The sequence below is a fragment of the Schistocerca serialis genome, chromosome 10, assembly GCF_023864345.2.
Source record: "Schistocerca serialis cubense isolate TAMUIC-IGC-003099 chromosome 10, iqSchSeri2.2, whole genome shotgun sequence".
NCBI lineage: Eukaryota > Metazoa > Arthropoda > Insecta > Orthoptera > Acrididae > Schistocerca > Schistocerca serialis.
In genome coordinates this window covers 88572900-88717078 of record NC_064647.1, presented here as the reverse complement: position 1 = coordinate 88717078, position 144179 = coordinate 88572900, and positions in this window count along the sequence as shown.

Here is a 144179-nt window from a genome sequence, read left to right as displayed (position 1 = left end):
TTATTATCAAGGGAGGCAGAATAACTTCAGACGCAACAGTTCGGCGCACAGTTATGATTCAGGGAGAAATTCTCCACCACGTGACGGACAAGGAAGAAACTACGGAACCTACCGACATGACTACAGACGATATACTCGTAACGACAGACCTGAATTGCATCAGAACTGGCGGGATTCAAACAGAGCAGGGCACTTTCGACAACGTGAATTTGTAGAAGTTAGGTCTCCTAATCCCAATAACGACGCGCGCCAACAAAGAGACACACAATGACTCGCGCCGCAGGCACCCATGTGCGCTGGCTGGTTCAGAGAAAAATAACATAGAAGCGCTAACCTTGAGAAAAATTCCAGTATTCTTTACCGACGTATACTGCATGATAATTGCGTTCAAGCTCTGAGTACTTTGAAGAGTAAAAGATTGTACCACATTTCAAATGTAAAACCGTTTATTGAAAGATAATCTGCTTTTTAACTTTGTCTTTGCCATAGAACTTTTCACTTTACATTACTAGTATGCTTTGTCAGACTTAAGAAACTGTTAACATGCAACAATGTTTGAAGTTAAATATCCAGTCAAGAACCAAGAGAACTTATTGAAACAGAAATGACGAATGCATTGTTATAGTGAACAGACGTCACAGTGTTATTGTGTGTGTACATTCTTGCTTGTTAGTTGCACGATTACGTAACGACTATAAGGCTCACATACTTAGAACATTTACCAGTACTGCTAATGAGATTTTAATGCAACATTTTGGTTTACTTGAAAATACATTCTGGATTTAAAGTACTTTCTGTGGAATTAATGATGACTTAGCATTTGGTTTCTTTGACAGATACACGATTATATCACGACGCTACTAATGAGTGACAATTTACAATGTTGCTTTTGCGGTGTATCTGTTTTATATCTGCACAGTTTTTCTGAATTCTTCTGGAAAGCAAAACATGTTTTATTAGTAACTTTTGTGGTATAGCTACAAGGAGACAGCCTTTTCCACAGCACAACAATACGTTACAGCACAGTACTTTCATCATCACAACAATAAGCATAATAACTAAGATATCTCTACGCAAAGCATTTCACTTTTGTTTATCATGAGGTAAGTACATTGACTTCTGCAGAACTTAGCTTTCGGAGGACGATAATTACGACACTTCCACAGAGATTATCTTACAACAAGATGCACATTTAGCGCTACAGGACACGCATTTCAGTGATTAATTTTGTACTTAAAACATTTATTTTTAAAGATTTTTGAATTACAAAGAAAGTTTTCCGTGATACATTTCATTCCATTGCTGTAATCTGTAACACCTGAGGGTATAATTACATTAATCCTCAGGGGGGTACATGCTTACTTTGTCTACCATGTGTTTGGCAAACACAAGGAACCCTAGCTAATATGGTATTTGCTTATACAACTTTACACATCGCTACCGTATTTCTCTAAAACATAAATTACACAGCTATCTCATCATTTAACTGAGAGATAAACATGTTTTTTACTACGTCAGTGACACATGTTTACGTAATTACACCGTTGGATAACTTCACACTTACGAAATTGTATTTTGTCTGTACTGTGTGAACTCTTCATATTTTTTTGGAACCATTGTGATACTATGAGAGCTTTGAATGATGTATTTGGTATGAGATCATGATTTTTAAAGTACGTTTGAGGCAGATGACACTATTGAAATGAGCAGAGAATATTTTTTATGGTTTGAAATTATTGCAGAAAGCTATGACCTTTTTGAGATTTGACTGAGGTGTTATGATGTTATTTTTACGACGACGATGTGTATTATGCTGTTGAGGTATGTTTATGTCAATAAGATGATGCTACCATATATGAGGAATGTGATTACGTGTTTATATGTATATGAATAATGAACAGAAGTTAGGGACTCTTGACTTGTGAAACAGGATGTTGGAAACCAAGAATTGTACTTTAAGAGTTATGAAACGTGTGTAAATGCGTGAATGTATCACAATGCCGGCGAAAATTTTTTTGGACACTGTTATATTCATAGGATTTTTTTTCTACACATTTGCAACGTAAATTCTCGACCTGTGAAATTTTTATATGAGATTGTCACTGTAGCGGAAACTGCTGTCGTAAATTTTTCTGTAAGAAAGTTAAGTGACCACCTGCACGTAATGCGTCGCGGGCACCCACCCGGGCGACAGCCGCCCGAAAAAAAGCCATTAGCCTTTCAGCGGCACAGGTAGAAAAAAAGAAAGGGGAGGCCATTGTCCTCACTATTGACATTTCCTTGTTGAAAGCATACTGTGGAGCTCGTAATTTATGATATTTATTAAATGCCTAATGAAATGATTAGAAACATTTTACATCTATTGTCTTTGTATTTAAGAGATTGCTCGTTTTGTTTAATATCTGGTTTCCAGCTGTGTTGCAGCATTGGTTTTATAAAATAAACTTAAATGCATCTGCTAATGTGAACACTTTCTGTCAACAGATTTATTAAATAATTATTTTCTGATCCACATTCTTCGAAAAAGGAGCTCTTGGAATGGAGAGAACAATAAGAAGGGATAATAACAGTAACTGCATCTATAATTTTCTTTTCAAGTACTTGGTAATTTCTTTTGTAGAATAATTTGTGGTGCACCACTTTAATTACTTAGACATTAAGATGTGATTATACATTTCCCTTATCTGCATTGTTATCTTTAGTGAACTATTTTTTCTGCTTGAGCTATGTCATGTTTAGATATAAGCTGCTGTTTGCCAGGCATAGTGCTACTGAACTTTAATTTGTGTTACTCTGCTAAGCCAGATTTATTTTTTTGTTTGCTGCGCATTGCCTCATATTAGTTGTAATGTTGAATTGCTTGGTAATTTAGATTTACTGTAGCTTGCTTTGCGATTTTCCATTTTTTTTATTGCTGTTTATATTAATTGTTTTATGTGCTGCTGCATTGCCTCGTCCCTTAGTTTAGCATCTGAGCTCAGTAGATTTAAGTTAGCTTAAGAGGGGTAGACTATATAAGAAACTGACTATGGAGAATAGGTAAAGAATGCATTGCGAAGTTATATGAAAAAGATTTGGGCCCAAATGAGTATTGTACAATCAGAAATAATTATTTTGAAAGAAATATGAACAGAATACAGAAAGCAGGCTTAGATACGACTTTTTGGGAATAATGATGAACAAAGGGAGATCTCCATGCAAAATACTGCAGTAAAACAAACCCTGTCCTTTCCCTTTTGTGTTATCCCACTATATGTTTGTGTACCCTTGTGTATTTGTTTTCTTCCTGTCTCTGTGTAGTTTCATAGAATTTTTTTTCTTTTAATATTAAGCTACATTCACTATGATGAGGAATACTTTTATCCTCGAATATAACTGGCATTAATAATATGTTATTTACTTTGTAAAGATGTTTAGACATTATTTATTCTGTTTTGTGTTAATGCTCATGTGTGAAGTTGATGTTTCGAAAGTTATTCTGATCTTTTATGTATGTACTCATGTCATAATTCCTCTAACACTGACGTATATGTCTATTTCTATTCTTTTGTAATGCCTGTTTTACTACAAATGTTATCTGTATTGTTATGTTCTTTAATGATGTATTTTGTACCTTTGTAATTGTATTCTTATGTTATAAAATTGTAATTGACACCAGTTCATCAAATTAAGTAACTTGTAAGTTACATTTCACTGCACACGTTTCTGTTGGTCATAGTATATGGACAATATGTGAGAAGTAGGGACTGATAGTGTTTGCACATGTGTTAATGATTCAGCAAGGGACTGGATAACAGCATTGCTGGTTCTAAGGACAATTTCAAAAACTTTGTGAGTACACAAGTGGTGGTTTATGGACTTGCTATATTATCCGCAAGACTCTTCAATGGTGATTGTGCACCTGCACAGTCACAACAGATGGCTGCTGGCTATCTCTACAAGGACTACAGTGGGTCTGCATCTTTGATGATCCATCAATACCATTATCTCTACAAGGACTACAGTGGGTCTACATCTTTGATGGTCCACCAATACCATTATTTCTACAAGGACTGCAGTGGGTCTGCGCCTCTGGTGGCCCACCAATACCATAATCTCTACCAGGGCTACAGTGGGTCTGCTCTGTGATGACCTACCTACCAATATTCTTCAACTTCGACTGACTCTGCTGTGGGTTTGCTCTGTTGTGGCCCATTACCTGCCTGTATGTCAAGAGTCAGCACTGTCTTTCCGTTAGAAGGACAACACTACTTCTTCAAGACTGCATGGAAATCCACTACTTCTGTGTGCCTTTTCTTTTACTGCTCAGACTTTGAGAAAAACACTGCTATTTTACCGTAATGAACGATCAGGACTGTCTTTATGGACTGTGAGAAAATTTGAGCTTTTGACCAACATTGTATCAATAAGTGTGTGCATTTGATTTCTTTGTTATTGTAATTATGAAAAATTTTTTCAAATCTGTATTGGCCACTGCCCAAGCCAATTTGTAAAATTTTTTTGTGGGGACCATGGGGGCTAGGTAAGTAGGCTGTTTATGTTTTCTTATTGGCAACGTTACGTAGCAGTCTGTGGCTGCGTTGCATTGTTGTAATACTCGCCATTGTAGTGTTAGGCAGCTGCCTGTGAACAGCGCGTAGCGTTGCGCAGTTGGAGGTGAGCCGCCAGCAGTGGTGGATGTTGGGAGAGAGATGGCGGAGTTTTGAAATTTGTCATGAACTGCTATATTTATATATGATGATATCAAGGTAAATACATTGTTTGTTCTCTATTAATATCTTTCATTTGCTAACTATCCCTATCAGTAGTTAGTGCCTTCCATAGTTTGAATCTTTTATTTAGCTGGCAGTAGTGGCGCTTGCTGTATTGCAGTAGCTTGAGCAGCGAAGATTTTTGTGAGGTAAGTGATTTGTGAAAGGTATAGTTTAATGTTAGTCAGGGCCATTCTTTTGTAGGGAATTTTGAAAGTCAGATTGCGTTGCGCCAACAAAATATTGTGTGTCAGGTTAAGGACAGTCTTGTATAAATTTTTCTAAGGGGACGTTTCATAAAGTCTACCGTCTGCTTTATACACGACTGAGCCTACTTAATCATTCCATGTCCTTGCAAAGTGTCACACCCAGGTATTTGTATGAGCTGACCTATTCCAACAGTGAATAATTGATATTATAGTCATAGGATACTACGTTTCTTGTTTATTTTTGTTTTTGTTTTATGAAGTGCACAATTTTACGTTTCTGAACATTTAAAGCAAGTTTCGAATCTCTGCACACTTTGAAATTTTATCAAGATCTGACTGAATATTTATCCAGCTTCTTTCAAATAGTACTTCATATAGAGAAGTACATCAGCTGCAAAGAGCCTTATGCTACTACACTACTGGCCATTACAATTGCTACACCACGAAGATGACGTGCTACAGACGCGAAATTTAAACGACAGGAAGAACATGCTGTGATATGCAAATGATTAGCTTTTCAGAGCTATGTCTATTTTAAGAGCTGACAGCTAAAGCTGTACAGGAAGTCCTTATCAGAGCGATTGCGCAACCGGAAATGAGTTTTCCAGCAACAAACAGACAAGTAAAATAATAGACGGAGAAAAATTCTAAGTCCAACAAGGTTGGCGGCGGTGGCGACGCCTACAACGTGCTGACATCAGGAAAGTTTCCAACCGATTTCTCGTACACAAACAGCAGTTGACCGGCGTTGCTTGGTGAAACGTTGTTGTGATGCCTCGTGTAAGGAGGAGAAATGCGTACCATCACGTTTCCGACTTTGATAAAGGTCAGATTGTAGCCTATCGCGATTGCGGTTTACGGTATCGCGAAATTGCTGCTCGCGTTGGTCGAGATCCAATGACTGTTAGCAGAATATGGAATCGGTGGGTTCAGGAGGGTAATACGGAACGCCGTGCTGGATGCCAACGGCCTCGTATCACTAGCAGTCGAGATGACAGGCATCTTATCCGCATGGCTGTAACGGATCGTGCAGCCACGTCTCGATCCCTGAGTCAACAGATGGGGACGTTTGCAAGACAAAAACCATCTGCGCGAACAGTTCAACGTTTGCAGCAGCATGGACTATCAGATCGGAGACCATGGCAGCGGTTACTCTTCCTTGACGCTGCATCACAGACTGGAGCGCCTGCAATGGTGTACTCAACGACGAACCTGGGTGCACGAATGGCAAAACGTCATTTTTACGGATGAATCCAGGTTTTGTTTACAGCATCATGATGGTCGCATCCGTGTTTGGCGTCATCGCGGTGAACGCACATTGGAAGAGTGTATTCGTCATCGCCATACCGGCGTCTCACCCGGCGTGATGGTATGGGGTGCCATTGGTTACACGTCTCGGCCACCTCTTGTTCGCATTGACCGCACTTTGAACAGTGGACGTTACATTCCAGATGTGTTACGACCTGTGGCTCTACCCTTCATTCGATCCCTGTGAAACCCTACATTTCAGCAGGATAATGCACGACCGCATTTTGCAGGTCCTGTACGGGCCATTCTGGATACAGAAAATGTTCGACTGCTGCCCTGGCCAGCACATTCTCCAGATCTCTCACCAACTGAAAACGTCTGGTCAATGGTGGCTGAGCAACCGGCTCGTCACAATACGACAGTCACTACTCTTAATGAACTGTGTTATCGTGGTTGAAGCTGCATGGAAGCTGTACATGTACACGCCATCCTAGCTCTGTTTGACTCAATGCCCAGGCGTATCAAGGCCGTTATTACGGCCAGAGGTGGTTGTTCTGGGTACTGATTTCTCAGGATCTGTGCACCCAAACTGCGTGAAAATGTAATCACATGTCAGTTCTAGTATAATATATTTGTCCAATGAATACCTGTTTAGCATCTGCATTTCTTCTTGGTATAGCAATTTTAATGGCCGGCAGTGTATTAATTTTGTTTGCAAGATCATTAATATACAACATGAACAGGAAGGGTCCCAACATACTTCCCTTGGTCACACTCGATGTTGCTTCTACATTTCACGATGAGTCTCCGTCCATTCTGAATAACACAGGCATTGCACTATCGTATTTATCCGCCGATACTGGGCAAGCGACTTTCAAGTGAAATGTCTCCCCCGTGCAGGAATATAAATAATGGATGTACGAGTACAGGTTGTAGACACATGCTTGACGACATATGGAAGCTTGGGTGTGGCCGTGTATCGTGCTCGGGTAGTCAAATGGGAAGGCGACTGCTCGCGATAGGCTGGAAATAATCCAGGTTCGAGCGCCGGTCCGGCACAAGTTTTCACTGCCGTCATTCCATTATACAGCTGATGATTGTCCATATTCACAACTGCGAATACATTTCATAGATTTCATAACGATTTAGTCGCTGCAGTGCATGTCCGAAGGAACATTGAATCGTAATTCGGAATAACACAGGCGTTGCCAATATCGTGTGAAGCACTAGTTCCAAAATTTCTGAGTACTGGCCTATTGTCTGTAAAAGTAAGATGAGCACTGGTTTTGCAATGGCTGAATGCAACTGATCGTAGATATTCTCGTTGCATAATTTCCGTCTGCAGACAATTTCTCTAGAGTTCTTACAATGTCTGGGAAATGTTGAAAAAATAGTGTGATGGTTTTATATTTTTCACACTACCTCGTCTCACACATTCGTGATAAACTGGAAGCGTATTTCCAGTGTGTAGTGGATTCTCCAAAAAAAAGTTTATACCACCGTTTACAGTGACAACAGTAATCGTAATTTCTGGCCCTGCGTTTACGTCGTTACCCACAAGGTTGAGTTTGCGGCTTGAGCAAAGAAATTCTGAGGATCGATAATATTTCTTTCTGGAAAATGGCCTGTACACCACTCTCTCTGCCTGCCATTGTAGAACAGCCATCGAAGACAAATCCTACACAATTTCCTGCGATGCGCAGTTACCGTTCCCCAGTGAAGTAGATTTCCCGTTCATTGAAATGAGTCCGGCCTCGCAGATTGACGGGATCGTGTACCGAGTCGCGATCAGCACGGAATTTGTTGTGCCATTCCACAACGGTAGCTTTCGACGGACATGCTTCCCCATACACACTCTTCATTCTCCGATGGATGTCCACCGGCGTTTGACCTTCGGCAGAAAAGAACAACATCACGTTGTTCCTGTTTGGACGCATTTGGTGATAACGTCGTCATAGTTTACGTTTCAGCATTTACTACACGCGCGTCGGAAAGACACGAATGCCACATCAGTCCCTCGCCTACATGTCGGTGCTTATATACTCGCATCGGTGTTGCGCTACGTTGCATATACGCTGCAGTAACGCCTTCAGACATAAACTTTTTGATCGGACCTTGTATAATGATAATTTTCCGTAGAAGTGGGATATATCTCGTTTTCTTGATGTTGGCTAGCACATACTCTGAACATTATAGACAAGAAATCAATGTGAGCCATTAGTAGGTCGTTCACTGCGTTGTCATTTAAACTTATTGAGGTGCCACTGGGTAAACAAATGTCAGTTATGAATGATGTCGACTGCTGAGTGTTCTCTTTAGTCTTTGACACATTTCCTAATTCCTGATAACACCCCTTGTCATGAGACTACTTTTAAAGCCCACATACCCAATAGGAATAAATCATGAATGGTCCAGAACCACACGAATCACGTGTAAATATTGATTTGTATGTGAATAAACAAGGGGTTTAGCAGAAGTTTATTTCTTTAATATGCAGATCTGTAATAAGGAAAGAAAAAGTAATATTCACGGTTCTTTTGCCAGCATGTTTAGCTATCAGTACGACAAACTGTCGGCTAAAAACTTCTGGCTGTAGCGCTGAGTCCCGCAAGTTCAAATGTCGAATCTGTGGTCTTTATAAATAGTGTCACATCAATTGATGAAAAAATTTGCGGGGATTATTTATGTAAACATACAGGTTGACAGAGGGCTAGTGCAATCGACGTTGTTATTTACAAAACAATACATTGCTTCAGTTAATATATTTGATTTTTAGCCCACGTCAAAATTCTGTACGACTGATGGACAACTTTCAGTCATGTTCGCTACGAGATTGTTTTTCCCACCACGTATTATTTACTCTTTGAGTGTTTTCCCGCGACGAATAATTGCTCTTTGAACGGCTTATGTATAAGAGCTGCTGTGGCTTGTTTGCCCTGTCTTCGACAGTCACGTAACGAGGCGAATTTGAAGCTTCCAGTATTTTATAACAGAGTTCGGCAACAGAAGCTCTTATTGTACGTTTCCAGCGTCCAGCAGAAAGTTTTCTCGGCGTGGAGGTAAGAGATAATCAACTCTTGTAGCGCAAGGGGATACAACCCGTCGGCTTTGACCAATGACGTCATACATAGTCATAGATAGTAATGTCTTCACTTCGAGGCATAGATAATAAATAAAACAGTTCTGTGCTCCGGATAAGCGCTATCATTGTACATTAAAATAATTATTCGTAATGATATTGAGGTAATTTGGAGTATTAGTTTGTTATTGTAGAACAATGTTTAGTGTCTTATTTTCATTATAGGAATGGATTTGTCTGTTTGTGGGTTACTGTCTGTCTAGGCGAGCTTCGGTTATTCCTGATATTGCCGTGTGGTAAGTTCACTTTTCCATTTGCTTCTTTCACTGTACTTCACTATTTTGACATATTTCACTGTTTTATTCCACCAATATGTGTATTTTCGTGTTGTGAAGTACGTAATAGAATTTTTCAGCTGTCGATCTTCTTTCGTTTCCCAGCATTAGTATCAGTGCGACATTTTCGAATGTGTCCTTGCTATGTTACAGGCAAAACCCCCGACACAACTAAAATTTGCATCCCGTCCTTCACTTCGCCTTTACACTGACGACACAACTAAAATTTGCATCCCGTCCTTCACTCCGCCTTTGCACTGACACTATACGTGTCAATTGACGAGCAAGATACAAATGTTGCGTGTAGCTATATGGCTCAAGTAACGAATGGGATGCTATTAGCGTCCAATGCAACAAGAAAACTGTACCCTATAGTGAAGTACGGGATACAAATTGTACATGTGTCGTGTTCTTGTCTTCGTGTAGTTCAATTGAGGTACAGGTTGCAAATGTAACGTACGCCTATTTCCACCTTTTCGTTACCAGTGTACATATGTAGAGGTCAACGGAAGTCTGGTATACATATATTACATACGTAGGTCCTTCTGTCATCAGTAGTACTGATATGTATGTAACAAAAGACTGTTAGTAATAGCGGAGACGAAATAAACAACGCATCTACAATTTGTATCCCGTGTTCCACTTAGGGTTTACTGAAGCGGAGGATACATCGCTCAAGTGAAGAACAGGACAGTACTGCTAGCGAAAACGAAGAAATCGACGTACGCTGAACTTGTATCCCGTACTGCACTTAAGCAATACAGTTCGAAAGAGTTTCGAGATAGAACTGACATACATGTAACGTGATGTATTCTTTGCTAGTAATATATTTCATTCATTTCTTTCCATTGTATTTTGCGGAGAAATACTAAGATACAAACACGCGATATCGTTAACGTGAAAATACTACTGGCCCTTATATATGTGAAGTACAGTTTTTCTCCCTTGCCTTCCTTTGTTTCCGAACATTCTTCTCAGCTCTTTCATCTTTGTAATACATGATCTCTGGCCAATTCTGACGTCATTGGTCAAAGCCGACGGGTTGTATCCCCTGCTAAACTAGACCCGACACGTGATCGATAGCTCGTCGAGGATGTTAAGGCTGTTGTGTTTTTGTTAGACATGTCAATATGTGAAAAACGGTAAGTGGTCGAACTACACGCAGTTTCTCGTGTTCTGCAGCCTCTGCGGCAGCCATTTCCTTCACGGTCACTCGTAGTCAAAACCCCTATTGTAACTGAAATGGTGTTTCTTTCGTTTGTCAGTGGCTTGGAATAGATAAGAAACTAGGTGAGTTTGTCTTTAATGTCGCTGACCCATAGTAAGTTTCTGGTCAGTTTTATGTTCATAATCTACTGTCTGACAAGTTAATGGTCGCAGCTTGCAAACATTGTGTTGATGTCAGTGACTGCCTTGTACGTTTAGTACCACTCAACTGGTGCAGTAATTCTCTGGAATGCGTTCAGTTAACCCTGGCGCTATGTGCAACAAATGTAAATTATTTGTAAGCAGGTTGCGTAAAAGTTTCATGCATTCATTTATGACAGTGTTTACCCTTTCTCTCTGTGTCTGTGTGTGTTTCCCGGAATCGAAATAAGTTAATTTTGAGCCCTCCCCCCCCATAGCCCCCTCTTCACAGTCTAAAATTAGTACTTAAATCAAAAATTCGGATTCCTCTGTTACAAGTTTCAAGTCACAAATACACTCCTGGAAATTGAAATAAGAACACCGTGAATTCATTGTCCCAGGAAGGGGAAACTTTATTGACACATTCCTGGGGTCAGATACATCACATGATCACACTGACAGAACCACAGGCACATAGACACAGGCAACAGAGCATGCACAATGTCGGCACTAGTACAGTGTATATCCACCTTTCGCAGCAATGCAGGCTGCTATTCTCCCATGGAGACGATCGTAGAGATGCTGGATGTAGTCCTGTGGAACGGCTTGCCATGCCATTTCCACCTGGCGCCTCAGTTGGACCAGCGTTCGTGCTGGACGTGCAGACCGCGTGAGACGACGCTTCATCCAGTCCCAAACATGCTCAATGGGAGACAGATCCGGAGATCTTGCTGGCCAGGGTAGTTGACTTACACCTTCTAGAGCACGTTGGGTGGCACGAGATACATGCGGACGTGCATTGTCCTGCTGGAACAGCAAGTTCCCTTGCCGGTCTAGGAATGGTAGAACGATGGGTTCGATGACGGTTTGGATGTACTGTGCACTATTCAGTGTCCCCTCGACGATCACCAGTGGTGTACGGCCAGTGTAGGAGATCGCTCCCCACACCATGATGCCGGGTGTTGGCCCTGTGTGCCTCGGTCGTATGCAGTCCTGATTGTGGCGCTCACCTGCACGGCGCCAAACACGCATACGACCATCATTGGCACCAAGGCAGAAGCGACTCTCATCGCTGAAGACGACACGTCTCCATTCGTCCCTCCATTCACGCCTGTCGCGACACCACTGGAGGTGGGCTGCATGATGTTGGGGCGTGAGCGGAAGACGGCCTAACGGTGTGCGGGACCGTAGCCCAGCTTCATGGAGACGGTTGCGAATGGTCCTCGCCGATACCCCAGGAGCAACAGTGTCCCTAATTTGCTGGGAAGTGGCGGTGCGGTCCCCTACGGCACTGCGTAGGATCCTACGGTCTTGGCGTGCATCCGTGCGTCGCTGCGGTCCGGTCCCAGGTCGACGGGCACGTGCACCTTCCGCCGACCACTGGCGACAACATCGATGTACTGTGGAGACCTCACGCCCCACGTGTTGAGCAATTCGGCGGTACGTCCACCCGGCCTCCCGCATGCCCACTATACGCCCTCGCTCAAAGTCTGTCAACTGCACATACGGTTCACGTCCACGCTGTTGCGGCATGCTACCAGTGTTAAAGACTGCGATGGAGCTCCGTATGCCACGGCAAACTGGCTGACACTGACGGCGGCGGTGCACAAATGCTGCGCAGCTAGCGCCATTCGACGGCCAACACCGCGGTTCCTGGTGTGTCCGCTGTGCCGTGCGTGTGATCATTGCTTGTACAGCCCTCTCGCAGTGTCCGGAGCAAGTATGGTGGGTCTGACACACCGGTGTCAATGTGTTCTTTTTTCCATTTCCAGGAGTGTATAACGCAGGTTTCTATCACTTCACCTACATCAACATCTACATCATATTCCGCAAGCCACCTAATGGTGAGTGGCGGAGGGTACTTTCGGCACCACTATCTGATCCCTTCAACCCTGTTCCACTCGCGAATAGTGCGTGGGAAGAATGATTGTCGGTAAGCCTCTGCATTGGCTCTAATTTCTCCTCGTCGTCAATACGCGACATGTTTGTGTGTGGAAGTAATATGTTGTCCGACCCCTCTTGAAAAGTGCTGTCCTGAAATTTCAATGTAAATCTCTCTGTGATGCACAACGCCTCTCTTGTAACGTCTGCCAGTAGCATCTCCGTAACGATCTCTCGCCAACTAAACGATCCCGCAACGAAACGCGCCGCTCTTCGTTGGATCTTCTCTATCCCCTCTATCAGTCCTACCTGATAGAATCACAGATAAAAGAACAATACTGAAGAATCAGGCGAACTAGCGCCTTGTAAGCTACTTCTTTCGTGTATGAGTTACATTTCTTTAAGATTCTTCCGATGAATGTGAATCTGGTATCTGCTGTTCCCACTGTCTGTTTTATGTGGCCATTCCACTTAAGGTCGCTCTGGATAGTTACGCTTAGATATTTTAAGGCAGACGCTGTCTCTAGCTGTTTGTCATCAATAGTGTAACTGTACATAATGAATTTCTTTTCCTATGTATGTGCAATATGTTACATTTATTTACGTTCAGGGTCAACGACCAGTACCTACACCATTCATCAATTCTCTGCAGGTCGTTCTGCAAATTCTTACTATCTTCTGGCATTGCTACTTTGGTATAGATAACTGCATTATCTGCTAATAGCCTTGAAGAGCATTCGACGCTTCCTACTAAATCATTTACATACACATATCAAAAAATGTTTTCCATCATCTCGGTTCCTAGTGTTCCGGAACCAGTACAGAAAATTGGAATAGAGATCAACATAAACATCAATTCCGCTCTTTTTATTGCTCATGAAAACCACACATTGCATGTTGTACCACCATAAGGCGAGACCTTCAGAAGTGGTGATCCAGATTGCTGTATACACCGGTATCTCTGATACCCAGTAGCACGTCCTCTTACATTGATGCATGCCTGTATTCGTCGTGACATACTATTCACAAGTTCACCAAGGCACTGTTGGTCCAGATTGTCCCAGTCGTCAATGGCGATTCACCGTAGACCCCTCAGAGTGGTTAGTGGTTCACGCCCATAAACAGCCCTTATCAGTGTATCCCAGGCATGTTTGGTGGGGTTCATGTCTGAAGAACATGCTGGCCACTCTAGTAAAATGATGCCGTTATCCTGAAGGAACTCATTCACAAAATATGCACGAGGGGGGCGCGAATTGTCCTCCTTGAAGACGAATGCCTCGCCAATATGCTGCTGATATTGTTGCACTATTGGTCAGAAGATGGCATTCACGTGTCGTACAGCCATTATGGCGCCTTCCATAACCACTAGCGGCATAGGTCTGCCCCACATAAAGCCATCCCAAAACAGCAGGGAACCTTCACCTTGCTGCACTCACTGGACATTGTGTCTAAGGTATTCAGCCTGACCGGGATGCCTCCAAACACATCTGTGACGATAGTCTGGTTGAAGGCATAGCGACACTCATCGGTGAAGGGAACGTGATACCAATCCTGAGGGGTCTATTCGGCATGTTGTTGGGCCCATCTGTACCGCACTGCACGGTGCCATGGTTGCAAAGATGGACCTCGCCATGGACGTCGGGAGTGAAGTTGCGCATCAGACAGCCTATTGCACACAGTTTGAGTCGTAACACGACGTCTTCTGCACGAAAAGCATTATTCAACATGGTGGCGTTGCAGTCAGGGTTTCTCCGAGCCATAATCCGTAGGTAGTGGTCATCCACTGTAGTAGTAGACTTTGGACGGCCTAAGCGAGGCATGTCATCAACAGTTCCTGTCTCTCTGTATCTCTTCCATGTTCGAACAACATCGCTTTGGTTCACTACGAGACGCCTGGACACTTCCCTTGTTGAGAGACCTTCCTGGCACAAAGTAACAATGCGGACGCGATCGAACCGCGTAATTGACCGTCTATGAATGGTTGAACTACAGACAACACGAGCCGTATATCTCCTTCCTGGTGGAATAACTGTTCTGGGAGCTGGGGTGATGCAAAACTTTTTTTGATGTGTGTATGTTTTATGTACCAAACCCTCGATACGTCATGTATTTTTGAAAAAAAAAAAGGAGTAAGGGCCGACGACACTGGATGGTGAATGATCAGAAATGAGTGAGTTGCTGTATGCTACAAACTGTGGCAATCTGACAGAAGACTTTGGATTTGCCAGATGCCTGGAGAGCATCATCTCGCATCATGTGTAGTGATGAATGTGAAGTCAGAGGAGGATGTGTTACAGTTGTAAGGTGTTCGTCATGGCTAAAAGTCAACCGCTGATTGCTCCTTAGGAACTGTTCAGTTTGGACAGATACGAAAAAGGTAGTTGTGGTAGTATCAGCACAATATGCAATGTTGCCAGATCTTCTCAAACCATCATTGCCCTTCTTGGTCAATGTACTGAGACAGTTGCCTTCCGTCAAGGCCACAGGCCCATATTCTCCTTGGTTAAAGCCCTGAAGCATTTGTCCTCATTCTCAAGGCCATGGTGATCGTTCTCTATAAGTAAGTTACTGTTACTTATTACTTATCACTCACTACAATATTACTTATTTGTAAGTTAATAAGCAGCAGAAATATGTAACCCACTTAATACTGAAAAAAGAAAGGATTTTCGTACAGCACTCCAACCATCAGGCTGATGCCAGGGTTATTATACTACCAGATACCTAATTTCAACTACATTCCAAGGCCCAGCTAACTATCTACCAAGCTTCTCATCCAAAGAAGCACGTAGAAAGTTGTAAAAGGGACTCTTAACGTTACGTCACACGAATTGCGTGTGTATATTAGTACTGAATTGCACACAAAAGTCTATTTATCAGCATATTGACATGGGTATGTGTTTGGAAACATTATTTCAACCATAGACAGTGTTTCTGCACGAAATGAGCCACCACCTGCACTATAGTTAACTTTGAGACTGTGGAATTTAATACAGCTTCTGTCTTATTGTAAGAACATCCTTCTCTTTCAAAGTTTTAAAACCTGTATCCTGCATGTTCACATGACTTATTTTTTATACCAAATGTACTAATATGTTTGTCCTTCCCAGCAGGGTGATCCAGTTGGGCGACTGCAACATATATTCTCCCATCGATGGAGTTTCTGGAAGAAATAGAACTTCATTTGCACCGTACTTTCTATGAGAGCTGGAGAACTTGACAAATCTTACCTCTTTTGCTGTATCCTTCCTACGTACTATCATTTTTAAAAGTACGTCCTCAGGGTTCAACTAAGAATGATCTGTTTGATATACGAAATGTAGTAAATAATTTTTCCTCTACACCAGGGTGATCTGGTTAAATGACTGCAATGATTATTCTCCAATCGACTGGATTTTTGGTGGAACAGAGACACTGCATCCACCATACTGACTATGGGAGATCCAGCATAATGCCTATGGGAGTGACTGGGAAAGTCTTCTTTCTTTTGGTATAACTTTATTTTGCTTCACATTCTTATCAGTTATATTCACCGAGTTCAGCGGGTAATAATTTATTTGATTTGCAAAATGTTGCAAATTTTGTGTTGTTTACAACATAATGATCTGCTTGTGTGGCTACAGTGTGTATTCTTTCTTCAAAGGGTTTTTGGTGGAAATGAGGAACCACATGCACCATACTTACTAACAGTTTTTCAAAATTTGATAAATCTGCTTTGTCTAGGTATAACCTTCCTTTGCATTATATTGTTAAATTCATACCCTAGACTAACTGAGAAAAATCTATTTGCTTTATAAAACGTAGTAAGTTTTTCTTCAATCTCAGTAGGGCGTTCCACTGTATTCGTTCAAAGTTTATTTACACACTAACTGGGTTTTTGGTGGATGGGAAATACCAAATACAACATACTGACTGTTGGAGATACCGGAAAGCCTTCTTTATTTCGCTAAGACTTTCTTTTTCTTTACATTCTTATAAGTTATATTCATCAATTTCACATTAGAATAATTTATTTGATTTGCGAAATGTAGTAAACACTTTGTCCTTTACAGCAAGTTGATATGGCAGTGTGCCTACAATGTGTTTACTTTTTTTTTCATTGGGTTCTCATGGAAATGAGACACCCCATGCACAATATTAACCAACAGATTTTCCGATCTTGTAAATCTTCTTAATTAGGTATGTCCTTCTATTGCTTTATATTGTTATAAGTCATATCAGTATGTTCACAAAGAAAAATTTATTTGCTTGACATGATGTAGTAAATCTATCTCTCCTCACAGAAGCGAGATTACATTGCATGGGTGCAATGTTTAATCTACCATAGAATGGGATTTTGCGGAACCACAACATCCCACATACTGAACATGGGAGATATTGGGAAAGTCTTCTTTTTTGGTATGTCCTTCTTTCGAATTATAATCATATCAGTTATATTCATCAAGTTCACAGTGGAATAATTTATTTGAATTGTGAAATGTGGGAAAGTTTTTGTTCTTTACAGCAGAGTTATCATGTTGTGTGGCAAGAAAGTTTATTCTCCATTCAGTGTGTTTTCTGTTCAAATAAGACACAATGTGCACCTTACCAACTAACAGATTCTCCGATCTTAATAAATATATTTTTTACGAATGTCCTTCATTTACTTTATGTATTTATAAAACATTTTGCAATGGTCACTATGAACAATGTACATTAGAATATGTAGCAAATCTTTATTTCCTCACAGCAGAGGGATTTCATTGTATGGGTATAATGTTTATTTTCCCATCAACTGGGAATCTGGTGGAAAGGAACCACCACATGCAGCATACGGACTATGGGAGATACTAGAAAGCCTTCTTTCTTTTGGTGTGTCCTTATTTTAAATTTTATTCTAATCGGATATATATTTCAAGTTCGCAGTTGAATGATTTATTCGGGTTGCGAAATGTAGTAAAGTTTTTGTTCCTTACAGCAGGTTGTATGTGATTGTGTTACTACAAAAATTATTCTCCATTCAATGTGATTTTTTGTGCAAATGTGTCACAAAGTTGTAATGTAATGCACTCCTGGAACTATCGATACCATCCACTGGCGAGCTACGCATTGCCGTGACGTGAATCGACATGAAAGAACAATTAAATATAAAATTACAGTGGACTTTAATTACGTGAACATATACAGAAATATTATCACTCTATTATAAAAACTAATAATTTGCAGGACAATAGTATTATGTTATGCTGCAGAACTATTTGAGAACTCTATTCAATTTTCGTACTGTTTTCATAAGTGTATACGTGTGATGTAAAAAATATGTATGCTCAATTCATGTTGGCACACCTGCGTACTTTGTAACGTCGTGGATTGTTGAGGCAGTAACAGTTACGTTATATTGAGTCCAAGAGACTGAGTCAGGAGAAGTCGTTAGAAGTGTACATTTGTGAGAAAGATTGTGTTGTTGAACATTTTGAGACAACGACTTATGTTGGAAAATCTTATATTGGTGAAGTAATGATTGTTATGAAGATGATGTTACGAAAGTATATAATATGGAAACTTTTAAACAGTATCAGTTGCTACGTAACATATTGCAAATCCAAGGACCCATTGTAGTAACAATTACAGCAAATCCAGAAGTTACTCCTAGACAACGAGTATTCATGGCGAGGTAATTACATTATTTCATGTTCGTACTGTGAAGTTACCTTCTCTTTGTCAAATATTAAGTCTCTTATGCTCTGTTAATAGAGTGAACGGACTGACGGGGACTTGTGGTCCTGTATGTAAACCAGGAAGACCTCACAGGTTTTTAAACACGTGTCATAATTTGATATAAAATAAATGATGATATTTAATATTTGTTCCCCGGACGAGAGAGGTACAATACATATGGGAACACAACTGTCCGGGATTCAAATTGCATTGTTCGAACTGATACTTGTTCTATGTTCACAGGTAACTATAGGCACAGTAACAGTAAATCAGCCAATAAAGAGGAAGAGGAAAGGTAATCGTATGAATAAGGCAAATAACATTTATTGAAGGACGGAAGACATAAAGCAGCAACAAAATTAGCCCTACACTTAACGGCGGACGCGGAAAACAAGATAAGTGCATAAATTGATTTGTTCATATTGTTGACCTTTTTAGTCGTATTGTGTGAGTTAATAAGTTTAAAAATTTCTTGCTTTAAAATGACGATAACAGGATATTACAAACAATCGGGGGTTGGGGGGGGGGGGGTCGGTAGGCAATTTCGAATGCAAGTGGCGAGGTTAGTACCGGTACAGGAATGGAGAATAAATTATCAAAAAATGTTGAAGAATTTGATACAGTCACGATGTTGCTGTTACTTTTAATACAATATTCTGAATTGAAGAACGTAATTAAAAATAAAGTGCCTCGAATTATTTGAAAATTCAAAACTTGTAGAAGAAAAACTTTTGAAAGAAAATAGCAAAGTGGCTCAGAAATTCTTTAAAGTAAGTGAAGGAATCAGATCTGACATGGAATTAATGAAAATCAATTTAGAAGAACGTGCAAATGAAGACTGAGGAATAGGGTGGTCGACGTAGAAGATAACGCTCAATAAAGTCAAACTAACGATCAAACGGGAAGCGGAAGAAACCGCAAAAAGTTTCGAAGTATTTGCAACTAAAAGAAAAATTAAATAGAGGGGAAATGATCACCGGAATTGAGTTGCATACGAAAAATTTCTAAACTTAAAGAGGGGGGAAATGATTACCAGAATTGAGTTGCATACGAAAAATTTCTATGGAAAATTGTCAATGCTTGAAAACAATGTTATGGAAAAAGTAAAGACTGTTGAGATTAATGTAGATTGTTGTAACACTGTAATTAAAGACAATGAGCGTGAGGTAGCACGATTACAGAAACAATTAACTGGGATTCGGGATAATTAAGCCATGAAATCGGTGTCGACTTCATTTAACGGATTTTGGCCGGGTCTTAACGTGCGTAATTTTCCAGGGGTCGGAAAATTACACCCGGTTGACTTGATTATGAATTGTAGTGGCAATTTTCGTATGAAATGAATGGGAATTATCGAAACAATTATAATGGAAACAATCAAAATTATCAGCAAAATCGACATGATAACTATCAGGGAAATCCCAGTACTCAAGACAATGGCAACTGGAGACGAAATGAGAACAGGGCAAGAAATAATTATGGTGGGAACGGGAATTGACAATGGGGAAAATTCAGAGAGAAGGCAAGATGGGAATGTGCAACGGCGGTTAGACTACGAGCCATCCCGATGAGGGCCTGTAAGTTTGGGACGAACAGATATAACTTCAGAAATTAGTCTATTAGAAACCAAAGTACGCATATACATACTAATTACTGAAAAAGGCAGGTGTTTATACAAGTAGGGCACCGGAAGTTGTTAATAGACCATTTGATAAACAATTTTCGCAGCAAATAGGTGATAGGGGGACAAGCAAAAATAATTGCAGACACATTAGTAATCAGGAATCAGTGGGGATGTAATGAATAATTTGTTTATGGAGGAAGAAAATGTTGTAAGAGGTGATATAGGGGGCTGTTGTTGTGTTAATAATACTAATGACACCAATGATACTTATGGAATTAATGTATTGTTATCTGAATAATGTGGAGCCTTCTGTGAGTGAGAATGAGAAAAAGTACTGATTAATAGAGTTGTAGAACTGAAGAAAGGAGATTGTGTTGATGATGTGAGAGATAATTTTGGGTGGTTGATGTTACGGAAGTTGAGTCGTGTTGAGGTATTGAAGGATTCTGAGGAAGAGGCTATTGATGGTAGAGAAGCAGATGCTTCTTTTTATTGAAATTTTTATCAGTTTAATTCATCACATTCACAGTGGAATAATATATTTGAATTGCAATATGTGGTTAAGTATTCGTTCTTTAAAGCAGGGTGATCTGGTTTTATCGCCACAAAGCAGATTCTGCATTCAATGGGTTTTTGGAGCAGATGAGGCACCAGATGCACTTTACTAAATAACGGATGTTCTAATTTGATAAATCTTCTTGTTTACGTATCTTCTTTTGTTGCTTTATATTCTTAAAAACCTTAGTCCAATGGTCACTAAAAATAATCAATGTGCTCCACAAATTGTGGTTCATGTTTCTTTCCTCTCAGAAGGGAGATTCCGTTTCACGAATGCAATGTTTATTTTACCATCGAGTGTGATTTTGTTGGGTGGGTGCCACGTCTCCCAGCATTCTGACTATTGGAGTTATTAGGAAAGCCTTCTTTCATTTGCTAGGTGCATCTTTTGATTGATACTCTTGTATTCACTAAGTTCACAGTGGAGTAATTGATTTGAATTGCAGAATGTGGTTTAGTGTTTGTTCTTTACATCAGGGTCATCTGGTGGTATGGCCACAAAGCAGATTCTCCATTCAATGGGTTTTTGGTGCAGAAGCGGCACCTCATTAACTTTATGGTTGTTCGGAATTTGATAAATCTTCTTGTTTAGACATCTCCTTCATTTGCTTTATATTCTTAAAAACCTTATTCCAGTGGTCACTAAAAATAATCAGTGTGCTCCACAAATTGTGGTAAATGTTTCTTTCCTCTCAGCAGGGAGGTTCCATTTCACGAGTCCAATGTTTATTTTACCATCGAGTGTGATTTTGTTGGATGGGAGCCACGTCTCCCAGCATTCTGACTATTGGAGTTATTAGGAAATACTTCTTTCATTTGCTAGATGCATCTTTTGATTGATACTCTTATATTCACTAAGTTCACAGTGGAGTAATAGATTTGAATTGCAAAATGTGGTTAAGTGTTTGTTCTTTACATCAGGGTCATCTGGTGGTATGGCCACAAAGCAGATTCTCCATTCAATGGGTTTTTTGGTGCAGATGCGACCGCACATGAACTTTACGGATGTTTGGAATTTGATAAATCTTCTTGTTTAGGTATCTCATTCATTTGCTTTATATATTAAAAAATCTTATTCCAGTGGTCACTAAAATAATCAATGTGCTCCACAAATTGTGCTACATGTTTCTTTTCTCTAAGCAGGGAGATTCCGTTTCACGAGTGCAATGTTTATTTTACCATCGATTGTGATTCGTTGGATGGGAACCACCACGCCCTGCATTCTGACTATTGGGGTAATTAGGAAAGTCGTCTTTCATTTGCTAAATGCTTCTTTTGATTGATACTCCTATATTCACTAAGTTCACAGTGGAGGAAATGATTTGAATTGGAAAATGTGATTAAGTGTTTATTCTTTACATCAGGGTCATTTGGTGGTATGGGCACAAAGTAGATTCTCCATTTAATGGGTTTTTGGTGCAGTTGAGACACCACATGAACCTTACTTAATAACGAATGTTCGGAATTTGATAAATCATCATGTTTGGTAATCTGCATCATTTGCTTTATATTTTTAAAACACTTGTTCCAATGGTCACTAAAAATAATCAGTGTGCTCCACAAACTGTGGTACATGTTTCTTTCCTCTCAGCAGGGACATTCCGCTTCATGAGTGCAATGTTTATTTTACCATCGAGTGTGATGTTGTTGGATGGAAATCAACATTCCCAGCATTCTGACTCTTGGAGTTATTAGGAAAGACTTCTTTCTTTTGCTAGGTGCCTCTTTCGATTGATACCCTTATCGCTTATAATCATCATGTTCACAGTGGAGTAATTTATTTGAATTGCAAAATGGGGTGAAGAATTTGTTCTTTACAGCAAGGTCTTCTGGTTGTATGGCCACAAAGTAGATTCTCCATTCAATGGGTTTTTGGTGCAGATGAGACACCACATGCATTTTACGAAATAACGAATGTTCGGATCTGGTTGTATGGCCACAAAGTAGATTCTCCATTCAATGGGTTTTTGGTGCAGATGAGACACCACATGCATTTTACGAAATTACGAATGTTCGGAATTTGACAAATCTTATTGTTTTGGTATCTCCTTTTGTTGCTTTATATTTTTAAAAACCTTATTCCAATGGTCACTAAAAATAATCAGTGTGCTCGAAAAATTGCGGTACACGTTTCTTCTTACTCAGGAGTGAGGTTACGTTTAATGAGTGCTATGTTTGTTTTACCATCGAGTGTGATTCTGTTGGATGGGAACCACCACTCCCAGCATTCTGACTATTGGAGTTGTTAGGAATGACTTCTTTCATTTGCTACATGCTTCTGTTGATTGATACCCTTATCGCTTATGTTCATCAAGTTCACAGTGGATTAATTTATTTGAATTGCGAAATGTGGTTAAGTATTTGTTCTCTACAGCAGGATCATGTGGCTGTAGCACCACATTTCGGAGGCTTCTATTCCCATCCTGTCCAAACTATTTATCGTCCATGTTTCACTTCCATACATAGGTACACTCCATACGAATACTTTCAGAAACGGCTTCCTGACACTTAAATATATACTGGATGTTAACAAATTACTCTTCTTCAGAAACGCTTCCCTTGCCATTGCCAGTCTACATTTTGTATCTTCTTTTCCTAATCTAATTACCTCAGCTTCGCCCGACTCAAGTCGACTACATTCCATTATCCTCGTTTTGCATTTGTTGATGTTCATATTATATCCTCCTTTCAAGTCACTGTCCATTCCGTTCAACTGCTCTTTCAAGTCCTTTGCTGTCTCTGACAGAATTACAATGTCATCGGCGAACCTCTACGTTTTTATTTCTTCTCCATGGATTTTAATACCTACTCCGAACTTTTCTTTTGTTTCCTTTACTGCTTGCTCAATATAAAGATTGAATAGCATCGGGGAGAGGCTACAACACTGTCTCACTCCCTTCCCAACCACTACTTCCCTTTCATGCCCCTCGACTCTTATAACTGCCATCTGGTTTCTGTACAAATTGTAAATAGCCTTTCGCTCCCTGTATTTTACCGCTGCCACCTTCAGAATTTGAAAGAGAGTATTCCAGTCAACATTATGAAAAGCTTTCTCTAAGTCTACAAATGCTAGAAATGTAGGTTTGCCTTTCCTTAATCTATTTTCTAAGATAAGTCGTAAGGTCAGTATTGCCTCACGTGTTCCAGTATGTCTATGGAATCCAAACTGATCTTCCCCGAGGTCCGGTCCTACAAGTTTTTCCATTCGTCTGTAAAGAATTCGTGTCAGTATTTTGCAGCTCTGACTTATTAAACTGATAGTTCGGTAATTTTCACATCTGTCAACACCTGCTTTCTTTGGGATTGGAATTATTATATTCTTCTTGAAGTCTGAGGGTATTTCACCTGTCTCATACATCTTGCTCACCAGATGGTAGAGTTTTGTCAGGACTGGCTCTCCCAAGGCCGTCAGTAGTTCTAATGGAATGTTGTCTACTCCCGAGGCCTTGTTTCGACTTAGGTTTTTCAGTGCTCTGTCAAACTCTTCACGCAGTATCGTATCTCCCATTTCATCTTCATCTATATTCTCTTCCATTTCCATAATATTGTCCTCAAGTACATCGCTCTTGTATAGACCCTCTATATACTACTTCCACCTTTCTGCTTTCCCTTCTTTGGTTAGAACTGGGTTTCCATCTGAGCTCTTGATATTCATACAAGTGGTTCTCTTTTCTCCAAAGGTCTCTTTGATTTTCATGTAGGCACTATCTACCTTACCCCTAGTGAGATAAGCCTCTGCATCCTTACATTTGTCCTGTAGCCATCCCTGCTTAGCCATTTTGCACTTCCTGTGAATCTCATGTTTGAGACGTTTGGATTCCTTTATCCCTTATCACTTACATTCATCAAGTTCGCAGTGCAGTAATTTATTTGAATTGCAAAATGTGGTTAAGTATTTGTTCTATACAGCAGGGTGATCTGGTTGTATAGCCACAAAGCAGTTTCTCCATTCAATGGGTTTCTGGTGCAGATGAGACACCACATGCCTTTTACTAAATAACGGATGTTCGGAATTTGATAAATCTTCTTGTTTTGGTATCTTCTTCATTTGCTTTATATTTTTAAAACTCTTATGCCAATGGTCATTAAAAATAATCAATGTGCTCCACAAATTATGGTACATGTTTCTTTCCTCTCAGCAGGGAGATTCCGTTTCATGAGTGCAATTTTTATTTTACCATCGATTGTGATTTTGTTGGATGGGAATCACCACTTCCAGCATTCTGACCATTGGAGTTATTAGGTAAGACTTCTTTCATTTGCGAGGTGCTTCTTTTGGTTGATAATTGCGAAATGTGGTTAAGTATTTGTTCCTTACAGCAGGGTCATCTGGTTGTATGGCCACAAAGCAGATTCTCCGTTCAATGGGTTTTTGGTGCAGATGAGACACCACATGCATTTTACTAAATAACGGATGTTCGGAATTTTATATATCTTCTTCTTTTGGTATCTCCTTTAGTTGCATTATATTCTTAAGAACCTTATTCCAAAGGTCACTAAAAATAATCAATCTGCTCCACAAATTGTGGCACATATTTCTCTCCTCTCAGCAGGGAGATACCGCTTCATGACTGCAATGTTTATTTTACGATCGAGTGTGATTTTGTTGGATGGGAATCACCACTCCCAACATTCTGACTATTGGAGTTATTAGGAAAGTATTCTTGGATTTGCGAGGTGCTTATATTTTTTGATACCCTTATCACTTATATTCATCAAGTTCACTGTGGAGTAATTTATTTGAATTGCAAAATATGTTTAAGTATTTGTTCTTTACAGCAGGGTCATCTGGTTGTATGGCCACAAAGCAGATTCTCCATTCAATGGGTTTTTGCTGCAAATGAGACACCATATGCATTTTACTATATAACGGATGTTTCGAATGTGATAAATCATCTTGTTTTGGTATCTCGTTTTGTTGTTTTATATTCTTAAAAACCTTATTCCAATGGTCACTAAAAATTATCAATGTGCTCCACAAATGGTGGTACATGTTTCTTTCCTCTTAGCAGGGAGATTCCGTTTAATGGGTGCAATGTTTATTTTACCATCGAGTGTTATTTGTTTGGATGGGAACCACCATGTCCAGCATTCTGACTATTGGAGTTATTAGGAAAGATTTTTTTCATTTGCTAGGTGCTTCTTTTGATTGATAGCATTATCACTTAGATTCATCAAGTCCACAGTGGAGTAATTTATTTGAATTGCGAAATCTGATTAAGTATTTGTTCTTTGCAGCAGGGTCAGCTGGTTGTATTGCCACAAAGCAGATTTTCCATTCAATGGGTTTTTGGTGCAGATGAGACACCACATGCCTTTTACTAAGTAACGGATGTTCGGAATTTGATAAATCTACTTGTTTTGGTATCTTCTTCATTTGGTTTATATGTTTAAAACTCTTATGCCAATGGTCATTAAAAATAATCAATGTGCTCCACAAATTATGGTAAATGTTCTTTCCTCTCAGCAGTGAGATACCGGTTCATGAGTGCAATGTTTATTTTATGATCGAGTGTGATTTTGTTGGATAGGAACCACCACTCCCACCATTCTGACTATTGGAGTTAGTATGAAAGTCTTCTTTCATTTGATAGGTTCTTCTTTTGATTGATACCCTTATTACTTGTATTCATCAAGTTCACAGTGGAGTAATTTATTTTAATTACAAAATGTGGTTAAGTATTTGTTTTTTACAGCAGAGTCCTCTGGTTGTATGGCCACAAAGCAGATTGTCCATACAATGGGTTTTTGGCGCAGATGAGACACCACATGCATGTTACTAAATAATGGATGTTCGGAATCTGATAAATCTTCTTGATTTGTACCTCCTTCATTGCTTTATATTTTTAAAACACTTATTCCAGTTCTCACTAAAAATAATCAATGTGCTTCACAAATTGTGGTTCATGTTTCTTTCCTCTCAGCAGGGAGGTACCATTTCACGAGTGCATTGTTGATTTTACTATCGAGTGTGATTTTGTCGGATTGGAACCACCACTCCCAGCATTCTGACTATTGGAGTTATTAGGTCGGTCATTTTCCTTTTGCTAGGTGCTTCTTTTGTATGATACCCTTATCACTTATATTCATCAGGTTCACAGTGTAGTAATTTATTTTAATTGCGAAATGTAGTTAAGTATTTGTTCTTTACAGCAGGGGCATTTGGTTGTATGGCCACAAAGCAGATTCTCCATTCAATGGGTTTTTGTTGCAGATGGGACACCGCATGCATTTTACTAAATAACGGATGTTCGGAATAAGATAAATCTTCTTGTACAGGTATCTCCTTCATTTGCTTTATACTTTTAAAACAATTATGCCAGTGGTCACTAAAAATTATCAATTTCCTCCACAAATTGTGGTAGATGTTTCTTTCCTCTCAGCAGGAAGATTCTGTTTCATGAATGCTATGTTTGTTTTACCATCGAGTGTGATTTTGTTGGATCGGAACCACCCCTCCCAGCATCCTGACTATTGGAGTTATTAGGAAAGTCTTGTTTCTGTTGCTAGGTGCTTCTTTTGATTGATATCCTTTTCACTTATATTTATCAAGTTCACAGTGGAGTACTTTATCTGAATTTTGAAATGTGGTCAAGTATTTGTTCTTTGCAGCAGGATCAGCTGGTTGTATGGCCACAAATCAGTTTTTCCATTCAATGGGTTTTTGGTGCAGATGAGACACCACATGGATGTTATTAAATAATGGATGTTCAGAATTTGATAAATCTTCTTGCTTTGGTATCTTCTTTTATTGCTTTATATTCTGAAAAACCTTATTCCAGTTGTCACTAAAAATAATCAATGTGCTCCACAAATAGTGGTACGTGTTTCATTGTTCTCAGCAGGGACATTCCTTTTCATGAGTACAATGTTTATTTTACGATTGAGTGTGATTTTGTTGGATGGGAACCGCCACACCAAGCATTCTGACTATTGGAGTTATTAGGAAAGACTTCTTTCATTTGCTAGGTGCTTCTTTTGATAGATACCCTTATCTCTTATATTTAACAATTTCACAGTGGAGTAATTTATTTGAATTGCAAAATGTGGTGAAGTATTTGTTCTTTACAGCAGGGTCATCTGGTTGTATGGCCACAAAGCAGATTCTCCATTCAATGGCGTTTTGGTGCCGATGAGACACCACATGTATTTTACTAAATAACAGGTGTTCGGAATTTGATAAATCTTCTTGTTTTGGTATCTCCTTCAGTTGCTTTATATTCTTAAAAACCTTATTTCAATGGTCATTAAAAATAATCAATGTGCTCCACAAATTGTGGTACACGTTTCTCTCCTCTCAGCAGGGAGATACCGTTTCGTGAGTGCAATGTTTATTTTACGATCGAGTGTGATTTTGTTGGATGGGAACCACCACTCCCAGCCTTCTGACTATTGGAGTTATTAGGAAAGTCCTCTTTCTTTTGCTAGGTGCTTCTTTTGATTGATAGCATTATCACTTATATTCATCAATTCACAGTGGAATAATTTATTTTAATTGCAAAATGTGGTTAAGTATTTGTTCTTTACAGCAGGGGCATGTGGTTGTATGGCCACAAAGCAGATTCTCCATTCAATGGGTTTTTGTTGCAGATGAGACACCGCATGCATTTTACAAAATAACGGATGTTCGGAATAAGATATATCTACTTGTGCAGGTATCTCCTTCAGTTGCTTTATATTCTGAAAAGCCTTATTCCAATGGACACCAAAAATAATCAATGTGCTCCACAAATTGTGGTACATGTTTTTTTCCTCTCAGCAGAGAGATTCCGTTTCACGAGTGCTATGTTTGTTTTACCATCGAGTGCGATTTTGTTGGATGGGAAGCACCACTCTCAGCATTCTGACTATTGGAGTTATTAGGAAATACTTTTTTTATATGCTAGGTGCTTCTTTTTGATTGATACCGTTATCACTCATATTCATCAATTTCGCAATGATGTGAAATTGAGATCAAAGGCAGAGCCACATGTGAAAGCACTCACGTGATTTACCAACTGACCTGCCTACACTGTGATGCATTCTATGTGGGAATGACCAGCAACAAACTGTCCATTCGCATAAATGGACATAGGCAGTCAGTGTTTGTTGGTAATGAGGATTACCCTGTGGTTAAACATGCCTTGGTGCACGTCCAGCACATCTTGACACAGTGTTACACCGTCCGAGTTATCTGGATACTTCCCACCAACACCAACCTATCCGAACTCCGGATATGGGTACTTGCTCTTCAATATATCCTCTCTTCCTGTCACCCATCAGGCCTCAGTCTCCGCTAATTTCAAGTTGCCGCCACTCATACCTCACCTGTCATTCAACATCATCTTTGCCTCTGCACTTCCGCCTCGACTGACATCTCTGCCCAAACTCTTTGTCTTTAAATATGTCTGCTTGTGTCTGTATATGTGTGGATGGATATGTGTGTGTGTGTGTGTGTGTGTGTGTGTGTGTGTGTGTGTGTGTGCGAGTGTATACCCGTCCTTTTTTCCCCCTAAGGTAAGTCTTTCCGCTCCCGGGATTGGAATGACTCCTTACCCTCTCCCTTAAAACCCACTTCCTTCGTCTTTCCCTCTCCTTCCCTCTTTCCTGATGAGGCAACAGTTTGTTTCGAAAGCTTGAATTTTGTGTGTATGTATGTGTCTGTTTGTGTTTCTATCGACCTGCCAGCGCTTTCGTACGGTAAGTCACATCATCTTTGTTTTTAAATACATTTTTCCCGCATGGAATGTTTCCCTCTATTATATTGATATCATTAATTTGAACCCAACAATTACGTTTGTTATTGTCACTGTTGCATTTCGAAATCTTTTCTGTCGTCTTATTTTCTCTTTCTGTTTTTGCCAGTAGTTTCACTTTGTATTCACCTTCTCCTTTTTACCGTAATCTGCTGTACAATTTTATCCCGCCTATATATACTCAATAATACGTAATCCACATCCAAACCATAACCAAAAAAATTTTTTTTTGCCGCTTTCAACACTACCGCCGCTATAAAATCCACCATTTCTAGTTCACAAACAGTTCCTTTCACCTTTTAAACAACCATTTCGGCTAGTTCTAATAACTTTCGCTTTATTTCCATTTCCGTTTTTTTCCCACATTACTGATAATTTTTAGTCGCTTCCCACAGGTTTTAACGTCATTATTTCTTCGTCAGACAATTGTTAGCCTCATTTTCATAATCTGCCACCACAAAACCACTCCTTTTAATATATTACATGCAGTTTTTCGAAATTTTCCCGAATTTCTGCGTCCTCTAACGTGTTTTGGCGGCAACACAACCACCTAACCTGTGTGCACATCGTTGTCTACCAACCCAAGTCCAACATAGCCCAGCTGTAACGTATACCTTTTCGCCTTTTTTCACACCAGATCTCCAGTTACTCTCCAGTCCACCTTTATCCCTCCCCATATATTTTTATTTTCATTTTCATTTCAGCCTCAAGTTACACTTTCCACCTCCTAATACCATGTCACCCTCACAACACCCCCACAACGACCCCATTAAGTTTTATTTACATTCCCTCCGCAAACACGCCTTCGCTGTAGCCAGATTACGCTCCCATATTCTATTTTCTCAGGCTTGTCTGACATTTGGCATTACCCCCAAAGGCCTCACACTTAAAGTTCCCATCTCTGGCTGCAACCCTTCTTTCCATCAGTCCCTATACCAGTTCCAAACTGAACAATCCATTGCCCTCACCCACCTAATCCTTCACCTACACATCAACTCAGCCAATGAACACACCCGTCAACTCCTATCCTTAATAAAAGTCCTTAATCTTTCCTCTCCCACATCCACACCGGCTGCTCAGAGCATCCTCCTACAGGCCAACCGTAAATTAGAACAGCATGCCACCCTCCACCTCAAAAAACTATCCAATCTCCTGGTTTCCCACCTCGGGAAAGGCAACTCACCCACCCTTCACAACATTTCCAGCAAACCTCAACCTCTCATTGCACACAAACCCAGTCTCTCCCATCTACTCAATCTCCCACTTCCAGCTCCACTCCCTCCAAAGCCTCAAAATTCCAATCAACACAATCTGGAACCACAACACCCTAACTCAGTAGTTAACCTTTCCTGCAAACCTCTCTCCCAATCTGAAACCTCTGTCCTATCCAAAGGCCTCACCTTCAGCCCCACTCCCAGATTCAACCAAACAGCCCTCGTCAAAGATTTACTGTCCTACACTCGTACTCTCTGCCGGAAATATCACTTTGCCACGAAGAAAAATGATCCTAATCCTACTCCTAAGGATCCAACTCCCCAAGACACCATCCAAATTAAACCCTGCCTGGAACAGTTCCGTCCTCTGTTGCAGCGGGACCCACCTCCTCTTCCTCAAAATCACCCTCTCCCAACCTTCCAGGAATTTCTGACTTCCAGCCTTGCATCTCAATCCTTCTTAAAAAACCTTAATCCTACTCCCAACATCACCACTGCTGAAGCCCAGGCTATCCGTGATCTGAAGGCTGACCGATCCATCGTCATTCTTCCGGCAGACAAGGGTTCCACGACCGTGGTACTTGATCGTCGGGAGTATGTGGCTGAGGGACTGCGTCAGCTTTCAGACAACACCACATACAAAATTTTGCCAAGGTAACCCCATTCCCGATGTCCAGGCGGAGCTTCAAGGAATCCTCAGAACCTTAGGCCCCCTGGAAAACCTTTCACCTGACTCCACCAACCTCCTGACCCCACTGACACCCCACACCCCTACCTTCTACCTTCTTCCTAAAATCCACAAACCCAATCATCCCGGCCCCCCAATTGTAGCTGGTTACCAAGCCCCCACAGAACGTATCTCTGCCTACGTAGATCAACACCTTCAACCCATTACATGCAGTCTCCCATCCTTCATCAAAGACACCAACCACTTTCTCGAACACCTGGAATCCTTACCCAATGTGTTATCCCCGGAAACCATCCTTGTAACCATTGATGCCACTTCCTTATACACAAATATTCCACATGTCCAGGGCCTCGCTGCGATGGAGCATTTCCTTTCACGCCGATCACCTGCCACCCTACCTGAAACCTCTTTCATCATCACCTTAGCCAGCTTCATCCTGACCCACAACGTCTTCACTTTTGAAGGCCAGACATACCAACAATTAAAGGGAACAGCCATGGGTACCAAGATGGCCTCCTCGTATGCCAACCTATTCATGGGTCGCTTAGAGGAAGCCTTCTTGGTTACCCAGGCCTGCCAACCCAAAGTTTGGTACAGATTTATTGATGACATCTTCATGATCTGGACTCACAGTGAAGAAGAACTCCAGAATTTCCTCTCCAACTTCAACTCCTTTGGTTCCATCAGATTCACCTGGTCCTACTCCAAATCCCATGCCACTTTCCTTGACGTTGACCTCCACCTGTCCAATGGTCAGCTTCACACGTCCGTCCACATCAAACCCACCAACAAGCAACAGTACCTCCATTATGACAGCTGCCACCCATTCCACATCAAACGGTCCCTTCCCTACAGCCTAGGTCTTCGTGGCAAACGAATCTACTCCAGTCCGGAATCCCTGAACCATTACACCAACAACCTGACAACAACTTTCGCATCCCGCAACTACCCTCCCGACCTGGTACAGAAGCAAATAACCAGAGCCACTTCCTCATCCCCTCAAACCCAGAATCCCCCACAGAAGAACCACAAAAGTGCCCCACTTGTGACAGGATACTTTCCGGGACTGGACCAGACTCTGAATGTGGCTCTCCAGCAGGGATACGACTTCCTCAATCCTGCCCTGAAATGAGATCCACCCACATGAAATCCTCCCCACTCCACCAACAGTGTCTTTCCGCTGTCCACCTAACCTTCGTAACCTGTTACTTCATCCCTATGAAATCCCCAAACCACCTTCCCTACCCTCTGGCTCCTATCCTTGTAACCGCCCCCGGTGTAAAACCTGTCCCATGCACCCTCCTACCACCGCCTACTCCAGTCCTGTAACGCGGAAGGTGTACATGATCAAAGGCAGAGCCACATGTGAAAGCACTCACGTGATTTACCAACTGACCTGCCTACACTGTGATGCATTCTATGTGGGAATGACCAGCAACAAACTGTCCATTCGCATGAATGGACACAGGCAGACAGTGTTTGTTGGTAATGAGGATCACCCTGTGGCTAAACATGCCTTGGTGCACGGCCAGCACATCTTGGCACAGTGTTACACCGTCCGGGTTATCTGGATGCTTCCCACCAACACCAACGTACCCGAACTCCGGAGATGGGAACTTGCTCTTCAATATATCCTCTCTTCCCGTCACCCACCAGGCCTCAATCTCCACTAATTTCAAGTTGCCGCCACTCATACCTCACCTGTCATTCAACATCATCTTTGCCTCTGCACTTCCGCCTCGACTGACATCTCTGCCCAAACTCTTTGTCTTTAAATATGTCTGCTTGTGTCTGTATATGTGTGGATGGATATGTGTGTGTGTGCGCGAGTGTATACCCGTCCTTTTTTCCCCCTAAGGTAAGTCTTTCCGCTCCCGGGATTGGAATGACTCCTTACCCTCTCCCTTAAAACACACTTCCTTTCGTCTTTCCCTCTCCTTCCCTCTTTCCTGATGAGGCAACAGTTTGTTGCGAAAGCTTGAATTTTGTGTGTATGTATGTGTCTGTTTGTGTTTCTATTGACCTGCCAGCGCTTTCGTATGGTAAGTCACATCATCTTTGTTTTTAAATATATTTTTCTCACAATGATGTAAGTTATTTGAATTGCAAAATTTGGTTAAGTATTTGTTCTTTACAGTAGGTTAATCTGGTGTTATGGCCACAATGCAGATTCTCCATTCAATGAGTTTTCTGTGCAGATGAGACACCACATGAACCTTACTAAATTACTAATGTTCGAAATATGATCAGAGTCTCTTGTACAGATATCTTCTTCATTTCCTTTATATTTTTAAAACTCTTATGCCAGTGGTCTATAAAAATAATTTATGTGCTCCACAAATTGTGGTAAACATTTCTTCAAACTCAGCAGGGAGATTCCGTTTCATGAGTGCTATGTTTGTTACACCATCGAGTGTGATTTTGTTGGATGGGAAGCACCACTCCCAGCATTCTGACTATTGGAGTTATTAGGTAAGACTTTTTTCATTTGCTAGGTGCTTTTTTTGTTGATACCCTTATCACTTATATTCATCAAGTTCACATTGGAGTACTTTATTTGAATTGCGAAATGTGGTGAAGTATTGTTCTTTACAGCAGGGTCATGTGGTTGTATGCCCACAAAGCAGATACTCTATTCAATGGGTTTTTTGTGCGGATGAAAGAACATATGCAATTTATTAAATAACGGATGTTTGGAATTTGATAAATCTTCTTGTTTTGGTATCTCCTTTTGTTGCTTTATATTCTTAAAAACCTTATTCCAATGAAACTTCCTGGCAGATTAAAACTGTGTGCCCGACTGAGACTCAAACTTGGGACCTTTGCCTTTCGCGGTCAAGTGCTCCACCATCTGAGCTACCGAAGCACGATGCACGCCCGGTCCTCACAGCTTTACTTCTCCCAGTATCTGATCTCCTACCTTCCAAACTTTACAGAAGCTCTTCTGCGAACCTAGCAGAACTAGCACTCCTGAGAGAAAGGATACTGCGGAGACATGGCTTAGCCACAGCCTGGGGGATGTTTCCAGAATGAGATTTTCACTCTGCAGTGTAGTGTGCGGTGATATGAAACTTCCTGGCAGATTAAAACTGTGTGCTCGATCGAGACTCGAACTCGGGACCTTTGCCTTTCGCGGGGAAGTGCTCTACCATCTGAGCTACCGAAGCACGATGCACGCCCTGTCTTCACAGCTTTTACTTCTGCCAGTATCTCGTCTCCTACCTTCCAAACTTATTCCAATGGTCACTAAAAATATGCAATGTGCTCCACAAATTGTGGTAGCTGTTTCTTTCCTCTCAGCTGGGAGATTCCATTTCATGAGTGTAATGTTAATTTTACCATTGAGTGTGATTTTGTTGGATGGGAACCACCACTTCAAATATTCTGATTATTGGAGTTATTAGGAAAGTATTGTTTCTTTTGCTGAGTGCTTCTTTTGATTGATACCCTCATCACTTATATTCATCAAGTTCACACTGGAATACTTTATTTGAATTGCGAAATGTCGTTAAGTATTTGCTTTTTACAGCAAGGTCATCTAGTTCTATGGCCTAAAAACTGATTCTCCATTCAATGGGTTTTTCGTGCAGAAGAGGCACCACATGAACCTTACTAAGTAACTAATGTTCGGAATATGAACAATCTTGTTGCTCAGGTAACTTTTTCATTTGCTTTATATTTTTAAAACTCTTCTGCCAGTGGTCACTAATATAAGTCAGTGTGCTCCACAAATTGTGGTACACGTTTCTTCTTTCTCAGCAGGGAGATTCCTCTTCATGAGTGCTATGTTTGTGTTACCATTGAGTGTGATTCTGTTGGATGGGAAGCAGCACTCTCAGAATTCTGTCTATTGGAGTTATTGGGAAAGTCTTCTTTCATTTGCTAGGTCGTTCTTTTGATTGATACCCTTATCACTTATATTAATCAAGTTCACAGTGCAGTACTTTGTTTGAATTGCGAAATGTGGTTATGTATATGTTCTTTACAGCGGGGTTATCTGGTTCTGTGGCCGCAAGGCAGATTCTCCATTCAATGGCTTTTTGGTGCAGATGAGACACCACATGAATTTTACTAAATAACTGATGTTCCGAATTGATAAATATTCTTGTTTTGGTATGTCCTTTTGTTGCTTTAAATGATGTAAGTTATTTGAATTGCAAAATTTGGTTAAGTATTTGTTCTTTACAGCCGGGTAATCTGGTTGTATGGCAACAAAGCAGATTCTCCATTCAATGGGTTTTAGTGCAGATGTGGTACCACATGAACTTTATTAAATAACTAATGTTCAGAATATGATCAATCTTCTTGTTCAGGTAATTCCTTCACTTGCTTTATATTTTTTATAACTCTTATGCCAGTGGTCACTAAATCAGTGTGCTCCACAAATTGTGGTACACATTTCTTCTTTCTCATCAGGGATATTGCGTTTCATGTGTGCATTGATAATATTACCATCGAGTGTGATTTTGTTGGATGGGAACCACCACTCCCCGCATTCTGATAATTGGAGTTATTAGGAAAGACTGCTTTCATTTGCTAGGTGCTTCTTTTGATTTGATTGATACCCTTATATTTACTGAGTTCACAGTGGAGTAATTGATTTGAATTGAAAATTGTGGGTAAGTGTTTGTTCGTTATATCAGGGTCATCAGGTGGTATGGCCACAAAGCAGATTCTCTATTCAGTGGGTTTTTGGTGCAGATGCGACACCACATGAACTTTATGGATGTTCGTAATGTGATAAATCTTTGTGTTTAGGTATCTCCTTTTTTTGCCTTATATATTAAAAAATCTTATTCCAATGGTCACCAATAATATCCAATGTGCTCCACAAACTGTGGTTCGTGTTTGTTTCCTCTCAGCACGAAGATTCTGTTACATGAGTGATATGTTTGTTTTACCGTCGAGTGTGATTTTGTTGGATGGGAAGCACCACTCGTAGCATTCTGACTATTGAAGTTATTAGGAAAGATTTCTTTCATTTGCTTGGTGCTTCTTTTGATTGATACCGTTATCACTTATGAGGGCAGTTCAATAAGTAATGCAACACATTTTTTTTCTGAAACAGGGGTTGTTTTATTCAGCATTGAAATACACCAGGTTATTCCCCAATCTTTTAGCTACACAACACTATTTTTCAACGTAATCTCCATTCAATGCTACGGCCTTACGCCACCTTGAAATGAGGGCCTGTATGCCTGCACGGTCGATGTCGGAGCCAACGTCGTACTGCATCAATAACTTCTTCATCATCCGCGTAGTGCCTCCCACGGATTGCGTCCTTCATTGGACCAAACATATGGAAATCCGATGGTGCGAGATCGGGGCTGTAGGGTTCATGAGGAAGAACAGTCCACTGAAGTTTTGTGAGCTCCTCTCGGGTGCGAAGACTTGTGTGAGGTCTTGCGTTGTCATGAAGAAGGAGAAGTTCGTTCAGATTTTTGTGCCTACGAACACGCTGAAGTCGTTTCTTCAATTTCTGAAGAGTAGCACAATACACTTCAGAGTTGATCGTTTGACCATGGGGAAGGACATCGAACAGAATAACCCCTTCAGCGTCCCAGAAGACTGTAACCATGACTTTACCGGCTGAGGGTATGGCTTTAAACTTTTTCTTGGTAGGGGAGTGGGTGTGGCGCCACTGCATTGATTGCCGTTTTGTTTCAGGTTCGAAGTGATGAACCCATGTTTCATCGCCTGTAACAATCTTTGACAAGAAATTGTCACCCTCAGCCACATGACGAGCAAGCAATTCCGCACAGATGGTTCTCCTTTGCTCTTTATGGTGTTCGGTTAGACAACGGGGGACCCAGCAGGAACAAACCTTTGAATATCCCAACTGGTGAACAATTGTGGCAGCACTACCAACAGAGATGTCAAGTTGAGCACTGAGTTGTTTGATGGTGATCCGTCGATCATCTCGAACGAGTGTGTTCGCACGCTCCGCCATTGCAGGAGTCACAGCTGTGCGCGGCCGGCCTGCACGCGGGAGATCAGACAGTCTTGCTTGACCTTGCGGCGATGATGACATACGCTTTGCCCAACGACTCACCGTGCTTTTGTCCACTGCCAGATCACCGTAGACATTCTGCAAGCGCCCATGAATATCTGAGATGACCTGGTTTTCCGCCAAAAGAAACTCGATCACTGCCCGTTGTTTGCAACGCACATCCGTTACAGACGCCATTTTAACAGCTCCGTACAGCGCTGCCACCTGTCGGAAGTCAATGAAACTATACGAGACGAAGCGGGAATGTTTGAAAATATTCCACAAGAAATTTCCGGTTTTTTCAACCAAAATTGGCCGAGAAAAAAAATGTGTTGCATTACTTATTGAACTGCCCTTGTGTATTCATCAATTTCACAGTGATGTAAGTTATTTGAATTGCAAAATTTGGTTAAGTATTTGTTCTTTACAGCAGGGTAATCCGGTTGTATGGCCACAAAGCAAATTCTCTTTTCAATGGGTTTTCGGTGCAGATGAGGCACCACATGAACATTACTAAATCAGTAATGTTCGGAATATGATCAATCTTATCGTTCTGGTAACTCCTTCATTTGCTTTATATTTTTAAAATTCTTATGCCAGTGGTCACTACAATAAACCAGTGTGCTCCACAAATTGTGGTACACGTTTCTTCTTTCTCAGCAGGGAAATTCCGTTTCATGAGTGCTATGTTTGTGTTCCCATCGAATGTCATTCTCTTGGATGGGAAGCAGCACTCCTAGCATTCTGACTATTGGAGTTATTGGGAAAGTCTTTTTTCATTTGCTAGGTGTTTCTTTTGACTGATACCCTTATCACTTATATTCATCAATTTCACACGGGAGTAATTTATTTGAATTGCAAATTGTGGTTAAGTATTTGTTCTTTGCAGCAGGGTCATCTGGTTGTATGGCCACAAAGCAGATTCTCCATTCAATGGGTTTTTGGTGCAGATGAGACACCACATGCATTTAACTAAATAACGGATGTTTGGAATTTGATAAATCTTCCTGTTTTGGCATCTCCTATTGTTACTTTATAATCTTAAAAACCTTATTCCAATGATCACTAAAAATAATCAGTGTGCTCCACAATGTGGTACACGTTTCTTTCCTCTCAGCAGGGACATTCCGTTTCATTAGAGTTATGTTTGTTTTACCATTGAGTGTGATTTTGTTGGATGGTAAACATCACTCCCAGCATTCTGACTATTGGAGTTATTAGGAAAGACTTCTTTCATTTGCTAGGTGCTTCTTTTGATTGATACCCTCATCACTTATATTCATCAAGTTCACAGTGGAGTGCTTTATTTGAACTGCGAAGTGTTGTTAAGTATTTGGTTTTTACAGCAAGGTCATCTGGTTCTATGGCCACAAAGCTGATTCTCCATTCAATTTGTTTTTCGTGCAGAAGAGGCACCACATGAACCTTAGTAAATAACTAATGTTCGGAATATAATCAATCTTGTTGTTCAGGTAACTCCTTCATTTGCTTTATATTTCTAAAACTCTTACAACAGTGGTCACTAAAATAAACCAGTGTGCTTCACAAATTGTGGTACAAGTTTCTTTTTTCACAGCAGGGAGATTCGGTTTATTGATTGCTGTGTTTGTGTTACCATCGAGTGTGACTCTGTTGGATGGGAACCACCACTTCCAGCATTTTGACTATTGGAGTCATTAGGGAAGTCTTTTTTTTTTTTTAAAAAAAGAAAGAAATACCCTAATCACTTATATTCATCAGGTTCACAGTGTAGTAATTTATTTTAATATCAAAATGTGGTTAAGGATTTGTTCTTTTTAGCAGGGGCATTTGGTTGTATTGCCACAAAGCAGATTCTCCATTCAATGGCTTTTTGGTTCAGATGGGACACCACATGCATTTTTCTAAATAACTGATGCTCCGAATTGATAAATATTCTTGTTTTGGTATGTCCTTTTGTTGCTTTAAATGATGTAAGTTATTTGAATTGCAAAATTTGGTTAAGTATTTGTTCTTTTAGCCGGGTAATCTGGTTGTATGGCGACAAAGCAGATTCTCCATTCAATGGGTTTTTGGTGCAGATGTGGTACCACATGAACTTTACTAAATAACTAATGTTCAGAATATGATAAATCTTCTTGTTCGGGTAACTCCTTCACTTGCTTTATATTTTTATAACTCTTATGCCAGTGGTCACTAAAATAAATCAGTGTGCTCCACAAATTGTGGTACACGTTTCTTCTTTCTCAACAGGGATATTGCGTTTCATGTGTGCAGTGATAACATTACCATCGAGTGTGATTTTGTTGGATGGGAACCACCACTCCCCGCATTCTGATAATTGGAGTTATTAGGAAAGACTGCTTTCATTTGCTAGGTGCTTCTTTTGATTGATACCCTTATATTCACTGAGTTCACAGTGAAGTAATTTATTTGAATTGAAAATTGTGGTTAAGTGTTTGTTCGTTATATCAGGGTCATCAGGTGGTATGGCCACGAAGCAGATTCTCTATTCAGTGGGTTTTTGGTGCAGATGCGACACCACATGAACTTCACGGATGTTCGGAATGTGATAAATCTTCGTGTTCAGGTATCTCCTTTTTTTGCTTTATATATAAAAATCTTATTCCAAAGTCACTAATAATAGCCAATGTGCTCCACAAACTGTGGTTCATGTTTGTTTCCTCTCAGCAAGAAGATTCTGTTTCATGAGTGATATGTTTGTTTTACCGTCGAGTGTGATTTTGTTGGATGGGAAGCACCACTCGCAGCATTCTGACTATTGGAGTTATTAGGAAAGATTTCTTTCAATTACTAGGTGCTTCTTTTGATTGATACCCTTACCACTTATATTCAACAATTTCACACGGGAGTAATTTATTTGAATTGCAAATTGTGGTTAAGTATTTGTTCTTTCCAGCAGGGTCATCTGGTTGTATGGCCACAAAGCAAATTCTCCATTCAATGGGTGTTTGGTGCAGATGAGACACCACATGCATTTAACTAAATAACGGATGTTCGGAATTTGATAAATCTTCCTGTTTTGTCATCTCCTATTGTTACTTTATAATCTTAAAAACCTTATTCCAATGGTCACTAAAAATAATCGATGTGCTCGACAATGTGGTAGACGTTTCTTTTCTCTCAGCAGGGACATTCCGTTTCATTAGAGCTATGTTTGTTTTACCATTGAGTGTGAATTTGTTGTATGGCAAACATCACTCCCAGCATTCTGACTATTGGAGTTGTTAGGAAAGACTTTTTTCATTTGCTAGGTGCTTTTGATTGATACCCTTATCACTTATATTCATCAATTTCACAGTGATGTAAGTTATTTGAATTGCAAAATTTAGTTAAGTATTTGTTCTTTACAGCAGGGTAATCCGGTTGTATTCCCACAAAGTAAATTCTCTCTTCAATGGGTTTCTGATGCAGATGAGGCACCACATGAACCTTACTAAATCACTAATGTTCGGAATATGATCAATCTTATCGTTCTGGTAAGTCCTTCATTTGCTTTATATTTTTAAATTTCTTATGCCAGTGGTCACTACAATAAACCAGTGTTCTCCACAAATTGTGGTACACGTTTCTTCTTTCTCAGCAGGGAGATTCCGTTTCATGAGTGCTATGTTTATGTTCCCATCGAATGTGAGTCTCTTGGATGGGAAGCAGCACTCCCAGCATTCTGACTATTGGAGTTATTGGGAAAGTCTTTATTCATTTGCTAAGTCTTTCTTTTGATTGATACCCTTACCACTTATATTCAACAATTTCACACGGGAGTAATTTATTTGAATTGCAAATTGTGGTTAAGTATTTGTTCTTTCCAGCAGGGTCATCTGGTTGTATGGCCACAAAGCAAATTCTCCATTCAATGGGTGTTTGGTGCAGATGAGACACCACATGCATTTAACTAAATAACGGATGTTCGGAATTTGATAAATCTTCCTGTTTTGTCATCTCCTATTGTTAGTTTATAATCTTAAAAACCTTATTCCAATGGTCACTAAAAATAATCGATGTGCTCGACAATGTGGTAGACGTTTCTTTTCTCTCAGCAGGGACATTCCGTTTCGTTAGAGCTATGTTTGTTTTACCATTGAGTGTGAATTTGTTGTATGGCAAACATCACTCCCAGCATTCTGACTATTGGAGTTGTTAGGAAAGACTTTTTTCATTTGCTAGGTGCTTTTGATTGATACCCTTATCACTTATATTCATCAATTTCACAGTGATGTAAGTTATTTGAATTGCAAAATTTAGTTAAGTATTTGTTCTTTACAGCAGGGTAATCCGGTTGTATTCCCACAAAGTAAATTCTCTTTTCAATGGGTTTCTGATGCAGATGAGGCACCACATGAACCTTACTAAATCACTAATGTTCGGAATATGATCAATCTTATCGTTCTGGTAAGTCCTTCATTTGCTTTATATTTTTAAATTTCTTATGCCAGTGGTCACTACAATAAACCAGTGTTCTCCACAAATTGTGGTACACGTTTCTTCTTTCTCAGCAGGGAGATTCCGTTTCATGAGTGCTATGTTTATGTTCCCATCGAATGTGATTATCTTGGATGGGAAGCAGCACTCCCAGCATTCTGACTATTGGAGTTATTGGGAAAGTCTTTATTCATTTGCTAGGTCTTTCTTTTGATTGATACCCTTGTCACTTATATTCAACAATTTCACACGGGAGTAATTTATTTGAATTGCAAATTGTGGTTAAGTATTTGTTCTTTCCAGCAGGGTCATCTGGTTGTATGGCCACAAAGCAAATTCTCCATTCAATGGGTTTTTGGTGCAGATGAGACACCACATGCATTTAACTAAATAACGGATGTTCGGAATTTGATAAATCTTCCTGTTTTGTCATCTCCTATTGTTAGTTTATAATCTTAAAAACCTTATTCCAATGGTCACTAAAAATAATCGATGTGCTCGACAATGTGGTAGACGTTTCTTTTCTCTCAGCAGGGACATTCCGTTTCATTAGAGCTATGTTTGTTTTACCATTGAGTGTGAATTTGTTGTATGGCAAACATCACTCCCAGCATTCTGACTATTGGAGTTGTTAGGAAAGACTTTTTTCATTTGCTAGGTGCTTTTGATTGATACCCTTATCACTTATATTCATCAATTTTACAGTGATGTAAGTTATTTGAATTGCAAAATTTTGTTAAGTATTTGTTCTTTACATCAGGGTCATCTGGAGGTATGGCCACAAAGCAGATTCTCCTTTCAGTGGGTTTTTGGTGCAGATGCGACACCACATGAACTTAATGGATGTTCGGAGTTTGTTAAATCTTCTTGTTTACGTATCTTGTTCATTTGCGTTATATTTAAAAAATATTATTTCAATGGTCACAAAAGTAATCTGTATGCTTCACAAAGTTCCCTCTCAGCAGGGAGAAACCATTTCATCAGTGCTATGTTCATTTTACCATCGAGTGTGATTTTGTTGGATGGGAACCACCACTCCCAGCATTCTGACTATTGGAGTTATTAGGAAAGACTTTTCTCATTTGCTAGGTGCTTCTTTTGTTTGATAGCCTTATCACTTATATTCATCAAGTTCACAGTAGAGTACTTTATTTGAATTGCGAAATGTGGTTAAGTATTTGCTCTTTACAACAGGGTCATCTGGTGGTATGGCCACAAAGCAGAGACTCTGTTCAATGAGTTTTTGGTGCAGATGACAGAACATACGATATTTACTAAATAAGAGATGTTCGGAATGTGATAAATCTTGTTTGGTATCTCCTTTTGTTGCTTTATATTCTTAAAAACCTTATTCCAATGGTCACTAAAAATATTCAATATGCTCCACAAATTGTGGTAGAAGTTTCGTTACTCTCAGCTGAAAGATTTTATTTTGTGAGTGCAATGTTAATTTTAGCATTGAGTCTGAGTTTGTCTTTTGGGAACCACCACTCCCAGCATTGTGACTATTGGAGTAATTAGGAAAGACTTTTTTCATTTGCTAGGTGCTTCTTTTGATTGATACCCTTATAACTTATATTCATCTATTTCACAGTGGAGTAATTTATTTCGAATTGCAAAATGTGGTTAAATTATTGTTCTTTTTACAGGATTATGTGGTTGTACGGCCACAAAGGACATTCTCCCATTGAGTGGGTTTTTGGTGCAGATGAGACACCGCATGAACCTCACTAAGTAACTAATGTTCGGAATATGATCAATCTTCTTGATAAGGTATCTTCTTCATTTGATTTATATTTTTTAAAGCTCTAATGCCAGTGGTCTATAAAAATAATCAATGTGCTCCACAAATTGTGGTACACACTTCTTCTTTCTCAGCAGTGAGATTCTGTTTCATGTGTGCTATGTTGATTTTAGTATTGAGTGTGATTCTGTTGGATGGGAACCACCACTACCAGCATTCTGACTATTGGAGTTATTAGGAAATTATTATTTCATTTGCGAGGTGCTTATTTTGATTTATAGCCTTATCACTTGTATTAATCAAGTTCACAGTGGGGTACTTTATTTGAATTGCTAAATGTGGTTGAGTATTTGTTCTTTATAGCAGCGTCATGTGGTTGTATGACCACAAAGCAGACTCTCCATTCAATGGGTTTTTGGTGCAGATGAGAAACCACACGCATTTTACTAAATAACAGATGTTCGGAATTTGATAAATCTTGTTATGGTATCTCCTTTTGTTGCTTTATATTCTTAAAAACCTTATTCCAATGGTCACTAGAAGTAATAAATGTGCTCCACAAATTATGGTACGTGTTTTTTTCCTCTCAGCAGGGAGATTGCGTTTCATGAGTGCAATGTTTATTTTACCATGGAGTGTGATTTTGTTGGATGGGAACCACCACTCCCAGCATTCTGACAATTGGAGTTATTAGGAAAGACGTTTTTCATTTGTGAGGTACTTCTTTTGTTTGATACCCTTATCACTTCTATTCATCAATTTCACAGTGATGTAAGTTATTTGAATTTAAAATATTGGGTTAATTATTTGTTCTTTACAGTAGGATCATCGGGTTGCATGGGCACAAAGCAGTTACTCCATTCATTGGGTTTTCGTTACAGATGAGAGAACATATGCAATTTACTAAATAACGGATGTTCAGAATTTGATAAATCTTCTTGTTTTGGTATCTCTTTTTGTTGCTTTATATTCTTAAAGACCTTATTCCAGTGGTCACTAAAAATATTCAATGTGCTCCACAGATTGTGGTAGATGTTGCGTTACTCTCAGCTGAAAGATTTTATTTTGTGAGTGCAATGTTAATTTTAGCATTGAGTCTGAGTTTGTTTTTTGGGTACCACCACTCCCAGCATTGTGACTATTGGAGTTATTAGGAAAGACTTCATTCATTTGCTAGGTGCTTCTTTTGATTGATACCCTTATCACTTGTATCACAGTGCAGTAATTTGTTTCAGTTGCAAAATGTGGTTAAGTGTTTGTTCTTTACAGCAGGGTCATCTGGTCATATGGCCACACAGCAGATTCTCCATTCAATGGGTTTTTGGTGCAGATGAGAAACCACACGCATTTTACTAAATAATGGATGTTCGGAATTTGATAAATCTTCTTGTTTTGGTATCTCCTTTTGTGGTTTTATATTCTTAAAAACCTTATTCCAATGGTCACTAAAAATAATCAATGTGCTCCACAAAGTGTGGTACGTGTTTTTTTCCTCTCAGCAGGGAGATTGCGTTTCATGAGTGCAATGTTTATTTTACCATGGAGTGTGATTTTGTTGGATAAGAACCACCACTCCAAGCATTGTGACTATTGGAGTTATTAGGAAAGTCTTGTTTCCTTTGATAGGTGCTTCTTTTGATTGATACCCCATCACTTATATTCATCAAGTTCACAGTGGTGTGCTTTATTTGAATTGCGAAATGTGGTTAAGTATTTGCTTTTTACAGCATGGTCATCTGCTTCTACGGCCACAAAGCTGATTCTCCATTCAATGGGTTTTTCGTGCAGAAGAGGCACCACATGAACCTTACTAAATAACTAATGTTCGGAATATGATCAATCTTGTTGTTCAGGTAACTCCTTCATTTGCTTTATATTTTTGAAACTCTTTAGCCAGTGGTCACTAAAATTAACCAGTGTGCTCCACAAATTGTGGTACACATTTCTCCATTCTCAGCAGGGAGATTCCGTTTAATGATTGCTGTGTTTGTGTTACCATCGAGTGTGATTCTGTTGGATGAAAACCACCACTCCCAGCATTCTGATTATTGGAGTTGTTAGGAAAGTATTCTTTCATTTGCGAGGTTCTTATTTTGATTGATACTCTTATGACTTATATTAATCAAGGTCACAATGGAGTTCTTTATTTGAATTGTGAAATGTGATTAAGTATTGGTTCTTTACACAGGGTCATCTGGTTGTGTGGCCACAAGGCAGATTCTCCATTCAATGGGTCTTTGGTGCAGATGAGTGACCACATGAACCTTACTAAATTACGAATGTTCGGAATTTGATAAATCAACTTGCTTGGTAATCTGCATCATTTGTTTTATATTTTAAAAAATCTTATTCCAGTGGTCACTAAAAATAATCAATGTACCCCACAAATTGTGATACATGTTTCTTTCTTCTCAGCAGTGAGTTTCTGTTTCATGAGTGCAATGTTAATATTACTATTGAGTGTGATTTTGTTTGATGGGAACCACCACTCTCAGCATTCTGAGTATTGGATTTATTAGGAAAGACTTCTTTCTTTTTACTAGGCTTCGTTCGATTGGTACCCTTATTACGTATAATCATCGGGTTCACATTGTAGTAATTTACTTGAATTGGGAAATGTGGTTAATTATTTGTTCTTTACAGCAGGTTCATCTGGTTGTATGGCCAAAAAACAGATTGTCCATTCAATGGTTTTTTGGTGCAGATGTGACACCACGACACCACATTCATTTTACTAAATAACGGAAGTTCAGGATTTTATAAATCTTGTTGTTTTGGTATCTCATTTTGTTGCTTTAAATTCTTAAAAACCTTATTCCAATGGTCACTAGAAATAATCAATGTGCTCCACAAATTGTGGTACATGTTTAGTTGGTCTCAGCAGGGGGATTCCGTTTTTTGAGCGCAATGTTTATATTACCATTGGGTGTGATTTTGTTGGATGGGAACCACCACTCCCAGCATTCTGACTATTGGAGTTATTAGGAAAGTCTTCTTTCATTTGCTACGTGCATCTTTTGATTCATACTCTTATATTCACAGTGGAGTAGTTGATTAGAATTGCAAAATGGGGTGAAGTGTTGGTTCTTTACATCAGGGTCATCTGGTGGTATGGCCACAAACTTGATTCTCCATTCAATGCTAAAATTAACATTGCACTCATGAAATGGAATTATCAAATTCCGAACATCCATTATTTAGTAAAATGCGTGTGGTTTCTCATCTGCACCAAAAACCCATTGAATGGAGAATCTGCTGTGTGGCCATATAACCAGATGACCCTGCTGTAAAGAACAAACACTTAACCACATTTTGCAATTGAAACAAATTACTGCACTGTGATATAAGTGATAAGGGTATCAATCAAAAGAAGCACCTAGCAAATGAAAGAAGTCTTTCCTAATAACTCCAATAGTCACAATGCTGGGAGTGGTGGTTCCCAAAAAACAAACTCAGACTCAATGCTAAAATTAACATTGCACTCATGAAATGGAATCTTTCAGCTGAGAGTAACGCAACATCTACCACAATCTGTGGAGCACATTGAATATTTTTAGTGACCACTGGAATAAGGTCTTTAAGAATATAAAGCAACAAAAGGAGATACCAAAACAAAAAGGTTTATCAAATTCCCTCCTGTCACCGAACATCCATAAAGTTCACATGGTGTCGCATCTGTACCAACCCCGGGATATCGCCTTGGATACCACAGTGCAGAACTGACAGCTACGCGGTACATATGACTTAACTTCTCAGTTTCATAGGTACAGCTTCCAGAGCTGGGAGATGAATTTAACATTGTTCCTCTATAAGGTCCCAATTGGCTTTCCCATAGTCATACTGCGTCGTCCACCCCTCCGGCACACGGTCCTCCTCCACAGGTATTTCAAATTCGATGACATTATGGTCATTTGTGGTAATACCATCATGTACTTTCCAATTGTGTATTTTGTTTGCGATACCTATAGAGGTTAATGTAATGTCAATGAAAGAAGCTGCCCCGGACGATAGGAAATAGATTTCTTGGTGATTAGTATTGTAGGCTATTTTGTTCCACTTCACATATGGAACACCATTTCCATGTTGTGAATCTCCCTTGTGAAAAGTCTTGCATAGAATTGAAAACAGGGGAATAACTTTCTGCAATTGGCTCCAGGTATCGCTTGTTTGACTTCTGTCCTTTCAATGGACTTTTTACACAGACAAATCCCACCACTAGTTGTGCCTTTCCAGGGCTCATTGTGTTTTATGGGACCAAATTCATTAAGAGCATAGATAGACTAAGAATCTGGAATCTTTTTATCCAGCAAGTTTTTAAAGTGGCCCACCATCATTAGAGAGACTGAGTCGCCATGTTAACAGATTGTAATAATGGAAATGTTTTAATTTATCAAATGAATAATTAATATGTTCCCTTTTTCCAGTGTGTTCAGTGCCTTTAGATGTGGCAGATGCAGTGCAACCAGCTATTTCAGAGCTGAATGACAGGAACTGTAACTGGCTCAGTCCAGTTCAACGAATTATTACATATACTTTCTACAATATGCATACTGTCAGAAAACATTAATATTAATCTCGGGACACGTACTAAAGTATGGTGTGGCCCTTCTGTTGACTGTACCATAATCATAACTCCAATGACTTCAGACAGAATGTTGCCCTTATCTACAGAAAGTCAAACTAACTTTGCATCCATGGTTTCTACCCTTTCAAGACAGCACCAGACTGTTAAGTGCTATGCACAGCTCTGTGAAAATCGTTCTTACTGCCAGTTTCATTGTTTGACACTTGACTGTTGTCAAAAATGCTCTTGTCTGATGTTGGCTAACACAAAAATTATTATTGTCTATATAAACTCATAATTCTTTAAAGATATTCCTGCACAATTCCATATCAGCAACAATTTTCATTATCTGTATTTTTAGTTTTTGAATTTTAAATGATTATTTTGCAGAACTTCTATTTCCTCTGACTTGCTGCCCGTACTAAAACAGGGTATGCATTTTTGCTACTGTCTGACAGTTACATTAGTCCATAAGCTTTCTCAAGACATTAAAGCATTTACTCAGCCTTCTGTCAGTAGTTCAATATGTTACTCTCTAGACACAAACATTCAGTTTCAAACCATAGGGCGATTTTTAAGTAAGGAAAATTTGACAAATTTTTATTTTATCTGTCTCAGTTACATGAATAAGCAATTTATTGTTGCAGTGGTTACCAGTTTGTAGTATAGTTGTATATAATATTTGTAAGTTATCTTTTAAGTTTGAGACAGTGTGTCCATATTGATTTATGAAATTGACCATTGCAGATTTAATTAAATGTTTTGTCAAAAGGCATCCATGTGTTCACAATATCACATATTAAAGTTTCTGCCAGTTTTGGGCTGACTCACCCATTCTCAAACCTCACACCTTGTTACCAACAGTAACTAGTTATACAAAACATGGTGCCAGAAGGTATGAATTGCTTCTTACAGAAAAGTCAGACTGTGAGCAACAAATACACTCATTGATATAACAGCCTATGTGTCTACTGTTTCACCGAAATGACACAATCAAGTGTTTCAGTACATTGATAATGTGAAAGATGGAACAAAGATACAAGGAAACATTTTACAATATGTGATAATTATTGTACAATATTGTTATCTGCAATATTCACATGGTCACCAGACATGTGACACATTGCCTTATGAATCTTGAGTTACTGTGTACACCATTTATCCTTCCATAACATTCAGGTCCACAATATTCAGTGTAGCATTCAGTTCATCATGTTCTGTAGATGAACACACTTTGAATGTCTCTGAAGCCTGAATTTTTTTATAGATATGTTATGTGACTCAGTTGGCTGGTATCTGTGAAGCATATAATTTTGTTATTTTATCTATGCTAGACTCCACGGCCATTGTAGATAGCTGGTGAAGAGCACAATCTGTAGCCATAATTTAACAGTGGCCATTTGTGTAGATAGACAGCTTACATATATGTATGTGTATTTTATGATGTTTACAGCTCACAAGTTATTTGAAAGAACTGTGCTACTGAAAATGAAGTGGGGCTGGGGGAAGAGAATGTTTGTGAAACTGTGAAAGTTTTGATTAAATAATGTGAGACTGACATCGTAAACAGGTAACATTCAGTATAAATTTATGTAAGTACAATAGTAGCTGTTTATAGGAAAAATTAAAAATATTTTTTAGTAAGCTGCTCTTAAGAGTCTATGGCTAGTCTGTGGATCTTTATGTCTGTTCATTTTCTTCTGTGATAGTTGGGATGTTGTGTGATGCAGGTGTTTTTCTGTTATGCTTGTTGGGGATCCATTTTGTTAGCTGACTTTACTTGCTCATTTAGAATGCGTTGAGGTGAAGTGATGGTGTAAATACATCATTCTGGTTTTCTATTAGGCCTCCTTCCTTGTTTTTGTTAGTTGTATATAATATTTGTAAGTTATCTTTAAAGTTTGAGACAGTGTGTCCATATTGATTTATGAAATTGACCATTGCAGATTTAATTAAATGTTTTGTCAAAAGGCTTCCATGTGTTCACAATATCACATATTAAAAGTTTCTGCCAGTATGGCCAAGATAAAAAGTGGGGCAATTGTCACAACCAGTCTGGTATATTCCAGATTTTACAAGACCTAGTCTGGTGATTTTGGTGCTGTTTTCTGTGTTACAAGGGGTGCTCAAAAAGAAATGAGCTGGAGTTTGGAATGCACCAACCGGTGACGGGAGGGTAATATCGTGGCATGTGTAATGAGGTGTGGTTCTGACCAGGGCATGGAAGTTCACAGCCCGTCCCTAGAAGCCACACATGCACGTCATATGACTATACAGAACTAGCAGCAGCATGGATCAATCATCCAACACTGCCAGCCGCATTGCAAACAGTGACATGGAGGTGTCAATAGAAGATCAAAGAGCTGTTGTTCATTTTCTGACAGCGGAAGGAGTAGGAGGCACCAACATTCGTCGACGAAAGTCACATGTGTACAGCAAACACTGCAGATCCCTTGCACAGGTCAAGGTGTGGCACAAGCGCTTCAGGGAAGGACGGGTGTCGTTAGCTGATGATGCATGGTCTGAAACACCACACTGCATTACTGATGACATCAACTGGCTGGTGGATGCACTCATTACTCTGGACTGCCAAGTGACAGTTAAAGCCACAGCCACTGTAGTTGGATTGAGCGTTGGAAATGTTCACACCATCATGAAGGAATGGCTGCACATGCGCAAAGTGTGTACCCAATGGGTGCCCCCCCACAATCTTCAACCACACTAGGAAGCATGTCGAATGACACCCCTGTCTTGTTTATTTGCAGTGCTATGCTCAGAAAGGGAATGCATTCCTGGCATGAGTGGTGGCTGGAGATGAGTCATGGTGTCATCACTTTGAACCAGAATCAAAATGACAGTCTCCAGTGGAAGCATCCAGGATCGCCACCACCAAAAAAAAAAAAAAAAAAAAAAGCCAAGGCCATCCTCACGAGTTCAGGAAAGGTTATGCTGACATACTTCTTTGACCAAGATGGCCCCTTCTGATTCACTTCCTGCAGCACGGGACAACAGTGAATGCCCAGTGTTACCTGCAAACCTTGACCATCCTTTGCCAAGTGATGAAATCGAAATGACCAAGCAATCTCACCCATGGGGTAATTCTGCTCCACGACAAAGCAAAACCTCATATGGCCACCACAACTGTGGTAGTCCTGTAGAAATTCAAATGGGAGATTTTTGGCCTCCCTCCATACAGTGCGGACCTCTCTCCCTGTACTTCTGCCATTTTTGGTCCCCTTAAAAAGGCTCTGAGGGGCAAACGATTCACCTCAGGCGACAACTTCCAGCTGTATGTGCGGAACTGGTTAACATTGCAGCCCCATGAATTTTATGAGATAGCCATTCACTGCCTCGTGTCACTGTGAGGCAAGTGTCTCAACGGCCAGGGTCACTACTTCTAACATACAGGTACTGAGTTCTGTACTTATGCCTCCAACTCATCTCTTTTTGAATGCCCCTTACACATCGCACAATACTAGGCACAGTTTTATGTTTAAAGTTGAAATTGTATCATTGCAGTGATGTATAGATCCTGGGCATAGGATTTAGCACCAAGATTCATTAAACTGTCAGTTGTTTACTGGTAAGCAATGTTAATTTGGTAGCATTCATACCTTGTGTTATGTAAATAAGCCTTGAGTTCATAGTATCTTTATTTGGGAGGTATGCTTCAACTGACTATTTAAATACGCGATTTTGCCTCCTCGGGCAACTTAGTACTTTCTACAAGGGGATAAAATTGTTGTATGTTTTGTTTTCTCTCTCTCTCTCTCTCTCCCTCTCTCTCTCTCTCTTTGCCTTTGTTCTGTTTTCATGAATGCTGCTGTATTTGTGATTATTGCTGAAGTTCTATATGTGCTGAAAAAAATTGAGATTTCATCTGATATTATGTAATTTCCCAGTACCTGTGTTTCTTGACTGGGTTATTTGGAAAATGGAGGCACTGTCATTAGTACATAGCTGTCCAAACAACAGTTGATGATGAATGTTTTGCAGGAGATAATGTTAACACCATGTGTAGATTTATTGACAGTGCTCAACTGTCAATAAATCTGTGTTCATCAGAATTTCCAATGTAGAATAGGCTGATGAGCTACACTTGTCCTGTATGGCTCTTCATGTCACAGACCACTTCTTTCAAACTTTATTTAAACTATAATCTGTCAAGTGAAATGCTTAACTGAAATTCCTTACATGCCATAGGATATTAATGATTTAGCATAAACTCTAAATAATGTGTGATGATTTTCCCCCTAAATATATTAGCCATCATTATCCATGTTTAGAGTTACATTGTTTGTAAAAATTATAACTATTCAAAAGTAGCTTCTTTACTTGATAGAGTTACTATTGTTTGATGTTGAAAACCTTCTGATGTGACTAGTTTATTCTTGTAAAAGATAATGTCTTCATACATTTTCTTATGTAAATGTTCATTGTTTGCCAAAAAATTAAGTTGAAGTCAACAAATTCCCATTAGAGAATTGTTTGACAGTGTTCAAAGTGGTTTTTGCAACATGTACATGAAAAATTTACTGAAAATCAAAAGTAAGGTAAATAGTAATACAATTAATGTTAAAAACACTCCTCCCTTTCTTACTGTATACTGACTTCTGTAGATGTTACTTTTCTTGTAGGCACTTTCAGATGTAAAGGTACCTTCATGGTGCTTCGTGCTGTAACTGTTACTTTTCAGAGGTTCACTCTTACTTGGTTACATATTATGCCATATGCAAAATTGGAAAAGTCAAATAAAAAGAGTACTATTTTTGTGCGAAAAAGAATGAGCTCTGTATACATGAATTAAGTCTTATCAGTCCTGAATGAATATAACCAATTATAACCAATACAGTACAATGAAAAGCGATTATTTGTCAACGTAAGTGTGTATTTTACTTTGTTGCATAACCTTAATGATGTCATCTTCATTTTACTGCCGATGGCCCTTAGGCAATTCTGGAATTATCATCTCGTGTTCTGTTGATTCAATGGTATACTTTGTTGTAAACTCATTCATGACTCTTGAGTTCCTTAGCTACGTTCAATTTGTGTGGTTCAGTTGCTGCTAATATTTCTGGAGTTGTGGAAGTTGATATTTGTTTCTAATTTGGTACAATCTATTTGTGATTTATTTGCTTACATTATTTGTATAGAATCGTAAATATGATGACTGTAAAAGTCATTTATATGTATTTACAACTAAATGTGATAATTACAATAATTGATAATACTTCTTGAAATTTAGCACAATCTTTACATGCATTAGTATTGCAAGAGTTATTAGTTCACCACATACAGTAAATCCTAAGTTTTATATGAAATAGTCTTATTTGTAGAAACACTTGATATATCATGTGTCTGACTTGTATATTTTTTTTGGTGTAAAACACCATTGGGTTCTTACTATTTGCTGCTTTAAAATTTATTGAGTGATTACAGGCATCTGTCAGTTTCACAAAATTAACTGCGATTTGAGCAGTCTACAGTTACTAGTTTTCATATTATTGATCTGTACATGCATCATAGAAATCTAGTTGGAGACTATTTTTATGTAGAAAGTGATTAAACAGAACATTGGCATTTTCATTGTTTTGTTTGCGGTATTGTATTGTTTGCAGTATTTTCATTGTTTTGTTTGCTTGTTGTATGTACATTGTTTCCATTTAAACTAATTTTTATAACAATTACTTCTTTGTTTTGGTTGTTGTTGTTAATACTGTACAGTTAATATTCTTGCAATTCTCTCTGCATACCCAAAGACATATTTTATGAGGATTGAAGCCAGTGCCATGGCTACAGAAGCTGAACACTACACTCACTGGTAAGGTAGATAGATGTAATAATCACATCAACAAATGTGAGCAATGCTCTGCACCATCAAGATACCATCTCAGGTGCCTATAACTGTCCTACTGGTGGTGCTAATGATAGTAATAGGTATGCCAAGAATCTATGAATGAGTGTGTGGAGTCTATTACAGAAGTGTTAGCAGGAGCAGTGTGCATCAAAACTGAAATGGGTTGATAGAAGGTGCTTCACCAAGCCTATATCTTTCAGCACACAATGTGATGGATGAGGCCTGGAATATGCTGTACAGGACCTGTCCTGTCACATTTCCATGAAGACGTCGTCACCAAAACATTTTGTGGGGCTGGTGGGAAATGCTTTGTGCTGTCAATACTCCAAGACTACCCTGCAGTGCTGGAGACCAGTGAACTACCCTCGGATGACTGAGTGGTGACTGCAGTGTGAACAAAATGGATAAACATGGCAGCCATCAGCATCACTTCACAACTTCTAAAACCATCAAGGGACTTCTAAAACCATCAGGGGACTTCTAAAACCATCAAGGGACTTCTAAAACCATCAAGGACTTGTGCTGCCGATATCTTGCGGTCACCAGAAAAGCCCTTTCTTTCACTTTTTCCATGATGCTTCTGGATGTGATGATGGGATTGGTGTGACTGTACCTCAGCAGTTCTCATCCACAGAAGGCTGTTTTCATAAACTACCCCCAAATCCTCTATCAGAACTTCTTTTGTTTGGTATGCAGCCAGAATGGTGACACACTGTTCTTCGATGGGCTGGACATTTCAGATATCTTGAACTCCTGTATTGATCCTGTTCATACAGATGTTGCCAGGTTGTGTCCTATCCTCTGTACTTGGCATCAGAAGTTGCTTGATATTTTATACTAAAGAAGATACTTCAGATTCCCTGATAAAATGATGTTGGCACCACACAGGCCCATTCTGACTACAGCTTTAAAGTATCAGCAGCTACAGTTCTTCAGTTTCAGATTTGACTATGTGTATAATGCTAAGTGCTATGAACAGTATTAATGACAATGACAACAACAGCAACAGTAATAATAATAATAATCATCATCATCATTTCTTCATCCCATCAGCTAAATTAATTGTTAATCAGTGTATTTCTAACAGTGTCCTGTATACTCTTTTAGGCAAGTTAGATAAAATGTATGTATGTTTTTGATGTATTTTGATCTTTGATTTGCATTCAGCATTCTCCAACAATGTTTTGTAATCCAGTTGTCAAAGTCATTACTGGTAAAGATTCACAGGTTATTTCTATTCAGTATTTTTTTTGTAGAATGTTAATATTTATTTAGCTCTAATCATGTTGTTGGTTGATTGCAATTACTTAAAATATTGTACAGCACCAAATAGATGTTTTGTTTCTCTTGTAAAATTTATATATTGATGTGAATGAGGTTGTGATAAGTGAAATTCAATTATTTTGTCACTAATCTGCTATAAAACAAATCAGTGATGTTATATACATATTAATCACTTTTTAGATCTGTATTGTCTATTACAGGCATCCCCGTGGATGCTTACAATGGTGTCCAATTATGGTGCGAGTAGCTGTACCATTACTCAAAATGAAATAAAATATGGTTTAACTGCACAGCTGTTATTAATTAATGCCCTTGAATATCTGTCACTTTCCATTTGTTTCTCCTCTAGCAGTGCTTATTAATGTGATGTAGTTGTAAAAAACACCTGCAGTATTTTGGCGATGATATGTATGAGAAAAATGACTGTGGTATTTACACATATCAAATAAACAACTGTGTGACACTTGTATTTCAATGATTGTATGCTATATGTAAATATTATTTCCCAGTAAGCAAAATTACTTTTGTGACAGCATTCTGGAGTAAAATTTTCTCAGTTTCCTCGTGTGAGCTTTTGGCAACATCCTACATAATCTTTGACAGGACCTGAGTGTCTGAACTAATCATGTGGAGCTGTTCTGTGTGTAATTTTTAAATAATATTGTAGTGGTCTTTTATATTTAGGACAGACAGCTCCTGGAAATGACAGGGAAATTGTTGAAAGCTTGATTTCTCACTGAAACTCAAAGGGGTAAGTAAATATGAATGACATTATCTAATAAGTTGCTTTCATTTTGATATGACTGTAGTTCCAATTTCTGCTCAAACACTGTCACATTTACAGAAGCTGTTGTGTGTGAGGTAGAAGGACGGTCATACCAAGGCTACGTTAATCATCACATTTGTGTAGAATGTGGCAGAGCCAGGTAAATTCTCTTTCTGAAGCTTTGAGCACATGTCACTTTTGTAAGTCCACATAATTGTGTGGCTGCTGGAAACAGAACAAGATGCACATACCATGTATTCCATGCTGTGCATTGCTTGACTGTGAGGGCTCAGTGACGGTAAGCTAGAAGGGGTACTGGGGTTTAACCTCTTGTTGTTAATGCAAATGCTGCCTTCAGAGTTTCCTACCTGGCAGTAAATTTGTCACAGTGAATCAAATTAGGACTGCACACATTATATCATAACGTTTATTCCAAAACAATGAGTGATCATTTCACTGGGTGCTATTTTCAAATCTGTTGCTTCAAAATGCCATATATTGGAAGAAAAATTGTCTGAGACAGCTAGTCAAAGATGTAATCATTAATTGAAGTGTAAACAAAAAATAAATTTTGCATCAGATCTCTCTTAAGTATTTGGTTCACACAATATGTTATGCACAATTCCATCACTCAACTGGCTACAGTGATATTCATGATGTTCTGTAGGAATCTTCTGTGACTCACATACTGTGTGCAGTTCTTTAAATTTTGATGCTGAAGTTGAAATTTGTGTGTGTGTGCGTGTTTTGGGAATAGAGAAATATGCTGAAAGTCTCTCCTTTATTTTCAAAGCTACATCAGTACAAGTGCCATCAAGTTCTGTCTTTTAAAGTGCTGAAAAAAATTGTCTCTTTGATTATGGAGTACATAAACATTGTGGATTACATTTTGGGGATGCTTTCAAACTTGAGAAAACCATTATGAGGCTTAAAGTGGACACTGAAAGGATAAGGATGCCTCTGGAATATTTGTATGATTTGTGTTGTTCCTACAGGTAAGTAAACTGTCACATTTTTTTAAATTCTCTGTTTTAGAATGAATTGTCGTTTTCCATTTCTGTGAGACATTTCCCAAAAAAATGGGTGATAATCATGTGGCAAGTTTTGCACAGCTTACACAACACAACAAGCATATAAACACTGACTTCCCCATCTGTCCGATATCGTCCTCAATATTATGAAAAGGAAAGTTGCTACCCACATATAGCAGATACGCTGAGTTGCAGATAGGCACAACAAAAGGACTGTCACAGTATAAGTTTTCAGCCAACAAGGCCTTTGGCAAAAACACACACACACACACACACACACATGATTACAGCCTCTGGCAGCCGAAGCGACACTGCGAGCAACAGCAGCTAATTTTTAAACATGGTAGCAGTTGTTCCTGTTGAAATAATGAAGGAAAAAGATGTAGAGTTATCAGGAATTGAAATAGTGGACACTAAACTAGCCATTGTTTGTTTACACAGAGCTGCAACTGGTGACATGAATGCTTTCCTAAAAAGTTTAGAATATTCACTGAACAGGCTCACAGACAAACAGAAGAGTTATTCTATGTGGTGATTTTAATATTGACCTTGCGAAAGACACCATCTCAAATCAACTAACAGTCTGAACCTTGATATCTCAGACTTGGATGAATTTTTTGCTCAGGTAATGTACCCACTAACACTAGTTTAAATTTCAAATTTTTCTGACCTTTGGTTTTTGAGTTTCAAGGGTTTAAAAATAAAAAAAAACCTCTGTTTTTGATCAATTGATGATTGTTTTAAAATGCTGTAGCTCAACAACTATACAACCTAATGACCTCAAACTTGCACCATTGTTTTCCTCTAAAAATTCCCTTCAATTTGATATGTTACATGACTATGCTACCTAAATATGAAACTTTTAAAGTATTAAAAAAAACATTTTTTGAAATTTCCAAAGTATATACCCTCCGATTTTTTTTATAAAAATGATATGTGTTGTCCAGTCTGACTGACTACATGCATGCAAAATTTCAAGATGGGATCTCTATGGGTTCTTGTATAAAATAATATTTTACAACTGCAATACACACTAGTGAGGTGAAAAGCAATATATTTCTAGCCTGTGAATACTAAGGTAGGTCTATGTAATTCTAACAAACTTAAATTATTGTGTCAACCTTTTTATGCAACATTACGCTCTTATTGTTTGTTAATTCATTAAATGATATTTTAATGTGAGAATAAAATATATAAAAAAATAATAATGTAGGAATCTTACGATTTTATACGACATTCACTTTTTATTATAAAAAACCGTGAGATTTTCATATAGGGTCAAGGCTCTAGTTTTGGCCACTACCCCACTTGGTGTAACGGGTGCAATTTTAAGTTCCTTTGGAATACCAGCCAGTCCTACCATAGATTATAATAAGCAATATGAAATGTGTTATTCAACTGTCTGTGGAAACATTTCTTTGTTTGGTCTTGTTTGAAGTCACCATTTAATGAAAACATCCGTGTTGCAGAAGTTGAGTTATGTAGTGGTTTTCTTTGAGCAACACACAATCTGTGTGTTTTTTGTACAAAGCATCAGGAGAAACTTAATTTATTGAGAGGTAAGATTAAGTATTATATTTTCATTTCCTACAAGTTAAACATGATAAAAGCTAAAAATATGTCATTAATGGGGCCGTAAGTGGGGCCTCGACCCTACATTGTAATGTGTATGAAATAATCATAGCAAAAAAACTTAAAAGTGCTCTATAGTGTACCGTGTTTTAGTGTTAAGTTGTCCAAATGATCTAGTATAGATCGGTGTAATCTAGTCTTAGTGTATGCCATGCCATGTATGTGGTAATACATCAAACATCATAAAATACAATTATTTACTATATTTATTTTTTCTAGAATGTTCCAAATAATAGAAATTTAGTTATTTAAGTCATATATACACTTTTTGATAGTAGAATTTGTTACCTTACAGAAATGGCATCTCAGAAGAATTGGGCGATTATTGCTGCTAAATGTTGTAACCCTTTTAAAGTAGAACAACATAAGAAAGTCTGTGTACAATCACTAAGAAATGGAACAGACTGGATGTACTCTCTAGACTTAGGAATCATTAGTGGCATGAAAATATGTGATGTATGTTGGAAAAAGGTTAGTGGCAAACACAAAACAGAAGTAGTTTTGCCTTGCAGTAGCGAAAATGTAAACGATTCTTTTATTGATCCTCAATCTTCTGTAGACTATTTGAACAAGTCACTGGAACTCATTGGCGAGCCACCACTAAAGAAGAAAAAGTTTGCTGTGCCTACTTATATGAAGAAAAAACTTGATTTAATAAAGTCAAGCTTAGAAAAAGACTTACTACCAGAATCGAGCCCTCAAGAAGTTATTACTGAACATTCCGAAGATGAATCGGAGATTATTCAACAGCTAAAATAAAAGTTTGCTCAAACAACAAAAAGAAATGAAAACGTGATCATTTTGTCTATCTTACCTATGAGTTGGAGCTGTCAGAAAATAGAAGAATTTGGAGTGACAAACTGCATGGCTCGTGCAGTAAAACTGTTAGTAAAAGAAAACGGAATTTGTTAAATCCTAATCCTAAACCTGGAATAACTCTAAAGGAGAATATTGTTGAGTGTGTAAAAGACTTCTACAATTCTAACGATGTTAGTAGAAAGATGCCGGGGGAAAAAGTTTGTGTGATCATAAGAAATAAAGATGGAAAGACCCAGGTTCAAAAAGAGGCTAGTGTTGGCAAATTTGCAAGAAATATACCAATTATTTAAGGAAAAGATCCCTGCAAACAAAATTTGGTTTTCCAAGTTTTGCGAATTAAGACCAAGGAACTATATCATGGTTGTAAGAAGTGGCACACATAATGTTTTGGTGTAAGGTACACACATAAATAGTAAGTTAATGATGAATGGTGTTAAGATGCAAAATTTTGTTTTGGATGGAGATAAAATGAAATCTTATGATTCCTGCCTAGTCAAGATGACGTGCAATCCACCATCGCAACAATGTTTTATGGATATTTGTAAAGAATGTCCTGGTGTCTCTAGACTTAAGATGTATTGAATGCAAAGTTCACTGATGATATGATTGATGAAGTTACCTACAAAAAGTTGGTAATTGTAGGTAGGTGTTTGATGGAAACTGTAGTAAAAAGTACTGATGACTTTATAGATGAGTTTTTGGACACACTAGCTATAAATGAATGAATTTTTACCTTCATTAGTCAGCAGAAAGAATACTACAGTGAAATCAAGGACAATTTAACTGAAGACCATGTAGTAGTCAACTGTGATTTTGCAGAAAACTACTCTTTCGTAGTACAAGACGAAATACAATCATTCCCCTGGACTACCACCCAAGCTACACTGCATCCTTTCATTGCAACCAAATTCGCATTTCATACTTCTACTTACACTACTGGCCATTAAAACTGCTGCACCAAGAAGAAATGGAGATGATAAACGGGTATTCATTGGACACACGCACGCACAAATATATATATATATATATATATATATATATATATATATATATATATAGCGCTGGCAGGTCGATAGAAACACAAACAGACACATACATACACACAAAATTCAAGCTTTCGCAACAAACTGTTGCCTCATCAGGAAAGAGGGAAGGAGAGGGAAAGACGAAATGAAGTGGGTTTTAAGGGAGAGGGTAAGGAGTCATTCCAATCCCGGGAGCGGAAAGACTTACCTTAGGGGGAAAAAAGGATGGGTATACACTCGCACACACACAAATATCCATCCATACATATACATACACAAGCAGACATATTTAAAGACAAAGTGTTTGTTTGTGTGTCTATCGACCTGCCAGCGCTTTCGTTTGGTAAGTCATATCATCTTTGTTAGATATATTTTTCCCACGTGGAATGTTTCCCTCTAATATATATATATATATATATATCTTGGGGCGGTTAGTAGACCCGCAACCGAGCGCCTCCCCAGGTGGCGGATAGGGGAATGCCTCCTAGATATAGGTGGTATCGAGGAAGTGAAATACTCGGGGCGGACCAAAACTACTAGTAGCGTCTGTTCCCACAGTGGGCGGCTACAAAAGGCGTCTGCTCCACATGTCAGTGGCGGCCTCAACCAACCTCCTGATCTGGAAAGTCAGGTTGTACTCGGCAGCATGCCATACATCCAACTACTAAACATCATGATGGTACAACGAGAAAAATCTCATTACCCCGGACCCCAGTCAATAGACTGGGATTGTCGTGAGCATCGGATTCCGGGGGCTCACGGACATCATGAGAAGAATCGGAGCTTCTCAAACTCCCTCAAGACCAAACGCAAACACTACATCGGCACACTCAACGTGAACACACTGATGAAGACAGGAAAGATGAAACAACTGACAGACACTCTCGAAAAATTTCAAATCAAAATATGTGCACTGCAAGAAACACGATTTACAGACGAAGACCATTTCAACACGGAGAATTTCAGAATATGCAAAGGAAAACCATCGAGACAACTGAAAAACCTAAGGCTTTTTGGCACAGGATTTGCAGTACACAGGTCCATCGCGGACAGCATAATCGACTTTTCGTCACCAAACGAAAGAATCAGCACCATCACAGTGAAATCAGCCAATAAATCCTACACAATAATCAACGCACATGCACTGACTAATGACTACAACAGGAAAAACCTGGACGAAATTGATGACTTCTGGACGACAATGGAAGAAACTATCAGAAAAATTCCTGCACATAGAGTCAAAATAATACTGGGAGACTTCAACGCCAAACTCGGAAAAGAAAAGATATACAGACATATCACAGGAAAACATACTCCACACAAGGACACCAACAAAAACGGAAAACATCTGATAGACTTTTGCAAAAGCCACGACCTCGCCATTATGTCAACAAAATTCAAGAAACCAACACGAAAACTTACCACATGGAAATTCCCCAGCGGAAAGCAAGAACTACAAATCGACCACGTAATAGTGCAGAAAGACTCACAAAAAGAAATTTTGAACATAGACAACCGTAAAGGCTACTTCGACTCAGACCACCACCTACTACAGATCAGGATTCGTCTTTTGCCCAAGAAAAAGCTCCAGAAGAACAAAATTGTTAGACCAGATCCAGAATACATTACTTTAAACCAGACACAAATATTACACAAAATTAGAATGGAGAAAACGACAGATTGGACACAACTTTCACGAAGAATCTGAGAGGCCGTGAAACTAGCACAAGCACCACGAACACGGAAACACCGTTGGTGGAACCACACATGTGATCAAGCTATTGACCAATGAATCAGTGCATGGAAAAAATTTAGTAGCCATAAATCCCAAGAGAATTGGATGAACTTCTTGAAAACACAGAAGCAATCAAGCAAAATCATTCGCAGTGAAAAACGACAGTATGACAAACGGCGACTGACAGAGATTGAATCGGACTTCATGAAGAACAATACAAGAAACTTCTACAGAACATTCAGAGAAAATATGACTGGATATCAACCACCGAACTTGTGCTTCAGAAGACCGGATGGAATCCTAGAAACCAATACCAAAAACAATTGTGACATTCTGGCAAAGTACTTTGAAAAACTGCTCAACACGGACCCCCCCATGGAAGACAGGATCTTGGAAGACATCTGGAAGACCATGAAAATTCCTGGCGACTGGAAAACTGCCCTGATACACCCACTACACAAAAAAGGTGACAAGACTGACCCGAACAACTACAGAGGAATATCCCTACTACCGGTCACATACAAGATCCTCTCTAAAGCTTTACTGAACAGACTAGAATGCCAAACTGACCACTTGATTGGGGAATACCAAGCAGGCTTCCGTAAAGGGCGGTCTTGTGCGAAACAAATTTGGAACCTGAAAATGATTTTACAACACAAACAGAACCTGATCATTACCTTTGTTGACTTCAAAAAGGTGTACGACTCAATTGACCAGAAAACTCTCTTCAAAATTCTAGCAGAATACAAAGTAGACAACAAAACATGGGCTATCATAGAGCAAACTTTAACCAACACGACCTCCAAAGTAAAGTTCTGTGGGGAACTATCAGAGCCCTTTGAAATTCGCACAGGTGTCTGACAAGGCGATGGCCTCTCACCTCTCCTTTTCAATCTGGTGTTAGATTAGGTCATAAAAGAATGGGAAACATCACAACAGGGGACAACCTTAGGAAACCTACAGATTAAATGCCTGGCTTTTGCAGACGATTTGGCGATTGTCACGAAAGATATAAAGGAAACAAAAGACGCTATTGAAAAACTGCACGAAATCGCTTCCAAAACTGGACTACAGATCTCTTACGAAAAGACACAGTTTATGAGCACAAAGAAACTCTCATCTCTGAACACAAAGTATGGCACGATTTACAAAACGGCAAACTTCAAATACCTCGGTGAAACACTACAAATGAGTTGACATAACAGAGACTCAAACGAAGAAAGAAAGACTAAACTGGACAAGGCATACAAAGTAGTGTGGAATCATTACAACAAGAAGTCTATCTCACAAAAAGCCAAATTACGACACGGTGGTGCTCCCCGAGGCACTATATGCAGCAGAGACCACACTAATCCTAGGGCATAAACGTATCAGACAATTAGAAAAAGTAGAACGAAAAATACTTAGGAAAATATTTGGCGCAACTAACAACAATGGAATATGGATCAAGAAACCTACAGAGGAACTGTACAAACATACGGAGACAATCACAGAAAAGATTAGAAAACGCAGACTACAATTCCATGGACACCTATACAGAATGCCATCACACAGGCTGACTAAACAGATCTTTGACTGGGTAACCACTAGAAACAACAAATGGGTGGCAGAGGTAGAAAACGACCTGAATCAGCTCAACATAACAGCAGACACAATAAACGACAGAATAAAGTTCAGAAACATCATTAAGAAAAGTAAACTACATGGGATACAATGCGATAAACGAACAGGCATAAAATGGACCGAAGAACGCAAGCAAGATCACAGCCAGAAGATGAAAGAAATATGGGCAATCAAGATGAAGCCGAAGACACAAAGCCGACAAGAAGCATGGACAGAGGACCGGAAACAGAAACACAGCGAGCGAATGAGGGAAGTTTGGGCAGCAAGGAAGGCAGCAAAAGGAACTGGCCATGTAGTTTAGTCCAAATGCGCTCTTTAAGGGCAAAACACCAATAATATATATATATATATATATATATGATTTAAGGATTTAAAATATTCCTCTATGCTATAAAAACATTTATTTATCATAAACTTTTTAAATTCTGATTTAAATTTTCCTTCATCTTTTATTCCCCTGATGTAGAGTGGCACAGCATTGTAAAGCTTTATTCCATAGTGGCTCACATGTTTTTGAGTTTTTACTTTTCTTGTTCTTTTTACATGCAGATTCTTACAGATACGTGTATTGTAGTCATGAAGATCTGAATTTACACGTAAACTACTCAAGTGTATGCAGTATTCTTTTTAATATGCACAAAGATGGTACTGTAAGTATGTTTAGCTGCATGAACAAGGGCTTGCAGTGTGTTTGTGGGGAGCTGTGTGTAATAATTCTAATGGCCCTTTCTGTAATTTAAAAACCTCTCTCAGGTGACATTTAGCTGCACCCCAGAATGTTATTCCATACAAATCACTTTCTCCATTACTTGAGCAAAGAAAACTGGAAAGAGATTTATAACTGCAAACACATAGATGGAAAATGTAATAACTTTATCAGTAATTTTTCCTACTGTTTTGAATTGTGCTTCCCTCCAACACGGAGGAAAAGATACACAAGGAAAACAAAAAATAAATGGATCACTTCTGGGATTCTGGTATCCTCAAAGAAAGAAAGATTACTACACAGATTGTTCAAATAGCTCACATCACCAGAATGTGATACTTATCACGAAACCTATTAAAAGATCTTCAAAAATGTCAAACAAGCAAAAATAACAGCAAATGACACATTCCATATAGCTTTCATCTTATTGGTGGAAATTTTTACGTATGTTTTAAGGAAGGAAACTGCAGCTGAATAGACCTATTTCCATGTTAACTGCCTAATGGAGAAGTCAGCTGTGATAACTAAACCTACAAAAATTGCAAATAAATTCAATTGCTACTTTACACAATTAGCTGAACATCATGTAGATATAAATTTACAGTGTACTCCCAGGAATCAATCCAGATGAGCTGTAAATAATAAATCTCTTTTTCTATCTCCCCAATGAAAAGGAAATACTCAGTATAATCAAAGGAATGAAGCCCAAATTCTCTTTTGGTACTGACAATATCCCTGATTACATCTTAAAGAAATGTGCTCCTCTCATAGCCAGGCCACTTGTTGACATCTGTAACTGTTCTCTATCTGAAGGTGTGTTCCCAGTCAAATTGAAGACAGTAGCAAAATGGGCCTGTTTTACTTTTGCTGTCTGGTTTTTTCAAAGTAATTGAAAAACTCTTTTAGAAAAAAGACTAGTCACTTTCATAGAAAAATATAATTGCTTCTCAAATACACAGCACAGATTCCGAAAATCTAAATCTGCTGAGACTGCTATCTTTGTGTTTCTAAATAAAGCCTTGAGTGCAATAGACATCGAATGCTTTAGGGAGGTCTAGAAATATGGCTGAGATATGCTGTTTGCTGTCATCAGTCACATCATCTTGCATCAGAAAATAGAATCTGTAGGTATTAGGTGCCCAGCCTATGAATGGATGAAGTCCCAAAATAGAGAAGATGTAGTTGAGCTTGCTATCCAAGAAGGAAACAAGATAAAGTCCTACTGCTTAGAAAAGCAGAGCATTATGTATGGTGTATCACAAGGCTCCATTCTAGAAACAATTCTGTTTCTACTCTTTGTAAATGATTTGGAACCAACCAGTCCATGCCATAATTACATAAAATTTGCAGATGACATAAATGTGATAATAAAAGGAAGGACCAGAGAAGAATTACTACATGAGATTGTAATATGGGTGGTACACTGTTTAGACTGGTTTTCTGGAAACAATTTCATAATAAACACAGAAAAACAGTTGCATCGCACTTACACACATGGCAAAATAAATGCCCACTAACACCAGATGTAGAGTTGTTCACCAGAACCCTTGAAAACGTAAGCTCTACAAAATTTCTTGGAATACAGATCCAAGAAGATCTAAGATGGATCCAACATGCAATATACATTACAAATAAATTGAATACCATTTGTTACACTATCAAAATTCTTTCTGGTTGCACATCGAAAGAGACACTAAAAAATTTGCCCAGGCAGAATCTTTAATTCGATATGGTATAACCTTTTTGGGAAATGTATCTGCCAGCAAAAGTGTTTTATTTGCCAAAAGAGAATTGTAAGAGCCATAGAAAATGCTGCCAAAAGAAACTCGTGGAAGCCCTTATTTAAGAAACTTCGCATCCTTCTACTACCATGTCTATATATCCAGAGTATTCATCTGCATAACACAAGGGGAAAGCAGGGTATACATGTTCAACATGCGTAAAGAATGCTAAAACAGAATGGACCACTGCAAACAGGAAACAGACTGTACTACAAGCTACCTAATAACATTAAAACAATAAAAGAAACTTCAAAATTTAAAATTGCTCTCCAAAAATATTTATTGTAAAAGTGTAGTTATAGTATACATGAATATCTTGAAAGATAAAAATTTGTTCTGTCCGTGTTCTGTACTTTGTATGTAAACCTGAACACCTTAATGCAGCAGTTTGTCACCTTTATTGTTTTACTTTAGTAATGGATTTTTAAAGGTATATGTTACTTTTGACTTCACATGTTATTTGCTTGTATTTTTCTTTCCCTTAATAATGTAGACTTATTTAGAAATAGTGTGCAATTCTGAATGTTTTTGTAAAATATCCACGTATACACTTTCCTGTTTCTTGGCATTACATACATATTATATGAACACTTGTATCATTATAAGATCACTGTCGTAATCATTTAAATCATATATGATTTCATCTACATTTTTACTTGTCCTATATCATCATGTGCTTCTCTGTACACAATGTATGATCTACAGGATAAATAAAATTACAACTACAATTACAATGATGGCAGTGGCTACTGGGTGGGTGTCAGGAGGAGGCTGGGGTGGGGAGGGTGATGGATAGTGTGGCAGGAGTGTGGGACAGTGAAGTGCTGCTGGGGAGCACACAAGGAGAGAGGGTAAGGTGCAGTCAGGAGGTTAGACGGAGGGTAGGAGTGGAGGGGGGGAGTGGGAAAGAAGAGAAGTAAAATGACTGGTTGCATTGGTGGAATGAGAATTTGTCATTGTTCTCACCCATCCAGCCCTTCCCTGTTCCCGTTCGAGGACTACACAAACAAAGATTGAGGCCAGGAGGGTTACGGGAATGTAAGATATATTGCAGGGAGAGTTCCCTCCTGCGCAGTTCAGAAAAGCTTGTGTTGGTGGGAAGGATCCATATGGCACAGGCTGTGAAGCAGTCATTGAAATGAAGGATGTCGTGTTGGGCAGTGTGCTCAGCAACACTTGTTTCTTGGCCACAGTTTGTTGGTAGCGACTCAGGCCAGTGTGGAAAGGGTAGTGGGCAGGACATTTCTCATTTCAGGGCATGATAAGAGGTGATCAAAACACTGGCAGAGAATGTAATTCAGTTTTGAGTCCTGGGTGGTACCAAGCTGTGAGGGGAATGTACCTCTGTGGCCGTACGGTGAGACTCTGGGAGACTGGAATGATAAGGCATGGGAAATTTGTTTTTGTACAAGGTTGTGAGAATAATTACGGCCAGTGAAGGCCTCAGTGAGACCCCTGGTATATTTTGAGAAGGAGAAGGGGGATCCGTTGTTGAGGTTCTAAAGGAATGTGGATAGGGTGGCCTCATCCTCGATCCAGTCTGCAGCTCATGGTCTAATGCTAGCATTTCTGCCTCTGGATCATGCGGTCCCAGGTTTGATTCCCAGCTGGGTTGGGATTTTCTCTGGTCGAGGACTGGGTGTTGGTGTTGTCATCCTCCTCCTCCTCCTCCTCCTCATCATCATCATCAATTTTTACACAGTCCAATGTAGCCTGGTCATGAATGATGATGGATTGTGTAAAAACTGAGACTTTGTATGGGCACTGATGACCACACAGTTGAGCACCCCACAAAACCACCACAACAACCATCATCATCATCATCATCATCCTTAATCCAGATCACAAAGCTGTCACCAATGAATCTGAGATGGGGGGTGTAGAATTGTGGGTGTTCAGGAAGGATTCCTCTAGATGGCCCATGAATAGGTTGGCATAGAATTGTGCCATGTGGGTGCCCATAGCCATATCCTGGATTTGTTTATGTGAAATGCCTTCAAAGGAGAAATAATTGTGGGTGAGGATATACTTGGTCATGGTGAATAGGAAGGAGGTTGTTGGTTTGGAATCCATTGGGCATTGTGAAAGGTAGTGTTCAACAGTGGTAAGGCCATGGGCATAAGAGATGTTAGTGTAAAGGAAGGTGACATCAATAGTGACAAGCAGGGCACTGTGTGGTAAAGGGACAGGAACTGTGGAGAATCGGTGGAGGAAATGGATGCTATCTTTTATGTAGGAAGGTAGTTGTCAGGAAATAGGCTGAAGCCAGAGATTCTCTCAGTGGGGGCACAGTAACAGATCACAATGGGGCATCCTGGGTGGTTGGTTTTACGGATTTTAGAAAGCTCATAGAAGGTAGGAGTGCGGGGATTGTTAGGTATGAACAGAGAGATGGGTTCTGCGGTGAGGTTCTGGGATGAGCCTAAGGATTTGAGGAGTGACTGGAGATCCTGCTGGATTTCTGGAATGGGGTCACTGTGGCAAAATTTGTAGGTGGGCGTATGTGACAGCTCCCAGAGTCCTTCTGCCAGGTAATCCTTGCAGTTCAAAACAATGGTGGTGGAGCCTTTGTCCGCAGGTAGGATCATAAGGTTAGGATCAGTTTTTAGATGGTGGACTGAAGGTTAGTTTGCATGTTGAGGGAGCTGGAGAATGATGGTGAGGCAAGGTTCGAGGTTAAGAAATTCTGGAAAGTTAACACTGGATAATTTGGGGACAGTTGGGGTGGATCACAGTTGGATGAAGGAGTAAACAGATTCCAGACTCAACCAAAGACTAATGTTGAACTCTGCATGAATCAGTTGGGCTATGGAAAAATTTTTTCCCTACCAATCAAACCAACAACCTCCTTCGTAGTTGCCATGACCAACTATATCCTCACCCACAATTACTTCTTCTTTGAAGGCATTACCTACAAACAAACCCAAGGTATGGCTATGTGCACACACATAGTTCATGAATAGATTGGCATAGGATGGTGTCATTATAGAGGAATCCTTTATAAACACCTACAATCGTAAACCCCTCACCTGGTTCAAATTCACTGATGACATCTTTGTGATCTGGATTGAGGGTGAGGGTACCATATTCAAGTTCCTCCAGAACCTCAACAGCATCTCTCCCATTTGCTTCACCAGGTCCTACTCAAACCAACAAACCAGCCTGCTAGATGTTGACCTCCACCTCGAAGATGGCGACATCAGTACCTCTGTCCATATCAGACCTACTAACCACATGCAGTACCTCCTCTTCAACAGCTGCCATCCATTTCATATAGCCTAGCCATCCGTGGTCGTCGCATCTGCAGTGACAAGCGATCCCTTTCAAAATATACTGAGGGCCTCACTGTGGCCTTCGCAGACTGTAATTATCCTCCCAAACTTGTACAAAAACATATCTCCCACACATTATCTTTCCAGTCTCCCACAGCCCCCCAAAGCCTCATTGTTGGCCACAGAGCAGGATTCCCCTCTTAGCTCAGTGTCACTCAGGACTGGAGCAACTGAATTGCATTCTCCACTAGCATTTCGACTACCTCTCATCATGCCCTGAAATGAGAAATGTCCTGCCCATGATCCTTCCCACAGTGGTATTCTGCTGTCCTCTGAACCTATACAGTATACTCGTCCATCCCTACACAATCCCTACACAAACCCTGCTCCCAATACCTTACCTCATGGCTCATATCCTTGTAACAGACCTAGATGCAAGACATGTCCCATACACCCTCTCACCACCACCTACTCCAGTCCGATCACAAACGTCACCTATCCAATCAAAGGCAGGGCTACATGTGAAACCAGTCATGTGATCTACAAGCTAAGCTGCAACCGCTGTGCTGCATTCTATATGGGCAGGACAACCAACAACCTGTCTGTCCTTGTGAATGACCACTGACAAACTGTGGCCAAGAAAGAAGTGGACCAGCCTGTTGCTGAGCACGCTGCACAACATGACATTCTTCATTTCAATTACTGCTTCACAGCCTGTGCCATGTGGATCCTTCCCACAAACACCGTTTCAGAATTGCACATATGGGAACTCTCCCTGCAATATATCCTATGTTCTCGTAGCCCTCCTGGCCTCATCCATTTTTCTCATCCATCCAGCCACTTCCCTGTTCCCATTCCGACATTACACAGCCCACACTCCACCAATGCAAACAGTGATTTTACTTCTTTCCTTTTCCACTATCCCCCGCCTCCTTCACCTCTCCCCCGCCCTCCGCCTAACCTCCCAACTGCACATAGCTGCCCTACCCTCTCTCCACCTCATCCTTGCATGCTCCCCAGCAGCCCTTCACTGTCCCTCACACCTATCATGCCATGTCTCTCTCCATGCCCCAGCCTCCTCCTTACCCCCACCCAGTTGCCACTCCCATCATACACAGAGAGGAGCAGGAGCAGCAGCAGTGTGTTGAAGACACACTGCAAGAGGCTGCAGTCGTGTGTGTGTGTGTGTGTGTGTGTGTGTGTGTGTGTGTGTGTGTAATTTTCATAATATTCTTAAATTTCATTCCAGATTTTTCCATTGTTTGATATTACGTCACTTGTCTAATGTCTGGCAGCACCGTCATGTAGTCTTCAACGTACCTGATTTCAATGTACACCCTTGTTGTGCTCATTTCATTTCATAAGTCTTAAGGATTGTCTTGATTGGCTGTGGACAAATTAAACACATACAATTTGGGCAATAATCAGATGACATATTGGCCACAGTATCATATAGGAGTGTTCAGTGCAGCTTGTAGATTAATTATTAACTTTAAAAGAAGCAAGTCACTAGTTTGTCTTTATTACAGTTTTTTTGAGCCAGATCCCTTTTCTGAAAATATTGTCGTAACTACCTTGCTTCTTATGCTACTGGAACACTGCAAGAACTTAAATGCAGCATGTTTATGACACCCACATCTCTTCACTCTAAAGAACCATAAATTGAACTGGTAATGAAGAAATTGCTAGACATCTGTTTCAAAATGTAGATTATAATTCTACATTTTGTTTCATTGTTATTGTACATCACTATAATGTTCAGGCTTGAACCAATACACCTCATTCATTACTTCTGCCTGTAGTAGTGTGACTCAGCGGTAGGATAATCTAGGCATGTTGCCTTTCATGATCATCTCTACTTTGACAGTTTGTGATTAAAAATGCTCTCACATTATTTTGAAAGAGCACTTCTCACAATTGCTTCTGTGTACTTTGAGGCTGAGAAAAAAAAATTGTGGAAAGTCTTTTTTCAACTTCTACGGCGAGAGAATAAAAGTGCTATATCTTTAACTATTTTCTGTATTCCTTGTTGTTCGCCCATGTAGCTTCTTTGGGAGGCAGTCTTATTCCTTACTATAAATTTGACCTTTGTTATTTTGCATCAACAATCCTTTCTGCAATGAATAGTTGAAGAATATATGAAAGAAATAATGACGAGTAGGTGGTTCTGAATTTGTCTCTCCATGTCCTTTTGTCTTGGGGTCCAAATGAACTACTCTTCCTTTTCATCCTTTCCCCAGACTATTACTCTTTCCTCTCCAGAGAATCAATTATTAGTTCTGGAAGCCAGGATTGTGTACTTTTATATGTGACTGTTGGTAGTAATGATTTTTCCACACTTGAAGGTAAGTACAACTAACAGTTCTGTCTCACTATTTGTTTGAATAAAATACTCAGGACATTTAACAAATGTAACCCAGACATGCTTGTAAAGTGATATGGGGACATTCAGTGGAGCTCTGACAGTACAAATGAGGCATATTTGCTGACTTGCTTAACACACAGTCAACAACATGCGGCATCACAAAGTTGATTTTTTAAAACACCTTCATTAAAGTGGAGCTTGCATCTCATTCTGTACTATAACAGTAACACAAAAATGTAATTCAGTAATTCATATAAGTCAAAATCTGAATTTTAGGACATATGTACTCTTTAGTGTTAAAGGGTCAATACATCAGCACGAGGCTGAGGTGTAATGTTTGTTCTTAAATCCAACTACTTTGGATAATTAATTTACTTTTCCACTTAACAATTGAAAACCATGTTTAGATAATTTTATTTGTTAACACTGAAAGACATAAATCCATTGGCAATAATAATATTATACAACATTATCATAAGGAAGGACTAATTCAGAATATTTTCACAGGAAGTTAGTTTCACAAAATGTATAGAATGATAACTCTGTATTAAACATATTTCTTCAGAAATTTGACACCTGATTTCTCCTATAACCAACAAGTATAAATCTGGACAGTCTCAGGACAAAAAACTGCAATGTCTACAATGAAATTGTATAGTGTTAATATCTATGCTGACTTAAGATCTAAAATGCTCATTTAATTTGCCTATGCCTGATAAGATATTTCTGTAATGCAACAGGGAATAAAGAGTATAGGCAAAGTAAGGAAAGTGTTGATTCAGCATAAGTGAACACTAAGAATGCTGCAGAAAGTAAATACCTGCCTATCTTGCAGATGTCTTTTAACCTTCCGGTGGGTGCTCCTGTGAAATTTGCATGTGTAGTACTGACTGCTGCCTCCAGAAAATTGGCTTTTCCATTCATGTAAGAGCCCTGTTTTTGATGTAAGGTAGATAAAATCATTAGAAACAAATGGCGTATCAAACTGAATTATATATATGGTTCATGAGCATATTACAGCCTTTCAATATAATGTATTTTTCAATGTAAACTAGAAATCATTCCTCAATAAACTATAAAATATCGAACGCAAGTAACTAAAGCAAAAATATATTTCGTTATTGGTGGTAACCTAACCTTTTGAAGGAAAGAACATACCTGTTTTGTATACAGCCAATTTCACAAGATTACAGATCAGACCTATAGTAAAATATAACCAGAATTTGACAGGCAAAATAGTAGGTAGCTGCTTACACTGAGAACATTATCGTAATAACCAACATTGAGCAAGAGTACAGTAACTGAACAGACCACTACCAGTCTGAACATAATTTGTAGGCTTGTAAGCTTCTCTCTTCAAATTTGAGATAAATAGAAAATGTTAGAATGCAGGAATGTATCACAATCTTTATACGTTGCAATATGTTGTGAGTGTTTCTTAGAAACAAATTGTTTACAATCATTGCATGTGATAGTTGCACGATTGCACTTTTTTCCTCCACATAGATGACGTGGTCCATTTCTTTTTGCAGCTCCTGGGCTGCAATTGGTTGAGGTGACTCGCAGTATTTTACAAGAAACAGTCAGATATCTTTTGGAAGTGTGCACATTTGAGCCCTTATTTTCAAATGAGCCTCTAAAAGTTCGAGCACTAATTCACTGAGAAAGTCACTACGAAAGTGTATCGTGGATTCGGGGTTATTTTGGAGAAACACCACTTATGAATTTATGCCAGCCAGGTCCAAAAAACTGAAAAATATCCTTAGAGGCCATCTCCTTGTTTGGCGTGTAGTTGAGTAAGCAACACACATTTTATTGACTATATCGACACCTCCCTTGGTGGAATTGTAATTGGTGTCAATCAGTGGTTTACCCGTCATTTCATTGGTAACTTTGTGGTCAGGAATAGTCAATAGATGGAGTACACATTTCCTTCGCTTGGTCTGCATCGAAACAAGTGTTTTATCGTACCGAACACATAAAGACATGAACCAATTTCCCGTGATTTTGAGATAAATTCAAATGGGGTTTCTCTTTTGTTGGCTTTTTGGGTACCAATGACAGTCAATCTGTACTCAAGAAGGATATCAGCTAATGGTACACTAGTGTAGTAGCTGTCCATTGGAATGTTCCTGTTGGAATGTTAAATATCTTGAGAAAGTTTTTGAACTACATCGTAGGATTTATTTGATACATCCCTAGGGCCTGGCCTATGCTTTCCACAGCACACCTCGAAATTTGATGTATAACTCGTTTTACTGTCACATGTTGCATAATATTTCAGTCCATATTTGGCCAGTTTGGTAGGCATATACCGGACAAAACCATATCTACCTCTAAAGATGAACAGCATCTCGTCAGTTGTTACGAATTCACCATGACTGTAATTATTCCTACAGTTTCCCTAAAACCTGTCATAAATATTGTGGACAGCTGCGAGCCTGTCAGTCTTTTCTCTCTCCACTCTTGTACACAGATATCAAATCTCATTGATTGAAGGAAGAACAGGAAGCGCTTGTAAATGCATGTCGCCCTTGTGATCATATCTGTCCATCATCTTTCCATTGCTCTCTGCAGCTCATACGATTCCCATGCTTCACTCCAACTAGGAATAAAAGATACAATATACCTATAATCTCATCCTATGTAGTGTCCTTACAGCACTGATCTCTCGAGTATTTTTGACCCTTTTGTTTGCAATAAAAGTGTTGGTACAGTCTACAATTGTATCAATAATGTCAAGGCCTATAAATTTGAGAAATGCATCAATGTGTTTCGGAGTATCCCTGCTAATCCACTTTGGGCTGAGAAAAATTTGCATGATATTCTTCACTGGTACTCTTGAAGCAGCTTTCACTGGGGGTTTGCTGCACCAAATAGTTTCCTTGTCTTTTCCGATGTAAAAAAAGTAATTCTCACCAGAATCATCAATCTCCATTTCATCTGCTTCCTCTTCAGAAACCTCTGAACCGCAGTCATGCTCATTTACTTCCATGACCTCTTCTTCATCCTCAACATCTGAGCCGCCTATGCCTTCTTCAATATTGTGTGCCCCTTCTTGAACCTGCCTCTTATCGTCAGCATCCGACTGTTCAATAAGTCGCCCGATCTCCTCATCAGAAGTGTCACGTTTCAGTCTAGGTACAACATACAACAGTGAAGACTAACAGACTTAGATAGGTAAATATAAATAGTAGGCACATTTATCATAAGATAGGTAGGTCGTAGATATATGTATTTGCATTACACTGCTGATACGAATGTAACAATATATGGATAGATGAAACAGCTAACCCGTTATATTGTATGTTGATTGCATGAAAAATGTTGATCTACATAGATGCTTCTACCAAATAACTCATGGTAAGAATGTTGTGCAAGAATAAAAAACAATGAGAGCCAAAGCCTCTCACAAAATAAATTTGCTTTTCTAATATTGGTTATTATGTACATGAATGGATGCATACAGCACAGAGTGCTGCCAAAGTGTACTCACATTCGACCTTGGCTAGTGACTGCTACAAGGATGGAAAATGACATCTGGCGCATGGATTGCACTGACAGTATAACCGTCTGAATCATCTAGGGACATACAGTACATGCAAACACCTTCACTACCACGTATCACATACACATCAACGTGGCAGCATGGAGTGCTGCCATGCACCCACTGGAGGGTTAAAACAACTCTGAATATGTACCCTCATTTCCCCACTCATCTACTGATTTATCATGTTTGTTGCCAGTGGTAAAGATTATTCAATTTCCCTGTAGACCACACCTCCTTGTCTGGAGTTAGTGCAGTTCTGTATACTGTGTAGGATGGAAACTTGTTGACAAACCTCCACCTCAAAGTGAGACATTGAGTTTGTTCATAAACTTGGAATAAATTTACAATTATGTTACAAGAATTAGCTATTCTGATTGTTGGTTTCTGTGGCAGGTAGCAATGCTCATTGCAAACTAGCATCTATTTTTACATCACACAAGAAAATATTGTTCCATGGCAAATGTGACTGTGGACATGTAGATGTGAAACTAACAATATCATATGAACTGCAGATGTGTGATGAAACTGAGGAACTAACTACTTTTTTCCTATTAATTTCAATACATTGAAATTAGCTAGAACAATCATAAATACTTGATAACTGTTAAACGAAGGAATAAGTTGACAGGACATGACCTGTGATATTCAGGAATAGTTAGTTAGAGGAATTGTAATGCTAAAAATTATAGATAGGGACCAAGCCATCAGTGCAACATACAGGTGCAAGTAGATGCACGTTACAATAGCTATGCAGAGGTGAAGAGATTTGCACTGAACAGAGAAATGTGGAGAGCTGCATCGGACCAGTCCAGACTAAATCGCAACAACTTCTGTACGACAGATAATTTTAATACAAGAGCTCAAATCTTTTCATTTACAGGATGAAGGTACTATTACAGGATTAACAGTAACCTTCATACTAAATAGAGAAGACAGATGGTCGTCAGTTATGTCATATCTTTGAGTGACTGTGCTGTAATCTTGTGGGGACAGATAACATTTTTAAATATTATGCTTAATACATTTACCCAGGATGTTGAAACTTTTCACTTGACATACGCATTTCAAGTTCACTGCATAACAGTTTAACAAATGAAAAGACGAGGCACTAGGCGTGGGGCACAAACCAATTACTGTACAGTAGTCACTACCAGTCATGAAGTACCTGGTTGTTGAATCTCACATATTTCTGGCTTTGTCTTGTGTGCATTGTGTATAGTTTCTACTGTGTGCTTATGTTGTTGTGTAATTTAGAAGATTCTGTAGTAGTAGTAGTAGTAGTAGCAGCAGCTTTATTCATTCCTAGATCTCTTTTTTACAAGGATATAGGACATGTCAAAGTATTTATAAGTTTATCTAAAAGCAAAGATGATGTGACTTACCAAATGAAAGCGCTGGCACGTCGATAGACACACAAAGAAACACAAATATACACACAAAATTCTAACTTTCGCAACCAACGGTTGCTTCGTCAGGAAAGAGGGAAGGAGAGGGAAAGACGAAAGGATGTGGGTTTTAAAGGATAGGGTAAGGAGTCATTCCAATTCTGGGAGCGGAAAGACTTACCTTAGGGGGAAAAAAGGACGGGTATACACTCACACACACACACATATCCATCCACACATATACAGACACAAGCAATCATATTAAAAGGCAAAGAGTTTGGGCAGAGATGTCAGTTGAGGCGGGAGTGCAGAGGCAAAGATGTTGTGGAATGACAGGTGAGGTATGAGTGGCGGCAACTTGAAATTAGCAGAGATTGAGGCCTGGTGGATAACGGGAAGAGAGGATATACTGAAGAGCAAATTCCCATCTCCGGAGTTCCCACTAACACCAACCTATCCGAACTCCGGAGATGGGAACTTGCTCTTCAATATATCCTCTCTTCCTGTTATCCACCAGGCCTCAATATCCGCTAATTTCAAGTTGCCGCCACTCATACCTCACCTGTCATTCAACAACATCTTTGCCTCTGCACTTCCACCTCGACTGACATCTCTGCCCAAACTCTTTGCCTTTTAATATGTCTGCTTATGTCTGTATTTGTGTGGATGGATATGTGTGTGTGTGTGTGTGTGCGAGTGTATACCCGTCCTTTTTTCCCCCTAAGGTAAGTCTTTCCGCTCCCGGGATTGGAATGACTCCTTACCCTCTCCTTTAAAACCCACATCCTTTCATCTTTCCCTCTCCTTCCCTCTTTCCTGACGAAGCAACCGTTGATTGCAAAAACTAGAATTTTGTGTGTATATTTGTGTTTGTTTGTGTGTCTATTGACGTGCCAGTGCTTTCGTTTGGTAAGTCACATCATCTTTGTTTTTAGATACATTTTTCCCACGTGGAATGTTTCGCTCTATTATATTCATATTTATAAGTTTAGATCAATTTAAAATAAGCTAATTCTTAAACAACTATCAGTCACTGCACACACTATACACATATTGTTTCATAACACTTCACTCACCACACACACACACACACACACACACACACACACACACTGGTGATCTCTAGGCCATTTTCTGTACCGCAACTTCCCATTTGCTAACTTGTAAAACTGAGTCAGCATCCCTCCATAATGAGTGAGGTGTTGAGCTGAGAAAGTGGAAGAGGTGTTAGTATTGTGCTGTGTATATCTTAGGGGTAAGTATGTTTTTCTTCCTTCTTTTTTCCTTTCTAGAAATAAAGTGGAGGTGTTATGTGGAATGTTGGATGTTTTATGATCATTATTATTTATTTGTATAACATTTTTTTTATCAAACCCCTATTCTGTTTTATCTAAGTAATCCTTCAATGTATAAAATGTATTGCACAACAGGTACTTTTTAGCTGCCTTTTTAAATTAGTGTATTTTTGCAATTTTTTAATCTCTTTTGGTAATTTATTGTACAGTGTTATTCCTTGGTGGAAAATGCTGTTTTGAGTTTTATGTTTTTTTTTCTTGGTAATGTAAATTGAGTCTATCTCTTGTTGCATGGTCATGGACAGAGCTATTTGTGAAGTAATTACCAATGTTTTTTTATGTGTACAACTGACTGGTAAATGTATTCACATGGAGCAGTTAAAATCCCCACTGTTCTGAACAGATCTTTACAATGAGCTCGACTAGTATTTTTTGTTATTATTCTTACGGCTCTTTTTTGGAGTTTGAAAATTGTGTTCATATTTCGTGTGTGTGTTCAACAAAAGAGAATACCATAGCTAATAATTGAGTGTACATATGAATAATATGTAACCAAAAGACACTGCATGTAATTTGTCATAATTTGTGCAGGTGCGAATGATGTTGCCAGAGATAAAGGTAGTGAACTCATCACTGTTCTTGAAAGTGTGCTACCCAAATTAGGCAACACAAATGTAGCTGTTGTAAATCAACCACACAGATATGACCAACCTCCTTGCTCATGCGTAAATAAATTAATAGAAGGAGTAAACAGAGAGATAGATGCTGTATACAACAAGTTTCTGTATGTGAACTTAATAAATGTAAGCATGTTAGATAGGTCCCTGCACACCAGCCATGACCTTCATTTAAATCACAGTGGGAAACAATTTTAGGTTGAAGGAATCTGTCGTCTAGCAAATTTGAGCCACAATAGGCATAATATAGAAGAAGTCCAAAGTACTTTGGAGAAATGGGTCATAAAGAAAGATGCGATGTCTTATAAAAAGTGTGAAAGACATTTTTTAGGGAAGTAGACTGTATCACAAAAAAATGTGATGCAGAATTAAATTGCATATATAGACTGAAGATTGTACACCAGAATGTACAGTCATTAACAAACAAAGTTGATGAAATAAATATACTCCTCAATAGTGAATGGAAAGATGTTTCAGTGTTATGTTTTTGTGAGCATTGGTTACAAAATGAGTATTTTCAATACTTAAAAATACGGCATTTTAACCTTGAAAACCGCTTTTGTAGAATGGGGGAACTTGTATATATGTCTGAAAAAACTATTATTTTATGTATGTATAGATCTCCTGTTAGCAACATAAGTGTTTTTTTACAAAAAATTGGACCTTGCTTTAGGCAAACTAAAGACAACTGGGAAAACAGTGGTACTATGTGGTGATTTTAATATTGACTTTCTGATCCATAGCCCTCACAGGGAAATGTTTTTAAATATTATAAAAGCCTACAATCTTTGTCTGACTGTTAGCTCTCCAGCACATGTAACAAAAACTAGTGTCACTCTCCTTGATCAGGTATGTGTAAACATGGACAAGTGTACATCAGAAAACTTTGATACCGGCTGTAATGACCACCTTTCGCAATTACTGACCATACCTGTAAATCACATTTCGACCATTAAAGAAAATGTTATCCATAAAAGGATTTATAGTAGGAAAAATATTGAATGCTTCCAGTACCTAATCAGTGAACAATCTTGGAGAGAAGTATATGATACCTCTAATACTAATGAAAAGATGGAACATTTTTTGAACATTTTCAAGCATAATTTTGACATAGTTTTTCCACAAAGGAAAGTGATTTTCAAAAGCACAGATGGATTCAAAAACTGGATTACACCAGGGATCAGAGTATCTTGTAAAAGGAAGTGGGAACTTTTTCTGCAGTCCTCGCAGCAGTCCAGAATTTATTAATTATTTCAAAAAATACAAGCTAGTTTTGAAACGTGTCATAAAAGAGGCAAAAATTAAGGAAAATGGCAAATATATTATGAAGTCATCCAATGAAACTAAGTCCATGTGGAAAACTGTGCAGGATCTTACGGGAAAGAAGACAACTCACAAAAATATTGTGATATCACGTGATGGCAAGAATGTCACTGACCCAAGGGCAGTTGTAAACAGTTTCAATTCTTACTATGCAACTGTTGCTGAAAATCAGTGAAGGAAAAATTTGGAAATCCACCTCATACAACATGGAAAGAACTTTCATCTGTTAAAGTAAATAATACATCCATGTTCCTCAGTCCAGTAAGCCCAACAGAGCCCCTAAATACCATTATTTCACTGAAGAGTAAGTATTCAGCTGGTATTGATGATATTCTAGATTATATTATAAAAATAACAAATACTTTCACCTTTATTAGACATATGTAATTCATCCTTATCATGTGGTGTCTTCCCTCAGCAACTGAAAATGGCAAAAGTAGTACCCTATATAAAAAAGGTGATCATCAATGTATGGGTAACTATAGGCCTGTGTCTCTATTGTCAGGGTTTTCGAAAATTATTGAAAAAGTGTTCCTTTCAAAACTAATTACATTCTTTGACAAGAATAATATTATTTCTGGATGTCAACATGGCTTCAGACCACAGAGATCAATTGAAACTGCCACTTTCAATCTGATAACCCATATCTTAAATGCAGTGGACAACCACAGAAATATCTCAGGTTTATTCTTGGACCTAACAAAAGCTTTTGATGTGATTGATCATTCTATACTCCTGAGGAAGCTTGTATGGTATGGTGTAAGAGGTGTGCCAAATCAGTGAATTAAGTCATATTTGGAATATCGCTCTCAGGTAACTGAAATTAAGTACATGGAAGGAAATGAACTCCATGTACACCTTTCAGAACCATGTGGACTAAGTCATGGTGTTCCACAGAGCTCCATTTTAGGTCCCTTTCTTTTTTTGATCTACATTAATGATCTACCATCACACGTTAGGGATTCTGAACCAGTACTGTTTGCTGATGACACCAGTCTATTGATTGAAGGGAACAAAGAAGAAAATCTCACTGCATCTGCAAAAGATATCACAAAAGGATTGTGTGAATGGTTTACCAGAAACAGGCTAATAGTTAATCCCCAAAAAACGGTACTCATGAATTTCCACACTGATCAAAATAAAAATCCGACACAACCTGTAATATGTATAGATAACCAAAACATTAGTGCTGTCAATGAAACTAAATTTCTTGGTATTCATATCCAGGAAAATCTTATATGGAGCACTCATATCACAGTCCTAAATTCAAAACTAGCAAAAATGAGCTATGTAGTAAGAATTCTCTGCAACAGTACTAGTGCAGAAACAGTTAGGGCTGTATACTTTGCTTGTGTACATTCAATACTGAAGTACAGTATCATTTTCTGGGTAAATGTACATCAGGGATAACAGTTTTCAGGAAACAAAAGGCAATTATAAGAATAATGAAACAAGTGAGCAGCAGAAAATCGTGCAAACCTTTCTTTAAAGATCCTACCCCTTCCCTGCATTTATATACTGGAAGCAGTCACGCATGTCAAAAAAAGCATACTGAGAAAAGAAAACCTTTTTCCTCAAAACAAGTGTCCATGATTACAGTACCGGGTAAGACAGTAACATACGTTTTAATCATTGTAACACCACATTATGCCAAAAAGGTGTATATCATGCAGGAAAAAAACTTTACAACAGATTACCAAGACATATAAAATCTCTTCATGAACTACAAAGCTTTAAAAAGTCTGTGACATCCTACCTTCTGAAAAACTGGTACTATTCAATCTCACAGTATCTTATGCAAGAAAAAATGTAATTTGTATCCTTAATTGTAGAAATAAGTTATAAATATACAGTATTTCAAAAATTTGTAATTATTAACTGTATAAATCCAATTTGTCATAAAAATTTATAAAATATATTGTACACAGGATATTGGACAGAAAACCTTTTTAGCTATTGGTTTTTCAAATGTCAAACATACATGTACTGAAAAAGAGATTTATATGGACAAATAAATGAATAAATAAGTAACTACACACTGATGATAGGATTCTAAGGGCAAAAGGTGCTGATGACATTCTGTTTGCAAGTAACTTTGTGTGTTCACATCACTTCAACTGAGAATCAATATTCATTCCTAGAAATTTTGCATTTGTTACACAGTCTATAGAGGTGCCATCTACTTTAATTTAACATTGTCATTTTTCCTCTTCAAAATGAAATTCGTGGCATTAGTTCTCTTTATGTTCAATGTCACTTTATTGCTTATTGACCAGTCGTAAACTTCCTTGAGAGTTTCATTTGCTTTCTCGGCAAGGAGTTCTCTTGTTTTCTCAGTGGCTATAAAATTGCTGTCATCGCTGAAGAGAATTTTTTTACCATGAGTAACACTACTGGTGAAGTCATTGATGTACATCAGGAACAGTATTGGTCGTAATGTGCTACCTTGCAGAGTCCCTATATTAATGTATTTTGATTCTGGTAAGTGTTTTACTAAATGTTTACATCTATTTAAAGTATGTGTTATCCCTACTCTTTGTACCCTATCTGTTAGGTATGATTGAAACCAGTCATTAGCTACCCCTCTTATTCCTAATGCTTCTAATTTATGTAATAGAATCTTGTGGTTGACTGAATCAAATGCCTTCAAAAGATCCAAAAATATGCCTGTGACACACTCATCTTTATCAAGAGCATCAAGTACAACTTTTGTGGATTCTACTATTGCTCTCTATGCTCTGTATTGTTGCCACTTCATAAACCAAACTGTGATTCACTTAAAAGATTGTTTTTATTCAGGTAATTCATTAATCTGCCTTTCATAATTGCTTCTATTATTTATGAGAATGCTGAAAGCAGGGAAATAGGCTGGTAATTTTCTGTCTTCTGCATTACCTTTCTTAATCAAAGCTACAACTCTTGCCTGTTTCAACTGTTCTGGAAATGTCCCTGATGTGAAGGATTCATGTATTATATTTGATAAGGGGCCTTGTATAATCCCTATACATTGTTTCTATACACACATTGGTACTTCATCTAAGCCAACTGACTTTTTATTTTTTAGTTTTTGAACAGTTTTATTGACTTCATTCTCTGTGGTTGGAAGTAACATCATTGTATTTAATGCAACATTCTTCACAGGTGTTATATTTGTTTGGGGAAATTTTTGCTGTAACTTCTCTACAATACTTCAAAAATGCTCATTTATGTAGTGTTGTGGATCATTTATTACCTTATCCCCCTCCCTTAGCAGTATGTTATTCTGTGTTTGTGTGCCTCTCCTCATTTCCTTTTTTATATCATCACAGACTGATTTGCTTTTATTCTCTGTATTATACATTATTTTGTCATGAAATGACTTTTTTGTGGCATTCAGCACCTTCCTATATATCTTTTTATAACTATGATAGAAATTTAAGAATTCTGGATTACTGTGAATCTTTTACATGGAACTGAGGTGTTTAAGTGTTTGGGAGGACTTCTTAAAACCTGCTGTTATCCATCTGTTTTTCTGAGATGTTGATACAGACATGCATACTTTTGGAAATGCCTTTTCAAAGTTCAGTTTAAACAACATGGAGAATTTAGAGAATTTCATATTCACATTGGTTTCCTTATACACTTCATCCCAGCTTTGTTTTTCTAGTTCTTTTGAAAAACCTTTTATTTTGATTTCTGATAGATTTCGTTTGTAGGCTTGTAGTTTAGGGAATGATTCGATGCCTCATTTTACTGTTGTTATTCAATGGAGATGGTCTGATAGTCTGAGATCTTTTCCTGTCCATATTCATGGCCACATGGTCAATTACTGAGGCAGTTGTTGTAGTAACCCTTGTTGCACTATTGACCAATAGGGACATGCCAAAACTTTGAAGGATGTTTATGAAGGTGCTGCTGGCTTCATTTATGATATTAGTGTTGATGTTAATGTCCCCACACAGAATTGTGTTGACCTTTGTACTTGAGACTTTATCTAGAACTTCTGTTAATTTATTAAAATAATTGCCCACACTACCACTTTGTGACAATGTACATGACACTCAGGTATCAAATTACTAAGAAGTCTGCCTAAAACGCTGAGTACTGGGGTCCTTTTGCAAGCATTGTCAGTCAGGGTGGGGGGCGGGGTTATGCTTTGCATGTCATTCTTCTTCCATGTGTTGTGGGTGTGTACATTAGCATTTGTAGTCCACTCTGCACTATCTTTTGTGACACATAGAGTGGTTTTATATATGTACGAGGAGGAAAAAGTTAAGATGGCTAGTATTTTCAAGCATTTCGTTCTTGTTTCATAAGTCTTTCTTCTTAATATGATTCTGATTGCTTTTTTTGTAGTGTGAACACCCTTTTTATTTCTTGCATGTTTGAGTTCCCCCACACTACCTTTCTGTACTGCAGGTATGATTCAAAGAGTCCACGGGATACTGTGCATGGAGTTATTTATCTGCTTAGAGTGCTAGTTGCCTCATTGTAGATATGACAGAGCTGAGTGTCTTACAGACAGAATTAATATGTTGTTTCCATTTCAGCTTGTTATCCACAGTAGTACCTAAGGATCTAGTGGATTCTACTTCTTCTAGCCTTGTATCATCCATCTCTAAACCCATGTGCACAACCTTCTCTTTATTTCTGCATACATAGTCTTTTTAGGTTTGTAACAAGTTCATTTTCCAGAATCCACTGAGCTGTGGTGTTCACAGATATGTATGCTCTTCTTACAAGCTGTGCCACAGTTTTGTCATTGTTCAGTGTTGTCATATCATCCGCATACAATATTTTCTTCTCTTTCTCTTCAACACCCGTGTCACTAACAAACAAATTAAACAGCAATGACCTCATTACCAATCCCTGCGGCACTCCGTATTTTATGGTTTTAGTTTCTGACTGATATGCATCCTCTATTGATACATATTGCTTCCTGTTGCATAGGTATGATCCTGTCCAATTCCCTGCTGGCCTTGAATACCATAGTTTTCCAGTTTTCTTGTCAGTATTTCATGGTCAATAGTGTTGAATGCTTCGGAGAGATCCAGAAACATTGCAGATACATAATATGTTTGTTTGCATGGCCCTCTTTCACAGCAGCTGTTACTACCTGTTACTATAGGTTAACCGTCTTGAGCTGACTGCAATCTAATTAAAAAGAATTATACCAGATGCATTTTGCTTTTATTTTTAAAGCATCTTCTGTTGTTATTCCATAAATTGGATACATACATTTGTACATTTTTGATTGTTTTAGGTTAAAAACAGCGTTTTCTTCATAAAGTTGGTCTGCAAGTTACTTACAGCGTTTCTTTATATATTCTGCGCCTTCCCTCCCTGCTAGCAGCAGGATCTGGGAGGAGATGGTAGTGGTAAATGGAGCCTGTGGTTATATGTGTACATTTAATGTTATATTAAGAGGTCAATCAGTTTAAAGAGTGTGTGGTTTACCAAGTTGGTCTGTTCACTTATGAGTTGTTTCTTTTTTGTTATGGTTTTTTGGATGTGACAAAAGGTGAGGAGGTGATTTTTTTCGTTGTTGTTCATCCTTATGATTTCCATATCTGTGTCTCTGGTTGTAATTTTATGTTGGTGTTGGTGTAAGGGTTCTGCAAAAGTTGAATGATTTGTCGTATAGTTCCATGTTCTTTGTATCTGTTGTCGAATGTGCTCCTGGTTTGACCTATGTATCTTCCATCACATGTATCGCATTTCAGTTTGTATATTCCTGATTTCTGATACAGATCAGTTTTTCCTATTGTTTTTGGGAAGTAGTTCTGAATTGAGTTATTGGTTTGGTGTGTTATTTTTGTGCCATATTTTTTGAAAATATTGGATATTCTGTGTGTGTATTTGTGGTTGTATGTCAAAGCGTACCATCTTTTACTTTCTATTTCTTTAACACTTTGTGTTGATCTATTCTTTTATTTTGTGTATTTATTTGTGTGTGATGTTTTCCTTGTGTTGTGACAGTTTGGTGTTCGTTCTTTTCTGTTTTTTGATTTTCTTGTTCAGCTTTGTTACTAAGTCCTCTTTGTATCTATTGTTTGTGGCTACTTTTATTATTTTATCCATTTTTTTGTTGTAATTGTCTGTATCTAATGGTACTGAGTTTAGTCTGTGGAGGATGTATCTAAGTGCTGCCTACTTCTGAGACCTAGGGTGTTGTGATGTCTCATGTATAATTGTGTCTGTTGTTGTTAGTTTCCGGTATATGTCAAATGTGTGTTGGACGTCATCATAAAAATTCGAAACAACCAAGTAATTTTACTGTCTATTTTGCTCTTTCTCTATTGTAAAATGCATCTTATGATGAACAGAATTTATGTCTGTGTGTAACTGGTCAATTTTATTGTTTGGTTCATCTATCGGGTATGAGATCTCATCCATATATCTAATCCAGTATAGGATGTTTTACCTATTTGGCACTATTTTGTTAAATGTAACCCATTCTACATGGTTCATAAATATGTTTGCTATGGTTCCAGACACTGGGGATCCCATTGGTAAACCATCACTTTGTAAATAGAATTCATTATTGAACTTAAAATAATTCTGTTCTGTTATTAACTCTAGAAACCTGCTGTTTCTTTTATGTATTCGTGTGGAAGAGCACTGTGTGTTTTAAGATTTTGTTCTATAATGTTTATTGTTTCAGTTACTGGTATATTGGAATACATATTATCTACATCAAATGAGAGGAGGGCGATTGTGTATGGAACTTGTATGTCCTTTATTTACTGAATCAATTGTGTGGTGTTTCTTACAGTCCTGTCTTCTTTTAATCTGTAGTTTTCTGATAAGATTTTCAACATGTATCTTTCAAGTGGGTAAGTGGGGGCGTTTCTATAATTCACAATAGTTCTGACAGATTGCAGATATGGCTTGTTTTTCATAGGACTGTATAATGTGTTTTGGCAGTTGCTGATTCCGTAGAACTACTCTTTCTGAAACTGTGCTGTAGTGGTATGAGAATGTTGTATTTGTCCAGATAATCAATTAATCTATGTTGTATTTGTCCAGATAATCAACTAATCTGTTATACACAAGCATTTCCAGGATTTTTGGGAAACCTGATATCAGTGAAACTGGCCTGTAGTAGTCAGGGTCGTCCTACACATTGGTGCTGTCCTGCTTACCTTCGGTTTTTCTGGAAAAATTCCATCTCTGAGAGAGTTATGTCCAGCAATAGTGAGATTATTTGCTCACTTACTTGCTTTATTACATGATTTGATATTTTGCCATCATCAGCTGATTTCTTGGACTTCAGTTTCTATGTAGTTTTCCTCAGTTCATCTTCTGTGACTAGTTTCTAGAACATGGTTACTAAGTTATCACAAAAGTGAAGCAGAACCTTCTTTTGTGGACTATTTCTTCCCAATTTTAAGTTCTCTACCACATTTACATAGTTAAACCAAAGGAAAACAGATGCAGAGCAAAATCTTCATGAACCAAAACTACAAGAAAACCCGGTGAGTGGTGTCAAAAATCATTCAGTTGGAAAACAGTCACTATTATCCTTTAAAGTATTACACTATAATGTGCAGTCAATGTTTAATAAGTTACTAGAAATAGATCTCTTCCAAAAAACAAAGTCACACTTAGTTGTTTTCTGTATTACTGAACACTGGTTAACAGAAGACAAAATTAAAAAATGCACTTGGCGAATTTACTCTAGCTGGTTATTCTTGTCGGAACAAAAGTAAGCAATCTATGTCAAAAAAAAAAAAAAAAAAGGCTACAAAAGCTTCACAAAGTACAATAAAAATGCAAATAGAAACAGACTTTGAATTCTCCTTAATTGTCTTAACAGACTATAACCTATTGATACTGAATGTATATAGAGCACCTGATGGGAACATCCAAACATTCAATCACTCCCTCAAAGCACTACTCAAAAAAATTCACTCACTAAACAAAAATCTATTAAGAAATGGAGATTTTAATATTGACTTCCTCACACCTGGACAAAACAAAGGCGAATTGTTGAATATTACAAATTCATTCAACCTATCCCCAACTGTAAACACACCAACCAGGATCACAAAAAATTCAAAAACATCTCTAGATCAGATTTTCATAAATGCAGACAAACTACACCACTCAATCGAAGTCATCAGCACAGGTTACAGTGACCATGAAGCCTAAATACTAATGGCGAATTGAAATTACATGAGACAATATCCCACAAAAACTAAAATGCAAAGGCAATTTAATCATGATAATGTAAGGTTTTTTAACTATCTGTTTAGGGCTGAAAACTGGTGAGAGGTTTATAAATAAAATGATATAAACTACATATTTAATTCCATCCATGAAACATTTCTCCACCACTTCAATACTGCATTTCCACTTAAATCCAGGAAAATCGGAAACAAACACACAAACTCATGGGTAACAAAAGAGATAAGGATCTCCAGCCAAAAAAGCGTGACTTAAAAAATCACATGAAACGCCTTGAAGTCGATGATCAGTTTAGGTCACATTATAAGACCTATTTTGCAATCTACAGAAAAGTAATCCAACAAGCAAAAAAATTAAACATTGACAAATTTTTATAGGAATGTAACAATAAAATGAAAGGCTTGTGGACAGTTGTAAAAAATGAAACAAACAGTAAGCAGCATGTTATCAACAAAACATTAAAACTTAACCTAAATGATGAAGTCACATCAGATCCCCACAAAATAGTAAATGGTTTTAATGACTATTTTAGCAAAACAGCATAAAACCTGATAAAGAAAAACTGCCACAGACCAAATACTCAACACCAAATACTAATGGAAACCATACCAGTACAGGCATCAATGTTTCTTCAAAAAGTCTCCAATACTGAAGTACTTGCAGCTATAAAAGGATTAAAGAATAAGTATTCCAGTGGCAGTGACAACATTCCTGATTTAATTGTAAACAAATGTGGAGAATCCATTGTAGAACCCCTAACCCACATAATAAATGAATCCTTTACAAATGGAGTTTTCCCTGGCCTACTAAAATTAACCCACTTCATAAAAAGGGCCCTAAAATGATGAAGCCAATTACAGGCCCATAGCACAACTCAGCCCCTTCTAAAAAATATTTGAAAAATTATTTTATACCAGATTGGAAGACTTCACTAATAAACTATCCTTATTAACAAAACACCAGCATGGTTTTAGAAAACAAAAGACAACTACCACAGCTATTTATGAGTATCTCAACAAAACCTTAAAAGCGTTGGATAATAAGGAAATCTCTACTGCTATCTTTTTAGATTTATCCAAAGCCTCTGATGTAATTGACCATACCATACTCCTTAAGAAGCTAGCAAAAAAGGTATAAGAGAAATTGCAAACAAATGGTTAGAATCTTACCTGTCAAACAGATTACAAAAAGTTGAAATTAAGTTTGAAAAAAAGAATACAGCCACCCATCAATGTACGTACTGTCCACTCCTCTGACATAATGCCTATTAGATATGGTGTGCCACAAGGCTCTATCCTGGGACCCATACTGTTTCTGCTATACATTGATGACATAAGCACAAAGCTTGCTACAGGACATACCACACTACTTGTCGATGACACGAGCATACTAATAACAGGTACTGATACAGAGGACCAAACCAAAAAATTAAACCGCTTATGTCATCACTCAGCAAATGGTTCAATGAGAACAAACTGATTATAAATATACGGAAAACAACATACATCAACTTCAGACTCTCATCCCAAAAACAAGAAACGCCCAATGTGATTCTAGATAACCAGGAGCTTACATGTGTGGACTCTGTCAAGTTTCTTGGCATATGGCTTGAAGAAAATCTTAAGTGGTTGACTCACACAAATTATATCTCAGTGTGTGTGTTACATTTTAAGGATACTCAAAGAATCAGTCAGAAATTCTGTTCTCATACATGTATATTATGCTTACTTCCACTCTACATTACAATATGGAATCATATTTTGGGGGAACTCACCTCGGGCTAGATATATTTTCAAAATGCAAAAAAAAGGCAATATGCATAATATGTAACCTAAGACAAGACAAATCATGCAGACAACATTTCAAAACAAATGGCATTATGACACTGCCCTCTGCTTACATTTATAATATCGTCTCATTTGTCAGGTCATACCTATTAATCAATGACTGCATATTAAAATTCAATGGAGATATTCATAACTATGCAACAAGGCAGCAATCTGACCTACATATGATTCAGTCCAGAACTACCTGCTACCAAAAAAGTGTTTTAAATGTTGGGATACAAATGTATAACAATTTTCCAAATGAAATCAAAGCAACAAAGAACCCAAGAGCCTTCACACATAAGTTAAAAAAATATCTTTTGTACCAATGCTTTTATGCAGTTGATCATTTTTTTGAAAGGGGTTAAAATTGTAAACAATTTTATAATAAATGTTCAGTCAGGTCTGAAAATTATATACTGTGCATGTCTATGAAATATACTGGATTATTATATACTGTGTATTGGCTGTTTTCATTTTACTATACAACATTTGTATTTACTGTTTTGTTAAAGATAGACAATTTCCTCATTACAGTATAATGTAAAATCAATTTATTAAAAATTACTTGCAAATATGTTCTCTTGACCTGTCCATTATCGTATGTACAACCGTACAATTTTGTGATTTGTATTGACTGTTTTGTTTAAGATAGATAATTTCCTCACTACAAAATGATGTAAAAATCAATTTGTAAAAATCACTTGTAAATATGCTCTCTTGACCTATCCAATATCATATGTACAACTGTACAATACTATGATGCCCTGGATCAATAAAATACAATACAATACAATATCATTGAGTATGTTAGCTATTTATCTGCTATCTGTTGTTTATTTTCATTGAGCTGATGTCTATTTATTTTTCCTGTCTTTCACCATTAATTGCTTCCCAGCTACCTTTGTCTTGTTTCTTGAGTTCATTATGGTAGCATCAATTGCTCTTGATTTTTCCTCTCTCATTATTTTTCTGTACTCCGTTTTTGTAGCATTTTATAACTTTCAGCCTCACCCCTCCATTTCACATCCTGCAGCTTCATTCGCAGTTCTGTTATTTCACTGGTAATCCACTTAGTGTTATCCTACATCTTTTCTTGTCTCTTTACTTTTGGGGTTGCTACAGTAAAATGGTGTTTAATTGTTGTAATAAATGAATCATATTTTTCTTTTACATTCTGCACCTATAGGGCTTCATTCTGGGTTTCAGTGCTTAATATTGTTCTAAAAATGTTAATATTTTCTTCACTGATGTTCCTGATTTCGTTGGTTGTTTCTTTTAGTTCAGATCTTATGTCCTTACTTCCACAGAAGCAGATCAGCTGTCCATGATGATCAGATATTTTTGTTTGAACTACATGTGACTCATAGTTAGACATTTTGTTGTTTTTGTTGTTGTGATCTTCAGTCCAGAGACTGGTTTGATGCAGCTCTCCATGTTACTCTACCCTGTGCAAGCCTCTTCATCTCTGAATAACTACTGCAACCTACATCCTTCTGAATCTGCTTACTGTATTCATCTCTTGGTTTCCCTGTATGATTTTTACCCTCCGCACTTCCCTCAATACTAAATTGATGGGACACATTCTGAGGCATCAAGCGATCATCAAACAATCCTTTCTTCTAGTCAAGATGTGGAGAAGAGAAATTTGTGGCACAATTCTATTCAGTAGCTCCTCATTAGTTACGTGATCTACCCATCTAATCTTCAGCATTCTTCTGTAGCACCACATTTCAAAAGCTCCTATTCTCTTCTTGTCTAAACTAGCTATCATCCATACATGACTACACTCCATACAAACACCTTCAGAAAAGACTTCGTGACACTTAAATCTACACTCGATGTTACCAAATTTCTCTTCTTCAGAAACACTTTCCTTGCCATCGCCAGTCTACATTTTATATCCTCCCTGTTTCGACAGTCATCAGTTATTTTGCTTCCCAAACAGCAAAACTCACTTACTATGTTGTGTCATTTCCTAATCTAATTCCTACAGCATCACTTGATTTAGTTCGACTACATTCCATTATTCTCGTTTTGCTTTTTTTGATGTTCACCTCATATCCTATCCTCCTTTCAAGATACTGTCCATTCTGTTCAGCTGCTCTTCCAGGTCCTTTGTGTCTCTCAGGTTTGCCGATGACTTTGACAGAATTAGAAAGTTTTTATTTCTTCTCCATGGATTTTAATTTGTACTCCAAATTTTTCTTTTGTTTCCTTCACTGCTTGCCCAATATACGGATTGAATAGCATCAGAGATACCTTGTTGCTGTTTATTTTTTTGTCACCTTGTCAGCAACTCCAAGACGAATTCTTATATGGGATGAGGCAGCTACGACAGGTCATCCCAAGAATATGCCGAACGAATACATACACTGATGAAAAAAAAAATTTCAACACCAATAAGGAATTGCACGACATAAATGAAACTTCGTACACATGTATCTACATCTGAAAGGTGATGTGTCTTCAAATTTCACCCCAGCCGCATAAGAGTGGCGCTAGTAACGCCACTGTGGGAATGCAAATCAGGTTTGCTTTAAATACACGCTGTAACAATCGTGAGCGTTAGTTACCTTTGAGACTGGAGGTGGTAAGTTTGTGTTAGGTACGAGTATCTTTAAGGCAACAAAAACTCCATTATCAACACCTCACCGAGTTTAAACGAGGTGGTGTAATAGGACTACGAGAAGCTGGATGTTCGTTCTGTGATACTGCAGAAAGACTTGCCAGGAATGTAGCCACCATACACGATTGCTGGCAGTGGCGGTCAGGAGAATGTACAGAAGCAAGAAGACCGGGCTACGAATGGCCACGTGGCACAACCGAGACGGAAGATCATCGTGTTGATCTTATGGCTCTGACACATTGTACTGCATCTGCAGCAGCAATCTGAGGAATGTTGGTACCACTGTGACACGACGAACTGTTACAAATCGGTTGCTTCAAGGACAGCTCTGAGCCAGATCAACACCGACTCTAAGGAAGGCCTCGGCGCTTTTAGTGACGTCACGTCAGCTAGGCACGGCGAACGCCAGGTCTGTTGCAGGCAGAAACGCCTGGGCGTGCTTATCACTATAAATCTCTTATTTTTGGACAAAATGTTTGGTATCGTTTTGGATTCTGCAGTTTTATTTAGATGAAAGATTTTCTTACTATCGTAAAGCTACAAATGAAGCTCATAGTTCTGTATTACTGAATCCTGTCGAAACAAACGTAGATCAATATGAGAAGATGCTTTGCCCCATTGCAAGCTTCGGAAATTTTACATTCAAGTAACTATATTTACTTGATCCATTTTGTTATCGAAACTTACCCCAACCCGCTTACAATGAACTCGTTTCTTTTATTTATTTATTTTCGTTTGACATCGTCACTGGAAATGTGAACTAATTTACATGTGTAAATGTTCAACTGTTGCCAGTCATTAGATTACAGTCGTTTTCAGCGAAAGGGATTCTAAACAGGAAACAAAATAGCTTTATACATCGAAAATACTGCTGCTTAAACTTTTTTAAACATACACATTAGAAAAGATAAATATTCCCCTCTTGCAACTGAAAGGAGAAACTTTATAAGATAAAAAAAATTATTTGATAAAACAAGTATCTCTCTTTTGCCTCTTCTTCTGTCCCCCACCCCCTCTCCCAATGTGTAAAATCGCAAGATATCTCAGTAACATTCAGTGCTCCTCACCCCATAGTCAACCAAGATACCTAAAGAAGAGCACCAATATATTCACAGTTTCTTGTAAAAGCAACCCAGTACAAACGTAACTTCCTCAGATTTACAAATAAGGTAAAGAAGCACGAATTCTGTTGCTGCTGGACCATGAAGTTGCTTTTGTATGTCAATCCTTAAAACAGGTGGAAATTTAAGTTCAGGAGTACACTATTTGTTAAGAAGTATAATGAATTGCACATTTAATTGATTGCAGAAATCTCTCAGAACAATGTGTGTTGGTCAACTACCGCCAATAGTTTCACATTTTCCTGTGTCAGAGAGGGAGACACCACCATTATGAGTATGCCTGCAACAGACCTGGCGTTGGCTGTGCCTAGCTGACGTGACGTCTCTAACGAGCGCCGAGGCCTTCCTTTGAGTCGGTGTTGGCCAGATGCGCTGTAGTGTGTATTCCACTGACCCCGGACAACCGCCATTTGCGACGTCAGTGGAGTGAAGCGGGAGCTCATTGGAGGGCAGGTTGGAGGTCTGTTGTGTTATCTGATGAAAGCTGGTTCTTCGTTAGTGTCAGTTATGGGCGTATGTTGGTAACAAGGATACTAGTTGAGAGCCTGTAACCAGCCTGTCTGTGTGCTGGACACACTGAACCTAGACCCGCAGTTATGGCTTGGGGTGTGATGCTGTACGGCAACAGGAGCACTCTCGTAATTATCCCATGCACCCTGACTGCAAATTTTGACATCAAATTTTTATCTCTTTTGCTGTCATTGAAGAACAGCATTCCAGGAGCGTTTTCGAACGGAATAACACTCGGCCATATACGTTTGTTGTAATCCAACATGCTGTACAGTGTGTCGACGTGTTGCTTTGGCATGCTCGGTCACCAGATTTGTCTCCAATTGAGCACATATGGGACATTGTCGGATGACAATCACAGCGTGATCCACTAACAGCATTAGCTGTCCCTGTATCGACCGACCAAGTGCAACAGTCATCCCACGGACTGACATCCGGCATCTGTAGGGGATAGTGGGGGAAATACACGCACGTAAGGAAAAATCGATGTGAACCATTCGTTACGTCATTAAAACCTACGAAAATAAGTACATACCATACAATGGACATTTCTCTACATATTCCAATCGCCTGTAAATAGTTATAAACAGTACCTTAATTTTGAACATTAAAATAAAAAAAAGTGCTAATGCGTGGTATTCCCCACCTCTGAGGGTAATGACAAGCAAAGTACTGGGTAATAACACGTAAAAGAAACAAACCACAAAAATGTACAATGCTTGCTATTTTTATTTGTTAATTAGTTACAACAAATAGTAAACAGTATATTTAAGAACAAAATAATGTAATTCTATAAGCATCTATTATAATTTTTGTTTTTAAATTTTTATTCATGTGAAAAGAGATCATTTTCTCATACAGCGAAGATCGCACTTGTAACCTTTTGGAGTGTTCCAGCCACTACATTCTTCATGATTCCATCTGCTAGAAGAAATACATCGATACCATAGTTCTCCATCTTTCCCAAACCCTCCACAAACTAAACAGACATCTCTTGCAATCGCCAATGGATCAATATCATCCATTTCACCGTCATCACAAATGTTTTGCAAGTCCAGATTTAGGTCATCGTCGCTGCTACTTTCACTTTCTTGATGGTGTTTCTTCTTATTTAATGTCTGTTTCTTCTTTAAGACTTTTTTAAGTTGCAGATTTCTGCACTTATCTGCTTTAAGCTTAAGATTTCTTGTTTTCTTAAGCTTTCTTCTTCATGGCTTCTTTTTGTTTCTTTATTGATAACTCCGTTAGCAGTTTATTCTTCTCTGGAGTTGCTGTGAGGATCACTGACTTTCCCTTAGGCTTTCCTTTGGCTTGTTTCGTCTTAGGAAGAACTTGTTTACGTTTTGGAGCAGGAGATATGTCAAATACACTAACGTGCTTGACACATGCACTTTTAGTTGATGTTGTTGTGACCTCTTATAGGCCTACTAGAAGTGGAATATCTTCTCCTGAAGAACCAGGAATCTGTTCTTGACTCCTTTTGGGGATATGTGGCTTGTTTGTAGATGCAACCACTTCATTTCCATTTGTTGCATTCGGAACCTCTTCATCTTCAAGGATAACATCTCTGAAGATCTCACATTGTTGTTAGGCGTCATGCTGAAATTTGTTTGGATTGAAAGGACAAATCCCACATGCTTTAAACCCTGACTGCCCTTTGTCCATGGTAGTGACCTTAATATATGCCTTATTAAAACGTTCTGCTAACTCATATGGTGTAATTTTTTGATACACCTGTGACTTCATATACATGTCACATTCATGATTGAAGGCTGATTTCAGAGAAGAAAAGAATGTAACATCTAGTGGTTGAAGCTTGTGAGAAGTGTGTGGAGGTATGGTTACCATGACAATAAAATGTTTTTTACAAAATTCAAAAATATCAAGTGAAATGTGGCTGCTGTCACCATCTAAAATCAGCAGCACAGAGTCATCAATAGTTGATTTTACATTGTTCTGAAAATGTTGGATCCATTCGAAAAATAATGACTCATTGGACCAGCCACTGACGGAACAACCATATATTGCTTCAGCCGGTCCACCTTTACTTAATAGATTTGACATCCTCTTTCTGGGGAAGATAAACATAGGGGGGATGTAGATACCAGGACCACTGAAACAACATATCATAGTCACGTTTTTCCCCATTTCCCAAGACGTGGCCCCACCTATTTGTTTAACACCTTTGGGAACCAAAATTCTCTTGGGCTTTTGTGCAGTATTTATGCTCGTTGCATCAACGGCGAACACTCGCCCCTCTTTAAATTTATATTTTTCAAAGACATGTTCTAAGTTTTTAAAATATGCATTAACCTCTTCTTCATTAAATGCCTGTATTCTGTTAATGCTAGTTGCTTCAGGTTTTCTCATGCTAATACTTGGGTTTCTTTTTAAAAATAGAGCTAGCCAATCCTTTTCAGCTAACCTAGATGACTTATCAAAATTGTTTGCAATGTTGTTAGCCTCTGCATACTCAGATGCAATCTTTCTCAGCTGGATGCATGTAACGCCATAGAACAACTTGGCCATTGTATTAACATGATCCCTAATCTCATTTTCTTGTTCTGTCGAAAATGTTGGGTTTCTTCCAAGTTTTGGACGCTCGGTATTTTTAACGTTCATTCTCGTTCACAGAGTAGCTTCATGAATCTCGAAAGCTCTTGATACTTCTCTTATTTTTCTTCCAAATTTTATAGTATCAAGAGCCTTACAAAGTTCCTCTTGCGTCCATTTTGCTTTCTGGGTTTTTATTTTATAATATCTACCCATCTGAAATTTTAAAGAAAACCTCGTTAGTATTGAAAATATAACCTGCAAGGGGGAATACCACGCACTTCAACAGATGCGTGGCATTACCCCACTGTAAGTTCGATGACTAACCTAAGCATAACTCGGCACCTAATTCAAATAGCGGGACAAATCTACAATTAAATTAAAGGTTTCATCTAGGGTTAGTAGTTGATACGCAAGAATTACATTAAAGCAACTTACAGTAGCACTTACCTTGCAAAATACAGCTGACCAAAATTACATGAGACGCGTCGAAAATAAACAATACTTCACTGCTCCAAAATGCCAATGCAAAATGGCTGGCATAAGCCGCGTAGTAGTTGTTACTCCTGCCAGCAGGGAGTAGCACTAACTAATTATGTAATTAATCATAAAGATCGGGCCTAATTACACAACTATATGTATAGCGCTACACAAGGACGGCCTAAAATCGCAATACAGCTCGAAAACTGACGATACCATACAACTGGTGTTATCCTGCTGGGAAAAAATTTCCCTATACCACTCGAAACTAGTGACAGACACACTCAGACTTGACCCTTCACCTGCAAGCTGTCAGGAAAAAGACAGTGTGTAAGGTAGTATCTTTATTCTTTTTGGCTGGAAAAAACTAGCACTCTTAATAAACGGGTCTTAATGTAACACATGTACTGTGGAAAATAGTCATCCCAAAAGACTGCAAAGGAGCTGTTGTGTCCATAGTTCCGCGTAGTCAGTGCTTACACAACGTTGCCACTAGACCGCGCCTCGCTAAGCACTACAGCGCAGGCGCAGCAATCGTCCTCGCGGATCACACTCGCGCAGTGATACCTGAACGCGCGAAGTAGCCTATTATATCGAGTGTACAGATCTCCGATTAGCCAGTCTGTACGAGTCTGCATTACTCTGCATTTGTCTGCACCAGTCTGTACCAGTCTGCACCAGTCTGTAGCAGTCTATAGTCACGTTTCAGTCTGCGCCTAATAAGATTACCATATTCCTGTACATAGCCATGAAGATAAATGAATAGACACTTTGTCAAGTATCAGAGATATGTGAGAATAATATTAACGTACCAAGACCAAAGGAACTTCAGATTGTCAATTGTAAACAGCATCCAGAATCAAGTTACATAATGTCTAGGCTTTTTATTATTTTAATAGATGTGTGTGAAAATTAGTCAAGTTCTGTTCAAAGTTGGTCACCGTCAATCTGCTACTCTAAGAGTGCGAGTGGCATTTCTGTCGTCTGACCTAGCGGCAGAAGATAAACACGCCACTATAAGACCACGAGACATATTGCTGACACTCGCCTACTTCGTTAGAGCGACAAGTCAAATAATCTGATAGTGTGTGTACCGAAGGTCTGACAGTACGCACACCACAGGAGCGGTAGTTGTGGACGCTTCTCGAGGAGAGCGCATGTTCAAACTGCCGAAAATCGAGACCCTCTTACTTCTCCTCCCTCCCTCCCTCCATTTGTCCGTCCATCCATCCATCCACCAACATCGACGACACAGGCCAGCTGCTCCGACATGATTTGCACTCTACAGACCTTCCGCCCCTGCGGCCACAAACCACCTTGAGGTGACACTCCTTCGCCAACACAATAGCATGTATAGTCAACTAAACAATAGGAGAGAAAAGGACGGCCACCGGAAGTGCAACTTGTTCGTCTAAAATAAAGCGACAGAACCACCACACGCCACCTCCCTGGTCAGGGACCCACAGACTAGGCACGCACGCCTGTCATTCGGTGTTGGAGGACACTTTTATTTAACGTCAACGTAACTCTTTCTCACAATCTGTTAAATGTAGCCGGCCGAAGTGGCCGTGCGGTTAAAGGCGCTGCAGTCTGGAACCGCAAGACCACTACGGTCGCAGGTTCGAATCCTGCCTTGGGCATGGATGTTTGTGATGTCCTTAGGTTAGTTAGGTTTAACTAGTTCTAAGTTCTAGGGGACTAATGACCTCAGCAGTTGAGTCCCATAGTGCTCAGAGCCATTTGAACCATTTTTTTGTTAAATGTATTTGTTGGAAAGACTGGGCCCCTCTGGAACAACAACGAAATTCCGGAGAATGCTCCAGATCACTTTTTCAAATGGCTAGCTGCTCCGCCAAGCGCTTGCTTTTCTTATGCGGCCGCACTGCCACCCGTCTGCGGACACAGGCCTCGCCAGGCCTTCCGCCATCCTCCGTGGCTGCCTGCGGTACACGGCCTGCCTCGAGGCGACGGCCCTTAAGCTGGGTTTACACTAGCAAGTCGCTTGCAGAAGTTGTTGCTGAAAGTTAGTGCTAGCCGCTTGCAGCTGTGTTTACACAGCAGTGCAAGAATTAAGCAAGATACTTCCGCAAGTTCTTTGGCAAGAAACTTGCGTCAACAAGTTGCTGATACTGTTTACATATGCTTTCAGTACCACTACGGTCTACGAGTGTCAGCCGAAGTGTAAAATGACAAGTAGGTGGGTGAGACATTGCTGCAGCTCTTGTAATTGTAATGCAAAACGTGAAAAAGAAAAAGAGAAGTATTTGGGTTAGAGAGTAGATAATGAGAAGATCGCAAAATGGTGCCTGGAATAACCTTTTGCAAGAACTTTGTATCGAGAGCATGAATACTTTTGAAAACTTTTGCAGAATGTCCTCAAATGATCTGGAGTATTTGTTGATGTTAATAACGCCCATCATATCAAAACGAGACACAAACTGCGGTACTGCTATTTCAGCAAAGGAACGTTTGCTAGTCATTCTATGATTTATAGCTACCGGTGAGCTACAAATAACAGAAGCATTTCATTTATTTATGTGAAACAAACAACCAAAAAAAGTTTGAATTTTGAAATCTTTTCTTTGTAGGAGACTCGTACAAGTCCCTAACGTACTTGTTTCACATTCCCGTCAGCACGATTTCTCTGGTCGTACCCGATGTATGAAGAGCCATTTTTAAGGTCTTGAAAAGGAAAAATTATTTGAAGGTATATAAGCTAAGTAAATGGAACATGTAATAATTACACATCGTCTTTTTCTAGACTCCTAAAACAACAAGCGAGTGGATGTAGGTGGCAAAGGGGTTGTGTCTTCAAGTTATGCTACTTTCTATGTACTTCTTTCATACAGGGTTTTACAAAAAGGTACGGCCAAACTTTCAGGGAACATTCCTCACACACAAAGAAAGAAAATATGTTATGTGGACATGTGTCCGAAAACGCTTACTTTCCATGTTAGAGCTCATTTTATTACTTCTCTTCAAATCACATTAATCATGGAATGGAAACACACAGCAACAGAACGTACCAGCGTGACTTCAAACACTTCGTTGCAGGAAATATTCCAAATTTTCCTCCGTTAGCGAGGATACATGCATCCACCCTCCGTCGCATGGAATCCCTGATGCGCTGATGCAGCCCTGGAGAATGGCGTATTGTATCACAGCTGTCCACAATACGAGCACGAAGAGTCTCTACATTTGGTACCGGGGTTGCGTAGACAAGAGCTTTCAAATGCCCCCTTAAATGAAAGTGAAGAGGGTTGAGGTCAGGAGAGCGTGGAGGCCATGGAATTGGTCCGCCCCTACCAATCCATCGGTCACCGAATCTGTTGTTGAGAAGCGTACGAACACTTCGACTGAAATGTGAAGGAGTTCCATCGTGCATGAACCACATGTTGTGTCGTACTTGTAAAGGCACATGTTCTAGCAGCACAGGTAGAGTATCCCGTATGAAATCATGATAACGTGCTCCATTGAGCGTAGATGGAAGAACATGGGGCCCAATCAAGACATCACCAACAATGCCTACCCAAACGTTCACAGAAAATCTGTGTTGGTGACGTGATTGCACAATTGCGTGCGGATTCTCGTCAGCCCACACATGTTGATTGTGAAAATTTACAATTTGATCACGTTGGAATGAAGCCTCATCCATAAAGAGAACATTTGCACTGAAATGAGGATTGACACATTGTTGGGTGAACCATTCGCAGAAGTGTACCCGTGGAGGCCAATCAGCTGCTGATAGTGCCTGCACACGCTGTACATGGTACGGAAACAACTGGTTCTCCCGTAGCACTCCCCATACAGTGACGTGGTCAACGTTACCTTGTACAGTAGCAACTTCTCTGACGCTGACATTAGGGTTATCGTCAACTGCACGGAGAATTGCCTCGTCCATTGCAGGTGTCCTCGTCGTTCTAGGTCTTCCCCAGTTGCGAGTCATAGGCTGGAATTTTCCGCGTGCTCCCTAAGGCGCCGATCAATTGCTTCGAACGTCTTCCTGTCGGGACACCTTCGTTCTGGAAACCTGTCTCGATACAAACGTACCGCGCCACGGCTATTGCCCCGTGCTAATCCATACATCAAATGGGCATCTGCCAACTCCACATTTGTAAACATTACACTCACTGCAAAACCACGTTCGTGATGAACACTAACCTGTTGATGCTACGTACTGATGTGCTTGATGCTAATACTGTAGAGCAATGAGTCGCATGTCAACACAAGCACCGAAGTCAACATTACCTTCCTTCAATTCGGCCAACTGGTGGTGAATCGAGGAAGTACAGTACATACTGACGAAACTAAAATGAGCTGTAACATGGAAATTAAGAGTTTCCGGACACATGTCCACATAACATCTCTCCTTTATTTGTGTGTGAAGAATGTTTCCTGAAAGTTTGGCCGTACCTTTTTGTAACACCCTGTAGATGTGTCATATATCGACGAGATTTCATTTAATGCGCTCATTTTCTTCACTCTATCCTTAAAGTCTCAGTTATGCACGTTCCGTATTTCGGGGTAGCTCTCCACGGCTTCAATAAAATGTTCTATATCCTGCTTCATCCAATCCCGTTTCTCCTCCATTTCTGAAATTTGTTTGCATATAATACGTAAGATGGTTGCATAAAATTAAGTCACCACATTAAGTAAAATGTTAAATATGAGTGTTATGCAGACGACATACTTATTACAACTTGCGCTTCCTACTTGCAGGAAATAGAAATAAATCCTAAAAGCTGCAAGTTACTTGCAGATACTTCTTGCGTGGTGTTCACTCTGGAAGCGGAAAACGTGCAGCAAGTAACTTCCGCCATAAATTGCTACTGTCGCAACTGGACTTGGCGATATGTTTACACTCGCAAATCGCGCGGCAAGTTCCTCCGCGCAAGGAAATTGCTGCAATAACTTGCTAGTGTAAACCGAGCATTAGCCAACACAAAAGGGAAATTTAGCAGCGCCGCCCTGCCCCTAATATCGGAGTGCAGAATTGTCCGGCGACCACCCACCGTAGACTGACCCCCCCGCCCCGCCCCCCCCCCCCCCCCCCCAGCACCAGCCGTTCTGCGGTGGAGAACTATTGTATTTGACATCAACGCACCTCCTATAATTAAGCGTCTATTAAAAAAGGAATACACAATTGCGACGATAATAAATGTCTTCTTTCCACGAACATAGGCACAGTACATTTTCTTTGTTTTATGACCAAAATTGGTATAGCTTTTACTTTCAACTTCAGGACACAATCTGCATCTCATTATTTTGTGACATCCAGGGAAGTGTACCATCGTTGATTACAGACGATCAGCAGAGATATGCCTACCCTGCGTAAAATCAGGAAAAAAACTTCCACTATTTTGATGCGAAAACGGCCAATCAGCGGAGAATGTCCTCATTATTTCAAAACCGTCATCGGAGTAAAGAAAAAGCGAGAATTTAAACTCCGAAGACAAAAAACCTCTGTTATGCAATTTCTTTCAGCTTGATGGACAAATTACACTAGGCTGAGAGCGTCAAATCAGTGTCTGTAAATAAACTGCCATACACGTGTGTATTACAAACATTTCAGACACGTGTAATAACGTTAGAGAATACAATCTTTCACGCCATTGGCTCAGATGTCGGAAAATCATTTTACGTTCGATAACAACAAGCTATAATTCAAGAAAACGCATCTCTTTGTACACTATGGGAGGTTCCGTTTTACCAGTGTGATGCTATATCATACCAGCGTTTACGAAACAAATCATGAAAGCCTGGCTTGTAATAGAACATCCTATAAGATTTTATCACGTGTCTCTCTCTCCCGTTATATCGAAACCAATTACCATCTGCGTGCTTACATTTGACATTTTTGGGCATAACTCACCTCTACCGACATGTCTGTAAAGATTCTATCATACAGCAGCCGGTTCTCGGGTTCTAGTTTTGTAAGCAATTTGATCATAACAGCCTGTTTCACGCAATCTACCAACATGTCTGGAAAAAAAGACACTCTCATTTGTAGGTTCCACAACAAGCTACAATTCAAACGATGACTACTTTAGAAAACATAGGTTTTATTTCATACTTCATAACCTCTAATTATAAACACGCAATCGTGTGCTGACCACACACCCCTCCTGTCCGCATCCTCAACTGAGGATGACACGGCGGTCGGATGGTCCCGATGGGCCACTTGTGAACTGAAGACGGAGTGCTTGCTTTGCTTAATCGTGATGATAATAATAAAAAAGTCATCATTCCACGAGAATAGATACAGTCGACTCCCATTAGTTTTATGAATTATTGTTTATCCTATGGGAACTCACTAGCGAAACGCTGTACCATTAGCTTTGGTGAAAGCATGAAAGCCGTTTGATGATGAATTGTGTAATAAATAAAGTAACCTAAAACTAATTTGTTGCTGGTTGCTGTACACCATCAACAATTTATTACGTGATGTCTTTTCTGAAGTTGTTAAGCAGGATGCTATCTACATTACTTTCAGCTTTCAAGAGTGTAACCAGTCCTTAACCAGCTATCGTTGTCAGTTGAACCATAAAAGTACGTACTGTAAAATATTTGCAATTTGTGCTTTTCGTTCCAGACTTCGAAACCGTTCAATCTAGCACCTTGGTCCCAAAGAATAAAGGAAATCAGATACCTATAAATGAAGGTAACATATACATGGACAAAGAAAGGCTTTAGTGGTAGCTACAAATAACTGTTATCCACTAGTTCGAAAAGACGTCGTGCAACGCAACTGCCTGAGAGATCGTTGAATAACTGTGAAAAGATTTCTTCCTAGGGCACACTCACTCATTTCTTGAACGTTGTGACAATCTTAAGTCTTCTGTATATCAGTTTATCGTTTATGACTCTGGTGATCGGATATATCTGCTGACTAGATGAAGAGTCTTGTTGGAAAGCCGACGTATTTAGAGCTACTTGCGGCATTATTTTTACCTTGTTCATATACATTACTCTCTCTGCAGACAGCAGAATAACACGAAATAGAGGTGGCACTGACTGGGTCCGAATTCAATTAGCGCAAAGTGCATGAATAGCTCTGTTTCGTTTGTCTGACGAAGCCAAGTGTTTTCCTGGCAGTGAGGGCAGCACAGTGATGTGCTCCACTTATACTTCTTGCAGAGAAAGTGTCGCTCCCCCCCCCCCCCCCCCCCCCGCTTTCTTTTTCGTAAGAGAACCATGAGTTGGATAGTGTACCTGGATATGTTTGATATCACAGGTCGATGAGGATGACCAAGAACGAAACGTTTACTTCAAGCAAGATGGTGCACCACCCCACTATCTGGCTGACGTCCGGGATTTTCTCAGGTCAATGAGTTGGCCGTGATACGCCGATTGCATGGCCCCCAAGTTCCCCAGACCTGACCCAACTCGATTTTTTTTAATGGGGATTCATCAAGGATATCGTGTTTGTACCTCCTGTGCCGGCTTCTCTACCTGAACTTAGAGCACGAATTGACGCCTCCATTGAGCAAGCTTGGGAAGAAATTTACTTCCGATGGGATGTGTGCAGGATAACCAATGGAAGCCACATACATCTTTAGTTGAAGGTAAAAAAAAAAACTTGATGTATTTCCCTATAAAATAACACTAAACCCAGCTCTATGTCTTCTTTCTATAAATTTTGTGGTGTGCATACTGTAAGACCTTCGGTACACACACCATGAGATTATTTGATTTGTCGCTCTAACGAAGTAGGCGAGTGTCAGCAATATGTCTCGTGGTCTTATTGTGGCGTGTTTATCTTCTGCCGTTAGGTCAGACGATAGAAATGCCACTTGCACGCTTAGAGTAGCAGATTGACGGTGACCAACTTCAAACAGAACTTGATTAATTTTCACACACAATTATTAAAATAATAACAAGCATAAAAATACGTAACTTGATTCTGGATGCTGTTTACAATTGACAACCTGAAGTTCCTTTGGTCTTGGTACGTTAATCTTATTCTCACATATCTCTGATACTTGACAAAGTGTCTATTCATTTATCTTCATGGCTATGTACAGGAATATGATAATCTTATTAGGCGCAGACTGAAACTTGACTATAGACTGTTACAGACAAATGCAGACTGGTACAGACAGGTGCAGACTAATGCAGACTGGTGCACACTAGTGCAGACTGACTAATCGGAGGTCTGTACACTCGTTATAATTTCTCAAGCGTTCAGGTATCACTGCGCGAGTGTCATACGTGGGGAGAAAGGGTTCTACGCTAGCAGCAATCTCATTGGCTGCGTTACATATTAATACGCCGATCGGGGGAAGCAGGATTTGGTCCGTCTCTAAGACAGCGCCATCTCGTAGTGTGGAGACTGACGAGCGCTGGGCCTGCGCTGTTGTGCTTAGCGGGGCGCACTCTATTGGGAAAGTTGTGTACGCGCTGACTACGCAGAACTATGTACACAACAAATTTATATCAGTTTTTAAAGTTATAAAGTCCTATTTGATACATCCGGTATATGAAAGGTTGCAAATAGCTCGCAAAGCACAAAATTTCGTTGCTGTAGTAACGCTCTCCGGCTACTCTGACGCCTATTTCTTGACAGAATCGGGAAACTCTTGTGGAGATGCTTCACCATAAAATAGCGTTCGATGGTTTCAGCATTCGAGTTTGTAAAATGGACGTTGAGGATTTTAGAACATGTAAGAGTGTTGTCGGCCTCACTATCAAACCGTAAACTGGTATTCATTGTAACAACGTACTTCTAAGAAATTTTGAAATAATGAAATTTTCAACGGGTTACCATGTGCAGTTGTTTAAAGTAACGTATTCTTGATCGGAATCGTGGGAGGCCACAGTTTGCTATTTCTCCATAGTTTGTAGATGCCTCGCAAAATCTAGTGTCCCAATATGTAGATGGAAGGCTGATATTGAAACACAACCACGTAAGAAAATACAATATCAAGCTTGAAACACACAGACTTAACAAAACTACTAGATTTCATGCCTGAAGTGAATAGTTTTGTCCGAACCTCAAGCTAGAGAATTTGCTTAATGAAAATGATGATAACGAGGAATGTCAAACGCTGGGATAGGTCTCAACGACGTGTGGTGCATTAAGTGTCCGTTACATATGTTCTGATTCCAGTTTTACATTAATTACAAATTACACTACAGTTAAAAGACGCAGTTGGCTCTAGCCTATATGTACAGAATTTGTGGATGAACAATAACAATGATAAGTATTAAATGATTTTTATAGGAAGTATGGGATGTTAAAAAAACAAGACTGGTGGTTTCCCTACAAATCTGATTTTCACAAATATCTGTTTTTCTATAAACTTTGTATACATGCTTTGGGCATTATGGTTCTCAGTGCCTGAATTATCATGACGCTAGTAAACGAGAGAATTACAGACTACCTTTCAAGTCCGCCGCAGTATCACGCACAGTACACTCTTAATGTTACGGAAAGCGGTAGCTCTTGATAACAAGTGCTGAATCGTAGGGGAGGTGGGGGTTTTGAGTGGGCACACACTAAAATCTAACACAACAACCGCAAAATTAAACAAATAGCAACACGTAGGAAACGTAAGCAGGACATGAGCGGGAAATAACGAGAAAACAACACAGAATTTCTAACAGAAATGTCACTATACAAGTAACGAAAAAATAACAAATCTTCGGATCGGTAATCAGAAGTGAGCTGTATAGGCCAATTCTACTTGTCGATTCCAAGTTCATTTATCGCTTTTTTGTAGTGGTACAAGAAGCGATACCATACAGGTAAATCCTAAAGGTATGAGGGAGCCACTCCTAATGAAAATGACATAATAATGGAACGTGCAGTCGACAATTAGGACAGTGTCCCGCACGAAAATTCTAAAGGAATGCATAATTATATGATTTCTGTTACTTTCTGTACTACTGTTGTTACTGTACGTGTGTACTGGGCAATTTTCAAAGAATGCAATGTATTGTATCGCTCTAATTGTTGATTCCACGTTCCGTAATTTTATGATTTTTACTGGCTGTCAATTATTTCGTCAAAGATTTAACTTTTTCGTATCACTCGCTATGATACTGGAAGAACGGGAAACATAACTAACGTTGTAATCGACATCTAGACTTGACCTCGGTAACATAGAGATAAAAATAATTAATCCTAAAAGAAATAACAACAAACACTTAATAAAAAATCACGAAAAATAACGAACCGTGGGATGAAGAACTAGAATTGACCACATATATAACTGTCCTCTTAGGCTGCTGCCTAATCTTCTCCTCGGCAATCGTAGCACATTCGGACAAAAACGGCCAGATATTTGTGAGAAGCAGGATTATACAGGGTGTCCCAGCTATCTTGGCCACCCAAAATATCTCTGGAACAATAACAGCTATTGGAAAACGACTTTCACCGGTATCAGTGTAGGGCTGTACATATTTGGAAACATTCTAAAATGAAAGCATAGGTGTTTTTTAACACAAACTTATGTTTTTTTAAATGGACCTCCTGTATTTTTTCTTCAGCAATCCATAGCATGACAAAGCACATACACAATGGCGTTGATTGCATCGCAATATTCCCATTACATCCCGAGATACTGAGACGCGAAGTTGACACTTGAAACACCCGACATGCGCTGCTAGCGCACGTCCTGAGGCTCAGGCGTGAACCCCATGCTGCACGTAATCGCGATGTGATTGACATGTGTAATCACACCTCCATACTTATCAAGAGGTCCAAAACGAATAATACGGTCTGCTGCCATCAACTCTCATAAGCACATAATGGTTTCCCTCTTGCACGTTTTACGTATCTACGTACACAATATGAACCAGTACCGATCGGTGTACACCCGTCAGGTTGTCTTATTTATCCTGCACACCCAAAATAAGGTTTATCTACTGCGTTATGTGACCCATTGTGCCTGTCGCGCAGAGCCTGGCTCTACCTAGTCAAGTGTCCAACGTAGTTCACACTACTGCCACAGTTACCACTTCGCCTTGTTTATGATTTGCGACCCATGCAAACTCCCGTACTCCACCACCCTCCGAGCATCCCATTTGTTGTTGCTTTGGCGTGCAGTACACCGTTTGCCAGTGTAGTCGTGCATCAGAGTAATCTAGTGACGGCACGGAGGTAGTACACATTGTGAATAAACGTTGTGTTGTGGAACTTATGCTGTACAGTATAATGTACACACATGAAGATATGGTAGAAATGCTGCTGATCTATGGAGAATGTACGTTGACGGGAAATACGTTATGAGGTTGCATGTTTGTTGATAGTACTGTTAGCGAACTATTATTAAGTTAATAGTCTGTTTTCTACCCTACTCTACATACCTGTACTGTACCCTTTTGTAGATGGACGAAATGCTGTTCAGGCAGAACGACTGTACAGAAGACGATTCCCTGACAAGCCATCGCCTTCGCGCCGGATGTTTGGTCGTCTCACATCTCGTCTGCGTGAAACGGGAAGCTTATATCCAAGACCTCGACATCGTCCTAGAACACGCACAGATGAACGTGCTGAAGTTGCTGTGCTCGCTACCATACCTGTGAATCCTCAAATCAGCACACGTTAAATTGAACGTGAAGTTGGTGTGTCGAAATCAAGTGCCCAGCGTATTCTTAAACGTCATAAATTTCATCCTTACCACGTTCATTTACACCAGGATCTTCATGGAAATGACTTCCGCAATAGGGTAACATTTTGTCGGTAGGCTCAGCAAAAACTTCTGACTAATCCAAATTTTTTTGCAGATGTTCTCTTTACCGACGAGGCATCATTCTCCAACAAAGGAATTGTGAATATGAGGAATATGCATGACTGGTCCGCAGACAATCCAAAATGGCTCCGTCGGGTAGAGCATCAACGTCCGTGGAAAGGTAATGTTTGGTGTGGGATTATTGGAGATACCATTATCGGACCTTTCTTTATAAATGGCATCCAAAATGGCAGACAATACTCCAGATTTATACGACACAATTTTCCTGTTCTCTTGGACACCGTACCTCTGAACCGGAGGATGGTCATGTGGTATCAGCATGACGGATGCCCTGTACATAACGCCTTACGAACACGACGACTTCTGAACCGTAAGTTCCCTGGTAGTTGGATTGGACGAGGTGGCCCAGTTAGGTGGCCTGCCCGATCTCCGGACCTTACACGGCTGGATTATTTTCTTTGGGGACCTGTGAAGGAAGCTGTTTACCAATATGAACCAACAACACCAGAGGACATGAAGCAACGCATTAGTGATGCTTGTACAGCCATCAAAGAGGAAGCAGTAGCACGAAGTAGGGCATCCTTCATCCGCAGACCGACCCTATGTATGCAAGCCAATGGGCATCACTTTGAGCATGAGATGTGAACGCTATGTTTAGTATGTAGTGCTGGTATCACAGTGGAAGTTTCTACAAAGGGCCATTTTACCCAGTGATGTTAAGAAACATTTGTTTGCAACAATTTGTCTTTTAACGCATTAGATAAACATAACATTGATAATTATGTGATAATAAAACTAATTGGTTAAACATGTTTACATTCATATTCTATGTCCCACCTGAACTTCCCAAATCAAAACAAATAGTTCAAATGGCTCTGAGCACTATGGGACTTAACATCTGAGGTCATCAGTCCCCTAGACTTAGAACTACTTAAACCTAACTAACCTAAGGACATCACACACATCCATGCCCGAGGCAGGATTCGAACCTGCGACCGTAGCAGTCGCGCGGTTCCGGACTGCGCGCCTAGAACCGCTAGACCACCGCGGCCGGCAAATCAAACCATTTTTACCTAAACAACGGTAAAACGTTTAGTCCACTTGCTCGTTTCACTAAAACCATCAACATGAATTTTACTATTACGAGTGAATGATTAACTGTCACTTGCGCTAGATCTACAGTAAAATAAAGTTTTAACGTTGAACGGCATTACCTTTTTAGTAACGGATTAACGACAAGCGAAGTTAACTTTGTGACTAACGTTGCGGTACACAGATATGTTACAGAACCGCATCACCCCTAGCCTATGGGATAAATACCTGCTGGAATGTACGACGTTAATGTAGGATGGCAGCAGACCGTATTATTCGTTTCGGACCTCTTGATAAGTATGGAAGTGTGATTACGCATGTCAATCAAATCGCGATTACGGGCAGCATGGGGTTCACGCCTGAGCCTCAGGACGTGCGCTAGCAGCGCATGTCGGGTGTTTCAAGTGTCAACTTCGCGTCTTAATATCTCGGGATGTAATGGGAATATTGCGATGCAATCAAAGCCATTGTGTATGTGCTTTGTCATGCTATGGATTGCTGAAGAAAAAATACAGGAGTTCCATTTAAAAAAACATAAGTTTGTGTTAAAAAACACATATGCTTTCATTTTAGAATGTTTCCAAATATGTTTATTCATGGGCCCCAGCCCTACATTGATACCGGTGAAAGTCGTTTTCGATAGCTGTTATTGTTCCAGAGATATTTTGGGTGGACAAGATAGCTGGGACACCCTGTATATATCAGCAATTTCAACTGTGCTGTTAAGCTTGTGGCCAACCCCGCCTTCGGAAATGGTGCCATATTCGGAAAAAGTAGTTATATATATTTACGAGAACTAAGATTATAAATACGATTGCTATTTGATTCACGAGCAGCAACTTAAAGCTGTGCACATAGGTTCCTGCCTAACCACAACCTGGGAAATCGCGATATATTTCTAATAAACAACATAGCTTACGTCAGTTACTAAGACAACCGCAGATAAAGTGTAATGAGATGCCACTTATGTCCTTCGCAGCCTAAACTCATGGCCTCCGTCACTCGGGATGTCATTGGTCAAAGCTGACAGGTGGAATCGGACGCTAGATTTGACTCAAAATAGAACTTAATGCCTGAAATTCATCTAAAATACGTTAGAAAGTATTTTTTTTAATTTATGAATTTAGCCAGCTATGGACCGCATACAACTTAAGACTTATGGTGTTTCTTTTTCTTCCGTTCTTCCCAGTACTTCTTCATTTTCTCGCCAACTGCTCGTCTCTGCTCATCTGTCCACATTCTCTTGGGTCGAGGCTTTGGCTTATCTTCGTCATAGTTTGCGTTTTCTATCAGTAGCCTGAAGTGATTCCTGTCACGTAGGGTCTACTATTTCTTCTGTAACACCTATTTTATTGGCATCTTTCTATACTGCTTCTATCCATCCTACAGTTTTTTTCAGCTTACTAACGTAATTAAAAATTTTCTTTGTAATCCGTGTTTCTTCCATTCTTTTTAAATGTCCATAAAATTTTAGCCGTCTCTTCCTCATTGTATCTGTGACCTTTTCTGAATTTTTGTATAAGTCATTATTTCCCCTTTTAATCCACCTATTTTCCTTGTTTTTCTCAGGACCTAGAATTTTTCTTAGTATTTTTCTCTCTCTTTTTTCTATTTCTCTTAATTCGCCTTTCTTATTCAATGTTAGGCACTCTGATCCATATTTTGCTTGTGTCCTAATAACTGAATTATAATGTCTAATCTTCGCTTGTATGGATATTGATTTTTTATTGTTGTAGTTTTGTGTTAATTTATATGAAAATTCTAATTTTTTTATTCTTTCTTTATTTGTCGTGTTATCCAGTCCATTGGCTTGGATCCACTCCCCCAGCTTTTGAATCTATCAACTGTTTTAATTTTTCCATAGTTTGTTTTCATAAACTTTTCTGTATTTTGTTTGTGTTCTATATACTCGGTTTTTCCATAGGATATTTTTAGCCCAGTCTTTTCAGCAATCTCGTGTAACAGTTCAAGCATAACTTTTGCGTTTGTTCGGTTTCAGTTATCAATGCCATATCATCCGTAGAGGCTAAGCATTTCACTTCAAATTTGTTCTTTTCTTGGCCCATGTTTATACCCTTTGTGCCTCTATTGTTTAATGTGCTTTCCTATGTTTTTACTACTTTATATAAAGCCAAGTTAAAGAGAATTAGGGACAGTCCATCTCCTTGGCGAACTCCTGTTTTGATTTTAAATGGTTCAGAAATTTCGCCTTGAAACTTAATTCTTGATGTAGCTGTGAACGTTTGTTCAACAAGTCTTCGGTGTTTTCGTCTATCCCTGATTCATAAAGTATCTGGAGTAGTGTTTGTCTGTCAACTGAGTCGTAAGCCTCCTTGAAGTCTACGAAAGTAACTACTGTACTTTTATTTTGTATAACTCTCACTCTCAAACTTGTTTTTAAATTAAGAATCTGTTCTGCACATGATCTACCTTTTCTAAATCCTGCTTGATAATCTCCTATATTAGATTCTGCTTGCCGAGCGGTCTGAGGCGCTGCAGTGATGGACTGTGCGGCTGGTCCCGGCGGAGATTAGAGTCCTCCCTCGGGCATGGGTGTGTGTGTTTGTCCTTAGGATAACTTAGGTTAAGTAGTGTGGTGTCACCGCCTGACACTACACTTGCTAGGTGGTAGCCTTTAAATCGGCCACGGTCCGTTAGTATACGTCGGACCCGCGTGTCGCCACTATCAGTGAATGTAGACCGAGCGCCGCCACACGGCAGGTCTAATCTAGAGAGACTCCCTAGCACTCTCCCCAGTTGAACAGCCGACTTTGCTAGCGATGGTTCACTGTCTGCATACGCTCTCATTTGCAGAGACGACAGTTTAGCATAGCCTTCAGCTACGTCATTTACTACGACCTAGCAAGACGCCATATTCAGTTACCATAATTACTTCAAGAATGTCTTCTGAACAGATAATATTGTGACTCATGTACCGCCAAGAGCGACGTTCATCATGAATGGATTAAAGTTAAGTATCAAACTAATTACGTCCGCTTTCTGAATTCTCATTCCTTGTCATGTTCCATACCGCACGTCAGTATAGTTCTTCCCTCCTCACGCCAGCCTGCGTGAGCTAAAACGCGTGCATTTCGTCCTCCACTCGTAACACGGTGTTGGCTCTTCTGCTAACACAAAAAGTAGTGTGTAAGCTTAGGGACTGATGACCTTAGCAGTTAAGTCCCATAAGATTTTACGCACATTTGAACATTTATTGAACAGGTTCTGCTTGTTCCTCTATTGTCTTTAAAAGTACTTTAAAAAGTATTTTGTGTGTAACAAGGATATGCCCCTGTAGTTGTTGGTGTCTGTTTTATCTCCTTTTTTATGGAGAGAATGGATCAGCGCTTTTTTCCAGTCACTGGCTATGAAAGTGTTATAAAAACACATTATTTCTTACGAAATGGCCATGGAAAACGTGTGTTCACGGCAGCATGGCGATGCACTAAACTTCTCGAACGTTATCCACACGAGCGAATACAGTAAGCACTTGGCCTGGCCATCTTCGTAGGACCATGTATAATTTGTAGCATTCCGATCTTACTCTAATTACAAGATGGTTCTCCAGTACAAACTGCTTTAGACGAACCGTGATAAACAGTCTGGACGACTGATTTGCAAAATTACCTCGATATAACTTCTGTGTTGAAGATCTTCACATTCGTTTAACGTATGTGCTGTGAGAATTAATGTTCTGCGTCCGCATAAAGGCGCAATCGATTTAACGCCTGTGTTTGGCTGCCAGCAGTGGCGGAAATAATATGCTGTTTCACGACTTACCAGATACCTCCAGTGTTGCTCGTGCCCCCTACTCCATTTCAAGATTTTTTAAAGTTTTGCTGAATGCGGACAGGAAGAGTCGTGTTGCTCGCCATTCGACTCGTCTCAAACTGTTGCTAAGAAACGACACGGGACGTCGAAGAGGCCCCTGCATTGTTGAAAACTGCGTCACGTCGCGATTGCTGTTGTTTACTCTGAGAGGATATGCGGACAATTATCGTCGCACAATTAAAGGAACTGCACAGCGATAATAATAGGGGCGTAAATGGGCTGTGGTTCCCGGGCAAATTCCGCCGAGAACAACGCCCTCACAGCCTCACTTCCGGCGGTACCTCATCTAATAGACTGAAGAGACTATGGGAGCCTTTATATATTATGAAGTAAGAGCTTTTCCATGAGATGAGAAAACATTTTATTTTCCAAGCACAGATCAAAAACTAACAAGAATAAACAACTCGTAACCAAGCCGACTACGGCAAAGATAAATATCTATCAGCTGCAGCTTTCACCCGCTGTTTTTGGCGCAGTGGATAAATGACGTCGCCACATCAGCCCCCCTCCTTTTGAAACCGGGTGCACCAGGTATGTGGGGAAACTTGCACTTGATTTTTCTACCAGCTCTCGTGAAAACATCTGGTGCAGGCAACGGCTGCTCCTGTTCTGCACTTGCTGCTCAGTTGTCCTCTTCTGAAACCGAGGGCTCGACGAGACTCTCTGCTGTTTCTTTGGCCTCCACGTTTGAGGGTGATTTTGCAGACCGAGGAAGGACTGTACCCTCTTCGGTGTAAGCAGGTTTAAGCCGCTCAATTGAGACTGTCTCTTCTTTACCATCCTTATCGATTTTGAAGCTGTGGCTTCCTCTTGTGATTACCCTGTATGGTGCAGAGTAAGGCGAAACAAGCAGCGGGCGCACGGTATCATCCCTAAGCCACACGTGGGACGTTGCTTGCAGGTCTTTATGTACAAACACTCTCCGGTCTCCATGCCTGACAGGGTTAGTGGGTTTGATGTTTCTCATTCTAACGCTGAGTTGTCTCGCGAATTGCGTGCATAGCTCAGTGGCGAACGGCTGTGTAGATGCTGGAACGATAAATTCTCCAGGAACCCTCAATTGCTCGCCATAAACCAATTCTGCGGAAGAACATTGTAAGTCTTCCTTCACGGCCGTTCTCAATCCGAGTAGGACCAGCGGTAATGCTTCAGGCCATGAAGTGGAACTACACATTAATGCAGCTTTGAGCGTGCGGTGTAGTCGTTCCACCATTCCATTACTAGATGGATGATAGCTTGTGGTGCGTAGGTGGTTGCACCCGCAGAGTAGTAAAAGTTCATTGAAAAGTTGGCCTTCAAACTGCCTTCCGCGGTCTGTTGTTATTTTTTGCGAAACGCCAAACCTGGAGAACCATGAATGCAACAGTGCTTTCGCAACCGACTCCGCAGAAATGTCTTGTATTACAACTACTTCTGGCCACCTGGTAAAACGATCAATGATTGTGAGCAAATAGCGTTGTTCTGAAGAGCATGATAGCGGGCCCACAATGTCCACATGTATAAGTGAAAATCTTGCAGATGGCGTCGGGAAGTCAGCAATAGGTGCAAAGACGTGTCTGCTGATTTTATTACTCTGGCATGTTAGGCATGCACGCGCCCATGCACGACAATCTTTTTGTATTCCAGGCCACACTACTTTGGAGGAAACTAACTTGGCTGTAGCTCGTACTCCTGGATGTGATAGGTTATGTAGTGCACTATAAATCTCGCGACGATATTGTTCTGGTATGTAAGGTCGCTCCTTTCCTTTTGCGACATCACACCAAATTCCGTCTGGAACATTTGGGACAGACACACGTCTGAGCTGCAGCGCAGTTCTCTGTTCCTCTACTAGACGGCGCAAGAAATGATCTTCTCGTTGTTTAGACGCTAACTCGGTCCAACGAATTGAATTTAAACTGGCACAATTCCTAGACAGGCAATCTGCGACCAGATTGTCTTTTCCTGAAATGTGACGCACGTCAGTTGTGAACTGTGCAATGTACTCGACTTGCCTGCACTGACGTGGTGAATTGAGCTCTGTGTCTCGTTAAAATATAGCTACTAACGGCTTGTGATCGGTAAAAATTGCAAAGTGCGTCCCTTCGACAGACGTGCGAAAATGCTTTATGGCTAAGTAAATAGCTAGCAACTCACGGTCAATAGCACTCCATTTTTGCTGCTGTCGAATCAGGTTTTTAGAGAAAAATGCGAGCGGCTGCCATCTGCTATCAACTTCTTGCTGGAGCGCTGCACCCACTGCTGTTTGGCTCGCATCAACTATGAGCGCTAAAGGAGCGCTCAATCTTGGATGTCCCAGTAGTGTTGCCCGAGAAAGACATTTCTTTAAGTCATGGAAAGCTGCTTCAGCATCTGGACTAAATGGAATTTTACGATTTCCTGTTGTATTTTTACCTGCAAGTAACGTTGTGAGTGGTTCTTGGGCGGCAGCTAATTTAGTTAAGTGACGTCTGTAATAGTTGAGCATGCCTAAAAATCTGTGAAGTTCTTTGTAAGTTGTGGGAAGGGGCATCTGTTGTACTGCTTCAACCCGCTCAGGCAAAGGTGACAGGCCTGCTGCTGAAACCAAATATCCCAGGAACTTAACCTCGCGTTTTCCAAACGTGCACTTTGTTTCGTTAATAATTATGCCATACTCTGTCAGATGGCGGAAAAGCTGCCGCAGATGTTCGACATGCTGATATACAGAACCAGAGAATACTAAAATGTCGTCCATATAACAAAATACGAATGGTAATTCTCGAAGCACCTCATGAATGAATCTTTGCCATGTTTGGGCAGCGTTTCTGAGGCCAAATGGCATAAAATTGTACTCAAACAAACCGATGGTGTGATAACTGCTGTTTTTTTAATGTCAGATGGAGCCATGGGAATCTGGGAAAATGCTTTGGCGCAATCAATCACACTAAATATTTTGGCATTGCTAATCGTACTGTTAAAATCAGTCACATTGGGTACTGGGTAGCGGTCGGGAATTGTGAGGGCGTTGAGCGCCCTGTAGTCTCCACATACTCTCCATGAATCGTCTTTTTTACGGACCATGTGAATTGGAGATGCCCATGAACTATCAGACCTACTTACAATACCTGTTTTTAGAAGTCTGTCGAACTCAGCTCGCGCCGCGAGCAGCTACTCTGGAGGCAGACGCCGCGGGCGGAAGGCAACGGGTTGACCTCGTGTCGTGCTGATGTGGTGTTGAGTATTGTGTCTGCATTTCCTGGTTGCGTTGACGGGTTCGGTAAGCGCTGGAAAGTCTTGAAGCAGTTTATGAAAAAGTGATTCCTCCGACAGTGCTCTGATATTGCCTACAGTATACGAATCGTTACGACTGTCGGGTGTCTTCTTGCGTGACGCACACGTGTGCGCCCCGCTTAGTTGCGGGTACGAAATCGTATCACAATATCCCGACGCGGATGACGCGGTAGAGGAGCCGGAAATCTTCGTGCGGAAAGACACGGGCACATCACACTGCACTTGAACCGACGCGGAAGACGCAGTAGGCAATATCCCTTCTGTGGAACTGTCACCAAAGGACGGTTAACCAGGTCGGGCATAAGTCGGTAGTTCCGTAAAAAGTCCGCTCCAATTATAGGACTCGGCACATCGACAACCACAAAAGTCCATTTTGGATGGAAGTTGGAATTCAGATGTAATGCCAACTGTTTCTCACCATAGGTAGATATTCTGGAATTGTTTGCCGCAGTCAGCACATGTTGCGTTGTTGTTGTGAGTATATCACCTCTCTTTCTTGGATAAACACTGGCTTCTGAACCTGTGTCAATCAGAAACTTCTCACCTGAAGAGAGGTCCAACACGAACACTCGATGTGATTGGTTGACTGCAGATACTGTGGCGTTTTCACCTCTTTGAATCACACTATGACTTGGGCGCCTATGTTGTTGTTGACGAACGTTAACACCCTTTAACGCCCGCCTTTTAAGTTTGGGTAGCTGCAGGGTTGAATACATTGACGGGCAGTGTTACCGAAGCGTCTGTGGTACCAGCACCATTGATTTCTCAAATCCTGTCGGATAGCATTTCTTCGTCTTTTCCAAATGCGACTTCGTAGCTGCTGGTGGTGTGAAGTTACTTGCACATTGAGTTTTGCCACTTGTGCTGCCAGTTGCTGTATGGTGGGTTCGGTCGATGAGCACTGCTGTTGCGAAGTATTATTGCATGTTCCTGGTTCACTGACGTCAGATTCCATCACACTACACGTTCTTGGGCCTCTATCGTGGCTGTAGTTGAATTCGGAACACGCAGAAACTTCGGTTAAGGTGTTTGCGATGGTGTCTGCCTTTTTTGCTAAGACTTGCAATGGTAAGTCTGTTTCTGCTGCAATGACGGCGCGGATGTTGGCAGGAAGTTTACGAAGCCATATTAGACGTAAAGACTCTTCAGGTAGGAGGTCCGGGCCGGCTAATGTACGTATGGCTTTGAGCACTTGTGACGGAGTCTTGTCGCCCAAATCTTCGTATGCGAAAATTTTTTGTAGTCGCAAATCTGGTGACAACGTATAACGCTGTATGAGAGCTTCCTTTAGCACAAAGTAATTTTGTTGCGACAAGGTTTCTTCTACTTGCTCTATCACTTCTAAATTTAGATGTGAAACCACTATATTAAATTTGTCAATGTTGTTAGACACCCCACGCTGCCGAAATATGCATTCAGCCTGCGTAAACCAAAGCTGGGGGCGCGTCGGCCAGAACGCGGAAAGCTTAACATTTCCGTGTCGCGCGTAGGTACTCCCATCTTTTGCGTTAACATCTGTCGTTCCGTTTTGTGGCGAATCAAAGGGCGTGGACCGCGATCCTTGGCCGAACAGACTGTAGTCTGCCATCTTGATTCCACTGCCCCATGCTTTTGTCTCTGAATTCATTATTCTCGTCGGTATATATATTTTCTTTATGCTTCTGCTACGATTTTTCGGGGCCACCACTATGGGAGCCTTTATATTTTATGAAGTAACAGCTTTTCCATGACATGAGAAAACATTTTATTTTCCAAGCACAGATCAAAAACTAACAAGAATAAACAACTCGTAACCAAGCCGACTACGGCAAAGATAAATATCTATCAGCTGCAGCTTTCACCCGCTGTTTTTGGCGCAGTGGATAAATGACGTCGCCACAAGACAAAGAAACTGGTACACCTGCCTAATACCGTGTAGGGCCCCCGCGAGCGTGCGGATCTGCCGCAACACGACGTGGCATGGACTCAACTAATGTTTGAAGTGGCGCTGGAGGGAATTGACACCATGAATCCTGCGCGGCTGTCCATAATTCCGTAAGAATACGAGGGGGTGAAAATATCTTCTGTATAGCACGTTGCAAAGCATCCCAAACATGTTCAATAGTGTTAACGTCTGTGGAGCTTGACAGCAAGCGGAACTGTTAAACTCAGAAGAGTGTTTCTGGAGCTACTCTGTAGCAATTCTGGATGTGTGGGGTGTCGCATTGTCCTGTTTGAACTGCCCAAGTTTGTCAGAATGCACAATGGCCACGAATGGATGCGGGTGATCAGACAGGAACCTTACGTGCATGTCACCTGTCAAGAGTCGTACCTAGACGTATCAGGGGTCCCATATCACTCCAACAGCACACACCCCGTACCATTATAGAGCCTCCACCAGCTTGTTGAACAGTCCCCTGTTGACATGGATTCATGAAGTTGTCTTCATAACCGTACACGTTCATCTACTCGATACAATTTGAAACGAGATTCGTCCAACTAGGCAACATGTTTCCAGTCATCAACAGTCCAATGTCTGTGCTGATGGGCCCAGATAAGATGTAAAGCTTTGTGTCGTGCAGTCATCAAAGGGTACACTAGTAGGCCCTCAGCTGCGAAAGCCCATATCGATGATGTTTCGTTGAATGGTTTGCATGCTGACTCTTGTTGATGGTCCAGTGTTGAAATCTGTAGCAATTTGCGGAAGGGTTGCACTTCTATCACGTTGAACGATTCTCTTCAGTTGTCGTCGGTCCCGTTCTTGCAAGATATTTTCCCGCCCGCGGCGATGTCGGAGATTTCATCTTTTACCCGTTTCCTGATATTCACAGTACAGTGGTAAAATAGTCGCACGGGAAAATCCCCACTTCATTGCTACCTCGAAGCTGTGTCCCATCGCTCGTGCGGCGACTGTAACACCACGTTCACAGTCACTGAAATCTTGATAACCTGCCATTGTAGCAGTAACCGATCTAACAACTGCCCGGGCACTTAAACAGGCGTTGCTGACCGTAGTTCCATATTCTGCCTGCTTACATATCTCTGTATTTCAATATGCATGCCTATACCAGTTTCTTTAGCGCTTCAGTGTACTTTCCAAATCTCACAGACGTTCTCCTGCGAAACATGCAAGACCTACACTCCTGGAAGAAGGGATATTGCGGAGACATTGCATAGCCCCAGGTTGTAGCCAAGCAATGCCTCCGAAAATTTCTTTCTTCCAGGAGACACTGGTTTCGCATGTGTCGCTGGAGATCATCTGTAATTTGGAAGATAGAGGACGAGGCTCTGGCGGAAGTAAGACTATGAGGACTACTTGGGTAGCTTAGCTGGCAGAGCACTTGCCCGCAATCGGCAAAGGTCCGGAGTTCGATTCTCGTTCCGGCGCACACACTTTTAATCTGCCAGGAATTTCATGTCAACGCACGCTGCGCTGCAAAGTGAAAATGTCACTCTAGAAAGTATTTTTATTTTATTTTACACGTCTAGTCCATTAGCACCAAATTGACAAGCAAATCTCTGTGATCATGGAACGAGGAAGTACATGAAATTAACAGCAGAAAGTTTAAGTATAGATAACGTTTACACGAATCGTATGAAAATTACAAGCTGATGAGCAAAAACTAGCATAATCCACAATATAAGACGTGAATTTTCTTTCTTTTATCCGGGAACTCCCCGACACACTAGAAGGAGCGAGCTGTTTCCTCCGTGGCGGCTTACTGAAAATGGACGCACCGGAATACTGCATGCCTTTCTACACAAGAGTAAAGGAGGTGCGATCCAAATGCAGACTGGATTTCTCCCTAGCATTAACTGAGCGGAAAGCTGCTACTTCTCGGGAATAAGCTCATACTGTTAACTGTGAACGGAATTGGAATTCTGACACTGGCCTCTCGATAGACGTTTTCTCCGAGACTCCTGAACAGGGATCGACAACACGTTCGCGACTGTGTATCACATTTTGCTCGAACTGCTCATTTATGAGCCAAAAATACTCTGTGAGAATGGGAACAGTTACCCCAGAAAGTAATAAAGTATGCCGTAAATGAATGAAAATAAACAATGTAGACCAATTTCCATGTTCGACTATCACTTATTGCAGATACAGTTGTAACAGAAAATATGGCGGCATCATGTTTTTGAATAGGATCCTGAACACGGGCTTTCCATGACAGCAACTATCCGAACTCTTAGGAATTTGCAGTGTTCAGATTCAATTATCATATACCCATTCTGTGCAAACAGAACGACAGTTTTAATTGAATTGTGTGATAGAAACTGTAAAATCTGAGTCTTATTGTGATTTAGCTTCAATTTTGTTTCTACAAGCTATGAACTTACCTCTTGAACTGTACCATTTGATACTTTGTATATGTAGCACTCAACATTCTGCACTATGAAGCTAGTGTCATCGTTTTATTTATTTATTTATTATTTATGTATTTATTTATTTAGCCATCTGTGGACATTTTAAAAGGTATGGATGTTGGCAGTTGCCTACATTCATATATTTATACAATTTGTTGTTACATGTAAGTTGGTTGCAATATTGCTAATGTAGTTATTTACATTATTTGCTAATTCTTTTGGGTTACTTTCTAAGTTTTCCTCGTTCCTAATTTGTGTATTTGTACCTGTCTGTTTTAAAGTTCCAATTTCTTGTTTCACTACAGCCCACATAGCTTTACTTTTATTATTGGCTAAATTTATGAACCTATCGTTGGCTGATTTTTTTGCAGTGATGAGAACCTTCCTGTAGATCCTTTTGTAGTTTTTGTAGTCGTGCAAAAAAACTGGATCACTATTGCCCTCTTTAATGGAGTTTAGGTATTTACAAGTTTGAGCACTTTTTTTGATTCCTTTTCTAATCCATTTATTGTTGGTGGGTGTTCCAATGCGAATTAATGGTTTGGGGAATGTTTCTCCAAATTTTAATTTAAACTCAGACATAAAATTGGAGAACTTGCTATTCACTTTAGTTTCTATGTTCACTCTTTCCCAACTTTCATGTGCTAACTTTAAGGAAAACTCTTGCAAAGCTGATGGAGAGTAGACTCTTTTATATACATGCAGTTTTGATTCTTTTTTTACACAAGCTTTTACTTTTATAATCTGACATAGATGGTCAGACAGTTCCAGATGTTTGACAAGTACATCACAGTTTTCTCTGCCTACATCTGTAGCTAATGGTCAATGGTAGATGATGAATGTGTGGTTATTCTTGTTGCACAGCTGACTAGTGATGATATACCAAAATTATGTAGGGTATTCATAAATGTGTTACTGGTGTCATCTGTTTTAGTTGTATTTATGTTAAAGTTCCCACAGAAAAGGATGTTATGTTTCAGAGTCAACGCTAGTTCTAGGCTTTATATAAGTTTTGAAAAGAATATCTCTGAATTACCACTGGGAGAACGATATACACACAATATAGTTAGTTTCTTGGGAATATTTATAGCAACTATCTCTATTGCCGACACTTCAAAGTCTTTGCCTAACCTTGGCATGATAATATCATTTCTGATTTTAAATTCAATGCCGTTCTTAACATAAATACATGATCTTCCACCTTTCATTGTGTTTCTGAAATAAGAACATGCTTGGACATTTGAGGGTAAATTAATATATAAGATTTCACTTTCTTTTCGCCAGTGCTCTGTAATACAGATAACAGTGCTGTCTAAGATTTGTAACTCGACTTCCAGCTGTTGCACTTTTTCTTTACACACTGAATATTTTGGTGGAGTGCTGTTAGACATTTAATGTTACTTATCTTGGTGGCTTCTGTTTCGTCATATTTGCAATTAAAAAATCCTTCAGATGGGAAGGAGGTGTCTTATTCCGTCTACTTACTGCCCCATGGATGGTTGTTTCCATATCTGCTGCGGCTCCTGCTATTGCTGGGATTTCTGCTGTTACTGCTGTCTGTGATGCTGCTGATGCTGGTGATACTGTAGTTAGCATTTCTGTTCCGATTATTGTTTGTACTGCTGTATTTTGTGTAACTGCTATTGGTTGTGCTTGTTCTGCTGTTTTTTGTTGTTGCTGGTATCATCTGTGATGAGATGGCTTCTCCGTTTTGAGCTGATACAATAATAGGCATGATGTTGTTTTTTGTGTACATCATTTCAGCCATCTCATTTGTTCTAGAACCAATGAACTTTTTCCTATGAATATTTAAATGCATACCATGCCTGGTGAAGTGTTTCCTTTCCAAGAATTTCACATCTAGGAAGTTTGTGTTTCTGTGTGCTTTGCATATTTTGCGAAATTGCCTGTTGGCCTTAATAATTTCCTGGTTGACACTTGACGTTTCTATTAGGTCATATGTGTGTGGTATTCCAGTCACTATTACACGTTCATTTTTCACTGTATCTAGGGTTTTCCGGAGGTCACTGACGGCACTTTTTCCTTCATTGCAATAAACATCGTTTGCACCTCCAATTATAACTAAACCCGATTTTCTTGTGTAGTGTTATCACGCTGTATGTTCCTTATAACTTCGTTCATAGGGGCCCCAGGTTTTACATAGCTAGTAGCTCTAAGATTGTGTTCGTTTTGCAAGATTTTTGCGAGATCGCGACCATGACTGTCTGAATAAACAACTAACTTGAATTTCCTAAGATATGTATTTCTGCCATTACCGCCTTTTGGGGCAAAGCTACTTCTATATTTTCGTATATCAGCAGCGTCTGTTAGATGGCAATCAGTATCATTAAAGTCTTCCTTGTTTGCTTTTACACCGTCTAGAATGGCGAAATTGTTCTGTAGATTTTTAGACCTAGGCCTGCTGTAAGCACTTTATGATTCACAGTTTTTGTTTTCAAGAGAATTCCTCAATACTTGCTTTAGATTTTCCAGAAATTCTACGTATTTTCTAGCTGCATTTTTACCACAATAAAGCTCATGTAACACATTTAGTTCAATTCCGGCACTGCACATTTCCGTTGCTACTTGGATATCGTTACACAGTTGACCACAATCGCACGAGATTTTATCAGAGTTTAATATCACAAAACAACTTAAGTGGTACCATTTATGCGTTAGTGAGCATGCTCTAATACCTTTTTCCACTATAATATCACATGAACACACTGATGATAATAACTCAAAAAATCAGAAAACAGAAATCTCTCATAACCAACTGTCGTATAAAAAGACATGTCATGTACGTACGTAAGAAGGGGAATGGTCCCAGCACCGATCACTGAGCCCTCTCCCCATGACATAAACCACTATTATTACTGTGGATATGTGATCTTTCGCTGTATGTTCTTAAGATGTGAGTGGAACCAGTTGTGTGATACTCATCGTATTCTGTAATGTCCCAACTTCTGTAGAAACATTTTGTGACTAACCCACTCAAACGCCTTAGTTAAATCAAAGAACACAGACCAGATGTTCGCGAATTTTTATTTAATTCGTCAAGTATGTCAGAGACAAAAAAGAATACAGCATTTTCAGTTATTAAACCGCTTCTAAAACGAAACTGATCGTTTGGCAGCAAATTATGTGGATCGAAATAATTATTTACCCTTACATATAGCCCTTTCGATAATTTCAGCAAACACCTAAGCATAGAAATAGGTTTAAATTATCTACATTGCCCCTTTCTCCTTTTATATCAAGTGGTTTCACTTTCGAATACTTCAATCGTTCAGGAAACTGACGGAAAAATTTCACGTATGGCTAAGCACTAGGATAACATATGCACCACAGTGCTTTAGTATTCTCCTACGTACAACGTCATATCTACGAGAGCTCTTAGTCTCCAGCAACTTAATTTTTAACTTAGCTCCCTCTTCCGTGACAATCTTTGTCAGTATCACGGAGGTGTGTTTTAGAGACCAGTCTTGGAAAGTCACTGTCTGTGAGAGTTACGTGATTCCCAGTGGAAAATAAATCTTTGTTTAATTCACCTGCTATATTGGTCATATGGTTTTAATTTTATCCTGAGAATTAGGTAATCTATTCGCATATCACGCTTTGCCTTCCTAATAACACTTTTAAGCACTTAACAGTTATGTTTGAAATGGGCTACTGCAACTCGACTGTGTCTGTTTCTAACGTTATAAATGCGCACTAGTTAGCCACCTAGGTTGCCTGTTAGAGCTAGTACACTGTTTTCAACATTGTCATGGAAAGCAACTTTGAAAAAGCATGAGATGTGTTAAGGGAAGCATTATATTTATCAGTCGTTTATGTTAGCAGTACTATAAGCGTCTTGCCACTCTTGTTCTTCAATGACGTTCGAAAAAACCCTTGTTGCCGCCGGATTAACTTTTCTAAATAGTTTGCAGTTATATTTAACATTTTTATATGCACAAATTTCTTTTAGTATTAAAATTTGTGCATCGTGTTTTGAAAGACCATTCATTCTTTCACTAACAGAAATGCTACGGTTTCCCTGCACTCTCGTCGGAAACAATATAATCTGCATCAGGTGATATGAATTTAGGAGATCTTTCAGCATTCTTACTCTTACACAGTCACTTGTAAAATTAATATTAAAGTCACCACATAAACTAATTTTCTGTAAAGTGAACCATGAACTCTCTCTAGCTTGAACGGAAATGTCCTGAAATCAGAGTCAGGGGACCTATCAATAACTGTAATTAAAAGTTAAGTTTCACTAAATCCAACTGCTTCCGCAGAACACTCGAAGACGTATATGGTGCAGCACTCTGATACGTCCACAGACTCAAATGGAGTACAGTTTTTCACGTACATGGCCTCTCCTGCACTCCGAAAAGAATTCCTTGAAAAACAGCCATCTAATCTGTATCCAGTAAAGGACGCCTATGAACTGTCACATTATTTAAGTGATGCTCTGATACACCAACAACGGCAGAGTCAACATCTATAAGCATTTCACTAACTTTAACTCTATTACTTCTTACATTTTGGTGAAATGTGCTAATTTCTTCATTACTTGGATAACTGACTTTTTCTGAAGGTGAATCCTTTATTAGAGAGTCTTGCCTTAAGCAGAGATACCTATCAGCTGACTTCAGTCCAAAGAAGGTGCAGCTCTAACACTAACTACTTCAGGCAGTGATCCCCCCTCCCCCGCTACAGCGTCACCTACAAGCTTTGCCAACGTCCCTTCCCATACCTACCGAGACGCAGGCTGTGCCTAGTGAAACCCGATCTATCGACAGTTTTCAAAATCTTTCGGCATTTAAGATATAAGAATCGCTTAACTCTTACACCCAGGAGAGAAACCGATCTCCAACATCAGTTGTGTGTGTGTGTGTGTGTGTGTGTGAATTCCTAAGGGACCCAATTGCTTAGGTCATCGGTCGCTAGACTTACACACTACTTAAACTAACTTATGCTAAGAACAACACACACACCCATGCCCTAGGGAGGACTCGAACCTCTGGCGGGAGGGGCCGCGCAGTTCGTGACAAGACGCCTCAAACCACGCGGCCACTCCGCGCGGCCCAACATCAGTTAATTGAATATATAGAACGAAAGGGGTCAAGACGTGAGCAAGTGTTTTTGCCAACACTGTGACGGAGCATTTATCAGAGTCATGCATAAAAAAGAATTGAGTCACAATTTGAATATAGTCCTTAGAGGTGCTGCAGAGTCTAAGCGGTTAAGCAAACAGCAGCCCCGTATTTCGAAATCTTTGAGAATATCTACAAATTTTTTGGTGTAAGCGTGATACAGGGACGAGAAACAATGTGTTTTCTTTAGTTGGCAATGGGGTGGACTCGCAGGACGAACGTAGGGGACAGAGGGGAACTCACTGTGGACATTCGCCCCACGGTCCTCAAAACTGTACGTAGTCACGCCCCTGTAGGAGATGCAGACTTTTTTTGAAATGGTTGTGTTTTTCACTATCAGGTATCAGTATTGTTGAGACAGTCCATATCCCATCATAGTGTTGTTGCTAAGTGTTTCCTTCGACAGTTCCGTTTGTATGTAGTTTTTTACTGCAGTATGAAACTGTGCGAGATTTCCAGTTAACAGTAATAATAATAATATGGACATGTACATACGCGTGAATACTCTGCAAATTACATTTAAGTGCCTGACACAGAGTTCATCAAACCATCTACACATTTCTCTATTATTCCAATCTCGTATAGTGCGCGGAAAAAACGAACACTTATATCTTTCCGTGCGAGTTCTGCTTTCCCTTATTTTATGATGGTGATCGTTTCTCCTTAAGCAGGTCGGCGTGAACAGAATATTTTCGCATTCGGAGGAGACAGTTGGGGATTGAAATCTTGTGAGAAGATTGCGCCGCTACGAAAAACGCCTTTCTTTTAATGATGCCCACCCCAAATCCTGTATCATTTCGGTGACTCTCTCTCCCCTATTTCGTGATAATACAAAACGTGCTGTCCTCATTTGAAGGTTTTCGATGTACGCCGTCAGTCCAATCTGGTAAGGATCCCACAGCGCGCAGCACTATTCTAGAAGAGGACGGATAAGCATGGTGTAGGCAGTAGATCCGTTTCATTTTCTAAGTGTCCAGCCAATAAAGCGCAGAATCTTGTCAGCCTTCCCCACAACATTTTCTATGTGTTCCTTTCAATTTAAGTTGTTCGCAATTGTAATTCCTGGGTATTTAGTTGAATTTACAGCCTTTATATTTGACTGATTTATCGTCTAACCGAAGTTTAACGAATTCCTTTCAGCACTCATGTGGATGACCTCACACTTTCCATTATTTAAAGTCAATTGCCAGTTTTTGCACCACGCAGATATTTTTCCTAAATCGTTTTGCAATTTGTTTTGATCTTCTGATGACTTTATTAGTCGATAAACGACAGTGTCATCTGCAAAAACCTAAGACGGCTGCTCAGATTGTCTCTCAAATAGTTTATATAGATAACGAACAGCAAAGGGCCTGTAGCACTACCTTGGGGAACGCCAGAAATCACTTCTGTTTTACTCGATTACGAACTGTGACCTCTCTGACAGGAAATTACGAATCCAGTCTCATATGTTAGCAATTCCGTCAGCAAGCAATTTCACTACAACCACTTGTATGGTACAGTGTCAAAAGCCTTCCGGAAGTGCAGAAATACGGAATAAATTTGAAATCCCTTGTCAATAGCACTCAACACTTCGTACGAGTAAAGAGCTAGTTGTGTTTCACAAGAAGGATGTTTTCTAACATGTGATGAATGAAGTCAATAGACAGTTTTCTTCGAGGTAATTCAAAAAGCTCCAAAATCCTGATGCATATCGACGTTAATGACATAAACTACGCCCGAACAGGCCATGAAGGCCCAATGGCACCGACCGGCCGCCGTGTCATCCTCAACACACATGCGTCACCGGATGCGGATATGTAAACTCACAGTTTAACTTACTGGCCGCTTGGGGCGCTGCTGGCACGGTGGGCAACAAAATCGAGGCAAAGTGTCGCAACTGTTGTTAGACTGCAGTACAATAATAAACTCGTGTGGGATGCAGTACCCACACTGTTTGACATCCCAAATAAGCCACTTCAACTGGCGATGAAAATGAAACTGCCACAAAGATTCGACAATCCATCTGAAGTTGTAAAATAGTCCTATGACATAGAAGCAGCCAGTTCAAGAAAATGTTATTAAACGGCGAAGAAACGGCTAACACGAAATAATTATCAAAAGGATAATGGCGGTTCCATGCAGGAATGCCTGTGTGGGAATACTCTTGCTTCACACGAATCATTAATGGACTGAGCGAGAAACAAACTGAGTGTCGATCTGTAAAAGAAGAATTATGCATTCATTGCAGTTTGATGTTTTGCAACACGCAATGATTTTTGCCAAAAAGTAAAGGTTAAAAAACTGTAACCAGCAATAAAAAATAAAAAACTGTCGATAACTGTAAGTGGCAATAATAAGAATCATTTTCAATGTTTTCTAAGTGTTTTATTGTGTCCACCATCAGCTCAATAAATCCTTTCGCCAGGAAATGTTCAGTAATTTTGTCAGTTTAGTCTTGTAAGCCTAAAAGTGAATAGTGCTTGCATAGTTCAGTCGGTAGAACACTTGCCCGCGACAGGCAAAGGTCGTGGTTCGAGCCCCGGTCCGCCAGTTAGTTTTAATCTGCTATGAAGTTTCATACCAACGCACAGTCCGCTGCAGAGTGAAAAATTCAGTCTGGAATATTAATAGTAAGCTCAGAGCTTTCGTAGATGATGCACTTATCTATAATAAAATATTGTCAAATGAAAAATGCACGAATATTCAGTCAGATATTGATGAAGTTTCAAAATCGTGTGATGATTGGCCACTGGCTTTAAACGTTCAAAAATGAGAAATATTGCACTTCACAAAGCGTAATGAACGTAGTATCCTGCGAGTCACAATTAGAGTCAGTCATATCTAACAGTTACCTCAAAGTAACAATTTTTCGGGGCGTAAGACTGGTCACACAGTTTCAGCAATAGGTAATGCGACTTCGGTTAATTGGTAGAATACTAGGGAAATGCAATCACTCAACAAAGGAGATTGCATACAAAACGCTCGTGTGCCCCATCAAGTGTGTGGGTTCCGTACCAGGTGGAATTAGCAGGAAATACTGAATGTACACAGAGAAGGACAGCATGAATGCCCACACGTTTGTTTGAACCATGGGAGAGATGCTGAAACAACTGAACTGGCGAAAACTTGAAGGCAGACGCAGACCATCCCTTCGAAGCTCTCTACGAAAGTTTCTATAAATAAATTGAAGAGATTAAGAGATGCATCTAGGAACATACTACAAGCGCCTACGTATCGCGAAGACAAGATTACAGTAATTACAACACGCACAGGGGGATTAAGCAGCCCCGCACTTCATACGTCTATGCAACTGGGAGAGCCCTAATAATAGCTACAATGAGAAGCACCCTCTGTCATGCATTTCACAGTGGTTTGCGAGGTATGGATGTAGATGTATATTTTGAGAAGACTGACGTGGTAGAGGATGGAACTCAGTATGAGGGCAGTCGGCTCTGTGCGATGTAGTGTTTGGGTACATGTGTTTCCTGTAGATAGGACAATGATTACTATTAGTAACTTTGCGTATTATGTACATGAACCACGAGTGTGACGTAGCCACTGTTGTGTCGGTATCCGGGCCGACACCGTGAAGTTTAGATGGCTGAAAATGCAAGCTACACTAACGCTGTAGCCGATAGGGCACGCACGGCTAAAGCAGACGGGCGTGAAGTCTGGAACATGAGAACTTATAAATGAATAAGAAGAAAAGTATGTAGATGCTTATTACTTATCTTTTTATTAGTCCTTGGAATACATCTCTCTTGAATACTCGTAAGCTATAGGCACTGATACAAATGGCGCCTTGCTAGTTAGTAGCCATTAACTTAGCTGATGGCTATTCTGTCTCTCGGCTAATGAGAGAGAAAGGCTTCGTACATCTGGTCGGTAACTAGGTTCTCGTACAACTGGGCGGTAGCTAGGTTCTCGTACAACTGGGCGGTAGCTAGGTTCTCGTACAACTGGGGCGAGTGCTCTCTCGTATCACGAGACCTGCCTTGGTGGTGGCGCTAGGTCTGCGATTACACAGTGGCGACACGCGGGTCCGACATGTACTAAATGGACCGCGGCCGATTTAAGCTACCACCTAGCAAGTGTGGTGTCTGGCGGTGACACCACATTCCTCCCCCGCAAATCGGCGAACGGTCGTGTGATAAGGCTTCCGCCCGCCGTGGGGAGGACCACATGTTGACGTATGCGATGAGGTGGGGAGCCTAACAACAGGCGAGGCTGTGCCACCCGCACCCGGCCATTCGGTCCGAGGGGAGCTAGGAAACGCCTGCAAAACTAGTCCAGGGTGCACGTCAACATGCGGTGTATGCGCCCGTAAAGAGACAGGAGGGACCGAAGGGTCAACGTCCATAGCGTCGGGGTAGCCGACGCGCGATGACGTCATGTGGTCCGGAGCGGGCGGGAGTTCCAAGGCGGAGGACAGCTGGTCACGGGAAGCGATCGGCGGCGCGTGACCCTGGGAGGCGCTTGGCGGCTGCAACGAAGCGTCGAATGCGGGAGGCGCCGGCGGGAGAACAAGCGGCGGCGGCGGCGGCTGCTGCTGCTGCGGCGGCGGCGGCGCGTCGCCATCGGGCAAAATGGAAGGCATCGTCGGTAACACCTGGGGATGAGGCGAGCCAGTAGATGGGTCCCCAGGGCGCTGACCGGACGGCACCGTCGCTGAAAGCAGACGGGGAGCGGCAGAACCCGAGCGACGACAGAGGCGCAGCTGATGGAGATGCCGACGCACCTCACCAGAGGCCCCCAAAACCAAATACATCGCGCGGCCGAGGCAGCGAAGAATGCGCCCTGCGAGCCAACGCCGTGAACCTCGATAGTTGCGATAAAATACAACTTCGCCTGGAGCAAAAGCAGGAGTCTGCCGCTGCACAGGAACCTGATGCGGCGGATGCAGCAAAGACAGCAAGGTGCGATGAGGACGACCGTGGAGCAACTCAGCCGGCGAGCGACCATCTCGGGGCTGAGAGCGATACGAAGACAAAAAGAGCAACAATGCGTCCTCCCGAGAATGCGACTCTTTCAATTTCAACATCTGTGACTTGAAAGTCCGGACCAATCGTTCAGCGGCACCGTTTGACTGAGGCGAAAACGGCGCGGATGTCAGATGTTGAATACCATTGGCCTGGCAGAATGACTGAAATTCTGCGGACATGAATTGTGGGCCATTGTCGGAAACAATAGTCTGCAGAAGACCTTCAATGCAAAAGATAGCAGACAACGCCTGGATGGTGGCGGAGGACGTCGTGGAAGACATCCGGACAACAAAAGGAAAATTACTGAAGGCGTCGACCAGAACCAACCATCGAGCATTCCAGAATGGACCAGCAAAATCAATGTGCAAGCGTTGCCAAGGGGAAGTGGCTTTTGGCCACGCAAAGACTTTCCGCGGCGGTGCGGACTGTTGTTCGGCACACGCCGGGCACGACGAACACATATTCGTAATCGCAGCATCGATTCCGAACCAAGTACAGTGCTGACGAGCAAGTTGTTTCGTTCGCACTATACCCCAATGTCCTTGGTGAAGAAGCCGTAAAACAGAGGACTGTAACGAACGTGGGACCACGACTCTGGACTGATCATTATCAGAACGCAACAACAAAACACCACGTCGAACAAAAAGTCTCTCCTTGTGAGCAAAAAATCGGCGAACCAACGGATCCTCGATCCGAGACTTTGACAAAGGCCATTGCGTAGCAACAAAACGTAAAACAGTAGCAAGGACAGGGTCAGCAGCTGTGGCTGTAGCGACACGACGAAAATCAATCGGAAACGATTCGACCACTTCATCGGTTTCCGAATCAATGAACATGCAAGCAAGTTCGGAAGAATCGAATGCTTTATCCTCAGCAACAGGCAAACGGGACAACGCATCGGCGTTTCCGTGCTTAGCAGTGGACCGATACAAGATATCGTAGCGGTACTGCGAGAGGAAAATAGACCAGCGAATGAATTTCTGCGCTGTACGTGGAGGTACAGGCTTGGTCGGATGAAAAAGCGATGTCAAAGGATTGTGGTCTGTGATGATGGTAAAGTGACGACCATACAAGAAATCATGGAACTTAGTAACACCAAACACGAGAGCCAAAGCTTCTTTCTCTATCTGTGAATAATTTCTTTGCGCAGACGAGAGCAATTTGGACGCAAAGGCAATAGGGCGATCATGGGAGCCAACTTTGTGCGCAAGCACAGCACCGATCCCGAAATCCGATGCATCTACCATCAACAAAAGGGGTTTCTGGGGATCGAATGGCGTAAGGCAAGTATTAGAAAGCAACGCCGATTTCAACTGGCGAAAGGCGCGTTCGCATTCGGTCGTCCAGAGAAACGGAACACCTGTACGGCGTAAGCGATGAAGCGGAGCTGAAATGAAAGAGGCATTGCGCACATTCACTCACACCTTGTGATTCTACATTGTTCAATGTTCTTGCGACCTCCTGACGCAGTGCGTGGGGAACATTGCGCGCTCTGAAAAATTTCGGTTGCGCGTTTCCTTCAGTTCTAATGTGCTTCATAGGTTTTAGCGCAACCTAAGCCCGGTGCAAAAATGTCTGCAAATTCGTCACACAGCCGAGAAACACTGTCTGTAGGCACAGTCTGATTCACTGATAGGACCTGATTTACAATAGACATGTTAAACAACTGAAATAAATCTAGACCAAACAAATTCACTGCAGAAGAAGAACGAAGAACGTAAAATGACACAAGTTTTGTTTGTCCCTTGTATGTTGCAAGAAGGCTGCACTGTCCTAACACAGGAATTGTCTGTCCGGAATATGTAGTTAGCTTAACATTTGCGGAACGCAACGGAGGTTTGCCCAGTTGTTTGTACGTGTCATGATTGAGTAATGAAACTGCAGCTCCGGTATCGAGCTGGAATGGTATCACTTTGCCTTCAAAGTCTAAGTCCACAAAAAGTTTATTGTTCTGCTGACGACAAGAGCGACTGTTTTGCGCAATTGGAACAGACACTGGTACAGAATCACTTGCTAAGTGACGTGATTTCCGGCGACGTCGACGCACAGTTTTTGTGGGACGATCACAGTTACTGTTAGAGAAAGTGTCACTGGACGAAGCGGAATTAACGACATGAATGTCCATAGGCAAAGGTCCACGAGCCTGAGTGTCCTGGGTTCGATTCCGGCGCGAAGCAAAGGGCCTGGAATGATTGTGATTGTCTGATCTGAGCTTTTTCTGGCAAACACTTTGAACATGTCCTTTCTTATTGCAGAAAAAGCAAATAGCTTGGCGTGACGGGCAATGTTCACGCGAATGTCTAGTAGCACACCGCGGGCATGATTTCATTGCATTTGTGTGCTGGCGCGGCACACCTGGCTTAGCACGCGGCGGTCGCTGTGTCGACGTGCGCAAGGCCCGGTTACCGGGCCGCGCAGCGCGTCCAGCGGGCCGGTTAATGTTACACACGGCTGGCGAAGTTTCAAAAGATTCCTGAGCACAGTCAAGTGTGTCCTGTCTATCCAATATGTCTATCACTTGTTGAAGGGAGGGATTAACTAGTTTCAAAATTTGCTCCCGTATGCGAACATCAGAAACGTTCTGTGCAATTGCATCACGCACCATTGTATCTGAATAAGAAAGACCACAGTCACATTCAAAGGCACAGTCCCTAGTAAGTTCTTGCAATGTTGCTACCCACTCCCTATTAGTTTGACCGGCCGTACGTTTTGTACGAAAGAACGTATACCGTTTTGCAACCACATTAACTGTTTCTTTGAAATAGGCATCTAATGCAGACAAAATTTCCTCGTAGGACAAAGTTGCTACGTCGCGTCGGGGAAACAATTTCACTATCACACGGTATGTGGACACACCGACACAAGAAAGCAAAAACGGCTGCCGCTCTTTACCTTGAATTCTGTAGGCAGCGAGGTGAAAGTTGAACTGGCGAGACCACTCGTGCCAGGTCTCATCGGCTGCCACGTATGGTCGAAAGGGAGGTGCAACAGCGTTTAGTGGCAGCGGTAGCGAAGAAGCGGCGGCGGCCGCATCGGTGTGCAGCGCACGGTGACCCTGGACGAGCTGTCCAAGGGCATCCAGTAACGCCTGCGTCTGCTGATTCTGCAAGCGATAAAATTCTGACAGTACATCTGGAGAATGTGGCGAAGCCATGACACAATTAAATGTAAGCAATCAGAAAGAACTTTAAATCGTCGCCAATGTCACAAACGAATGAATACAAACTCTTTTGCTCGTCGCCAATGTTGTGTCGGTATCTGGGCCGACACCGTGAAGTTTAGATGGCTGAAAATGCAAGCTACACTAACGCTGTAGCCGATAGGGCACGCACGGCTAAAGCAGACGGGCGTGAAGTCTGGAACATGAGAACTTATAAATGAATAAGAAGAAAAGTATGTAGATGCTTATTACTTATCTTTTTATTAGTCCTTGGAATACATCTCTCTTGAATACTCGTAAGCTATAGGCACTGATACAAATGGCGCCTTGCTAGTTAGTAGCCATTAACTTAGCTGATGGCTATTCTGTCTCTCGGCTAATGAGAGAGAAAGGCTTCGTACATCTGGTCGGTAACTAGGTTCTCGTACAACTGGGCGGTAGCTAGGTTCTCGTACAACTGGGCGGTAGCTAGGTTCTCGTACAACTGGGGCGAGTGCTCTCTCGTATCACGAGACCTGCCTTGGTGGTGGCGCTAGGTCTGCGATTACACAGTGGCGACACGCGGGTCCGACATGTACTAAATGGACCGCGGCCGATTTAAGCTACCACCTAGCAAGTGTGGTGTCTGGCGGTGACACCACAGCCACAATGAAACAGCTGTCATTTGATGAAACAGCAAAAATCGTTACGTAGAAGGAAAAGGGACTGTCTAATCGTCAAACTACCAACCAGTTGCACCGTTCAAGTACAATGATTTATAATTTCTTTAGATTCGGCGCACGACATGGAGAGAGCGAAAGATATGGGCAAAGCAGAAAATTATCAGAGGCATCGAAACAGTTACTTTTGCGCAAAGCAAGGACCACGACCCCCCAGAACCCGTAATTCTTCTCAACTTCTTGCTGATTTAGAGTTGCCAGTAACTGCCCAGGCATGTTCGACAGATCTTGTCAAATGTAAGCATCTTGCCTTCAAAAAACTACTACAGAAACCTGCTCTAACGCCTTAAAATAAACATGCTATATTGGAGTTGGCTGAAATAGGTACCTCACAGACTTGAGAATGGGATAAAGTCATCTTCAGTGATGACAAGAATTTTAATTTAGATAGCCCGGATAGATTTCAGTACGACTGGCATGATCTGAGAACAGAGAAGCAGGTAACAATGAGCAGAAATTTTGGTGAGGGAAGTGTTATGATTTGGGAGGCATTCTACACTAAAGGTAAATCAAGCCTTGCTTGGGTGAACAATAGAATGAACTCTAATATGTACAGTGAGATGGTAGAGACAGAATGGCTTTGAATGTATGAGGACTAGGAAACAAATGCTTCAACAATATAATGCATCTGTGCAGGTTTCTGCACCACAAAATAGTGGTTTGAAGATAAGAATATCGATGTCTTTCCCTCTTACACCCAGGAGAGAAACCGATCTCCATCAGTTAATTGAATATATAGAACGAAAGGGGTCAAGATGTGAGCAAGTGTTTTTGCCAACACTGTGACGGACCATTTATCAGAGTCATGATACGCCGATTGCATGGCCCCCAAGTTCCCCAGCCCTGACCCAACTCGATTTTTTTATGGGGATTCATCAAGGATATCGTGTTTGTACCTCCTGTGCCGGCTTCTCTACCTGAACTTAGAGCACGAATTGACGCCTTCATTCAGCAAGTTTGGGAAGAAATTTTCTTCCGATGGGATGTCTGCAGGATAACCAATGAAAGCCACATACATCTTTAGTTAAAGGTAAAAAAAACTTGATGTATTGCCCTATAAAATAACGGTAAACCCAGCTCTGTGTCTTCTTTCTATAAATTTTGTGGTGTGCGTACTGTAAGACCTTCGGTACACACACCATCAGATTATTTGATTTGTCGCTCTAACGAAGTGGGCGAGTGTCAGCAATATGTCTCGTGGTCTTATTGTTGCGTGTTTATCTTCTGCCGTTAGGTCAGACGATAGAAATGCCACTTGCACGCTTAGAGTAGCAGATTGACGGTGACCAACTTCAAACAGAACTTGATTAATTTTCACACACATTTATTAAAATAATAACAAGCATAAAAATACGTAGCTTGATTCTGGATGCTGTATACAATTGGCAATCTGAAGTTCCTTTGGTCTTGGTACGTTAATCTTATTCTCACATATCTCTGATACTTGACAAAGTGTCTATTCATTTATCTTCATGGCTATGTACAGGAATATGGTAATCGTATTAGGCGCAGACTGGTACAGACTAATGCAGACATATGCAGACTGACTAATCGGAGGTCTGTACACTCGTTATAATTTCTCAAGCGTTCAGGTATCTTTGAGCGAGTGTGATACGTGAGGAGAAAGGGTTCTACGTTAGCAGCAATCTCATTGGTTGCGTTACATATTAATACGCGGATCGGCGGAAGCAGGATTTAAGGTCGGGACACACACGTCCGGGCCGTGTCAGGGCCGAGCGTCGGACGAGTGACGGCCGTACTCCGGTCCGTTCCTGCAGGGGCCACACATGACCGGGGCGCGTCCGTGTCTCTGTTGTTCCTTGTAGTGACTCGGACGCGGTGAGCTGTGTTTCTGTTTGTGAAAGCTGTAAAACATGTTCACTAATTTTCGTAATAGTGAATTAGGACTAATAGCACTTGCTTTAGACGAAGAGGAAAACGAACGAAGGCAAACAAGAAGAAGAAAATTATGGATCCACAGTGCCTGGAAAACAAGACCAGTACAGGGAGAGTTTCGAACACTATTTTCTCACCTCGTAGATGATGAGACTAAGTTTTATGAATATTTTAGGATGACGCAGTACACCTTCCGTGAACTTTTAAAGAAACTAGAACCAAGGCTGAGAAAAAATGACACTTTCTGGAGAGTATCAGTTTCACCCAAAGAGCGACTGGCTGTTTTTTTACGGTAGGTTAAAGAAAAGTACACAGAACACAAATAAATAAGAAGTTTTAAGGACAGCATTTTTATTTTATTACTTTAGTAACTGAAAGATAAATACATAAGTTAGTAAATAATACAGTTAAATTTCTACTATCCTAAGAAAAACAAATGAGGACTATTCAGTGAATTAGTTTCTGAAGCTGATGAGGATGCAGGGGAACTTGGAGGATGATGGCTTTGGTTATTTATATACGAATTGTGCGAATCCCTTTGCAGGTCCAAAAGCTGCTGTGTAGGTTCTCTTGACTCGTTTCCCACAGGTGAAGGATATGGTGTTGAAACAGATTTTGCTGAGGAATTGGAGGATGATGGAGTGAATTGATGGACTGATACGTCATTCATGAGTTGCTTCAGTTCAAAGTCTTGTACAATTGAAAAAATCCTACTTTTAGCTTGATGAAACAGTAGTGGATGCAATGATTTTAGGGCTGGTGCTATACCAGCCAAAAAAGCATCAACTGGGTTTTGTATATCTCTCTGTTTTTCAGCTTTTTTTTCTGCCAAAATGTAAGCCATGAGCTGGCTTGATGCAGATTCTTGTGGTTTAACCTCACGCTGAAATTTTCGTTTCAGTGGTGGTTTCATAAACGTGTTCTTCTTTGAAGTGACGGACGAATGAGCTGAGGGCGTCTGGGAATGCCGAGTGCGCTCTATCAAATTCTCTGTTTCACTATCCTGGGTTTTAATGATCCATTCTTCATCTGCAATGTCTTCTTGTGTAGACACTTTTTCGTTTTCAACAATCGACTGCTACTCTTGGGAATCTGTATTTGATTCTTGTTTATGCTCATTATTGTCTTGCGTGTAAGGAACATTGGAAACTGTTTCTCGTTCTACCATGTAAGGCAGCAGGAACGTTAAGAGATCTTCATACTTGTATTTATGTTGATGAACAGCAGCTTGTCCTGAAACAGTTTTCCTTTTCTGCAAGGTCTTCCTTAGTTGGTCACGAACAGATGCCCATTTTTTTTTTGCATTCCTCTATTCCACCTGTAGCAAAAATATTTTAAATCGCGTATTTATATTACAATGTTTAAAATGCTGCAAGTATTTTATAGATTATACAGTATTTCTCATCTTATACATTCAATTTTTTTCAGGTTCCTTGCTACAGGAGATTCCTTTAAAACTATTTCCTTCAGCTGCAGGTTGGGAAAATGCACAGTTGCAGCTATCGTCCATGACACCTCTAGAACAGTTATCGATTTATTGTTAGAAGAGGTGATGCCTGTGCCGAATGAAGAAAAATGGAATGCTATAGCTGAGGAGTTTTGGACAAAATGGCAGTTTCCAAACTGCATTGGATCTTTAGATGGAAAGCACGTAACAATACAGGCTCCAAACAACTCAGGAAGTCTCTATTGGAATTACAAAAAGACATATTCCATTGTGCTTCTTGCTCTGGTTGACCCATGTTATAATTTTATTGCAATAAACGTGGGAGCGTACGGAAAAAACTCTGATGGAGGCATTCTAGTAAATTCAAATCTTGGAAAGTCATTGGAAAACAATACGCTTAGCGTCCCAAAGAGTAAAACTTTACCCGGAACTGATGTTGAACTTCCAATGGTAATTGTAGGCGATGAAGCTTTCCCTCTCAAAACATACTTGATGCGACCATATCCTGGCAGGAACTTAACAAATGACAAGGCTATATTTAATTATCGTTTGAGTCGGGCAAGAAGAATATCCGAAAATGCATTCGGTATATTGCAACAGAAATTTCGAATATTTAGAAGAATCCTTCAGGGAGATCCTAATAACCTTACAATGATTGTGACGGCTGCGTGTGTACTGTACAACTTTATTCGAAAAATGGAAGGTTATAGGGTGCCCGAACAGAGGATGGATCAAACGGAAACTGCTGAGGGATCCGGAAGTTCATCAAATCTTCGAAACCTACCTCGAATTCGTGGGAGATCAACAGATGCTGCATTTGCTGTACGAGAACAACTCAAAAAATTCCTGAACTCTCCACAAGGGACTGTGGAATGGCAAGAACATGTCGCCTTGGCGATATAACGATGACATAAACCAAACATCTGTTTGTAAAATAAAAAGTAAATAAATATCTTTCGGGTATTAAAACTTGTATAGTTTTTATCTTACCTTTGGCTTGTAGATCTGTTGCAATTGTCTTCCAAATTCTGTCTTTGTACTCGATATTCCTGTAATTTTCACTTCCCTGATCGTAAAGAACAGGAAACTTACGAACTTCCTCTATTAGTCGTTCCACATCCATGTTTTGTACACAGAACAGTTTTGCGCAGTTGCACAGCTCACAAGACAACCCCACCGTCAGGCCGTGTCCGTCACGTGAAAATTTAAACACGGCGAATCCCGCCCGGTCCGGCCCCGGCCCGTTGACGTTCCCCGTGCACGGCCCGGTCAAGTGGGGCCCGCTACGTTTGTCCTAATGTTGTATTTCGTAGTCCGGGTGACGGCCGATACTCGGACGTGTCTCGGCGCGGACACGGTTCTGACATGTGTGTCCCGACCTTTAGTCAGTCTCTAAGGCAGCGCCATCTCGTAGTGTGGAGACTGACGAGCACTGCGCCTGCGCTGTTGTGCCTAGCGGGGCGCGCTCTATTGGGAAAGTTGTGTACGCGCTGACTGCGCAGAACTATGTACACAACAAATTTATATCAGTTTTTAAAGTTATAAAGTCCTATTTATACATCCGGTATATGAACGGTTGCAAAAAGCTTGCAAAGCACAAAATTTCGTTGCTGTAGTAACGCTCTCGGCTACTCTGACACCCATTTCTTGACAAAATCGGGAAACTCTTGTGGAGATGCTTCACCATAAAATCGCGTTCGATGGTTTCAGCATTCGAGTTTGTAAAGTGGACGTTGAGGATTTTAGAACATGTAAGAGTGTTGTCGGCCTCACTATCAAACCTTAAACTGGTATTCATCGTAACAACGTACTTCTAAGAAATTTTGAAATAATGAAATTTTCAACGGGTTACCGAGTGCAGTTGTTTAAAGTAACGTATTCTTGATCGGAATCGTGGGAGGCCATAATTTGCTGTTTCTCCATAGTTTGTAGATGCCTCGCAAAATCTAGTGTCCCAATACGTAGATGGAAGGCTAATATTGAAACAGAACCACGTAAGAAAATACAATATCAAGCTTGAAAGACACAGACTTAACAAAACTACTAGATTTCATGCCTAAAGTGAACAGATAGTTTTGTCTGAACCTCAAGCTAGAGAATTTGCTTGATGAAAATGATGATAACGAGGAATGTCAAACGTTGGGATAGGTCTCAACAATGTGTGGTGCATTAAGTGTCCGTTACGTATTTTATGATCCCAGTTTTACATTAATTACAAATTACACTACAGTTAAAAGACGCAGTTGGCTCTAGCCTATATATACAGAATTTGTAGATGATCAATAATAATAATAAGTATTAAACGATTTTTATAGGAAGTATGGGATGTTAAAAAAAACAAGACTAGTGGTTTCCCTACAAATCTGATTTTCACAAATATCTGTTTTTCTCTAAACTTTGTATACGTGCTTTGGGCATTATGGTTCTCAGTGCCTGAATTATCATGACGCTAGTAAACGAGAGAATCACAGACTACCTTTTAAGTCCGCCGCAGTATCACGCACAGTACACTCTTAATGTTACGGAATAGCGGCAGTTCTTGATAACAAGTACTGAATCGTAGGGGAGGTGGGGGTTTTGAGTGGGCATACACTAAAATCTAATACAACAACCGCAAAATGAAGCAAATAGCAACACGTAGGAAACGTAGGCAGGACATGAGAGGGAAATAACGAGAAAGCAACACAGAATTTCTAAAAGAAATGTCACTACACAAGTAACGAAAAAATAACAAATAGGGCAATTCTACTTGTCGATTCCAAGGTTATTATCGATTTTTTGCAGTGGTACAGGAAGCGATACCATACAGGTAAATCCTAAAGGAATGAGCGAGCCACTCCTAATGAAAATTACATAATAATGGAACGTGCAGTCGACAATTAGGACAGTGTCACGCTCGAAAATTCTAAAAGAATGCATGGTTATATGACTTCTGTTACTTTCTGTACTATTGTTACTGTACGTGTGTACCGGACAATTCTCAAAGAATGCAATGTATGGTATGACTCTAATATTTGATTCCACGTTCCGTTATTTTTCATGATTTTTACTGGCTGTTAATTATTTCGTCAAAGGTTTAGCTTTTTCGTATCACTCGCTATGATACTGGAAGAACGGGAAACATAACTAACGTTGTAATCGACTACTAGACTTGACCTCGGTGACAAAGAGGTAAAAATAATTAATCCTAAAAGAAATAACAACAAACACTTAATAAAAAAATCACGGAAAATAACGAACCGTGGGATGAAGAACTAGAATTGACCACATATATAACTGTCCTCTTAGGTTGCTGCCTAATCTTCTCCTCGGCAATCGTAGCACATTCGGACAAAAACGGCCAGATATTTGTGAGAAGCAGCATTATATATACCAGCAATTTCAACTGTGCTCTTATGTTTGTGGCCAACCCCCGCCTTCGGAAATGGTGCCAATTCGGAAAAAGTAGTCATATATATTTACGAGAACTAAGATTATAAATACGTATAAATAAGTATCTGGAGTAGTGTTTGTCTGTCAACTGAGTCGTAAGCCTTCTTGATGTCTACGAAAGTAACTACTGTACTTTTATTTTGTATAACTCTCACTCTCAAACTTGTTTATAAATTAAGAATCTGTTCTGCACATGATCTACCTTTTCTAAATCCTGCTTGATAATCTCCTATATTAGATTCTGCTTGTCGAGCGGTCGGGGCGCTGCAGTGATGGACTGTGCGGCTGGTCCCGGCGGAGGTTAGAGTCCTCCCTCGGGCATGGGTGTGTGTGTTTGTCCTTAGGATATTTTAGGTTAAGTAGTGTGGTGTCACCGCCTGACACTACACTTGCTAGGTGGTAGCCTTTAAATCGGCCGCGGTCCGTTAGTATACGGCGGACCCGCGTGTCGCCACTGTCAGGGATTGCAGACCGAGCGCCGCCACACGGCAGGTCTAGTCTAGAGAGACTCCCGAGCACTCGCCCCCGTTGTACAGCCAACTTTGCTAGCGATGGTTCACTATCTACATACGCTCTCATTTGCAGAGGCGACAGTTTAGCATAGCCTTCAGTTACGTCATTTGCTACGACCTAGCAAGACGCCATATTCAGTTACTATAATTACTTCAAGAATGTCTTCTGAACAGATAATATTGTGACTCATGTACCGCCAAGAGCGACGTTCATCATGAATGGATTAAAGTTAAGTATCAAACTAATTACGTCCGCTTTCTGAATTCTCATTCCTTTTCACGTTCCAGACCGCACGTCAGTATAGTTCTTCCCTCCTCACGCCAGCCTGCGTGAGCTAAAACGCGTGCATTTCGGCCTCCACTCGTAACGCGGTGTTGGCTCTTCTGCTAACACAAAAAGTAGTGTGTAAGCTTAGGGACTGATGACCTTAGCAGTTAAGTCCCATAAGATTTTACACACATTTGAACATTTATTGAACAGGTTCTGCTCGTTCCTCTATTGTCTTTAAAAGTGCTTTAAAAAGTATTTTGTGTGTAACAAGGATATGCCCCTGTAGTTGTTGGTGTCTGTTTTATCTCCTTTTTTATGGAGAGGATGGATCAGTGCTTTTTTCCAGTCACTGGCTATGAAAGTGTTATAAAAACACATTATTTCTTACGAAAGGGCCATGGAAAACGTGTGTTCACGGCAGCATGGCGATGCACTAAACTTCTCGAACGTTATCCACACGAGTGAATACAGTAAGCACTTGGCCTGGCCATCTTCGTAGGACCATGTATAATTTGTAGCATTCCGATCTTACTCTAATTACAAGATGGTTCTCCAGTACAAACTGCTTTAGACGAACCGTGATAAACAGTCTGGACGACTGATTTGCAAAATTACCTCGATATAACTTCTGTGTTGAAGATCTCCACATTCGTTTAACGTATGTGCTGTGAGAATTAATGTTCTGCGTCCGCATAAAGGCGCAATCGATTTAACGCCTGTGTTTGGCTGCCAGCAGTGGCGGAAATAATATGCTGTTTCACGACTTACCAGATACCTCCAGTGTTGCTCGTGCTCCCTACTCCATTTCACGATTTTTTAAAGTTTTGCTGAATGCGGACAGGAAGAGTCGTGTTACTCGCCATTCGACTCGTCTCAAACTGTTGCTAAGAAACGACACGGGACGTCGAAGA